At 43.1% G+C, this 144,179-nt stretch overlaps 1 protein-coding gene across 1 annotated transcript; it reads right to left on the minus strand.

Moving 5' to 3' along the window:
* Positions 1-11,311: 11,311 nt before the first annotated feature.
* On the minus strand, positions 11,312-109,663 carry LOC121571248 (1-phosphatidylinositol 4,5-bisphosphate phosphodiesterase beta-3-like). The gene is made up of 33 exons (XM_041882591.2): positions 109,052-109,663; positions 81,306-81,392; positions 46,950-47,018; positions 43,321-43,470; positions 42,283-42,362; positions 42,072-42,125; positions 41,314-41,386; positions 39,847-39,947; positions 39,496-39,662; positions 39,174-39,320; positions 38,526-38,683; positions 35,789-35,871; positions 35,570-35,654; positions 34,191-34,347; positions 26,156-26,257; positions 25,941-26,014; positions 25,698-25,794; positions 25,229-25,438; positions 24,933-25,087; positions 24,682-24,843; positions 23,675-23,774; positions 23,445-23,549; positions 22,495-22,589; positions 21,703-21,838; positions 20,961-20,996; positions 20,673-20,782; positions 20,318-20,427; positions 19,988-20,147; positions 19,803-19,879; positions 17,144-17,233; positions 13,149-13,206; positions 12,764-12,850; positions 11,312-12,528 (listed from the first exon to the last, which is right to left on the minus strand). The coding sequence occupies exons 1-33, from the start codon at positions 109,148-109,150 to the stop codon at positions 12,232-12,234; spliced, it is 3,771 nt and encodes a 1,256-aa protein (XP_041738525.2). The 5' UTR covers positions 109,151-109,663; the 3' UTR covers positions 11,312-12,231.
* Positions 109,664-144,179: the final 34,516 nt, after the last annotated feature.

Below are 144,179 nucleotides of genomic sequence, written 5' to 3' on the forward strand. Positions count from 1 at the left end.
ATTGATGCCCCACGAGGTGAGATCTTGCATGTAGTCCCAGACTGAGGGTGATTGACCGTCATCTTGAACTTCTTCCATTTTCTAATAATTGTGCCAACAGTTGTTGCCTTCTCACCAAGCTGCTTGCATATTGTCCTGTAGCCCATCCCAGCCATGTGCAGGTCTACAATTTTATCCCTGATGTCCTTACACAGCTCTCTGGTCTTGGCCATTGTGGAGAGGTTGGAGTCTGTTTGAGTGTGTGGACAGGTGTCTTTTATACAGGTAACGAGTTCAAACAGGTGCAGTTAATACAGGTAATGAGTGGAGAACAGGAGCGCTTCTTAAAGAAAAACTAACAGGTCTGTGAGAGCTGGAATTCTTACTGGTTGGTAGGTGATCAAATACTTATGTCATGCAATAAAATGCAAATTAATTACTTAAAAATCATACAATGTGATTTTCTGTATTTTTGTTTTAGATTCTGTCTCTCATAGTTGAAGTGTACCCCTATGATAAAAAGTACAGACCTCTACATGCTTTGTAAGTAGGAAAACCTGCAAAATCGGCAGTGTATCAAATACTTGTTCTCCCCACTGTACCTATCCAATTGAACACAGAGGATTTCTTTAATGGAAGCCTCTCTAATGCAAATTCAGTTGAGTGCACTAAATAAACACTAGCACTAAATAAACTTCAGCTAGTGCTAAATACAGCTGCTAGAATCTTGATTAGAACCAAAAAATTATATCATATTACTCCAGTGCTAGCCTTTGGCGTCCTGTTAAGGCTAGGGCTGATTTCAAGGTTTTACTGCTAACCTACAAACATTACATGGACTTGCTCCTACCTACAGTGCATTCGGCAGAGGTGGGACAAAGTCATTGTTATGCAAGTCACAAGTAAGTCTCAAGTCTTTGCCCTCGAGTCCCGAGTCAAGTCGAGTCAAAGATGAGGCAAGTCCCAAGTCGAGTCAAAAGTCAAAGCCATCAAGTCTCAAGTCGAGTCCAAAGTCCTACATTTTAGTTTCGAGTCATTTCAAGTCCTCTTAGCAAGCCTTTGCAAGTCATTACAAGTCCTCGTAGCAAGTCTTCTCGAGTCATAAGGCGCAAGTCCAAGTCAAGTCACGAGTCATTGATGTTAAAGTCCAAGTCGAGTTGCAAGTCTTTGTACATTTTGTCGAGTCGAGTCTGAAGTCATCAAATTCATGACTCGAGTCTGACTCGAGTCCAAGTCACATGACTCGAGTCCACACCTCTGGCATTCGGAGAGTATTCAGACCCCTTGACCTTTTCCACATTTTGTTACGTTATAGCCTTATTCTAAAATGGACTACATCGTTTTTTCCCCCCTCATCAACTTACACATAATACCCATTAATGACAAAGCAAAAACAGGTTTTCAGAAATGTTTGTAAATATATTAAAATCTAAAAAACTGAAATATCACAATTACATAAGTATTCAGACCCTTTACTAAGTACTTTGTTGAAGCACCTTTGGCAGCCATTACAGCCTGGAGTCTTCTTGGGTATGACACTACAAGCTTGGCACACCTGCATTTGAGGAGTTTCTCCCATTCTTCTCTGCAGATCCTCTCAAGCTCTGTCAGGTTGGATGGGGAGCGTCACGCTACAGCTATTTTCAGGTCTCTCCAGAGATGTTCGAACGGGTTCAAGTCCGGGCTCTGGTTGGGCCACTTAAGGACATTCAGAGACTTGTCCTGAAGCCACTCCTGCGTTGTCGTGGCTGTGTGCTTAGGGTCGTTGTCCTGTTAGAAGGTGAACCTTTGCCCCAGTCTGAAGACCTGAGCACACTGGAGCAGGTTTTCATCAAGGATTTCTCTGTACTTTTCTCCGTTCATCTTTCCTGACTAGTCTCCCAGTCCCTGCCGCTGAATAACATCCCCACGGCATGACGCTGCCACCACCATGCTTCATCGTAGGGATGATGCCAGGTATCCTGCAGATGTGACACTTGGAATTCAGGCCAAAGAGTTCAGTCTTGGTTTCATCAGACCAGAGAATCTTGTTTCTCATGCTCTGAGAGTCCTTCAGGTGCTTTTTGACAAACTCCAAGCGGGCTGTCATGTGACTTTTACTGAGGAGTGGCTTTCGTCTGGCTACTCTACCATAAGGGCCTGATTGGTAGAGTGCTGCAGAGATGGTTGTCCTTCTGCAAGGTTCTCCCATCCCCACAGAGGAACTCTAGAGCTCTGTCAGAGTGACAATTCCTTCGACCTCATGGCTTGGTTTTTGCTCTGACATACACTGTCAACTGTGGGACCTTATATTAACAGGTGTGTGCCTTTCCAAATCCTGTCCAATTAATTGAATTTATCACAGGTGGACTCCAATGAAGTTGTAGAAACATGTCAAGAATGATCAATGGAAACAGGATGCACCTGAGCTCAATTTCGAGTCTCCTATCAAAGTGTCTGAATACTTATGTAAATACCTTATTTACAAAAAACATTTTTAGATACATTTTCAAAATGTGTAAAAACCTGTTTTTGCTTCGTCATTATGGGGTATTGTGTGTAGATTAATGAGGGAAAAAATATATTTAATCAATTTTGAATTCAGACTGTCACACAACAAAATATGAACGTTTTAGCATATTGAAGAACAATCTAGCCTTAATGGCCATGTAGTCTTATAATCTCCACCGGCACAGCCAGAATAGGACTGGCCAACCCTCAGAGCCTGGTTCCTCTCTAGGTTTCTTCCTATGTTCCTGCCTTTCTAGGGAGTTTTTCCTAGCCACCATGCTTCTACATCTGCATTGCTTGCTCTTTGGGGTTTTAGGCTGGGTTTCTGTATAAGCACTTAGTGACATCTGCTGATGTAAAAAGGGCTTTTTAAATACTGTACATTTGATTGATTGAGTGTACCGCAGGGCAGCCGCCTTGGACAATTATTGTTTTCTGTGTTTACTAATGACCTTCCACTGACCTTGAAAAAAGCCTGTGTGTCCATGTACGCTGACGACTCAATAGTATACATGTCGGCTGCAACAGTAAAATAAATAAGAGACACCCTTAACATAGAGCTCTAGTCAGTTTTAGAATGGGTAACTAGAAATAGACTGGTGCTAAATATATTTTTTTTTTTATGAAAAGCATCATTTTTGGGACAAATCACTCGCTCAACCCTAAACCTCATCTGATAAGGCATTGCTCTGCTTTCTTGATATCTCAGTCAACCAGACAGGTTCTACAAGCCCTAGTTTTGTCGCACCTGGAGTACTGTCCAGTTGTGTGGTCAGGTTCGGCAAAGAAGGACATATTGGATGACTGTCATTCTTATTCCATTCACCCAGTTCAATGTAACAGTGATAGGTTTAAGCTACTACATGATTCTCGAATTTTCCCTATACCCATCATGGGATTTACAACGTAAGTGCACACAGGTCAAGAGAAAAATTTGGAGGTGACAGACAGTGACACATGGACAGCAGCTAATTGGGGATCATAATAAATACTAAATGTTGAAATCATCATCAAATTGCTGTTGATACTTACGTTTGTTTTTTACATTATTCAAGCACACTTGAATATTGCACACTTTAAACTTCTTCCACTACCATAAAAATACTTTGGAAAGCTTTTTTATTTTTTTACTGTATGTGCATATGAACATAAGGTTGAACAAATGTCATGACGCAACTTCTGACGATTTGTTCATGCCAGGTCGCTCCAGACTTTCAACATTATATCAGGGCTTAGCTACCTTCCTGTAGGTTTTCACTCCAACCCGAGTTGTAACTAATCTGATTCAGTTCACCAATCAGCTAATTATTAGTCAGGTACGCTAGATTAGTGTTGGAGTGAAAACCTACAGGACGATAGCTCTCTAGGAACAGGGTTGGAGAGCCCTTTATTGTGCTATATTGGCCATGGTCAAAAGTAGTGCACTATATAGGGAATAGGGTGCAATTTGGGATGCATCCACACATAGCCGCGGGAAGTAGAGGTGCTGAGGGTGCTGCAGCACCCCCTAACAAATCTAATAAAAAAGTTGTAAAAAGTACAAAAATTATTGTAAAGAAGTATTAAAAAGTGGTTTTCACAAAAGTAGTGCACTGGGCCTTTACTAGTAATGGCAGACGGAGATAGACAGATGTAGCGTGGGCAAAAAAACTTTTTTCAACATCTCCACTTTGGCAAAAAAGGTAATATAATTAAGAACAGCATCTTGCAGGATTCAATAGTTGGAATTGTAAGAGTTGTTGCCCTGTCCCTTTCTCTGCGATTGTCATTCTAATGGAATCCAGAACGAACAAAACCCTCTCCTCAAACATTTACATCAAAAGTTGCAAAATAATGAGCAAAGACACAAAACATCCAAATCAAATTAAATATTTTTCCTGATCAAATAACATGGAAAGCAACCACTTTCTGTGCAGCATTAAGTATTAATTTACCATCCTTACAAACCACTTAAAGTAAATGTGCATTACTGTATTGTACATACTGTAGGCTGGTCATCTAGGTTTGTACCCATAGAATTTCCATCACCATGAAAAAAAACTATGCACAATACAGTAATTGAGTACATTGAGACATCAAGTGGTTTGTGATGATGTGGCTCAGTTGGTAGAGCATGGCATTTGCAATGCTAGGCTTGTGGGATCGATTCCCATGGGGGACCAGTACGAAAAAGTATGAAAATGTATCCACTCACGACTGTAAGTTGCTCTGGATAAGAGCGTCTACTAAAATGGAAAAGGAATGAATAGACCATTTCAGTTTTCACATAGAAATAAGTTGCATTTGCAAAGTATTTCAAGAAACTGGAAAATATATCAAGCAAGTATTTTTAAATTCCACAAGTATTATCAGATTAACTGTTTTGTACAGATAATTATCAGACTCAAGAAATGCTGGTAAACACTCAAATACATTTAGTTTTTTCACAAAAGTAGTGCACTGGGCCTTTACTAGTCCTGTATTAGCGGACTAATATAGACGTCTTCAGCGCAGGAATAATTTTTTCTGCACCAGACAATATTACACACACACAGACACACTAGTACACAAAATTAAACGGTTAAATTACTTACACAATGGCCAGGATTCAACACGCCTTTTAAAGGCAATGTTACCTTGTTTGCAGAGATTGCATTCAAGGTAAGCGCTGTAGATGTCGGCTCAATTGGAAATTCACTTTAAAAATGTCAAGCACGTTTCGGATCGAGTCAGAGACAAAGCAGAGATTTTAGACAAAAATTCTGTATTTATTGAGTTATACAGTGTATATTATATCTCCAGATAAACAATACAAAATATTACATCTTGATGCATCATAGTATTATTCCCTTTGACATGGCGGACCAGTCCTTTCTACATACAGTGTCTACAAACTCTACCTCTCACTCTCCTTCTTCATCCTGCTTTTTATTTTTATTTTTTATCTCTCTTTATATTAAGTGGCCTGGGGCAGAGAGAGAAACTCATCATTTCTACATACAGTGTCAACAAACTCTGGCTGTGCCCCAAATGGTACCCTATTCCCGATATAGTGCACTACTTTTGACCAGGGCCCATAGTGCACTATATGGGGAATAGGTTGTAATTTGGGACGAAACCTATACCTCTCTCTCTCTCTCTGTCTCTATCTCTTTCTATTAAGTGGCCTGGGGGCTCGGAGAGAAACTCTTGTAAGGGGAAAGAGGGAGAGAAGGATGGATAGAGGGGTTGAGAGGGTGAATGTAAGAAGGAATGGCAGTCATACAGTGTCAACCAACTATACCGCTCCTTCGCCGACTCCATCTCTCAGTCTGTTCTAAAGGCCATGAACAGTCAAAATTATGTTTTTCATGAAATTGGATGATATTTGGATGAAACCAGATCCAAGTATGATGACCAGAGTATGAAAAATGACTATTGCTTCTACATTGATAAAGTTTGATAATAAAGTTACTGGTCCCTTCCCCCGTGTTAAACACTTGGATTCAGGTGGCGGGATTATTAAGGGGATAGGGTGACATCACCATAACTCTCTCATTTTAATACATCAACGGTAACATGATATTCTCTTACCTAATTTAAATAAGTACCGCCTTGTAACCAACATCGGAGAAGGCATGTTTGCAGAAGGGCGCTGTTTACATAGCTAGATAGCTACTCTACTGGTGCCAAAAATGTTACTGAAGGGTGTCAGAAAATATTATTAAAAGTTTACCCTCTTCATCTATGGCAAATATTATTGTGTTTCCCCTGTATCTGTGTCTGGTGTTAGCTAGTTAATGGCTAGCTAGGTCTTTAGCCAGCATGGATCAAAAGAGGGGGAAGGGTCGTTCAAAACTCTGACGCTGTTGTCAAGTCAACACATCTGTCAGTGCTGCTGTGAACCACATGACAAACAAGAGATGCATAAAACATTTTTGACATCATTGATGCAATTTCAATGTTGTTTGAGTTGCTTTGTGTATCACCAAATTAGCTTAAGATGATTTTACCACAACACTGCATCCAACTTGCTTGACATAGGTGTTTTAAAGAGCTGTCAGTCAAGGCGAGCTCATGAATATAAGCTCCCCGCCCACAGCCTATCTTTTCAAACTTCCTTTAAGTGACCTGGTCCTGGAAGAGAAAGTATTGTAAGGGGAAGGATGGAGGGATGAATGTAAGAAGGGATGGGAGTTGATAGCCTTACACATGGTCTACAGCAGGGTTGCCCAACTGGCGGCCGGCCCGCGGGTGGTTTCATTTGCCCCACCAAGTTTTCTGAGCAAAAAAACCAAAAAATAATATATATTTTCTTTTAGAATTTTCATTGTGGACATAATAGACTGTAAAAACACCAGGAAATCAGCTCCAAGTTATTTTAATTTAGAAAATCTGTTCCCAAGTATTCCCACACATAATAGAGAGAAACGTGATCGTATACAAATGTAAGCACGGTGTGAAATTATTATGTTTTAGTCAAACATTATATCTGTTTAGGCTTCTTGCGGTCAATTTGCGGTCTACAAATGATTTGTAATTATGTTCCGGCCCCCGACCATCCGCTCAAGAAAAGAAATCGGCCCACGGCTGAATCTAGTTGATGATCCCTGGTCTACAGTGTGGGGCTGAAGAGTGTGTGTGTGTGTGTGTATGTGTGGAGAGAGCTGAAACTAGCCCACAAGATTAAACTGAATTAGCCTCCAGGCTGAGTCTCTAGGGAAGAAAACTGGCTAACCACAATAGTGAACAGAGCGCAATTTGATAACACACATGCACACATGGCCTCCTGTAGCTCAGTTGGTAGAGCATAGCGCTTGCAACGCCAGGGTTGTGAGTTCGATTCCCACGGGGGCCAGTATGAAAAATGTATGCACTCACTAACTGTAAGTCGCTCTGGATAAGAGCATCTGCTAAATGATGTAAAAAAATAAATAATATGCACACACAAACACACACCTTCAATGGAACTCTCTTCAGCATGTGAACATGTGAAGGCCTATAAAGTGCCTCTAACTTTCTGGCATAGAACCACTGGACCGTATTCTAGAACTCAGTGTTCTGCAGTAAAATTCTCTGGCCGTATTCTAGAACATAGTATAGTCCTCTATTTAGAGAGTTAGGACATTGAGGTTTCTGCATTTACATGACACAGTACAATCAAATAATTCCATATGGTAGCCATGTGCAATATTGACCAATAGCAGTTTATAGAATTTTCTTAATTTAAACAATGCTATGTAACTGAACGTCTAGAACTAAGTTAAAATCCAAATACTTGTCATGAATGGATCAACGGAATGCTCAATTGCCGCAACATGGCGTAAATTCTAAAAGTTGGCCGAACTCTCTCTATATATGGCTCTGCCTCTGGCTATCTAATAGCTAAGGTGACACTATAAACTATTTAAAAAATGGTTGTCAACACTTCCTGGAATAAAAGGTTTTAAAACAAATAAAACCGGGTGATAAAAGTGCAATAACTAAAAATAATTCAAAACTTTAAATTCAGCTTTTAAGATCACTTTTAAAAACATTTTCTTGTAAGGACAAGCGAGACACAGAGACACTGGTTAAAGCTTTTGTTGTGTGTGTTATACACATACTGGGGTGAGTTTTCTAAAATCATAAAGACCATCTTTAGCACTAAGTACATGTGCTGATTAAATAAAAAATTATAATGTATGCCCAAACTAATGCTCCGATGTACATAAATACATATAAATTGGGATTTTGTAATGTTCCCCAATCCTAAACCACATCAGTGTAAAAATAAAACAACAACTTTTGGGGTCCTAAAGGTACATTTACATTTTTGTAATTCAGCAGACGCTCTTATCCAGAGCTACTTACAGGAGCAATTAGGGTTAAGTGCCTTGCTCAAGGGCACAGACAGATTTTTCACCTAGTTAGCTCAGGGAATCGAACCAGCAACCTTTCAGTTACTAGCCCAACGGTCTTAACCGCTTGAGGTACCCTGACACCACGGTACTTGGAACGTACATTTATTTTACGTGTGTGAGGTCTTCTCCCCAATAGTACCCTAGCAATTGTGTGAACCATTCAATCAACACTGTGTCTGAAAACTTTAAAATAGACCCTCACAACCAAAAGGGAGGGGGAAGGGGTACGACGATTGCTAAAATACCACAGCAAAGTCGTCTCCCCTGGTTACCATAGCAACCCGACCATTAACCCCCCCCAAATAATAAAACTCTCCTCATTCGCTCAGCTGACTAAATTAAATAGATCATCCATCACAAAAAAAAAGATTACAAAAATTTAAAGATTAAAAAACTGGTAAAATAATGTTGATGAATATACACAGAGGCATTTTATAATATTATATACCAAGACAGACAGGCAGCAAGTACCAGTGAGGGAGGATTGGTGAGGAGAGGAAGGGGTGAGGGACAGAAAGAAAGTTTCTTTCATTCCAGAGCATCTCAGCATCCCACCCAAAAAAAAAAATAATTCTCCCCAAGGGCACCTTTAGTCAGTAGTACATTTCATGTAAAACGACAATAACATTACATTACACAGATTAACAATAACAATAATATATCCACAGAATATTCTAGTCCACCGTCCACATACAGATAATGTCTGCGTCCAAATGTACCCTATTCTCAATAGGGCTCTGGTCAAAACTAATGTACTAAATAGGGAAAAGGGTGCCATTTGGGTCGCAGCCAACATGTGAACACACGCATAGGGCATTTTCCTGGGCAGTTAAAAAAAAAAAAAAAAAAAAAGATTTAGAAAGATAAAGTACATTTTGGTTGGTGTCTCCCATCATATATACATACGATGGTTGATCTTTGACATGTTTGTATGTGTGTGTGCATGTTTTTAGAGTCTGATGGTTTCTTTCTGTTATAATGTATATCTACAGTAACCTGGTGTGCCCCTCCTATAAAATGACACACACACACACTCCTGCCTTCTTACTTTCCCTTAAAACATGTGTGTGAGTCTGCAGGTAAATACAGTTGAAGTCAGAAGTTTACATACACTTAGGTTGGAGTCATTACAACTCGTTTTTCAACCAAGCCACACATTTCTTGTTAACAAACTATAGTTTTGGCAAGTCGGTTAGGACATCTACTTCGTGCATGACACAAGTAATTTTTCCAACAATTGTTTACAGACAGATTATTTCACTTATAATTCACTGTATCACAATTCCAGTGGGTCAGAAGTTTACATACACTAAGTTGACTGTGCCTTTAAACAGCTTGGAAAATTCCAGAAAATTATGTCATGGCTTTAGAAGCTTCTGATAGGCTAATTGACATAATTTGAGTCAATTGGAGGTGTACCTGTTGATGTATTTCAAGGCCTACCTTCAAACTCAGTGCCTCTTTGCTTGACATTATGGGAAAATCTAAATAAATCAGCCAAGACCTCAGAAAAAATATTGTAGACCTCCACAAGTCTGGTTCATCCTTGGGAGCAATTTCCAAACACACGAAGGTACCACGTTCATCTGTACAAACAATAGTACGCAAGTATAAACACCATGGGACCACGCAGCCTTCATACCGCTCAGGAAGGAGACGCGTTCTGTCTCCTAGAGATGAACATACTTTTGTGCGAAAAGTGCAAATCAATCCCAGAACAACAGCAAAGGACCTTGTGAAGATGCTGGAGGGAACAGGTACAAAAGTATCTATATCCGCAGTAAAACGAGTCCTATATCGACATAACCTGAAAGGCTGCTCAGCAAGGAAGAAGCCGCTGCTCCAAAACCGCCATAAAAAAGCCAGACTACGGTTTGCAACTGCACATGGGGACAAAGATCATACTTTTTGGAGAAATGTCCTCTGGTCTGATGAAACAAAAATAGAACTGTTTGGCCATAATGACCATCGTTATGTTTGGAGGAAAAAGTGGATGCTTGCAAGACGAAGAACACCATCCCAATCGTGAAGCACTGGGGTGGCAGCATCATGCTGTGGGGGTGCTTTGCTGCAGGAGGGACTAGTGCACTTCACAAAATAGATGGCATCATGAGGAAGGAAAATTATGTGGATTTATTGAAGCAACATCTCAAGACATCAGTCAGGAAGTTCAAGCTTGGTCGCAAATGGGTCTTCCAAATGACCCCAAGCATACTTCCAAAGTTGTGGCAAAATGGCTTAAGGACAACAAAGTAAAGGTATTGGAGTGGCCATCACAAAGCCCTGACCTCAATCCTATAGAACATTTGTGGGCAGAACTGAAAAAGCGTGTGCGAGCAAGAAGGCCTACAAACCTGACTCAGTTACACCAGCTCTGTCAGGAGGAATGGGCCAACATTCACCCAACTTATTGTGGGAAGCTTGTGGAAGGCTACCCGAAATGTTTGACCCAAGTTAAACAATTTAAAGGCAATGCTACCAAATACTAATTGCGTGTATGCAAACTTATGACCCACTGGGAATGTGATGAAAGAAATAAAAGCTGAAATAAATCATTCTCTCTACCATTATTCTGACATTTCACATTCTTAAAATAAAGTGGTGATCCTAACTGACCTAAGACAGGGTATTTTTACTAGGATTAAATGTCAGGAATTGTGAAAAACTGAGTTTAAATGTAGTTGGCTAAGGTGTATGTAAACTTCCGACTTCAACTGTAGATATTGAGGGAGAGAGAGCAGGAGAGGGAGAAAGAAAAGAAAGAGGTGGCAGTTGGAAAATGACACTGTGCGTGTGTGGCACACAGCAGATGCCAAAGCTGGTGAGAAAGGTGCACACGTGTCAACTCAATCTTTCATTTAGATCTGACACAAAGAGAGAGAGGGAGAGAGTGTGTGAGAGAGAGAGAGAGAGAGGGGGGGGGGGGAGAGAGAGAGAGAGAGGGAGAGAGTGTGTGTGTGAGAGAGAGAGAGAGAGGGGGGGTGAGAGAGAGAGCGGAACAGAGAAATCGAGGGAAAAGACAGGGAAAACACACAAACACTCTCTCTCTAGTTGGCTGTGAGCGATGTGAGAGATGAGAATAGTTTACAGACCAAAAAGCAGCCATCTACCCCGGAGATGAACATGCGCCCACCCGCACACAAATAATCTCAAATAAATCAGAATAATAACATAATGGCATAACAGACGGAGCAGGCCATCATCTCCACGTCATCCCTCTTTCATTACCATTCATGTGTCCCCCAGCTGCAGATCAGGGGATTAGCATTCTGGCTATTTATCATGTAGCATTAGCCTCACGCTATGCTAGCTCAGATCTAGCACTGCCTAGCAGTTTTTTGTGTAAACAAGTGCCTTTCAATGTTAGCTGTAGCGTTAGTCTAGCCAATAACAGAGAATCGCATAGGGATAGAGACAGAAACTGCTCACTACTGCTGATACAACATTCCCATCTGGTGGTCTCATCTTGGTACTGCAGCTCAAACACAGACCCACCACTCAAAAGTCAATACATTGCCAACCATTCACAGTCAAAACAATGCCAAAAACGATTCCAAGTTAAGCCACCAGATTTTTTGTTTGGGACAGATAGCATGGGTAATTTTCCTGAAGAAAAATGGTGTGCTTGCTTAAAGCTTCAGGAGTTAAAGCGGGAGATTGCATCACACGAGAAAGTGGCTTTGGTAGAGAGACAAAATGTCCAACAGACATTGATAAAAAAAAGAAAAAATGAATGAACAGAAAAAAGAAAAAAACATTTGATAACCTCGTCTGTATCTCTCTCTCTCTCTAAAATCCCGGTGAGAAGAATTACAAATATATATGTTTTATGAAAACAAAAAATAATAATTTTACCAACTAAAGCCCAGGACCATTAGGTTTACATAAATGTACATATGGCTTACATATCTGCTTCTGATAGGACAGGAGTAGAGGAAGAGGATGAGTCCACCAATGAGGCGATGCTATTGTCCAGGCTCCTGTTCCAGGTGCTCCTATTGGGTGTTAAGGGAAAAGTGGGTGTGGAGCAGTTGGAGGGCGGACCCGAGCTGGAGCTAGGGCTGTGATTGGATAAGGAGGAGAAGAGAGCGTCGCTACGGAGACCTTTGGACTCAAGTTGCACCTGCAGGTATTGGCAGATCTCTTCTGGTAGACGTTGTAACTCCGCCTCCAAGTCTCGCTCCAATCGGGCCTGCAGCTGGAGAGAGGAGAGAGGAGAGAGGAGAGAGAGGGAGAGAGGAGAGAGAGAGAGAGAGAGAGAGAGAGAGAGAGAGAGAGAGAGAGAGAGCGCGAGCAAGAGATGGTGAATAAATATATTTTAATTGATTAGATGAAGGATTCATTTAACTTTAACAGCCACGCCAATAAAATAAAATTTGAAGGTACAGTATGTGTGTCTGTCTCACCAATTTGTGTGTGTGTGTGTGTCTCACCAGTGGTTGCTCCTCCTCTATGTGTCGTAGGACTTCTCTCTGACCGATTACCAACTTCTCCTGACGCCTTGACTGGGCCTCATCCAACTAGGGAGGGTGAGGAGACAGAGAGAATGGGAAGAAAGCAGGAGGAAGGGGGAAGGAGAAAGAGAGAAGGAAGAGAGAGGAGGGAAAGAGAAAGGAGGGAGAGAGAAAAAGAGAGAGAGGGAGAAAATAAAGAGAGAAAGGAAGAGAGAGAGAAAGGGAGAGTTATTGACATCAAAAAGGGAGATGGCTGGCAGAGCGCAGAAAGCAGTATAAAGGAGATGTACTCAAGAGTGAGGCAATAAGTGTGTGTGTGTGTGTGTGTTGTGTGTGTGTGTGTGTGAGGCCAGCACACACTTACCCGGCGGATTAAGGTGACAGAGTCTGAGATATGCTTCCTGTTGATCTCATTCAGTTCCCTACGGAGAGAGGTAGAGAGAGGGGGAGAGAGAAAGAAAGAGAGGGAGAGAGAGAGAGGTGAAGAGAGACCATGAGACACAGACACACACACACACCCACAGACACACTCACACAGACTAGTGTTGTCACGATACCAGGTTTAGTATCAAAGTACTCAATATCGAAACCAGTGCAAAAAAAATTACGCGTATTAGCTAAAGTCAAAGAATAACCACTGGGCTTAATTTACACATTTGGAAAGTATTCAGAACCCTTGACTTTTTCCACATTGTTACGTTAGAGCCATATTCTAAAATGGATGAAATAACTGGAGTCCACCTGTGGTAAATTCAATTGATTGGACATTATTTGGAAAGGCACACACCTGTCTATATAAGGTCCCACAGTTGACAGCGCCTGTCAGAGCAAAAACCAAGCCATGAGGTCGAAGGAATTGTCCGTAGAGCTCCGAGACAGGATTGTGTTGAGGCACAGATCTGGGGAAGGGTACCAAAACATTTCTGCAGCATTCAAGGTCCCCAAGAACACAGTGGCTTCCATTCTTAGAAATGGAAGAAGTTTGGAACCACCAAGACTCTTCCTAGAGCTGGCCGCCCGGCCAAACTGAGCAATCGAGGGAGAAGGGCCTTGGTCAGGGAGGTGACCAAGAACCCGATGGTCAATCTGACAGAGATCCAGAGTTCCTCTGTGGAGATGGGAGAACCTTCCAGAAGGACAACCATCTCTGCAGAACTCCACCAATCAGGCCTTTATGGAAGAGTGGCCAGACGGAAGCCACTCCTCAGTAAAAGGCACATGACAGCCCGCTTGGAGTTGGCCAAAAGACACCTGAAGGACTCTCAGACCATAAGAAACAAGATTCTCTGGTCTGATGAAACCAAGATTTAACTCTTTGGCCTGAATGCCAAGCGTTACGTCTGGAGGAAACCTGGCACCATCCCTATTGTGTGTAACAGTGTCTAGTGTGTAACATTGATAACACCAAGTAAAACTGAAATGATAACAAATAAACCCCAAAGTATAAATATCCATCAACAAACTTCTTATAACATGCTGTGGGGATGTTATTCAGTGGCAGGGACTGCGAGACTAGTCAGGATCGAGGGAAAGACGAACGGAGCAAAGTACAGAGAGATACTTGATGAAAACCTGCTCCAGAGCGCTCAGAACCTCAGACTGGGGTGAAGGTTCACCTTCCAACAGGACAACGACCCTAAGCACCCAGCCAAGACAATGCAGGAGTGGGTTCGGCACAAGTCTCTCAATGTCCTTGAGTGGCCCAGCCAGAGCCTGGACTTGAACCCGTTTAATATCTCTGGAGAGACCTGAAAATAGCTGTGCAGTGACGCTCCCCATCCAACCTGACAGAGCTTGAGAGGATCTGCAGAGAAGAATGGGAGAAACTCCCCAAATACAGGTGTGCCAAGCTTGTAGCGTCATACCCAAGAAGACTTGAGGCTGTAAAGGGTCTGAATACTGAAAAATGTGATATTTCTGTTTTTTATTTGTAATAAATTAGCAACATTTTCGCAACATTTTCTACAAACCTGTTTTTGCTTTGTCATTATGGGGTATTGTGTGTAGATTGATGAGGGATTTTTTAAATACATTTTTGAAAAAGGCTGTAACGTAACAAAATGTGGAAAAAGTCAAGGGGTCTGAATACTTTCTGAATGCACCGTATATACAAAAGTATGTGGACACCCCTTCAAATTAGTGGATTCGGCTATTTCAGCCACACCGTTGTTGACAGGTGTATAGAATAGAGCACACTGCCATGCAGTGATGAGGCAGCCTAAAGGGAGGAGGTCAGAGACCTGGCAGTGTGGTGCCAGGACAATAATCTCTCCCTCAACGTCAGCAAGACAAAGGAGCTGATCGTGGACTACAGGACACGGAAGGGCGAGCACGCCCCCATCCACATTGATGGGGCTGTAGTGGAGTAGCTGTATATGCTATGTAAGGATGACTATGCATTTGTGTCTGTATAAAAGGAGATCTCTGGGTCAGGGCAAGCAGTTGTTCCATGGAGCAAGCTCGGCTTTGTTACGCAATAATAACTATCTCTTGAGAGATATTTTTGAGTTGACTACTTTTGAGTCAAATATTTCTACGACAGATTCAGACAAATAATTCAAATCAAATTGTATTATAGTCACATGCTTCGTAAACAACAGGTCCTTTTTCAATGCAGAGTTAAAAAGAAAGATTTAAAACAAAGTAGAAATAGTGACACGAGGAATAAATACACAGTGAATAACAATAACGAGTAAAAATGACATTACTATATACAGGGAGTACCAGTACCGAGTCGATGTGCAGGGGTATGAGGTAATTGAGGTAGCTATGTATATATAGGTAGGGATAAAGTGACCAAGCAACAGGATAGATAATAGAGAGTAGCAGCAGTGTATGTGGAGAGTGTGTGTGTGGCGTCAGTATGCATGTGTGTGCGTGTTATGTGTGCGGGGGGGCATATGTAGCGTGTGTGTGTGTGTATGTTGGGGTGTCAGTGTAAGTATGTGTGAGTGTGTGGGTAGAGTCCAGTGTGTGTGCATAGACGTAGCGCAGGAAAGTTAGTGCAAAAAATTGTCAATGTAGGTAGCCCGGGTAGCCATTAAATTAGCTATTTAGCAGTCTTGTTTAGCAGTCTTATAGCTTGGGGGTAGAAGCTGTTCAGGGTCCTGTTGGTTCCACACTTGGTGTACTGGTACCGCTTGCCATGCGATTGTAGAGAAAACAGTCTATGGCTTGGGTGACTGGAGTCTGATTTTATTTTGGCCCTTCCTCTGACACCGCCTGGTATAGAGGTCCTGGATGGCAGGGAGCTCGGCCCCAGTGTTGTACTCACCACCCTCTGCAGCGCCTTGTGGTCGAGTGCTTTGCAGTTGCCATACCAAGCAGTGATGCAGCCAGTCAATATGCTCTCAATAGTGCAGCTGTAGAACTTTTTGAGGATCTGAGGGGCCCATGCCAAATCTTTTCAGCCTCCTAAGGGGGAAGAGGCGCTGTCGTGCCCCCTTCACAACTGTGTGGGTGTGTGTGGACCATGTTAATTCCTTAGTGATGTGGATACCAAGGAACTTGAAGCTCTCGACCCGCTCCACTACAGCCCCATCAATGTGGATGGGGGCGTGCTCGCCCTTCCGTGTCCTGTAGTCCACGATCAGCTCCTTTGTCTTGCTGACGTTGAGGGAGAGATTGTTGTCCTGGCACCACACTGCCAGGTCTCTGACCTCCTCCCTTTAGGCTGCCTCATCGTTGTCGGTGATTAGTCCTACCACCGTGTCTTCAGCAAACTTGATGGTGGTATTGGAGTCCTGCCCGGCCATGCAGTCATGGGTGAACAGGGAGTACAGGAGTGGACTAAGCACACACCCCTGAAGGGCCCCGTGTTGATGGTCAGCGTGGCAGATGTGTTGTTGTCTACCTTCACCACCTGGGGCCGGCCCATCAGGAAGTCCAGGATCCAGTTGCAGAGGGAGGTGTCCAGTACCAGGGTCCTTAGCCTGGTGATGAGTTTGGACGGGACTATGGTGTTGAATGCTGAGCTGTAATCAATTAACAGGATTCTTACATAGGTATTCCTTTTGTCCAGGTGGGTGAGGGCAGTGTGTAGTGCAATAGAGATTGCATCATCTGTGGATCTGTTTGAGCGGAATGCGAATTGGAGTGGGTCCAAGGTGTCTGGGAGGATGGTGTTGATGTGAGCCGTGACCAGCCATTCAAAGTATTTCATGGCTATAGATGTGAGCGCTACGGGGCGACTAGACAGACTCGATCCTCTCAATCCGTATATGATGTGAGACACATTTGACAGAAGTATCGAAAGTAACAAAAATGTCTAGTATCGAAAAAGTTCAGACGTTTCGGTATAGCGTGCAACACTAACACCCACACACACACACAAACAAACACACACACAGAGTGACATACGACTCTGCCTTGTCTCTGTCTCTGCTCTTGGCCTCGATAATGCTGTTCTGTCTCTTCCTGTCTAGAATCTTCTGAAGCTCCTTCTTCTCTCTGTAAACAATAACAAAAACAAATAAACAACAACAATAACTAAGCTTACTTGTAAGGGTGTTTTCATATGAATCCATCTGCATTTGGAGTAATACAGTTGCTATAATAGCTGATGCGTGGTGAGCGTTCTGGCACAAATGGTTGCCGTGCACCACCTAAGTGATGAGCTTCACATTGGTGGTGGATGAAGTGAGTTCCCCTTAGTATGTACAGCCCTTTGAACATCTGGAAAAGCGCTATATGAATCCAATCAATTATTATTATAAATGATCATAAAACATGATCTTACCTCTTACCAGTGTTGGGATTAGTTACTTGAAAAAGTAATACATTACATATTACTCAATACATTCAACAAAAGTAACGCGTTACTTTACCATAGTACTTTGTGTGGAAAGGAACGCCTTATATTACTAGTTATATTACTTTGACTTACTTTCATGAAAAAAATCTCAAAATCTCACTAGTGGTTTTACTGTCGGATGGAGTTCGGCAAGCCGCGCGTACTCTACTAAAGATAGGCTACTTACTAACTCTGGTTTGATGTTTCTCCATTCATCAGTGGCGTGCTTTCCTGTGCTAGTCTACAAATACTGCGCTATCATATGGGCTGCTTAATTAGCCATATATACTGCAAGCCAAACATCTGTACAGATTTCCTATCTTTTCGTTCAAAATATTTATCTCGAGCTGCCAGTTCTGGTTATAGACCACATGTACACGGACCCATAGAGACGTATAGAGGCCACCAGACAGGAAAGCCCTCTATGGGCTTTGCTATCACAGAAGTGATCAATGGCAAAGACCAGAGGTGCACCCTCTATACATCTTTATGGACAGCAGCAGTCATGACATTTCTCCAAACAGCCTTTCTCCTCTCGCTTGAGAACTAAATGAGGAAACAAGTCGAGATCGGATCATGGAAACACACGCCCGGTAGAGATATGATTATGAAAGTAACTGTAATAATAATCCCCAATTTGAAAAGGTAACGTGTTACTTTACTCCGTTACTCATAAAAGTAAGCTGATTACGTAACGTGTTACTTTTGTTACGTGTTACCCCCAACACTGCCTCGCACATAAGAACTTAACTCTACTTATAAAGGTGTTTTGATATAAATCCATCTACACTGAACAAAAATATAAACGCAACATACAACAATTTCAAAGATATAAGGAAATCAGTCAATTGAAATAAATTCATTAGGCCCTTATCTATGGATTTCACATGACTCGGAATGCAGATATGCATCGGTTGGTCACAGAATGGATCAGAAAACCAGTCAGTATCTGGTCTGACCACCATTTGCCTCATGCAGCGCGACACATCTCCTTCGCATAGATTTGATTAGGCTGTTGATTGTGGCCTGTGGAATGTTGTCCCACTCCTCTTCAATGGCTGTGTGAAGTTGCTGGATATTGGTGGGAACTGGAATACGCTCTCATACACGTCAATCCAGAGCATCCCAAACATGCTCAATGGATGACATATGTCTGGTGAGTATGCAGGCCATGAAGAACTGGGACATTTTCAGCTTCCAGGAATTGTGTACAGATCCTTGCGACATGGGGCCATGCATTATCATGTTGAAACATGAGGTGATGGCGGCGGATGAATGGCATGACAATGGGCCTCAGGATCTCGTTACGGTACCTCTGTGCATTCAAATTGCCATTGATAAAATGCAATTGTGTTCGTTGTCCGTAGCTTATGCCTGCCCATACAATAACCCCACCGGCACCATGGGGCACTCTGTTCACAACGTTGACATGAGCAAACCGCTCGCCCACACGACGCCATACACGCTGTCTGCCATCTGCCCGGTACAGGCATTCATCCGTAAAGAGCACACTTCTCCAGCGTGCCAGTGGCCATTGAAGATGAGCATTTGCCCACTGAAGTCGGTTACGATGCCGAACTGCAGTCAGGTCAAGACCCTGGTGAGGATGACGAGCACGCAGATGAGCTTCCCTGAGACGGTTTCTTCAGTTGTGCAAACCCAGTTTCATCAGCTGTCCCCCCAGGTGAAGAAGCCGGATGTGGAGGTCCTGGGCTGGAGTGGTTACACGTAGTCTGCGGTTGTGAGACCGGTTGGACGTACTGCCATATTCTCTAAAACGATGTTGGAGGCGGCTTATGGTAGAGAAATTAACATGAAATTATCTGGCAACAGCTCTGAAGGACATTCCTGCAGTCAGCATGCTTGAGACATCTGTGGCATTGTGTTGTGTGACAAAACTGCACATTTTAGAATGGCCTTTTATTGTCCCCAGCACAAGGTGCACCTGTGTAATGATCATGCTGTTTAATCAGCTTCTTGATATGACACACCTGTCAGGTGGATGGTTTACCTTGGCCAATGAGAAACGCTCACTAACAGGGATGTAAACAAATTTGCACACAAAATTTGAGAGAAATAAGCTTTTTGTGCATTTGGAACATTTCTGGGATCTTTTATTTCAGCTCATGAAACATGGGACCAACACTTTACATGTTGCGTTTATATTTTTGTTCAGTATATATTGGGAGTAATCCAGTAGTTATAAAGCGTTAAACAGTATCTTACCTCTCACAGATCTCCTTAAGTTTTTTGAGCTGAGCCGTCTGACATTCCTGGGATGTCTCCTTTATTTTCTGAAACGCCTGGAACACACAGCAGGAGGGGTGAGAGTGTGTGTGATTAGTGTGTGTGTGTGTGTGTGTGTGTGCGTGTGTGTGTGTGTGTGTGTGTGTGTGTGTGTGTGCGTGTACCTCTCGTAGGTGTGTGTGTTTCTTCTCTCTCTCCAGTGTATGTTGTTGTTGACGTAGTTTTAGGAGCTCCTGCATCTGCCACTCTCTCAGCTGCACCGTCTGTTTCTGTAACTCCATCTCCAACGCTGTCAACTGCCTCTGCACCGGCTCTGCTGGCTCACTGACACACACAAACAAACAAATATATTGTCAGATACATACAAACACATTAATACACACAAATATTCCCCACTGTGTCTCTCCCCCTTTCCTGTGTAAGGGGCAAGTGGTTGATTTGGAATGTCTTTCTCCTATTCATCACCCCCCCATCCCCATCCCTCCCTCTCTTACTTTTTCTTCATGCTGCGTTTGAGGTGTTTCTCCATCTGACTGCGTCGTCTCTGTGTGTCGGAGCGGAGCTGGTTGCAGCGACTCCTCTGCTCTTTACTCAGGGTCCAAACCTGTTAATACACACACACACACACACACACACACACACACACATATGCACGCACAAGCACGCACACACACACAGAGAACACATGTCAAATAGATGCAATCACAAACAGCAGTATTCGTAATGGATTGAAGCTGTCTATAAAACATTTCACTGTGGTTTATTGATAACATCTTTACAAGTTAGTATTTCTAATTTCGCAGAAAGATGGATAAGCTGTGTGTGTGTGTGTGTGTGTGTCAGTCTAACCTTCTTGAGGTGTTTCTTGCGGAGCTCCTTGAGTTCTTTGCACTGTTTCTTCAAAAGCTTCAGATACGACTTCTGCTGTTTCAACTCTTCTATAGACTGAGCCTGGAGATCTGAGAGAGCGAGGGCGAAAGAGAGGGCGAGAGAGCGATAGGGGAGAGAGAGAAAGCGAGAGAGAAAGGGAGTGGAAACAGAGAAATGATCTAACTGGTTTGGCCTCCCACCACATGAGGGTGATAATGAGTTCTGTGGTGTAATGTAATGTGGATGGGTGGAATGGAGATGACTTACTTGCCAGGACTGTAGCAATAAGATCCTCTTTCTGGCCTGAAACATGGAGACAGGAACAGGACAGGACAGGTTGAAATGTAGATGTGATGTTTTCACTTCAGAACTCAGCAATGATACTCACATAATGGTTGCACTCCAGGCTGACTACACTGCAGACATGCTGAGATCTGCATCTGCAGTGTAGTCAGCCTGGAACGTGGCCAATAGCTCGCCCAGGTTCTTGTGAGAATAGAGCATCTGGTTAAGCCTACACACGATAACTGCTCCAGATACTCAACTAGTCTCAAGAAGGCCAGTTTTCAGCTGTGCTAACATAATTGCAAAAGGGTTCTCTAATGATCAATTAGCCTTTTAAAATGATAAACTTGGATTAGCAAACACAACGTGCCATTGGAACACAGGACTGATGGTTGCTGATAATGGGCCTCTGTACGCCTATGTAGATATTCCATTTAAAAAACAGCCGTTTCCAGCAACAATAGCCATTTACAACATTAACAATGTCTACACTGTATTTCTGATCAATTAGATGACATTTCTAAGTGACCCCAAACTTTTGAACGGTAGTGTATGAGGACGGGCTTAGTATAAGGTCTGGAATAGAATAAATGGATCGATGTCCTCCGCATATGCAAATCATGCGTTTGATACCTTTCCATCCTCCCAATATCTCCACTCACCAGCCTCCTCTATAATACACCAAACAACGATGTGTGTGTGTGTTTGTTACAGTGTGACCTACCTGGTCCAGGTGAGCTGATGAGGTCGCTGATGTCATCAATGGGGGCGGGGACGGGGTGGAGGGGGGAGGGGATCTTCCCCAGGGGGGCGTCGCCCTTCCGATCCCTCTCTCCCTCCTTCGGCTGCTCCAACACACGCTACACACAGCGGAGAGAAGGTTGATGATTCTTAACTTGTAAATCTTCAATTCACAATTTTGACATCAGTCTCACAGGCCTGCTACATTGGATGTGTAACATTTGCAGATTGCGAGGCATCCCACTCATTTCAATGAAACCTGGGCGTAGTAAGCACTGTGGCTCCACAAGGAAATTACACTCTTGTTCTATTTTCAAAAATTCGATGCACGGATCACACTCAAGAACACTTGTCTGGTGTAGCAGATAAAACCCTACTGTTTTCACCACGCCTCAGTGTAGCCCCCATATCATGTGATGTGTATGTGTGTGTGTGTGTGTGTGTGTGTAGGTTGGTTCTTCTATCCTTGTGGGGACCTAAAATCCCCCAAAGTCCCCACAAGGATAGTAAAACAAGGAAAATTGGCCCTCGTGGGGACATTTCCCACGTCTCCATGAGGACAAAGGCTATTTTAAGCTTAGGGGTTAGATTTAGGGTTAGGGTTACAATTAGGGTTAGAATTAGGATAAGGGGTTAGTGGTTAGGTTTAGGTTAGGGTTACAGTTAGAGTTATGGTAAGGTTTAGGGTTAGGGTTAGGGGTTAGGTAAAATAAGTCCCCATTAGGATAGAAGAACATAACATGTGTGTGTGTGTGTGTGTGTGTGGTCTCCTCACCTCGCCGTTGTCCTCCATCAGAGCAGCTAGCTGTCTCTCTCTCTGGTCCAAGAGACTCACATGTTTGATGGGGTTGGTCAAGGCCTCAGCATACTCTAACATAAACACACAACACAAAAATGAGCAATGTGCCAAAACCTAGTACACATACTTAGTAATGTTTGTTGTTCTTGGATTTAACTGCAGAAAAATGCTGTCATCAAAGTCATTTTCTTAGTAGGTGACATCAGAGTTCAGCATGTCTGTAAACTCAAGGTAGACAGATGATACCCCAGTTTCTGATTTGTTATGACGACATGGAAGGGAACAGGTTTTCTTAGTTGGAAATTCTGATAACTCAGGTCATGAACGCCACATTACATTTTAGCAGACACTCTTATCCAGAGCGACTTACAGTTAGTGAGTGCATACATTATTAGATTTTTCATACTGGCCCCCCGTGGGAATTGAACCCACAACCCTGGCAAACGCCACGCTCCACCAACTGAGCTACATCCCTGCCGGCCATTCCCTCCCCTACCCTGGACGACACAGGGCCAATTATGCGCCGCCCCATGGGTCTCCCGGTCGTAGCCTGGATTCGAACCAGGATCTCTAGTGGCACAGCTAGCACTGCATCGCAGACCACTGCGCCACTCGGGAGGCCACCCTGGTGTTTGTTAGGGATGTAGTCTAGAGGGTTATGGGTAGTGTAGTCCTAGGGGTTATGGGTAGTGTAGTCCTAAGGGGTTATGGATAGTGTAGTCCTAAAGGATTATGGGTATTGTGGTGCTCGGGGATTATGGGTAATGTAGTGCTGGGGGATTATGGGTATTGTAGTCCTATGGGATTATGGTAGTGTAGTCCTAGGGGTTATGGGTATTATAGTCCCAGGGGGTTATGAGTAGTGTAGTGCTAGGGGATTATGGGTAGTGTAGTCCTATGAGGTTATGGGTAGTGTAGTTTCTTACCCTGGTGTTCATTAGGAATGTAGTCTTGAGCCTCGGTGTAGACCAATAGAGAGGGCAGCAACAGAGGCTGGTTCATCTCATTCTTCAGACTGATGTAGTGGTAACCTACACAAACACACACACACACACACACACACAAGATGACAGCATTGAGAGAACAGATTGCACGAGACAAGATCCAAAAGATCCGCACACACACACATAGCCAGGCAGACAAACACAGTACTGACCCGGTCGGATTGTTGACACAGGGCAGATCCGATGTCCGAGGAACTTCCCGTTCTCCTCAAACACCGCTATCCTCAGAGAGGCCAGGGTGGGCAGGACCACCTACACACAGAATGAGTTGTTACCTTGTGTATGTGTGTATCGTTATGTGTGTATATTGATATACACTGAGTGTACGAAACATTAGGAACACCTTCCTAATATTGCGTGGCACCTCCTTTTACCCTCAGAACAGCCTCAATTCGTAGTGGCATGGACTCTACAAAGTGTCGAAAGCGTTCCACAGGGATGCTGGCCCATGTTGAATACAATGCTTCCCACAGTTGTGTCAAGTTGTCTTACCCATTCACCCTCTGAATGTCACACATACCCAATCCATATCTCAATTCAAATCAAATGTTATTTGTCACATACGCCGAATACAAGTGTAGACTTTACCGTGAAATGCTTACTTACGAGCCCTTTCCCAACAATGTAGTCAAAAATAACAAAAATAACAAAAAGTTAAAAAGAAAATAGTATCACAATAAAATAACGAGGCTTATTTACATCATTTAGCAGACGCTCTTATCCAGAGCGACTTACATTATTTTTTTTCATACCCCCGTGGGAATCGAACCCACAACCCTGGCGTTGCAAACTCCATGCTCTACCAACTGAGCTACATCCCTGCCGGCCATTCCCTCCCCTACCCTAGACCAATTGTGCGCCGCCCCATTGGTCTTCCGGTCACGGCCAGCTACGACAGAGCCTGGATTCGAACCAGGATCTCTAGTGGCACAGCTAGCACTGCGATGCAGTGCCTTAGACCACTGCGCCACTCGGGAGGTACCGAGTCAGTGTACTGGGGTACGAGGTAGTTGGGGTGATTGATTGAGGTAATATGTACAGTACATTCACCTGGTCTGTCTATGTCATGGAAAGAGCAGGTGTTCCTAACGTTTTGTACACTGTGTGAGTGTGTGTATCGATATGGTGTGTGTGTGTCTTCAGCCTGTATTAATGTTACCTTGTTGAAGACAAAAGTCTCATCATCCCAGACCGGGTCCAGGCTGTTACCATTGGACGTTCTGGTACGGTACTTCCTCTTTGTGTCAGCAGGAAGTCCAAATATGTCCACTTCCACGTACACGCCCACTTTCTTATCGGTCAGGAACTGTCCCGAGATCACCTGGAGATGGACGGATGGAGAGAAGGAGATGGTTACAGACACATACATAAACACACACACGTACTCCCCACACCCACACACCCACTTACCCTGATCTTGACGGTGTTGGCTACGATGCCGTCCACAATGTTCTCAGTGAAGGGGTCAAAGTGTTTATCTGTCCTTCTCATAAACTCTGGTTTGAGCAGGTAGCCACTGTGTCCATTATACTCAAACACACCCATGTTCAACTGCATGGGCAGGTCTGAGAGAGAGGGGGGAGATAGAGGGAGATTGTCAGTCATGGAAATAAGTGAAGCAGGGGGACAGAAGACTGAACAGAAGGAAAGAGAAAGGTATGAGAAGATAAGAAGAGTTCAGGTATAAGAAAGAAAGGTCGACTTACCGAGTGTCTGGAAGTTTAGAGCCACCATCTGACAGCCTACGTTCCAGAAGAGTTGGGGCATGTAGTTCGAACTGTCTACTCTTGTCCCCTTAGGATAGATACGACTCAGCTGCTTCTTATTGTACTCAACAAACTCGATAGGTGCACTCTTCAGTGTGTCCATACCCTTGGTCTCCACGAACGATGACATCTCAAAATACTTATTCCTCTCTGTGAGAGAGAGAGAGAATATATAAAAATCAGTTCAAATCAATCAATGTGTCAGTGTGTGTGTGTGTGTGTGTCTCTTGGCTAATAATTAACTATGAATTAGTATTTTAGCTAGCCTAATGCACTACTTGAGAGGGGTGATTAGGCCTAACGACAACTAACCGCTCACTCACACACACAAACGCACACACACCAATGATGCACATCATTGACACACACACACACACCTTACTTGCTTTCATCAGACACACACACTCACTGTTTGCGACCTCAAAGCTCTTGAACTTGACAGGTTCTATGTAGTTGACAAGAGTAGACATCTCCTCTGTCGCATTCACCTCACTACTGGCAGTACCCTGAGACAGACAGAGAGAGACGGAGAGAGAAAGAGAGAGAATCATTATATGTGTTAATTCTATCAATGGGCTGACCCACGTAGATAGAACCCTCTGGGGATCAATGAAGGTCAATAAATCAATCAATCAATAAATAGAGGTCTCACCTCATCAGAGTTTGGTTTCTTCAGTTCAGCCACAGGTTCATCTTCCTCCTCCTCATCACTCTCTCCCTCCCCTCCTAGAAAACATACACACACACACACACACAAATGTTACCAATGTCCTCCATCCATTCACCAATCCATCCTTCTCTCTTCCCTTCCTCTCTCCATCCCTCCCTCCCTCCCCAGCATGTTCTTCATTCAAGATGTGAACTGACCAATTGACTTGCGAGGATCTCCGTCTTTGACCAGACTCTCTGGCAGCTTCTCTTCCCCATTGGACAGCAGCTGGCCCCCCTCGCTGTCACTGAATGGGTAGTCTACACACACACACACACACACACACACACACACACACACACACACACACACACACACACACACACACACACACACACACACACACACACACACACACACACACACACACACACACACACACACACACACACACACACATTTGAATAATTTAGCAGACATTTAGTGCATTAATCTTAAGATAGCTAGGTGGGATAACCACATATCACAGGCATAGAAAGTACATTTTTCCTCAATAAAGTAGCTATCATTATAGTCAGAGGTGAGGAGGAGGATTTTTGAAGATACTGTTTGAAGAGGTAGGGTTTCAGATGTTTTCGGAAGATGGACAGAGACTCTACTGCCCTAGCTTCAGGGGGAAGCTGGTTCCACCATTGGGGTGCCAGGACAGAGAAGAGCTTGGACTGGGCTGAGCGGGAGCTAGGGGTGGGTGGGCCAAGAGACCTGAGGGTTGGGGTGTAGGGTTAAAGCATAGCCTGAAGGTAGGGAGGGGCAGTTCCTCTTGCTGTTCTGTAGGTAAGAACCATGGTTTTGTAGTGGATGTGAGCTTCGACTGGAAGCCAGTGGAGTGTGCGGAGGAGAGGGGTGACGTGAGAAAACTTGGGAAGGTTGAAACCAGGCGGGATGCAGCGTTCTGAATAAGTTGCAGGGGTTTGATGACACAAGCAGGGTGCCCAGCCAACAGCAAGTAGCAGTACTCCAGACGGGAGAGGACAAGTGCCTGGATTAGGACCTGCGCTGCTTCCTGTGTGAGGTATGGTCATACCCTACGGATGTTGGAGAGGAGCGAGTCACTGCTTTGATGTTTGCAGAGAACGACAGGGTCACGCCAAGGTTCTTTGCACTCTGGGAGGGTGACACTGTGGAGTTGTCAACTGTGACAGGCCTTCTGTGACGGAGGAAGAGCACCGCCATCTTGTCGAGGTTGAGCTTGAGGTGGTGGGGCGACATCCAAGTTGAGATATCTGCCAGGCACACAGAGATGCATGTCGCCACCTGAGTGTCAGAAATTGTTAGATATTACTTGTTAGATATTACTGCACTGTCGGAGCTAGAAGCACAAGCATTTCGCTACACCTGCAATAACATCTGCTAAACACGTGTATGTGACAAATACAATTTGATTTGATTTGATTTGAGAAGGGGGGAAGGAGAAAAGTAGTTGAGTGTTATCCGCATAGCAACGATAGGAGAGACTATGTGAGGATATGACGGAGCCGAGTGACTTGGTGTATAGAGAGAAGAGGAGAGGGTCTAGAACCGAGCCCTGGGGGACACCAGTCGTGAGAGTACGTGGTGCAGACACAAATCCTCTCCACGTCACCTGGTAGGAGCGGCCTGCCAGGTAGGATGCAATCCAAGAGTGTGCAGAGCCTGAGACTAACAGACCTGAGAGAATGGAGAAGAGGATCTGATGGTTCACGGTGTCGAAGGCAGCGGATAGATCTAGGAAGATGAGAACAGAGGAGAGAGTCAGCTTTGGCAGTGTGGACAGCCTTCATGACACAGAGATGAGCAGTCTCGGTTGAGTGGCCCGTCTTGAAGCCTGACTGGTTAGGGTTAAGAAGATCGTTCTGAGAGAGATAAGGAGAAAGTTAATCAGAGACAGCATGCTCAAGTGTTTTGGAAAGAAAAGAAAGAAGGGATACAGGTCTATAGTTTTTGGCATCAGATGAGTCGAATGTTTGTTTCTTGAGGAGGGGAGCGACTCAGGCCATTTTGAAGTCAGAGGGGACGCAGCCAGTGGTCAGGGATGAGTTGATGAGGGAGGTGAGGAATGAGAGAAGGTCTCCAGAGATGGTCTGGAGAAGGGAGGAGGGGATGGGGTCGAGCGGGCAGGTTGTCGGGCGGCCAGACCTCACTAGTCGCAGGATTTCATCTGGAGCGAGGTCAAGGTGTGGGGTAGTTCGGTGTGAGTGAGACCAAGGGACTCAATAGGCTGAGTGAATGAGTAGCGGATGTCGTCAACCTTTTTTTCAAAGTGGTTGACAAAGTCGTCCGCAGAGAGGGAGGAGGTGGTGGGAGGGGGTGGAGGATTAAGGAGGGAGGAGAAGGTGGAAAAGAGTTTCCTATGGTTAGAGGCAGAAGTTGAAATCTAGAGTGGTAGAAAGTGGCTTTAGCAGCAGATACAGAGGAAGAGAAGGTAGAGGAAGGAATGAAAGGATGATAGGATGATACAGTAGGTCCTCTGTAAGTGCACACACAAACACATGCACACGCTTGTCATTATATTATATAGAACAGGAAAAGTAATATAGCACACATTCAAAACAGAATAGCTTTGGCAATGTGTGTGTGTGTGTCTAATCAAAATAAAATTGTATTTGTCACATGTGCCGAATACAACGGATGTAGACTTAAACGTGAAATGCTCGCTTACGAGCCCTTCAACGATGCAAATAATAATAAAAAGAAAAGTAGTAACACAAGAGGAATAAAATACACAAGAATGGAGCTATATACAGGGAGTACCAGTACCAGAGCAAGGTATTCGATGTAGATACAGTGAACTCCAAAAGTATTGGAACAGTGACACATTTTGTTGTTGTTTTGGCTCTGACTCCAGCAGTTTGGATTTCAAATTATACAATGACTATGAGGTTGAAGTGCAGACTGTCAGCTGTAATTTGAGGGTATTTTCATCCATATCGTGTGAACCGTTTATAAATTACAGCACTTTTTGTACAGTCCCCCCATTTTAGGGGACCAAAAGTATTGGGACAAATTCACTTATATGTGTATTAAAGTAGTCAAAAGTTTAGTATTTTGTCCCATATTCCTTGCACGCAATGACTACATCAAGCTTGTGACTCTACAAACTTGTTGGATGCATTTGCTGTTTGTTTTGGTTGTGTTTGTTAATCAATGGTAAATAGTGTATTGTATCATTTTGGAGTAATTCTTATTGTAAATAAGAATATAATATATTTGTGCAACTGTAACTTTCTTACTCATCATTATTCATAATTCATTCAGGACTATCCGTAATCATGGTAGCATCCACATTAATGTAGAAGTGTTTAGAAACATAGTATATTCTTATTTACAATAAATGTGACTCCAAAATGACACAATACATTATTTACAATTAATTTCTATTAGGAACAAAATAATCTGAAACACAACCAAAACAAACGACAAATGCATCCAACCAGTTTGTTTGAGTATAGTACGCACACACATAACATACACACGCATACCGACACAACACAGTCACAAGCTTGATGTAATCAATGTGTGCTAGGAATATGGGACCAAATACTAAACTTTAGACTACATTAATAAACATATTAGTGAATTTGTCCCAATATTTAGGTCCCCTAAAACAGTCTGCACTTTAACCTCATAGTCATTGTATCATTTCAAATCCAAAGTGCTGGAGTAGAGAGCCAAAACAACAAAACGTGTCACTGTCCCAATACACTTGGAGCTCACTGTTTGTCCATGAAGGCAGGGTAAAGTGACTAGGCATCAGGATAGATAATAATAAGAGTAAAATAAAGAATAGAGTAGCAGCAGCATATGTTGAGCGTTAAAGTGTGTATGTGTGCATGTGTTTGTATGTGTGTCTGTGTTGTGTCGGTATGCGTTTCTGTGTTATGTGTGTGTGTATGTAGCGTATGTGAATGTGTGTGGGTTTTGTGTGAGAGTTTTTAAGAATGTGAAATGTCAGAATAATAGTAGAGAGAATTATTTCTTTCAGCTTTTATTTCTTTCATCACATTCCCAGTGGGTCAGAAGTTTACATACTCTCAATTAGAATTTGGTAGCATTGCCTTTAAATTGTTTAACTTGGGTCAAACGTTTTGGGTAGCCTTCCACAAGCTTCCCACAATAAGTTGGGTGAATTTTGGCCCATTCCTCCTGACAGTGCTGGTGTAACTGAGTCAGGTTTAAAGGGCCTCCTAGCTCGCACACGCTTTTTCAGTTCTCCCCAAAAATCTTCTATAGGATTGAGGTCAAATCAAATCAAATCAAATTGTATTAGCCACATGCGCCGAATACAACAGGTGCAGACATTACAGTGATATGCTTACTTACAGCCCTTAACCAACAGTGCATTTATTTTTAATCAAAAAGTAAAATAAAACAACAACAAAAAAGTGTTGAGAAAAAAAAGAGCAGAATTAAAATAAAATAACAGTAGGGAGACTATATATACCGGTGCAGAGTCAATGTACGGGGGCACCGGCTAGTTGAGGTAGTTGAAGTAATATGTACATGTGGGTAGAGTTAGTGACTATGCATAAATAATTAACAGAGTAGCAGCAGCGTAATAAGATGGGGTGGGGGGTGGGGGTGGGGGGGCAGTGCAAATAGTCCGGGTAGCCATGATTAGCTGTTCAGGAGTCTTATGGCTTGGGGGTAGAAGCTGTTGAGAAGTCTTTTGGACCTAGACTTGGCACTCCGGTACCGCTTGCCGTGCGGTAGCAGAGAGAACAGTCTATGACTAGGGTGGCTGGAGTCTTTGACAATTTTGAGGGCCTTCCTCTGACACTGCCTGGTATAGAGGTCCTGGATGGCAGGAAGCTTGGCCCCAGTGATGTACTGGGCCGTAAGCACTACCCTCTGTAGTGCCTTGCGGTCGGAGGCCAAGCAGTTGCCATAACAGGCGGTGATGCAACCAGTCAGGATGCTCTCGATGGTGCAGCTGTAGAATTTTTTGAGGATCTGAGGACCCATGCCAAATGTTTTCAGTCTCCTGAGGGGGAATAGGCTTTGTCGTGCCCTCTTCACGACTGTCTTGGTGTGTTTGGACCATGATAGTTAGTTGGTGATGTGGACACCAAGGATCTTGAAGCTCTCAACCTGTTCCACTACAGCCCCGTCGATGAGAATGGGGGCGTGCTCAGTCCTCTTTTTTTTCCTGTAGTCCACAATCATCTCCTTTGTCTTGGTCACGTTGAGGGAGAGGTTGTTATCCTGGCACCACACGGCCAGGTCTCTGACCTCCTCCCTATAGGCTGTCTCATCGTTGTCGGTGATCAGGCCTACCACTGTTGTGTCGTCGGCAAACTTAATGATGGTGTTGGAGTCGTGCCTGGCCATGCAGTCATGGGTGAACAGGGAGTACAGGAGGGGACTGAGCATGCACCCCTTAGGGGCCCTCGTGTTGAGGATCAGTGTGGCAGATGTGTTGTTACCTACCCTTACCACCTGGGGGCGGCCCGTCAGGAAGTCCAGGATCCAGTTGCAGAGGAGATGTTTAGTCCCAGGATCCTTAGCTTAGTGATGAGCTTTGAGGGCACTATGGTGTTGAATGCTGAGCTGTAGTCAATGAATAGCATTCTGACGTAGGTGTTCCTCTTGTCCAGGTGGGAAAGGGCAGTGTGGAGTGCAATAGAGATTGCATCATCTGTGGATCTGTTGGAGCGGTATGCAAATTGGAGTGGGTCTAGGGTTTCGGAGATAATGGTGTTGATGTGAGCCATGACCAGCCTTTCAAAGCAGGGCTTTGTGATGGCCACTCCAATACCTTGACTTCGTTGTCCTTAAGCCATTTTGCCACAACTTTGGAAGTATGCTTGGGGTCATTGTCCATTTGGAAGACCCATTTGCGACCAAGCTTGAACTTCCTGACTGATGTTTTGCTTCAATATATCCACATCATTTTCCTTCCTCATGATGCCATATATTTTGTGAAGTGCACCAGTCCCTCCTGCAGCAAAGCACCCCCACAGCATGATGCTGCCACCCCCGTGCTTCACGGTTGGGATGTTGTTCTTCGGCTTGCAAGCTCCCCCTTTTTCCTCCAAACATCACGATGGTCATTACGGCCAAACAGTTCTATTTTTGTTTCATCAGACCAGAGGACATTTCTCCAAAAAGTACGATCTTTATCCCCATGTGCAGTTGCAAACTGTAGTCTTGCTTTTTTTATGGCGGTTTTGGAGCAGTGGCTTCTTCCTTGCTGAGCGGCCTTTCAGGTTATGTCGATATAGGACTTGTTTTACTGTGGATATAGATACTTTTGTACCTGTTCCCTCCAGCATCTTCACAAGGTCCTTTGCTGTTGTTCTGGGATTGATTTGCACTTTTCGCACCAAAGTACGTTCATCTCTAGGAGACAGAACGCGTCTCCTTCCTGAGCAGTATGACGGCTGCGTGGTCCCATGGTGTTTATACTTGCGTACTATTGTTTGTACAGATGAACGTGGTACCTTCAGGCTTTTGGAAATTGCTCCCAAGGATGAACCAGACTTGTGGAGGTCTACAATTTTTTTCTGAGGTCTTGGCTGATTTCTTTTTATTTTCAAGCAAAGGTATGCCTTGAAATACATCCACAGGTACACCTCCAATTGACTCAAATGATGTCAATTAGCCTATCAGAAGCTTCTAAAGCAATGACATCATTTTCTGGAATTTTCCAAGATGTTTAAAGGCACAGTCAACTTAGTGTATGTAAACGTCTGACCCACTGGAATTGTGATACAGTGAATTATAAGTGAAACAGTCTGTAAACAATTTTTGGAAAAATGACTTGTGTCATGCACAAAGTAGAATTTTTTTGGTAACCTTTCCCAGATCTGTGCCTCGACACAATCCTGTCTCTGAACTCTACGGACAATTGCTTTTGCTCTGACATGCACTGTCAACTGTGGGACCTTATAAATGCCCAAATTATAGTTTGTTAACAAGAAATTTGTGGAGTGGTTGAAAAACAAGTTTTAATGACTCCGACCACTCCACAAATTTCTTGTTAATAAACTATAGTTTTGGCATATATAAGGTCCCACAGTTGACAGTGCATGTCAGAGCAAAAGCAATTGTCCGTAGAGCTCAGAGACAGGATTGTGTCGAGGCACAGATCTGGGAAAGGTTACCAAAAAAATTCTGCAGCATTGAAAGTCCCCAAGAACACAGTGGCCTCCATCATTCTTAAATGGAAGACGTTTGAAACCACCAAGACTCTTCCTAGAGCTGGCCGCCCGGCCAAACTGAACAATCGGGGGAGAAGGGCCTTATTAAGGGAGGTGACCAAGAACCCGATGGTCACTCTGACAGAGCTCCAGAGTTCCTCTGTGGAGATGGGAGAAGGACAACCATCTCTGCAGCACTCCACCAATCAGGCCTTTATGGTAGAGTGGCCAGACTGAAGCCAGTCCTCAGTAAAAGGCACATGACAGTCCGCTTGGATTTTGCCAAAAGGCACTTAAAGACTCTCAGACCATGAGAAACACGATTCTCTGGTCTGATGAAACCAAGATTGAACTCTTTGGCCTGAATGCCAAGCGTCACGTCTGGAGGAAACCTGGCACCATCCCTACGGCGAAGCATGGTTGTGGCAGCATCATGCTGTGGGGATGTTTTTCAGCAGCAGGGACTGGGAGACTAGTCAGGATCGAGGGAAAGAAGAAAAAAGTAAAGAGAGATCCTTGATGAAAAGCTGCTTCAGAGCGATCAGGACCTCAGACTGGGGGCGAAGGTTCACCTTCGAACAGGAAACACACAGCCAAGACAATGCAGGAGTGGCTTCGGGACAAGCCTCAATGTCAAGCCCGGACTTGAACCCGATCAAACATCTCTGGAGATACCTGAAAATAGCTGTGTAGCGACACTCCCCATCCAACCTGACACAGCTTGAGAGGATCTGCAGAGAAGAATGGAAGAAACTCCCCAAATACAGGTGTGCCAAGCGTGTAGCTTCATACCCAAGAAGACTTGAGGCTGTAAACGCTGCCGAAGGTGCTTCAACAAAGTACTGAGTAAAGGGTCTGAATACTTATGTAAATGTATGTGATATTTCCGGGTTTTATTATTAATACATTTGCAAAAATATCTGTTTTTACTTTGTCATTATGGGGTATTGTGTGTAGATTGATGAAAAACAACAACAATTTAATCCATTTTAGAATAAGGCTGTAACGTAACAAAATGTGGAAAAAGTAAAGGGGTCTGAATACTTTCCGAATGCAATGTATATATTGTATGTACCGTTAACAGGTGAAGCCTGCTCCAGAGCGTCTATTTCTCCTGTCCTCCTCCTCATGCTGCCCCCGCTGGACGCTCGGTGGTGGTGCTTCTTCTTGTTCTTAATCAGAATCTTACCCAGCAGCTCCTGGGGCGAGGGTAAGGGCTGCGCAGGGATCAGCTGTTAGAGGGGACAAAATATAATATGTTAATACAGTTATTGTAAGGGCTGATCTGGAGTCAGCTTCTGAGGAGACAGTAAGAGCAGCGCTGGGATCAGCTATAGGAATAATAATACATATAATACATTAGTAAAAAGGTTTAAGGGATGATCTAGAACCAGCTCCTAAAGCAGGGATCATCAACTAGATTCAGCCGCGGGCCGATTTTATCTTGAGCGGCTGGTCGTGGGGGCCAGAACATAATCAAAAATAATTAGTACACTGCAAATTAACCACAAGAAGCCCAAACAGATATAATATTTGACTAAAACATAATCATTTCAAATCTTGCTTACATTTGTTTACGATCACGTGTCTCTCTATTATGCGTGGGAATACTTGGGAACAGATTTCAAAAATTTCAATAACTTGAAACTGATTTTCTGGTGCTATTTCCCTGTTTTGCCGCTGCTATTTACCTGCTTAACGCTGCTATTTCCCTGCTTTTCCTTCTTGCCAGGTCGCCCTCGCAAAATAGGTTTTTAACCTCAATGGGTCTTACCTGGTTAAATAAAGGTTCAATTTAAAAATGTTAAAATTACTTCCAACAATAAAAACAAATATTGTTCAGAAAATTTGGGGGGCCAAATAAAACCACAAATTCGGTCCGCAGACCACCAGTTCGGGAACCCTGTCCTAAAGGATAGGACACACCATAATGACCCAAAAAACATTCCTTACCCCAGAACACTTCATCAGAGCCTCACATAATGATGTTTATTACTGAGAGGCTCTGATAAAGGCGATTATTGTCCCATTATGCCGAAACATAAGCCTGTTTGTATGTCCCGTGAATAAACGTATCAGTTCTATGCAGAAACAGAGTGCTCTTTTTTCTTCCTTTTTCTTCCTTTTTTGAAGTATCATGGGGGTAAGGAATGTTTTGGGGATTTTCAAGTACCTCAGTCGAGCACCTGATTCCCCTTTTTTGTTTAAGCTGGGCTGAAGCGCGTTAGGATACACTTTCTTTACACAATAATGAACGTTGGTCATGCGCAGCAGCTGGCAGTCCTATCACCTCTGACCACAGAACATCCGCTGTCATTTTCTGTTTCATTCCACCCAACAGGTGATCTACCGCACAACGTTGACATCTGTTATGGTATGTCCCGCCCTTAAGAATCACCCCAACATCTAACCCCTAACCCTAACCCCTGACCTCTAACCCCTAACCAGGCCTACCGGGTATTTCTCTAGAGGGTCGATGAGGAGGGCGTCGCCAAAGATAGTCCGACAATACTCCGCCATCTTGGCCTGCTGCTTCGCCCTGAGAGAGGGATGGTATGAGCGGGGGAACGAGAGAGAGAGAAAAAAAACAAATGAACGGAATAAGAGAGAATGTTTTTTTGTTTTTGTTTTTTTGAGCCATTCTCCTTATCACTACCCAGAATGATCACTCACGAGTCAACATGGTTTTCGAAGGAGAGGATTACGGGATAGGGAGAGGTCTTAAACGCACTTTCTGCTATCGCTTCAATCACCTCCTATAGGAGAGAGACAGAGAAGAGAGAGAGAGGTCAAAAGTAGTCCATTACATAGGGAATAGAATTCCATTTCAGACACATCCAATAATATGTGTGGTTTAGAACCTTGAAGGGTATCTCCGTGGTCATGGTGAAGCTGTGTGTGATGTATACTGAACAAAAACATAAACGCAACATGCAACAATTTCAAAGATTTTACTGAATTACAATTCATATAAGGAAATCAGTCAATTGAAATAAATTAATTAGGTCCTAATCTATGGATTTCACATGACTGGGAATACAGATACAGTGGGGGAAAAAAGTATTTAGTCAGCCACCAATTGTGCAAGTTCTCCCACATAAAAAGATGAGAGGCCTGTAATTTTCATCATAGGTACACGTCAACTATGACAGACAAATTGAGGAAAAAAAATCCAGAAAATCACATTGTAGGATTTTTAATGAATTTATTTGCAAATTATGGTGGAAAATAAGTATTTGGTCACCTACAAACAAGCAAGATTTCTGGCTCTCACAGACCTGTAACTTCTTCTTTAAGAGGCTCCTCTGTCCTCCACTCGTTACCTGTATTAATGGCACCTGTTTGAACTTGTTATCAGTATAAAAGACACCTGTCCACAACCTCAAACAGTCACATTCCAAACTCCACTATGGCCAAGACCAATGAGCTGTCAAAGGACACCAGAAACAAAATTGTAGACCTGCACAAGGCTGGGAAGACTGAATCTGATATAGGTAAGCAGCTTGGTTTGAAGAAATCAACTGCGGGAGCAATTATTAGGAAATGGAAGACATACAAGACCACTGATAATCTCCCTCGATCTGGGGCTCCACGCAAGATCTCAACCCGTGGGGTCAAAATGATCACAAGAACGGTGAGCAAAAATCCCAGAACCACACGGGGGGACCTAGTGAATGACCTGCAGAGAGCTGGGACCAAAGTAACAAAGCCTACCATCAGCAACACACTACGCCGCCAGGGACTCAAATCCTGCAGTGCCAGACGTGTCCCCCTGCTTAAGCCAGTACATGTCCAGGCCCGTCTGAAGTTTGCTAGAGTGCATTTGGATGATCCAGAAGAGGATTGGGAGAATGTCATATGGTCAGATGAAACCAAAATAGAACTTTTTGGTAAAAACTCAACTCGTCGTGTTTTGAGGACAAAGAATGCTGAGTTGCATCCAAAGAACACCATACCTACTGTGAAGCATGGGGGTGGAAACATCATGCTTTGGGGCTGTTTTTCTGCAAAGGGACCAGGACGACTGATCCGTGTAAAGGAAAGAATGAATGGGGCCATGTATCGTGAGATTTTGAGTGAAAACCTCCTTCCATCACAAGGGCATTGAAGATGAAACGTGGCTGGGTCTTTCAGCATGACAATGATCCCAAATACACCACCCGGGCAACGAAGGAGTGGCTTCGTAAGAAGCATTTCAAGGTCCTGGAGTGGCCTAGCCAGTCTCCAGATCTCAACCCCATAGAAAATCTTTGGAGGGAGTTGAAAGTCCGTGTTGCCCAGCGACAGCCCCAAAACATCACTGCTCTAGAGGAGATCTGCATGGAGGAATGGGCCAAAATACCAGCAACAGTGTGTGAAAACCTTGTGAAGACTTACAGAAAAACGTTTGACCTGTGTCATTGCCAACAAAGGGTATATAACAAAGTATTGAGAAACTTTTGTTATTGACCAAATACTTATTTTCCACCATAATTTGCAAATAAATTCATAAAAAATCCTACAATGTGATTTTCTGGAGAAAAAAATTCTCTCATTTTGTCTGTCATAGTTGACGTGTACCTATGATGAAAATTACAGGCCTCTCTCATCTTTTTAAGTGGGAGAACTTGCACAATTGGTGGCTGACTAAATACTTTTTTTCCCCACTGTATGCATCTGTTGGTCACAGATACCTTTTTTAAAAAAAGGTAGGGTCGTGGATCAGAAAACCTGTCAGTATCTGGTCTGACCACCATTTGCCTCATGGTGGTCAGACATCCTTTGTCTGTAGCTTATGCCTGCCTATACCATAACCCCACCACCACCATCTAGGACTCTGTTCACAACATTGACATCAGCAAACCACTTGCCCACACGGCGCCATACAAGTGGTCTGCAGTTGTGTGGTCGGTTGGACGTACTGCCAAATTCTGCCAAAAAATGATGTTGGACGTACTGCCAAAAAATGTTGGAGAAGGCTTATGGTAGAGAAATGAACATTCAATTATCTGGCAACAGCTCTGTTGGACATTCCTGCAGTCAGCATGCCAATTGCACGCTCCTTCAAAACTTGAGACATTTGTGGCATTGTGTTGTGTGACAAAAACGGCACATTTTAGAGTGGCCTTTTATTGTCCCCAGCAGAAGGTGCACCTGTGTAATGATCATGTTGTTAAATCAGCTTATTGATATGCCACACCTGCCAGGTGGATGGATTATCTTGGCAAAGGAGAAATGCTCACTAACAGGGATGTAAACAAATTTGTGCACCAAATTTGAGAGAAATAAGCTTTTTGTGCATATGGAATATTTCAGGGATTTTTTATTTCAGCTCATGAAACATTGGACCAACACTTTACATGTTGCGTTAATATTTTTGTTCAGTGTAGAAGTACACACACATACTGACCCCCCCACCACACTCACACACCTTGAAGGGTATCTCGGTGGTCATGGTAAAGCCATGTGTGATGTATGGTTCTTCATCCTGCGGCCGTCCTTTCCAACAGTCCAGCTCTATACAGCGACAACCGGTCAGCAACACCTGGCGATACATCTCTACCGACGACAGACCGGTCAACTGACCAACTGTGGGGGGGGGTAAGAATGAGTGAGAAGAGTGTGCGAACGGCAAGTGTATGATTGTGTGTGTATGTGTGGCATGTGTATGTGGGTGTATCTAAATGTGGGAAAGGGGATACCTAGTCAGTTGCACAACTGAATGCGTTCAACCAAAATGTGTCTTCCACATTTAACCCAACCCCTCTGAATCAGAGAGGTGCGGGGGGCTGCCTGAATCAACGTCCATGTCATCGGCGCCTGGGGAGCAGTTGTTGTTGGGGATTAACTGCCTTGCTTGATTTTTCCATCTGGCCGGCTCGGGGATTCAAACCAGCGACCTTTCAGTTACTGGCCCAACGCTCTTAACCGCTAGGCTACCTGTGTGTGTGTGTGTGTCTGTGAGGTACATACATGTGTAGCTGTGAGGCTTGTCTGTGTGCATATCTCAGTGTGTGTGTACCTGTGACGTGTTTGGATGCATTTGTGTGTGTGTCTGGGTGTGTGTCTGTGTACCTACCTGTGAGGTATGTGTTGTGTGAAGAGTTGATAAAGTAGTGGGACAGGGGCTGGTTCATATCATCTATGATGTCCAGTCTCTCTGGTGGAACGATGGTATTCTCTTCTCCCCCAAGATATTTACTGAACCCCATCAGACTGATCTGGTCTGGAGAGAGAGAGAAAGGGCGAGAGAGAAAGGAGGGAAGGAGTGAAGAGAGAGAGAGGGAGAGAGAAAGTGGGAAGAGAAGTGAGTGATCAAACACTAAAATAAACACAAACATGTCTGTTCAAACAAATATACACACAACAACCACACACACTCTCTCTTTCCCCCCCGTCACCTCTCTCCAACTGGCTAGCGTTGCTCTCGTATTTCTCCATCAGTTGTCTGATCTGTTCTCTCTTCAGAGGAGGATAGAGGACTTCGTTGAGACGAGAGTCTCTCTGACGACGGTTTATAAAGTCGGTCAGCTGATCCAAGGAGAGGAACGGCTTTCCCTTAGAACCACTGGGGGGGGGATAGTGTTGAGATTTGAATCTGGTGCGGTCTAGCATCACAACATTCTATTATGATGGTATCATAACATGTTATTTTGGTAATTTTGGTGTGTGTGTGCGCTTTTTTGTTTGTTTGTGTGTGTGTGTGTATGTGCGCACATTCATGCGTTCATGTGCGTGTGGGAGTGACTCACAGCTCGACGAAGATGCGTTCTATCTCTGGTCGTAGACAGAGACTGTGTAGAAAGCTCTGGAACATCTCCCATGTAAAATCATCTGGCTTAATGCCCTCTACCTGTAGAGAGGGAGGGAGGGATGAATGGAGAAGGAGAGAGGGAGGCAGGGAGAGAGAGCGAGAGAAGAGATAACGTGTCAGTTGAAAGGCTTCTACACATCTATCCAACTACAGCGAACTAACTATTGATGATCTGTTGGGTAGTTTTCCCACCAACACCAACTGGTAGAACTTTGAACAACTATGTCAAGCTACGGCTATACACCAGCAAGATTCTCCCAACAACTGTCCGTAGATGGTTGGGTTGGCTTTAGATGAATAGATGTGAAGAAGCCTTAACAGTCAGTTTACCAGCCCTTCTGTTATTGTATCAGCAGGGGGCAGAATGGGACAATAAACACACACAGCCCTGCTATGACCAGCTACATACAACAGTTACCAGGGCAACACACTATGTTGCCATGGTACTGATGTGTGTGTGTGTGTGTGTTTGTGTATGCGTGTGTGTGTTTTCATAGGAAGAAATGGACAGAGGTCTATGACTAAAACCTTCCGCATGCAATTTTACATCCAACTACGATGTTTGGTGCAGTATTTCTCACGTGAAAAAATGTGCATGCAAATGAGTCGTCTATCGTTGAATGACAACAAACACTTCATTAAAGAATCCCTACTGTTGACCAATGACCAACGAAGGGGTGTAGACTTCAGCTCCGAACTTCGGCTTGCCTCGAGAAAAAATGGTGTGTGCACGAACAGCCGAGAAAACCCTTGCCGAAAACCAAAAAGTCACAAAATGTCGTAATAATACAGTATATGCACGAACTGTTCCCAACTGTTTCAGATGGGAAGCATGCGGAAGCCTTAAGGGACACCACGTTATTACAGAGGAAACGGGTTTGAACTTCGACCTTTGAACCTGACATTGCAATGTTTTCAGCAGTTCACATATGCTGATCAGCGTCTAGGGGCAACTTCATCATACACTGTGTTTACTGATGACACTGATAGACATAAATGGAGGATTATGTATGAATTTGATAACTGATAACTGTGCCAGACAGGTTAGAGATGAGGTTATTGGTTATAGATCAATATATTGATTACCCTGATCAGACCACACTATTCCAACCACATGAATAAATGGATCAATAATCATTTTATTGATAACTATGACAGGGAGGTGATTGATTATAGATTGATAGTTGATTGATTGATTGATTGCCCAGCGTCGTCCAGGGTAGGGGAGGGAATGGCCGGCAGGGATGTAGCTCAGTTGGTAGAGCAGCATTTGCAACGCCAGGGTTGTGGGTTCGATTCCAGTATAAAAAATAAAAATGTATGCACTCACTAACTGTAAGTCGCTCTGGATAAGAGCGTCTGCTAAATGACTAAAATGTAAATGTAAATGTAATTGATAGATTACCCTGTTGGTGACCAGACCACACTGCTCCAGCGCTGTCTCCACTCTCTTCTTATCAGAAAACATCTTAAGAATACTGAGAGAGAGAGCGAGGGAGGGAGGGAAAGGGGGAGAGAGGGAGGGAAAGAGGGCGAGAGGGAGCGGAAGAGGGAGAGGGGGAGGGAGGGAGGGAGCGAGAGAGAGAGACGGGGAGGGAACGAGGCAGGGAGAGAGGGAGACAGAGGGAGACAGAGGGAGGAAGACAAGGTGGGAGGTAAGAGAGAGAGCGAGAGAATTGTTCAGCATTGTTGATTTGGCAACAATAATTTTTTGTCACGCCAATAAAGCATTTAAATTGAATTGAAATGGAGAGAGATGGAGGGGGAGAGAATGTGTTATCGTTAGAATCAGTCTTACTAAATTTGATGCAATAATTAAGTTCACCTAACCATGTTGCATTTAGTTTGGAAACAAACCATTACATTGGCTGGATTTCAGTTACACTGAAATTAGTTGAGAGAGAGGGATAGAGAGAGAGGGATAGAGAGAGAGAGAGAGAGAGAGAGAGAGAGAGAGAGAGAGAGAGAGAGAGAGAGAGAGAGAGAGAGAGAGAGAGAGAGAGAGAGAGAGAGAGAGAAAAACAGAGAGAGAGAGAGAGAGAGAGAGAGAGAGAGAGAACAACAGAGGGAGAAAGTGAAACTGAGAAAAGAGGTAGAAAGGAGAAGTAGGAAGTCATGTCTGAGAGCTATGTCAGGATTAGCAGTAGTGTGTGTGTGTCTCACTTCTTCACTGGAATCTTTCCATCCTGATTCACCTGCAACTTTAACTTGGTGTACCTGAGAGAGAGAGAGAGAGAGAGAAAGAGAGAGAGAGAGAGAGAGAGAGAGAGAGAGAGAGAGAGAGAGAGAGAGAGAGAGAGAGATAGAGAGAGAATATAAAAAAAACATGCTATGTCAGTATGAATAAGATACACGCCACACACACACAACTTACGCTTTGAGGAGGAAGGTGTTGCGAGATGCATTCTGAGACAGAATGTTTGTGGCCAGTTTAAACAGCTCCTCTGTCCACACCTGAACACACACACACACAGTGAACAATTATTATTAAGAACAGTGATACACACACGATCAGCACTTACAATCATAACCGTAATACCACCCACAGTTCTATAAACACAAACACAAAACCACAGACTCAATATCACGAAGAACACAATCAGTGCAGGGACTGAGAGACACAGGCCGTGTCCCAAATGGCACCCTACTCCCTATATAGTGCACTGCTTTTGACTAAGGCCCATAGGGCTCTGGTGAAAAGTAGTGCACTATGTAGGGAATAGGGTGTCATTTGAGACACAGCCAGAAGGGGAAAACAGAGAGAGTGGAGGGGGAAGGAAGGAGAGAGGAGAGAGTTGAATGCAAACATAAAAGAGATGGAGAGAAAGAGAGAAAGGAGGCGGGAACAAACAACAGGAACAGGTGAGCGGCTCAGTGTTAGAGGGAGAGAGAAGAGAAAGAGAGAGAGAGGGGGTGAAGAAAACAGAGAGAAACAAAAAAAAACGTAAACGAGAGAGAAGAGAGTGATAGGACAGTATTGTGGTTTATTTGTTAAGTCAAGGAAGGAGGAAAGATAGAATGAAGAGACAAAGGGAACAATAGAGAGAGGCGAGTGAGGGAGGGATGTGTAGAGGTGTTTCCATTGTAAGTCAAGGAAGGAAGGGAGAGAGAGAAGGGGACAGAGGTAGCGATAGATGAGAGGACAGAACACAGTGATAAAGGGGTGAGAGGAGGGATGGATGAAAGTAGAGGATAAAAGAAAGTGATAAAGGGGTGAGAGGAGATGAGAGGAGAGGAGAGAACAGAGTGATGAGACGAGGTCTTCCAATGGTAATTCAAGGAAGGAGGGAAGAGAGAGGAAAGGGGCGGAGGGAACGAGAAAAGAGAGTGATAGAGGGATGCGAGCAGAGAAGATAGTGATAGAGGGATGAGAGGAGTGATGGATGAGACGGAAAGGTATTTCCATGGTAACCTTGGCGGTGTCTTCCTGCATGGCCTGGAAGTTGAGGAAGGATACGTTGGCCAGGTCGTTGCCGTGGACAACCGTTACCAGCTTCCCCTCCACGGCAACACCCCCCTCGCCTGGTTTACCGAACCCCAAAACCTCTCTGACACGTGGGTCCTACAAGAGACAATAAACAACACAATAACTACACGCTAAAAACATGTAACAACCCGTTGCAAACATGTTAACAACCCCAGCACTTCTGTTACTGAACCCAGTGCACCTCTCTTACCCACGGGTCCTATGGGAGATAACGTACAACACGTTAGGAACATACAATATGCTAATAATATACTAACTACACGCTAAGAACATGCAACTACATAATAACTACATACACATCAGTAACACATCACTGACACACAGGTCCTTCAACATACATACACAAACTAACAACATGCCAACTACCGTCGTCCTTCCCAGCTTTGGACATTTTTCTATACTTTTCTGTTCATTCTCTATAAGAGGGATCATCAACTACACTGAACAAAAATATAAACTCAACATGTAAAGTGTTGGTCCCATGTTTAATGAGCTGAAATAAAATATCCCAGAAATGTTCCATATGCACAAAAAGCTTATTTCTCTCAAATTTGGTGCACAAATTTGTTTACATCCCTGTTAGTGAGCATTTCTCCTTTGCCAAGATAATCCATTCACCTGACAGGTGTGGCATATCAAGAAGCTGATTAAACAGCATGATCATTACACAGGTGCACCCTGTGCTGGGGACAATAAAAGGCCACTCTAAAATGTGCAGTTTTGTCACACAACACAATGCCACAGATGTCTCAAGTTTTGAGGGAGCGTGCAATTGGCATGCTGACTGAAGGAATGTCCACCAGAGCTGTTCCAGAGAATGTAATGTTCATTTCTCTACCATAAGCTGCCTCCAACTTCATTTATAGAGAATTTGGCAGTACATCCAACCAGCCTCACAACCGCAGACCATGTGTAACCACGCCAGCCCAGGACCTCCACATCCGGCATCTTCAACTTTGGGATCGTCTGAGGGGGGGTGGGGGGATGTGCTGAGGAGTATTTCTGTCTGTAATAAAGCCCTTTAGTCGGGATAAACTCATTCTGATTGGCTGGGCCTGGCTCCCCAGTGGGTGGGCCTATGTCCTCCAAGGCCCACCCTTGGCGGCACCTCTGCCTAGTCATGTGAAATTCATAGATTAGGGCCTAGTGAATTTATTTCAATTGATTGATTTCCTTATTTGAACTCTAACTCAGTAAAATCTTTATTGGTCAGGGGGCCGGAATATAATTACAATTAATTTGTAGACTGCAAACTAACTGCAAGATATTTGACTAAAACATAGTCATTTCAAACCTTGCTTACATTTGTATAAGATCACGTGTCTCTCATTTCCAGAAAACTTGGGGGACAACGGTCCACCATTTGGGGAGTCCTGCTCTATAAGAATTTGTAATTCTGTACTTCTGTTTATAATATAAACGTTATACTGCATGGTCCTAAAGCACACCGTTGCCTCGTTTTGTAGCACATTCCAATGATAAAACTGGGGGGACAAAAATGCAATTTCAGAATGTGGGGGGACATGTACTGTATGTATTTAGAACAAAGCAAACAGCATTTTGGGACAATAACGATTCTGTGTGAAAAAAAATATTTCATAACACGTAGAAACACGTGTGTACAGATCACAGCAATGAGTTTTGTGTCACACAGACTTGCACAATGGAGAAGGATGAAGTTGCCCTTAGACACTGATCAAAGGTCAGTTTTCTATTCTTGCCTGTAGTGATTAAGGTTAGGCTTGGGCGTAGGAGAAGCTGATCTGTGGTTAAGGGCAATGTTGAAGGCGACCTATGCCCGCAGCTTACTCAACTACTTCCTGTTCCACTGTCCCTGCTTACATCATTTCCTGTCAAAGTGTGTGTGTGTGTGTGTGTGTGTGTGTGTGTGTCTCGCCTCCCTTCCCCTTGTTTGAGGGTCCAAAGGTGACCGAGCTAATCAACTGTCAGACATCCACACACACACAAATATGTTGCTGACAGCTTGTGGTGATAGTTCCATACTTGAGCTCATGTCTGGTGTCTCAAACGTCACATTTTCCCTCAGGAAGAGAGTGTGTGCGTTTGTGTGTAGGCAAACAGACAAGCAGAGGGGGACGAGTGGAAACAGGGAACACTTTTCTACACAACACCTTGCACTGAGGACCAGTATGAAGCAAGGATGTATCACATCCAATGATGTATATAAACCCTGGATTGCTGATGCTATGTACTGGCCATTGAGAGGCATTGAAGCCACCGGTCGGCCATATTGGCACTCCTCCATAGAGCCCCACAGTTGAGGTGTCATAATACCCATAAAACCTAGCGGTCAAACAGGGAAATGTTTCCAATTGTTTTTCCACCATTCATTTTTCCCATAGGGGATTTTAGAAACCCTTAAAATAAGGGCTGTGTTTAGTGTAGGCTTACCCTGGCGTGATGTTTTGATAACCATGTAAATCAGGTGACTTTTATCAATATATTCGGCTTTCTTTATTCTCAGATTCGAAAATGCTAATTAGCATCAAAGTAGACATCATGCAAAACTACAAATCCCTGCACCTCATCTCTAGTAGACACCTTTGCTAACAGGTATTGTGTCAATTAAAAACGTGCACAAGACAGTTCACAGAATTGTCAATTTAAAGAAATTTAGCCAATGTATTCATTACAACACTTAGCTGACATTAGATAGTTAATCCAGAGATTCTTACCTTTGCCTTGATTCGGCAGTCTCATCCAGATCATCATGGCATTTGTAGTTCTTTATGATAGCCATATTAGCAACTAATTAGCATTTCATTTTTGGGGGGTAAATACAGGCGAATATTTTGATAAAAGTCACCTTGTCCTAGAGAGATTTACACGGTTATCAAAACGTCACGCCAGGGTAAGCCTACACGAAACACAGCCATTATTTTAAGGGTTTCTAAAATCCCCTATGGGAAAAATGAATGATGGAAAAACGATGTGGAAACATTTCCCTGTTTGACCACTAGGTTTTATGGATATTTTTACTCACACTGTGATACTCTATAGGAATGAATGGAATTCTACAGTATTTCAATTAAATGTTTCAAGGAAACAATTACATGTATTTAAGTATTTTTGTTGTTGTAGTGGGGACATAACATTAGTAATCTCTAAAAATTATACTCTAAGGAAATGTTTTTATATATTTTTAGCTTACATAATATAATTTCAAAGTATATATTAAGGTGTCTGTAATAGAATAAACGTGGCAAAAATGAATGCAGACATTAATAAATGCATTTCTATAGCTTCCAAAATATTTTCTACAATGGTGGGGGAGTGCCAAGATGGAGGCACAGTGGCTTCAACACAGCGCCACCTATCAGTCATCTAGTGTATATATAATCATTGGTCACATCGAACTCTCTAAAATGTCAAATGTAATGTAAATCAAATGTATCCCATGATGTATTCTCTCTCCACGGCTGTGATAGGATCATCTTTGTGGCCCGTATTCATAAAGTGCACACCGTAGCACCGTACCAACATGTAGCAAAACATTTTGCAACGGAAAATGAAAACACATACACGTTACCCACCTTTGGTAGTTTGGCTAACTTCCCCGTTCTGGTGTCTCTTATCTGGCTAATGTCAAGAATCTCCACTTCCTGAAAGAGAGAGAGAGATGGAGGGATAGAAAGAGAGAGAGATGGAGAAATAAAGACAGAAAGGGATACAGATAAAGCATGTTAATACTTGTCATTGTGGTCAGTCTCACATACATTGCTTGAAAAGGTTTTTTCAGACAGACAGAAACAGAGAGAGATAGTGAGAGAGACAGACAGTGACACCGAGTAAGAAGAAGCAGGACATAGAATAATAGAGCAATAGAACAAGAAAAGGAAGAGGAGTGAAATAGAAGTGAAGCTTTTATTGCTTTTTACTGCAGAGCTTAAAAGCCTTCTTCTTTTCCAGCCCATTACCTACCAATCACTCCTCCAACCCTTCATCCATTATTCCTACCCCCCTCTCCTCCTGTCCCCCATGCAATCCCTCCTCTATCCCCTCATCCTTTTTGTCTACTCTCTCTCCCCCTCCCCTTTCTTCCAACCCCTAATACTTTCTTTCTATCCTCTCATCCACCTCTCCCCCTCCCATACCTCTCTCACTGACATAAACAGTATGTGAAGCGGAGCAGCTGTGAGCTTAGAGGTTTCCGGCAGCTTCTATGGCTGTTCAAAGTCACACTGACAGACACTGAACATGACAGGGTACAAGACTGGGGGACTGGAAATCACCCAAAGGGATGAAAATCAAATGAGGACTGGGACATGGGGCTAGGTTGTAGGTCTGGGACATAGTCTGAGAAAGATTGGACATCAGTGGGGGAGAGAAGGAAGAAAAAGGGAGAAGGAGGGAGAGGAGGAGAGAGACAGGAAAGAGGGAGATGAGGAAGGAAAGAGGGAGGGAGAGCAGGAGGCAGAGAAGAAGGGAGAGGAGGAAGGAGGGAGAGAAAGAGGGAGGGAGAGAGAGGGCAACATGCTCATAAAGGGCACCATAAACACAGTCGAGGCCACACTAAATATTACTGCTGTTAAGCTGAAGGTCGTTCTGACTGTATTTCTCTCTCTGACTCCCCCTCACTCTCCCTCGTCCCTTCCCTCACTCTTTCCGTCCAGACATCTCTCCAGAGTAGCGGTCATGAAAGGTTAGAGGTCAGGACCAGCAGACCAATGGGATTTGGTTCTGGTCCAGCCGGTCGTTCCTGATTGGCCTGTGCGGAAATGTTACTTCCTGGGTCGTTAGGACATTTATATTTCTCTCCCAGAGGCCTTGGTTTCATTACAACATCGCCATGACGACTCCCTGGAGACCATGGCAACAAGCTTGCTAGCTAGCCGACCGCCAAGAGTCCGTCCCACATGTGGAGTATGTGTGTTAGAGAGACCCCTAATCACAGCTCTAACTGGCCAGGTAAAGACCAGGGCCCTTGGGTCACGTGCACACAAACACCCCACAGACACACACTCCACAGTGATGCAGCAAGCTGACATATCCTCCACATGTCCTGACTTGTTGAGTAACAGAGGGTATCTCTCTCTCACACACATTCCAGGCATATTTTGGCCTGCGCATGTTGTTGGCTCAGTGTGTAATAGTAAGCCTTTTCTATCATTAATACTACTATATGTTGGTGAAAGAGAAGGAGAAAACGAGAGAGAGAAAGAGAGAGAGAGAGAGAGAGAGAGAGAGAGAGAGAGAGATAGAGAGAGGGAGAGGCCTATATGTAGGCCTGTAAGATACAGACATGTTTCAGATGGTAGAAAGATAACATAGTTGGATTGTGAAACTTTTCCAAATTGGATGGATTGTTATTTATGTATTCTAATGTGGCTTCTAATGTGGGAGTTCCATGTGTTTAGGTCTGCTATTTGTGAGCTTCCTGTGGAACCACTGAGACAGGACCTGCTCTCGTGTCTGTCTACTTTTCTGGAATATTCATATTTCTCCTCCCTTGTTCTTTCTCCTTCTAATAAAACATTGGCGGGACCACACCTTTCCTCTCACACCGCTGTGTGTGTGTGTGTGTGTCCCTCGCGTTTCCAGGTCTCTCTGTCTAAGATAAATATAGCCCAATCAGTGCAGCTACTAAAATGTCACATGACATCACTAGGAAAAGTGATAGGGTAAGTTGGAGCTGGTTACTTCTCCTCCCCTAGACACAAACTATTCACCTATAACCATACACACACACACACACACACACACACACACACACACACACACACACACACACACACATAACTTCCTCTAATAACCGGTGGCACCATCACTTCCTCCTTGTAAGGAGAGAGGGGGTGGGGGGAGGAGGGGGTGGGTCAAGTTGCCCTAAGAGAAAGGTGTTTTGATGCTTTTCCCACTAAAGTAACTAATGGATAAGGTTAGTAGTAAGCTAATCCTAGATCTGAGTCTGCAACTTCTACCTGGATAGGTGCCAACCACTGTCTAGGTGAGGAGGGAGGGAGGGAGGGAGGGAGGGAGGGAGGAGTGGCGCAGTCAGCACTTTATATCCTTGTGAACCTCATGTTACCTCTCTCTGTCTCTTCTCCAATTTCCTGCCTCTTTAATTTACACTACAAATCTCCATCTCCTTTACACTTCTCTCTCGCTTTCTTACTCTCTCTCTCTCCATCTCTCCAACTCAGGGTCAGTGAAATGTTCAGAGGTTTGAGATTTCGCAGATCTAGAGAGATAAGCATGAGGATGTTGGCGAATGGTAGAGAGGAGGGAGACAGAGAGACAAGGGAGGGAGATAGACAGTATTATGACTAAACTATTATACCATCATTTATAAACAGCAAAACAACTGCGTAAACACAAAGTCATTTTAAATTACGCACACATACAGTGGGTAAAATAAGTATCCCCCCCATTGGATTTTTTCACATTTTGTGTTACAATGTGGGATTAAAATGGATTTAATTATAATTTTTTTGTCAACGATCTACACAAAACACTCTGTAATGCCGCCCAAAAATTTCTTTAAAATGTGTGACAAATTAAACACTAATATACCTTGAGAAGGGCTTACCAAGAAAAACTTCCAAAAGGTCTAATTGGAGGCAGAAAGGAGTTGGAGCACTCAACAACAAACGCAGAGATTGATTTATTTTAGCTTACTTTAATCCATTGTACAGGATGAGAACAGGTGACTGACGTTTCAAAGTCAAGCTGGAGGTCTTTTACGTCCCATAGTGTCAAGTAACAGTAGGCCCTATTGAGCCCCTATCTCAGTATGTTGATTTCTTAATCAAAACATTTGTGCCAGCAATGCCAGCCTTTTTTAGGAGATACCAGGGATGTGCTTTCAGATAATCAATAACTATAGATGCGATACCGAACGCAGCTTGGTTACACTTAACGTTCAGTCTCTGTACACTAATATCCCGCATGACGGTATCTCGACACTAGACTGGGAGGGTATCTTGCCTCAGTCTAAGGGAGCGGTCGAAATGTACACACATTTGTTACTCAGAGGAAAAAGGGGGCGGGTCATGCTTTTTCAATTTCCATCAGGGGGAGGGTATAATATTTATTTATTTTTTGTCCAGGGGAGGGTCATGTAATTTGTAATCGACTAAATGTCATATTGCACAGGGTTTGAGAATGAGTTGCTTATTATATCTCGATGTGCCCGATGATGCCCCTCATCCCTGATTCTCTGCTGGGTGCACAATATCAAGTGTGCCTAGTGTGGTCTCAGTCAAATGATCCATAGCCCATACTATAGGTACACTGTTGCTGCTCGCTGTTTATTATCTATGCATAGTCACTTTACCCCTACCTACATGCACAAATTACCTCAACTAACCTGTACACCCGCACATTGACTCGGTACCGGTACCCCCTGTATATAGCCAGGTTATGGTTATGTAAATGTTTTGTGTTACTTTTAATTTAATTTTTACTTTAGTTTATTTAGTAAATATTTTCTTAACTCCATTTCTTGAACTGCGTTGTTGGTTAAGGGCTTGTAAGTAAGCATTTCCCAGTAAGGTCTACATCTGTTGTATTCGGCGCATGTGACACATACAATTTTATTTTATTTTATTTGGAAAGGATAGATAGACGTCATCCTACTGGTATGGAACGGTACTGATACTCTCCTCTCAGAGTTAATTTCTTATATTAACTTATCTGACCCCAATCTTAAATTCACAGCAGAGAGAAGTCAAGAATAAATAGACTTCTTGGATCTTACAATCCACAAAAATAAAGAAAACAACTTGGAGTGTACTATCTTCCGCAAGCCACATAGTAGGAATACACGTTTGTATTTTTCCACGGAGTACAGCCCATGTGCCGGTCGCCTCAAATCCATTGTATTGAAACACTGGAACATCCTCAAAAGTGATCCAAATCTATGCGAGTTCACAACATTGCCCCTAGCATTTGTTTTCGCAGTGCACGCAATCTAGTCGATTCCGTTACCCACAGCACGCAGCTACCCAAGAAGCGTGACACTTGTGTACATTGTGACAACACAACCAATACTTTACCACCCGAGAATAGGAAAGAATATAAAATCCAAAGCTTCATTAATTGTAGCACTACAAATGTCATATGCATGCTCAAATGCATCTGCGGGGCTGCTTATATTGGTCAAACTAAATGAGCATTGAAATAAGGCTGCTATATGTAATAAAAACATGGACTATGCCATTGTGTGCCACTGCTAAAACCAACCATGGTTCACCTTCCTCCCTGTGCTTTCTAGCCATAGAACATGTCCACATTTCACAAAGACGAGGTGACATCGTACATAAACTAAAACGAAGAGGCATTCTGGCAGTCCTCAGACTCTGTGGATCCTAAAGGGGCTAAACAATGATTTTTCACTGTCCTCATTTCCATAATGTTGTTGCCTCTATTTTTTCGGTCTCTGTGTCTCCGGTTTCATAGACACCCAAATATCACCTATGTGTATTTTGACATGGCCTATTGATTAATGAGACACATCATTTATCTTATCATTAGAATTATTTTGTGCTATAATTTGCCATTTACCTTGTTGTGTCTCAATGGGCCATAAGGCTATAAATAGGAGCTAAGTGCAATGGTCACTGTGAGGAAGACGTCAGCTTGACGTCGAAACGTCAGTCACCTGATCTCATCCTGTACAATGGATTAAAGCAAGCTAAAATAAATACATCTGAGCTTTTTTTTGTTGAATTTCTTTCTGCTTTGAATTAGTCCTTTTTTTTTGTTTTTCTTGGTAAGCCCTTCTCATGATTTGTCATTGTTGTTGAGCACTCCAACTTTCCTTTGTTTGCTCAAGTGCGATGGCCCACCTGAACTGTTACTAAAATACTGTGATTAGTATTCACCCCATTGAGTCAATGCATGTTAGAAACACCTTTGGTAGCGATTACAGCTGTGAGTCTTCTTGGGTACTTCTCTAAGCGCTTTGCACACCTGGATTGTGCGATATTTGCCCATTATTCTTTTCAACATTCTTCAAGCTCTGTCAATGTGTTGGGGGTCATGCATGGCTAGACAGCAATTTTAAAGTCTTACCATAGATTTTTAAGCAGAATTAAGTCAAAAATGTAACTTGGCCACTCAGGAACATTCACTGTCTCTTGATAAGCAACTCCAGTGTAGATTTGACCTCGTGTTGTAGGTTATTGTCCTGCTGAAAGGTGAATTCCTTTCCCAGTGTCTGGTGTAAAGTAGACTGAAGCAGGTTTTCCTCTAGGATTTTGCCTGTGCTTAGCTCCATCCCATTCATTTTTATCCTGAAAAACTCCCCAGTCTTTGCCGATGTCCAGCATACCCATAACCAATGTTCCCTCTAAGCCCACAAGCAGCTCCCCCCGGACTGCCGCGCAGAAGAAATATCAGCCCGCGCAGAGAAGTAGAGAGAACATTAGAGAGAACTTCACTCAACTTTCAACTTTTCCCCTTTAGTTAACACTATCAACGTTTCCCTCTACTGTGCGAATTGTGATCAAATCAACGCAATATTAGCCACTTTCAATGCAACATACTGAAACAAAACAAACTATGCAAGAGATTTTCTTGTAGGCAGAGCGCATTGGAGTAGGATTCTATTGCATTGACAGGCACGGGCCATACTCTACACAGACTGCCATAACCAATCAGAGCTGCAGTATCCCTATATGCAAACAGACCATTGCCATACATGGATCTGTGCCATTCACTTTGAACTGGACTGTGTTTACAGCATGAATGGTCGCAAGTAGATGCACTTGTTTTGATATCAAAGCAAGAGCTGCATGTAGCCACGTGTGTACATTTGTTCATATTCTTTGCTAGTAAGTGGGTTATTAGCCCAGTTATAACTAATTTCTAGTCAGATGGGGGAGGGGTTGCTTCCTACAAGAGCACAAATGTGTGCATTTCTAGCCATCTTTGAAAAGCAAGTCAGGTAAAGAGCTCGTTTTCCTGTCTTAAAGGGGCAGTGCTGTATTTTGTGACAGGCTTGAATAAGCTAAGTAGCATCATTTGTCTGATTCTCTGTAGTAATAATAATTCATTTTATTTCTTGCATCAAACAACAACATTTTCAGTCACCTCCCTGTCTGAAGGACAAGTGGATAAACAGGTTAATGTCAATCCCTACATGTTTTATTTTTTTCTACCAAAAGCCTCATGGACTTTAGCTGCTACTGTAGGCTGAATGATATAACAGCTATTTCCATGTTAAAATGTAATGGGATGCATTTTCTACATTGTTTTTTTATGGTAGGCCACCCTTGATAGGCCTACAATATGATCAAATAGCCACAGTAGCCTACTTGGCCACTGTTATAACTAACTTAAAGCAGGTACAGCCTCAGTGTTCACAGTAAACACGCGGCAGACGTTGCACAGCATTTTCACAACATTCAACTTTGCGCTCAGGAGACCTGAAATTTGCTCAGTGAACATTGCTCATAACATGATGCAGCCAACACCATGCTTGAAAATCATGAGGCAGTTACTCAGTGATGTGTTGTGTTGGATTTGCCCCAAACATAACGCTTCACATTTACTTGCCGTGTTTTCTTGCAGTATAATTTTAGTGCCTTGTTGCATGCATATTCTGTATATTTATATTGTTCTTTTCACTCTGACATTTAGGTCATTATTGTGGAGTAACTACAATGTTGTTGATCCATCCTCAGTTTTCTCCCATCACAGCCACTGAACTCTGTAGTGGTTTTAAAATCACCATTGGCCTCATGGTGACATCCCTGAGCAGTTTCCTTCCTGTCCTGCAGCTCAGTTCAGAAGGACAACTTTATCTTTAATGTGTCTGGGTAGTTTAATACATCATCCACAGCATAATTATTAACTCCCTGGTCTTTGTAGTTGAATTTGTGCTTGAAATTCAATACTTGACTAAGGGACCTTACAGATGTTGCATCTATGGGGGACAGAGGAAGGGGTAGTCATATTTATTTCACTATTATTTCACACAGAGTGAGTCCATGTAACGTATTATGTGGTTTGTTAAGCCAAATGTTACACCTGAACTAATTTAGGCTTGCCTAAAACAAAGAGGGGGTGAATAATTATGCAACAAATATATTTTAGTTATTTAATTTTTATTAATTGTTAAACATTTATTGAATTTTCTTTTCACTTTGACATTATGCAGTATTTTGGGTAGATCAATGACAAAAAAAGATCACAATTAAATCAATTTCAATCCCACTTTGTAATGCAACAGAATGTAGAAGAATCCAAGAGGGTGAATACTTACACACACACAAATATAAATACACACAAAATATACACTCATGCAAACAAAGTTGTAACACACATACAGTATCATATTGTCCTATGTCAGCACACAGTACTGCTTTGTTAACCTCTCAGTCCATCTCTCGCTCTCCATCCTTCCTTCACTCACTCACTCACTCTCTCCTTCTTTCTCCACGTGTTCCTTCCAATCTAACTGGTTTAGGGCTGGAATTTCACTTGTTTGACAGTGGAATGCCACACACACATGCACGTGCACACACACACACACACACACACGGGCACGCACACACACACACGCACACACAAATGTCATAATGAGAATCATGCAGTTTATTTTCGCTATGGAGGAAGAGTTCAGACAATACTTAATAGTCTAACACACACACAAACACTTTGGGGGAAGCGTTCAAACAATGGATTTGATACCGTGTAATTTCCCTGATCTGCTTGACACAATAGTTTCACTATACCGAGGAAGAGAAAGCTGTATGTGTGTGCGTGCCTGTGTTCGCATGTGTGTGTGTGTGTGTGTGTGTGTGTGTGTGACTCCAGCACTTTGGTACCCTGCAAAACATGATCCGTTTTGTATCTCACAAGAGTCAAATGTAATGGAGTCTGTTGCACATGTTAATGGTTGCCACTCATACAAGGACCTGTACATAGCTAGACTTGACCGCCTTGTCTCACCAACAGTACACATTCACAAACATTCTCGTCAGAGGAGTCTGGTTTGATGTTGATGATGTGTTTTCTTGTATGCCAAATAAGCCACATATTATTGTTGTTGTGGGGGGAGGCCAGAGGGAGGTGCTCATTTTGGATGTGGGTTGCTCTTTCAACTCATACATGGTGCAGACCTTTGCTGACAAGTTACTGAAATACCAGCCCCTCGTGTCATGCCTGAACAGCCTCAGTTATCAGTCCAAGTGTCACGATCGTTGGTTAGAGATGAGGACCAAGGCGCAGCGTTGAAGGTGAACATATCCTTTTATTACTGATCACACGATCAAAACAATAAACGATAACGTGACGTCTACAGTTTAACACAAACCGAAATGAACAAGAAACCACAAACACAAAGTGAAAGACAGACAGTTAAATATGGCTCCCAATCAGAGACACCCAGCTGACACTCGTTGCCTCTGATTGGGAGTCACTCAGCCCAACATAGAAAATCAAACATAGAATTACACACCCTGGCTCAACATAACATAGTCCCCAGAGCCAGGGCGTGACACCAAGCTTGTGGTGCTGATATTTGGGATGTACATAGGCTGACAGTATGTGACCTTCAGATTGCAGGCCTGCAAAAGACAAAGGCAAATCAGCTAGCGAGGTACTGTTCCATGTCAGCGGTCATGGGCAGCCTTGCTGTGTGGACAAGAAGGTGCTTTCTGTATCCATAAGTGTCCAGATATCCATGCCCTTTGATATATTTGAATCCTTCCCGACGGTAATGTGATTTGTGGATTCAAATAAAGTATTTAAAATGTGTGTGTGTGTGTGTGTGAGAGAGAGAGTGAAAGTGAGTAAGAACACAAAGTTTATGAGGAAAGGAATGAGAGAGAGAGAGAGAAAATAGGGGAAATTGTCACATTATCATCCAACACACTCACTTCCTCCCTGGGTGTGTATCCCACAGAGTGACCATGCAAAGATCAGTGTGTGTGTCTGTGTGTGTGTGTGCGTGCGCGTGCGTACGTGTGTGTGTGAATCCAAACAAAATCCTCATCGAATGTTGCCATTTGGGATACACCCTCAGTCTTCAACTGGCTTAGTGACTGCTGACACTGCCAATAGGGTTATAGTGACACACAAATAACAGACTCTCCATTACTATTACTACTAACACTTAGTAATAGCCTGGAGATAACATGACAGCCAGAGATAGAACACTGGAGGACATGAGAGGAGAGAGAGGGAGGAAGGACGGAGAGCAGGGAAAGGAGGGAAGGAAGCAGAGAGAGAGAGAGAGAGAGAAGTAAAAAGGGGATATGCTGAGAGGGAAGAGGGGGGGCACACCAGATCCCCAAACCTCCTCTCTTCTCTGTCTGAACAACATCCTGCCCTGTTTCCCACGCTAGAAAGAGAGATAGCAAAAGAGGCGAGAGACAGGAGAGAAAGAGGAGAGAGAGAAACTGGAGAGAGACAGGAGAGAGAGAGAGAAAGAGAGCGAGAGAGAGAGAGAAATGGAGGCTGAAATGCAGCAGTTGATGGAACAGAATGGGGAAAGAGAAAGTGGGGAAATTTAGATAAACCTTTATTTAGCCAGGGAGTAATGCTGAGACCACGTTCTCTTTTGCATATGAGCCCTGAAACTAGAGGGAGGGAGGGAGGGAGGGAGGGAGGGAGGGAGGGAGGGAGGGAGGGAGATGGAGGAAGTGTCATCCGTCAGTTTATAGAAAAGGAAGAAGTTTGTTGCCTGCTCTCCTCTACTGATGACAACCAGATGGCCCTGAGAAATAGGGAGGGAGCGAGGGATGGGTAGTAAGGAAGGAGGGAGGGAGGGAGGGAGGGAGGGAGGGAAAGATGGAGGGAGGCAGACAGGGAGAGAGAGAGAGAGAGAGAGAGAGAGAGAGAGAGAGAGAGAGAGAGAGAGAGAGAGAGAGAGGGGTATAATTGTTAGTGCTAAGTGATTAGTGCTTTGTCAGGTTGGTTCGTTTCGTTTCGATTAATAAAAACATTTAATGGTTTTGATAAAAAAAAATTACATTAAATTCATTCTTAAATAATGACATTACAATTATTAGAGCTTTTTCATGGAAACGCCAAAGCCTAAAATACTGAAGATATTCCATAGAAAAGGTTCACATAGAAAAATAGGAAATATTTCAATATGTTACTCATTTCAGGAAGCTAGGTGTATGTCGCATTTGAATGTATTAAATTTTTTATCAAAATGTTGTTTTTGTTGTTGCAGAAATGCCTTCTGGAACATGTGAACTTTCATGTGCCTTAATAACACACTTGTATGCCATCTGTAAATACGAATAAAAAATTTAATTACGAGCCTAGTTGGTTTAGCCACGGAAAAAGACAGGAACCTTCCCGCTAGCCATGATTGGCTGAGATAATGGTTGGGCTGGACATGCTGGAGATGAGTTTGGATTGGTCTGCCATGTAGCATGCTTCTGTCTATAACTTGAGCTGCTCAGTATGTGTTGATAATCCTTTCTACCGCAGCTTTTTTTGAAAGATATCATGAAGAACTGCAAAAGTGTTGCTCCTGCTCTCAACTTTGCTACCCTGAATTTAAAAGGCACTATTGGCAAAGATCAGTTGGAAAAAGATGTGATGGGCTACTTTCTGCACACGCCACGGCCAGTGTGACGAGTGACTTGACACAATGCTGGCCAAACAAGACGTAGCTACAAACAAAACTGAGTTAAATGGTTCCAGTCTGCCGTGAAGCATTCAGCCATGTATACGGGTAATAGTCTAGTTACATTTTCAGATATTATACGTTTCTAATTTTGACAGAAAGTCGTTTTCATTGCAAGTTAAAGCATACTGATACCTAGCTAGGGAACGTTAGATTGCTGGCTCGCTAGCTAACGTTACGTGTATGATCAGTGTAGTAATATTATTCATTGTTTAGCTAGCTAGCTACACGTCTAAACAAAACCCTCCACTTCACCATCAAGTTAGCCAGGTGTGTCTGGGGGTGATTATGGCCATCTATTGTATTTCATGAACATGTACACATCTAGACAATAGTGACCCACCCACTTAGCTACACTGAACAAAAATATAAATGCAACAAGTAAAGTCCCATGTTTCATGATCTGAAATAACAGATCCCAGACATTTTCCACACACACAAAAAGCTTATTTCTCTCAAATGTTGTGCACAAATTTGTTACATCCCTGTTAGTGAGCATTTATGCTTTGACAGGATCCATCCACCTGACAGGTGTGGCATATCAAGAAGCTGATTAAACAGCATGGTAATTACAGCAGGTGCATCTTGTGCTCGGGACAATAAAAGGACACTCTAACATGTGCAGTTTTGTCACACAACAATGCCACAGATGTCTCAAGTTTTGAGGGACCGTGCAATTGGCATACTGACTCCAGAGCGCTTTATTTTATTTTTATTTTTATTTAACCTTTATTTAACCAGGTAAGCCAGTTGAGAACAAGTTCTCATTTACAACTGCGACCTGGCCAAGATAAAGCAAAGCAGTGCGATAAAAACAACAACACAGAGTTACATATGGGATAAACAAAACGTACAGTCAATAACACAATAGAAAATCTATATACAGTGTGTGCAAATGTAGTAGGTTATGGAGGTAAGGCAATAAATAAATAGGCCATATTGCAAAAATAGTTAAAATTTCATAATTAACACTGGAATGATAGATGTGCAAAAGATTATGTGCAAATAGAGATACTGGGGTGCAAATTAGCAAAATAAATAACAATATGGGGATGAGGTAGTTGGGTGGGCTAATTTCAGAATGGCTGTGCAGTGATCGGTAAGCTGCTCTGACAACTGACGCTTAAAGTTAGTGAGGGAGATAAAAGTCTCCAGCTTCAGAGATTTCCAGTTCGTTCCAGTCATTGGCAGCAGAGAACTGCAAGGAATGGCGGCCAAAGGAGGTGTTGGCTTTGGGGATGACCAGTGAGATATACCTGCTGGAGCGCAGACTACGGGTGGGTGTTGCTATGGTGACCAGTGAGCTAAAATAAGACGGGGATTTGCCTAGCAGTGATTTATAGATGACCAGGAGCCAGTGGGTTTGGCAACGAATATGTAGTGAGGGCCAGCCAACAATAGCGTACAGGTCACAATGGTGGGTAGTATATGGGGCTTTGGTGACAAAACGGATGGCACTGTGATAGACTACATCCAATTTGCTGAGTAGAGTGTTGGAGGCTATTTTGTAAATGACATCGCCAAAGTCAAGGAACGGTAGGATAGTCAGTTTTACGAGGGCATGTTTGGCAGCATGAGTGAAGGAGGCTTTGTTGCGAAATAGGAAGCCGATTCTAGATCTAACTTTTGATTGGAGATGCTTAATGTGAGTCTGGAAGGAGAGTTTACAGTCTAACCAGACACCTAGGTATTTGTAGTTGTCCACATACTCTAGGTCAGACCCGCCGAGAGTAGTGATTCTAGTCGGGTGGGCGGGTGCAAGCAGCGTTCGGTTGAAGAGCATGCATTTAGTTTTACTAGTGTTTAAGAGCAGTTGGAGGCTACGGAAGGAGTGTTTTATGGCGTTGAAGCTCGTATGGAGGTTTGTTAACACAGTGTCCAATGAAGGGCCAGATGTATACAAAATGGTGTCGTCCGCATAGAGGTGGATCCGAGCATCACCAGCAGCAAGAGCGACATCATTGATATACACAGAGAATAGAGTCGGCCCGAGAATTGAACCCTGTGGCACCCCCATAGAGACGGCCAAAATTGTAGAATAGATTCAGGGCATTATGTAAAGACAAGGATATGGAAGGATATGAGTACAGTGGAGGTAAACCTAAGCATTGGGTAACATTTACATTTTAGTCATTTAGACAAGGATATGGAAGGATATGAGTACAGTGGAGGTAAACCTAAGCGTTGGGTAACATTTACATTTTAGTAACGATGAAAGAGATAGCATCTCTGGAGGCACCGATTCAGTCGGTCTCCGCGTGTATGGGGGGTGGGACAAAGGAGCAGGTTGAGCTGGGCTGGGGGATCTACAATGAAATAGTACAATAAGAAATAACCGAAACAGCAATAAGCAAGGCATATTGACATGGGAGAGAGGCATAAAGCAATCACAGGTGTTATTCGAGAGAGCTAAGATAACAGCTGGTAATGGCGACAAAGTTTGGGCTGAGGCTAAACATAAACAGGATGAAGTACTGTATAAAGGAACAGTCCAGCAGGCATCAGCTGTATAGCTGAGTTATCATAAGGTCCGGTGAACAGCAATAGGAGAGTTCGGAGGTAGTTCGGGGGCTCCTACAGCACTGGCGAGCAAGAGGCCACGGCTTGCGTGTGCTAGTGGGCCGGGGCTAGCAGATGGATCTTCGTGGTCGACGTTGTAACGGGAAGCCTGTTGAAACCACATCAGAAGATTTAGTCGGCAGACCAGTCGTGTTGGATCGGCGGGGCTCCGTGTCAACACTAGGAGGTCCCATCCGGTTGACAGAGAGGTAGCTCAGGGCTGATTAGCCAACAACTACATCCATTTGGTTGCAGCTAGCTAGTTGCGATGATCCGGTATTAAAGGTCCAATGATTCAGTGATTCCGGCAGAAAAAACGATATGTTCTGGGTCGATAACGCGCTGTGCAGACAGTGCAGACTGGCCGATAATAGTCCAGGCTAGAGCTGGCTGGTAGGTAGTGCAGGCCACGGACAATTGTGAAAAACCGCTAACGGTGGCTAATAGCAAGTAGCTAGTTAGCTGGCTACTCCCGTCCGGTACACAGAGAGGTAGATAGCCAGGATATGGGCCTGGCTCGAGGCTAGCTTAAGGTTAACTGGTGCTAGCTTCGGGGGCAGCGGTGATTAGCCAACAGCAACATCCATCCGGTTGCGGCTAGCTAGTTGCGATCCGGTGTTAATGTCCAGTGATTCAGTTATTCCGGCAGAAAATCCGATGTTCTGGGTGAAAACCGCTAACGGTGGCTTATAGCAAGTAGCTAGTTAGCTGGCTAGCTAGTTTCAACTGGAGATTCTAGATAAAAGGTAAGTCAATAATATAATCCGTTCCACACTGAGTGAGGCGGGTTGCAAGAAAGTATATTTTGTAGAAGGATGAAAGGTGTAATAGGGAAATAAGTACGAAAAATACAAAAAACAGGCTATTTACACGGACACACAACTACGCCATCTGTTGCCAGAGAATTGAATGTTAATTTCTTCATGAATTTGGCAATACGTCCAACTAGCCTCACAACCGCAGAGCACATGTATGTCGTAGTGTGGGCGAGCAGTTGGCTGATGTAAACGTTGTGAACAGTGCCCCATGGTGGCTGTGGAGTTATGGTATAGGCAGGCATAAGCTACGGACAACGAACACAACTGCATTTTATTACAGCGATACGGTGACAAGATCCTAAGGCCCATTGTCGTGCCATTCATCCGACGCCATCACCTAATGTTTCAGCATGATAATGCACAGCCCCATGTCGCAAGGTCTGTACACAATTCCTGGAAGCTGAAAATGTCCCAGTTCTTCCTTGGCCTGCATACTCATCAGACATGTCACACATTGAGCATGTTTGGGATGATCTGGATCTAAACGTACGACAGCATGTTCCAGTTCCACCAATATCCAGCAACTTCGCACAGCCATTGAAGAGGAGTGGGACAACATTCCACAGGCCAAAATCAAGAGCCTGATCAACTCTATGCGCTGCAGGAGGCAAATGATGGTCCTACCAGATATTGACTGGTTTTCTGATCCACGCCCCTACCTTAATTTTTTTAAAGATACCTATGACCAACAGATGCATATCTGTATTCACAGTAATGTGAAATCCATAGATTAGGGCCTCCTTTATTTATTTCAATTGACTGATTTCGTTATATGAACTGAACTCAGTAAAATCTTTGAAATTGTTGCATGTTGCATTTTTGTTCAGTATACATGTGGCAAGGGGGAGGTTATAGCATTTATTTCACAATACCCATCAATTTAGACAAGTGTGTCTGGGTAAGCGTAATCTAATAATTATAAAATATGTATAAAATATTTGTATCATCTGGACACTTTCTGTCTTTGACATTGTTACTATTGCTACTATACAAATATGGAAGTAACCATTTCACTGTACTGTTTACACCTTCTGTGTACTGTGCACGTGACAAATACACGTAGATTTTATTTGATATACAGTGAGGGAAAAAAGTATTTGATCCCCTGCTGATTTTGTACGTTTGCCACTGACAAAGAAATGATCAGTCTATAATTTTAATGGTAGGTTTATTTGAACAGTGAGAGACAGAATAACAACAACAAAAATCCAGAAAAACGCATGTCAAAAATGTTATAAATTGATTTGCATTTTAATGAGGGAAATAAGTATTTGACCCCCTCTCAATCAGAAAGATTTCTGGCTCCCAGGTGTCTTTTATACAGGTAACGAGCTGAGATTAGGAGCACACTCTTAAAGGGAGTGCTCCTAATCTCAGTTTGTTACCTGTATAAAAGACACCTGTCCACAGAAGCAATCAATCAATACGATTCCAAACTCTTCACCATGGCCAAGACCAAAGAGTTCTCCAAGGATGTCAGGGACAAGATTGTAGACCTACACAAGGCTGGAATGGGCTACAAGACCATCGCCAAGCAGCTTGGTGAGAAGGTGACAACAGTTGGTGCGATTATTCGCAAATGGAAGAAACACAAAATAACTGTCAATCTCCCTCGGCCTGGGGCTCCATGCAAGATCTCACCTCGTGGAGTTGCAATGATCATCAGAACGGTGAGGAATCAGCCCAGAACTACACAGGAGGATCTTGTCCATTATCTCAAGGCAGCTGGGACCACAGTCACCAAGAAAACAATTGGTAACACACTACGCCGTGAAGGACTGAAATCCTGCAGCACCCGCAAGGTCCCCCTGCTCAAGAAAGCACATATACAGGGCCGTCTGAAGTTTGCCAATGAACATCTGAATGATTCAGAGGAGAACTGGGTGAAAGTGTTGTGGTCAGATGAGACCAAAATCGAGCTCTTTGCCATCAACTCAACTCGCCATGTTGCCTATGACCCCAAGAACACCATCCCCACCGTCAAACATGGATGTGGAAACATTATGCTTTGGGGGTGTTTTTCTGCTATGGGACAACTTCACTGCATCAAAGGGACGATGGACGGGGCCATGTACCGTCAAATCTTGGGTGAGAACCTCCTTCCCTCAGCCAGGGCATTGAAAATGGGTCGTGGATGGGTATTCCAGCATGACAATGACCCAAAACAAAGGAATGGCTCAAGAAGAAGCAAATTAAGGTCCTGGAGTGGCCTAGCCAGTCTCCAGATCTTAATCCCATAGAAAATCTGTGGAGGGAGCTGAAGGTCCGAGTTGCCAAACGTCAGGCTCGAAACCTTAACGACTTGGAGAAGATCTGCAAAGAGGAGTGGGGCAAAATCCCTCCTGAGATGTGTGCAAACCTGGTGGCCAACTACAAGAAACGTCTGACCTCTGTGATTGCCAACAAGGGTTTTGCCACCAAGTAATGTTCTTTTTTGTCATTTAGCAGACGCTCTTATCCAGAGCGACTTACAGGAGCAATTAGGGTTAAGTGCCTTGCTCAAAGGCACATCGACAGATTTTTCACCTAGTCGGCTCGGGGATTAGAATCAGCACCCTTTCGGTTACTGGCACAACGCTCATAACCACTAAGCTACCTGCCGCCCTGTTTTGCAGAGGGGTCAAATACTTATTTCCCTCATTAAAATGTAAATCAATTTATAACATTTTTGACATGCGTTTTTCTGGATTTTTTTGTTGTTATTCTGTCTCTCACTGTTCAAATGAACCTACCATTAAAATTAAAGACTGATCATGTCTGTAAGTGGGCAAATGTACAAAATCAGCAGGGGATCAACTACTTTTTTCCCTCACTGTAGTGTGCAAAGCAGTCATCAAGGCAAAAGGTGGCAACTTTGAATAATCTAAAATCTAAAATATATTTTGATTTGTTTAACACTTTTTTGGTTACTCCATGATTCCATATGTGTTATTTCATAGTTTTGATGTCTTCAGTATTATTCTACAATGTGGAAAATCGTAAAAATTAAGAAAATACCCTTGAATGAGTAGGTGTGTCCAAACTTTTGACTGGTACTTTGAGTGGCCAAGCCAGGAGAGTATTCAGACCCCTTGACTTTTTCCACATTCTGTTACATTACAGCCTTATTCTAAAATGGATTAAATAACACAATTTCCTCATCAATCCACACACACACAACACCCCATAATGACAAAGCGAAAACAGGTTAAGAAATGTTTGCAAATTTATAAAAAATAAAAAACAGAAATTATTCAGACCCTTTGCTATGAGACTTTAAATTGAGCTCAGGTGCATACCTTTTCCATTGATCATCCTTGAGATGTTTCTACAATTTGATTGGAGTCCAACTGTGAAAAATTCAATTGATTGGACATGATTTGGAAAGGCACACATCTGTCTATATAAGGTCCCACAGTTGACCATGCATGTCAGAGCAAAAACCAACCAATGAGGTCGAAGGAATTGTCCGTAGAGCTCCGAGACAGGATTGTGTCGGAAAACATTTCTGCAGCATTGAAGGTCCCCAAGAACACAGTGGCCTCCATCATTCTTAAATGGAAGAAGTTTGGAACCACCAAGACGCTGCCTAGAGCTGGCCGCCTGGCCAAACTGAGCAATCGGGGGAAAAGGGCCTTGGTCAGGGAGGTGACCAAGAACCCGATGGTCACTCTGATAGAGCTCCACAGTTCCTCTGTGGCAATAGGACAACCTTTCAGAAGGGCAACCATCTCTGCAGCACTCCACCAATCAGGCCTTTATGGTAGAGTGGCCAGACGGAAGCCACTCCTCAGTAAAAGGAACATGACAGCCGCTTGGAGTTTGCCAAAAGGCACCTAAAGACTCTCAGACCATGAAAAACAAGATTCTCTGGTCTGATGAAACCAAGATTGAACTCTTTGAACGCCAAGCGTCACATCTGGAGGACACCTGGCACAATCCCTACGGTGAAGCATGGGGTGGCCGCATCGTGCCTTGGGGATGTTTTTCAGCGGCAGAGAGATCCTTGATGAAAACCTGCTGCAGAGCGCTCAGGACCTCAGACTGGGGCGAAGGTTCACCTTCGAACAGGACAACGACCCTAAGCCTACAGCCAAGACAATGCAGGAGTGGCTTCGGGACATGTCTCTGAATGTCGTTGAGTGGCCCAGCCAGAACCCGGACTTGAACCCGATCGAACATCTCTGGAAAGACCTGAAAATAGCTGTGCAGCGACGCTCCCCATCCAACCTGACAGAGCTTGAGAGGATATGCAGAGAATATATTTGTAATTTTTTGTGTGTTTTTTAAAAAATCTTTATTTAACTAGGCAAGTCAGTTAAGAACAAAACAATTACGGCCTACACCGGCCAAACCCGGACGACGCTGGGCCAATTGTGCACCGCCCTATGGGACTCCCAATCACGGCCGGTTGTGATACAGCCTGGAATCGAACCAGGGGGTCTGTAGTGACGCCTCAAGCACTGAGATGCAGTGCCTTAAACCGCTGCACCACTATTTGGGAGAAACTCCCCAAATACAGGTATGCCAAGCTTGTAGCGTTATACCCAAGAAGACTCGAGGCTGTAATCGCTGCCAAAGATGTGTCAACAAAGTACTGAGTAAAGGGTCTGAATACTTGTGTAAATGTCATATTTCCATATATTTTTATACAGTAAATTTGCTAAACAATTTAAAACATCTGGTTTTGCTTTGTTTTTAAACAATTTCATAAATTTTTTAATAAGGCTGTAACGTAACAAAATGTGGAAAAAAGTCAAGGGGTCTGAATACTTTCTGAATGCACTGTATTTCCAAAAAATGTCTGCCATCAACAGCAAGCTTCACCGTAGGGATGGTGCCAGGTACCTCACACCCCTTGACTTTTTCCACATTTTCACACCCCTTGACTTTTTCCAAAGTGGAATTAAAATGGACTGAATTCTCATTTGTTGTCTAAGATCTACACAAAATACTCTGTCAAAGTGGAAGAAAAAGTCTAACATTTGTAAATTATTAATGAAAAATAAAACAAATATCTTGATTAGATAAGTATTCAACGCCCTGAGTCAATAGATGTTAGAATCACCTTTGGCAGCGATTACAGCTGTGAGTCTTTCTGAGTAAGTCTGTAAGAGCTTTCCACACCTGGATTGTACAATATTTGCACATTATTCTTTTTTAAATTATTTAAGCTCTGTCAAGTTGGTTGTTGATCAATGTTAGACAGCCATTTTCAAGTCTTGCCATCGATTTTAAATCCGATTTAAGTAAACTGTAACTTGGCTACTCAGGAACATTCACTGTCTTCTTGGTAAGCAACTCCAGTGTAGATTTGGACTTGTGTTTTAGGTTATTGTCCTGCTGAAAAGTGAATTTGTCTCAGTGTCTGTTGGAAAGCAGACTAAACCAGGATTTCCTGTAGGATTTTGCCTGTGCTTAGTTCTATTCCATTTATCTTTATGCAAAAAAAAAACTCCCTTGTCCTTGCCAATGACAAGCATACCCATAACATGATGCATCCACCACCACGCTTGAAAATATGAAGAGTGGTACTCAGTGATGTGTTGTGTTGGATTTGCCTAAAACATAACGCTTTGTACTCAGGACATAAAGCTATTTTCTTCGTCAAATTTTTTGCAGTATTACTTTAGTGCCTTGTTGCAAACAGGATGCATGTTTTGGAATCTTTTTTTTCCTGTACAGGATTCCTGCTTTTCACTCTGTCATTTAAGTTAGTATTGTGGTGTAACTACAATGTTGTTGATCCATCCTCAGTTTTCTCCTATCACAGCCATTAAACTCTATAACCATTTTAAAGTCACCATTGACCTCATAATGAAATCCCTGAGCGGTTTCCTTCCTCTCTGGCAACTGAGTTAGCAAGGACACCTGTATCTTTGTAGTGACTGGGTGTATCTTTGTAGTGACTGGGTGTAATAATACACCATCCAAAGTGTAATTAATAACTTCACCATGCTCAAATGGATAATCAATATCTGCTTTTTTTACCCATCTACCAATAGGTTCCCTTCTATGCGAGGCATTGGAAAACCTTCCTGGTCTTAGTGGTTGAATCTGTGTTTGAAATTCACTGCTCAACTTAGGGTCCTTGCAGATAATTGTACGTGTTGTGTAGAGAGATGAGGTAGTTATTCAAAAATAATGTTAAACACTATTATTGCACACAGAATGATTCCATGCAACTTATTGTGTGATTTGTTAAGCACATTTTTACTCCTGAACTTATTAGGCTTGCCATAACAAAGGGGTTGAATACTTATTCATTCAAGGCATTTCAGCTTTTCAGTTATAACTAATTTGTACAAATGTCTAAAAACATAATTCCACTTTGACATTATGGGGTATTGTGTGTAGGCCAGTGTAACAAAATGTCAATTTAATCATTTGTATATTCAGAGTGACCGAGTTACAGTTTTGACTTAAAATCGGCTTGAAAATCTATGACAAGACCTGGAAATGGCTGTCTAGCAATGATCAACAACCAACTTGACAGGGCTTGAACGAATGCGAATGTTCTGGGAACATTTACAGAACCCATTTTCATTTTCTGGGTTGACTGTTGAAGATGGCAGAGGATCATTAAAGTTTTTCCTGATTAGTTTATTCCAAAGTGGACTATCCCTTTTGACTATAGTGAGCTTCATGCGGCCTAAGCTTAGTGGCTGCATGGCTTCATCCAGGTGGGTGCTATATGTTTTTCGGAGGAGTTTACCAAGGAGTCTACGACTGGGGATGGCAAGAGGTGACCTGACTTATGACTAGTTTCCCCCCCTGGATCATCTGACCATCGTTTTCCCCACTGCTCAACCCTTCATCTGGGCCTCTGTTGGAAGAGGTGTGGAAGGTGCGGGTGAGGAAGGTGCGCATGGAGAGTGGATCGGACACAGGATATGACCTGTTGGACTTGCTCCTGCCTCTGTGGTTGACCGTGGAAGATCTTCCACCCAGAACTGTCAAAAGGCTAACTGAAATGTTTTGTTTTTCTGTTATAAGAGCGTCTTTGAGATTCTTGCTGTAATGAAAAGTGCTATACAAATCAAATCAAATCTATTATTTACTATTACTTGTTTAATATACACCTCCAAATTATTAGTGCTGCGCGATTAACCACATTTTCATTTGTATTTTCTTGGTTATTAAACAACTAATTGGCCGATGTCTGTTCAATTACTTTTTTTTGTGAGCCCAATGTGCCGTTTCTCTAGAGAGAAATCAAATTATTAAAGAGCAAAATGATGTCAAGAACTATATGGGACGATGGGCTGAAGGGAGTTAAATATTCAACCTATTTCAGCGAAGAAATGTGGTAATTAACTACAATGACCATAATCCATTGAGCCTGTTTTTTTCAGGTGGATACACTTTTACTCCTGCAACATTAGGTTAGATACACACAGACCGTATATGCTGCTGCATGAGAGAGGAATGTAGACAACAGTGGCGGTTGGTGACGTTTACGATGAGGGAGGACAATTAATTTTTTATGAGCATGGCCTTATTTCTATTACAGCATATTGGATGACTGTCATTCATATTCCATTCACCCAGCTCAATGTAACACTGATAGGTTTAGGCTACTATATGATATTCAAATTTTCCCTATACCCACCATGAGGTTGCTACAACCTAGCCTATGAATAAAAGTTTACAACGTAGGTGCACAGGTCGAGAGAAAAATTGGAGTAATCAAGGTGACAGACAGTGACACATTCAATACCGCCTTGCACACTCTTGCCTGCATCTAGCTGATCTAGGGTGTAATCAGTAGTCCAACAGTTGCAAACAAGAGTTTCTATTGGACAAATACAGGTATGTTTTCCCGTTTCATTCAGTTTGCTTCTGTTGAAGATTTTTTTTCAACAGAATTGGAGGAATGAATACACCACATACAAACAGAATTATCATTTTGCTCGTTGTATAATTCCTTCTCGCATCTACGTGCTCTCCTCCTCTCACCTTTTCCCTTTGCTTGTGGACTTCAGTGCACAACACATCAGCTGTCTGTGACCAGGCGAAAAAAACTTTTCCAAGCCAAACCTTCATATCATAACCGCTAACCGCTACACACAGCCTACATCGTTGTCACCATATTTGCTAGCGTCATAGTCAACATAGCTACTATAACTAATGCGTTAGTAAACCCGCTACAATCATGCAGTACAGTGTACAGCCAGCAAGCAGTTTAGCAGTTACACCGGTGGTCCCCGATGGCAATAAATTAGTCAAACCAAAAGCTTACCTTGACTTGGAAGAGTTCCAGTGTTGGATAGCCATAGCCAGCCAGCTAACATAGCATCCCTCTCTGTTTGAGCCGGGTGTTTGAGTAGGCTAAACTAGCTAGCTGCATTTGCTAGCTAAGTAAGTGAAAGTAAAAAATATATATACTATGAAATATAGCTCTCTCTCTTTGTCTCTCTCTCTCGCTTCTCCTTCATTATTTAAGAAATGAATTTGGTCAAAACTGTTCAACTATTGTATTTCTCGCTCTTTGAGTCACCTACTCACCACAGTTTTTGCACTGCAGTGCTAGCTAGCTAGCTGTAGCTTATTATTTCAGTACTAAATTCATTCTCTGAGCCTTTGATTGGGTGGACAACATGTCAATTCATGCTGCAAGAGCTCTGATGTTGGAGGACGTCCTCCGGAAGTTGTCATAATTACTGTGTAAGTCTATGGAAGGGGGTGAGGACCATGAGCCTCCTAGGTTTTGTATTGAAGTCAATGTACCCATAGGATGACGGAAACTAGCTCCCCTCCGGCTACACCATGGTGCTACCCTACAGAGTGCTGTTGAGGCTACTGTAGACCTTCCTTGAAAAACAGTGTGTGTTAATCAATTATTTGCTGACGTGAATATATTTAGTATAGTTTTATTTATAAAGGATAACTTTTTTAATGTTTCACCTAAAAAAAAAAAAAAAAAAATTCACTGAGGAGGATGGTCCTCCACTTCCTCCTTTGAGGAGCCTCCACTGGTAGACAACACAACTAGAGAGAGGGATAGAGAGTTTGTGGAAGTATGCCTTATCTACTTTGAAGAACTAGAAAAAGTATTTAGTCAGACAGCTCTGCAGCATATTTAGGCAGGCTAGCCTAGCTAAATAGGATGACTAAAGACAGTACAGTATGGGGAGAACAGAGATAACGTTAGACGTTTGGCTGGCTGGCTGCTACTGCCTGAGATGGAATGAAAATGTATAAAGTAATCAAATAGTCATATACACAACTGAAAGTAATATGTGACCCACCACCTGGATTCGGTCATATGTAGCAACATTTGAAATTGTGTTTTTTACAATGAATAAATTGTATTTCATACACTGCAGTTGAGGAACAATGGGAAAGTAATTCTGCTTTGAAAGTTGATCAACTTGATAAAATGGACCTTGAATGTTTTGGTACACCTACTGGAGAGCGCTTCTTTGTCTACAGCCATTCAGCATCGTTCACACCCTCTTAAGGCTTAGCCCCACCTATCTCTTTAAGGATTCACATGTGAGGCCATGTGCTAAACAGAATGACAAGTGTAGTAAACAACCAAAGAGTTCAAGACTAAAAGTGGTAAAAGTAGTACTTTTGTAGTACCTACAGTACCAGTCAAAAGTTTGGACACACCTACTCATTCAAGGGTTTTTCTTTATATTTACTATTTTCTACATTGTAGAATAATAGTGAAGACATCAAAACTATGAAATAACACATATAGAATCAATTGTAAAAATTGTTAAACAAATCAAAATATATTTGATATTTTAGATTCTTCAAAGTAGCCACACCTTTTGCCTTGATGACAGCTTTGCACATACCTGCAAGAAAGTGGTAAAGAAGGGGCTGTTTGAAAGGTGCAGGTAATATACCACATCTTCGGTCTGAAATGAGTATGAGTGAGAGAGTGAGAGTGAGAGTGAGAGTGAGAGTGAGAGTGAGAGTGAGAGTGAGAGTGAGAGTGAGAGAGAGAGAGAGAGAGAGAGAGAGAGAGAGAGCACGTGTGCGCACGAGAGACAGAGGGGGGGAAAAAGAGACAAACAGCCCACGCCGACCTCTAAGACTGAGGAAAGAGGGAGATTGAGAGGGGGATAAACGGTGAAAGAATAGCTGGAGGAGCAAAATAATAACAAAAGTCCTGCTAATTTCCTCTTCTATAGAAACACCTAACTCAAAGGCTATTCTCATTGACTAACATTTAAGGAGAGGCAGCGCAACGAGATTTCAATTTACATATTATGTACATAAACTTTTCAATTTACATTACATCCTTGCCTTACCTTTAATTGTGGCTGGCAACGTGACATTCTTGCTCTGCAGCTCCAAATTTACAGTTAATTTCAGTATCACTGTAGCCCCTGACTAGCCAGTAAGCTTGCACACTATTCAACAATGTGAGCATCTTTTCCTCTAAAACATATTAGCTAGAAACAATCTTGAATAATGTAACCAAACAATATTACACTCTTGAATAATGCAACAATTCACAAGCATGTGCAGACAATAAAATTGTTTATTTTATCGTTCATAGACGCATGTAGCTTGAAAGACAATAACACAGCTTACGTTAGCATTTCAAACATGAACGTTTACCCCTCTCATAGGAATATAAAAGTACGGTTTTAGCGTAATAAAGTTACCTTAGAACAAACCAAGCTTCATTTTATCAAAATCCTGAAAGTCATTATATGAGGTAAGCGCAAAATTGTGATTGACAACTTTTATAATTCCCCTGGTGAGTTGATAAGCTTCATGCTGCATGCTTCTTGCAGTCTTGCGTAGCAGTGCGGTCGCTTTTATTCATTCTCCTTGTGTAAATATCCTGTTTCTAGTTTTTTTGTCTATTTTGTATATATTTCTCAATTTTTACTTTTCATTCTTTAACTAAATATACTTTCCTGCAACCCGCCTCACCCAACGTGGAAAGGATTCTATTATTTCTTTATAACTTTCATCAAGAACCGTAAGCTGAAACTAGCTGAAACTAGTGTAGCTGCAACTGAATGGCTACTTGCTATTAGTCACCGTTAGCGTCTTCACCACTGTCCGTGGCCTACACTATCCACCAGCCAGCTTTAGCTCTAGCCTGGACAATTCGTCGGCCAGTCTGCACAGCGTGCTATCGACCCAGCGTGCTATCGACCCTGAGCTTATTGGACTTTCTGCCGGAATCACTGGACCCTAGCGCCGGATCATCGCAACCAGCTAGCTAGCTGCAACCTGTTGTTGGCTGATTACCATTGCCCTATAGCAAGCACCAGTTAGCCTTGAGCTAGCCTCAGGCCCATCTCCCGGCTATCTACCTCTCTATCAACCGGACGGGACCTCCTAGTGTTGACACTGAGCCCCGCCGATCCAACACGACTGGTTTGCCGGTCGAAATAGTCTGATGTGGTTTCAACAGGCTTCCCGTTGCGGCGACCACGAAGATCCATCTGCCAGCCCCGGCCCGCTAGCACACGCAAACTACAACTGTGCTCCCTGCTAGCTGTGCTGAAGCACCAATTTGAACTGCTCTCGGACTCACATATTGCTGTTCACTGGACCTTATGATCACTCAGCTGCACAGCTGATGCCTGCTGGACTGTTCCTTTACACGGTACCCTGTCCTGTTTATTCTGTTTAGCCTTAGCCCAAACGTTATCGCTATTTCCAGTTGTTGTCTTAGCTCTCTCTAATAACTGGTTTATGCCTCTCTCCAATGTCAATTATGCCTTGCCTATTGCTGTTTGGGTTAGTTCTTATTATACAATATCACTGTAGAACCCCTAGTCCCTCTCAAACTGCCTCAAATAGTTCCTTTGTTCCACCCCCCATACACGCCGAGACCGGCTCAATCGGTGCCTCCAGTGACGCTATCTCTTTCATTGTTACCCAACGCTTAGGGTTACCTGAACTGTACTCATATCCTTCCATATCCTTTTCTGTACATAATGCCCTGAATCTTTTCTACAACGCCCGGAGAACTGCCCCCTTTATTCTATGTACCCAACGCACTAGAAGACCAGTTCTTAAAGCCTTTAGTCGTATCCTTATTCTAGCCCTCCTCTGTTCCTCTGGTGATGTAGAGGCTAACCCAGGCCCTGCAGCCCCCAGTATCACTCCTACTCCCCAGGAGCTATCATTTGTTGACTTCTGTAACCGTAAAAGTCTTGGTTTTCTGCACGTAAATATCAGAAGCCTCCTTCCTAAGTTTGAGTTATTCACTGCGTTAGCACACTCCGCCAACCCTGATGTTCTAGCAGTGTCTGAATCCTGGCTTAGGAAGGCAACCAAAAATTCTGAAATTTCCATCCCCAACTATAACATTTTCCGTCTAGATAGAACTGCCAAAGGGGGTGGAGTTGCAATCTACTGTAGAGATAGCCTGCAGAGCTCTATTGTACTATCCAGGTCCGTGCCCAAACAGTTTGAGCTTCTACTTCTAAAAATGCACCTTTCCAGAAATAAATCTCTCACTGTTGCCGCTTGCTACAGACCCCCCTCAGCCCCCAGCTGTGCCCTGGACACCATATGTGAATTGATTGCCCCCATCTATCCTCAGAGTTCGTACTGCTTGGTGACCTAAATTGGGATATGCTTAACACCCCGGCCATCCTACAATCTAAACTAGATGCCCTCAATCTCACACAAATTATTATAATTGCCTGCGTCCGTAACGGGTCCGCGGTCAAACGACCACCCCTCATCACTGTCAAACGCTCCCAAAAACACTTCAGCGAGCAGGCCTTCCTAATTGACCTGGCCCAGGTATCCTGGATGGATATAGATCTCATTCCGTCAGTAGAGGATGCCTGGTTGTTCTTTAAAAGTAATTTCCTCTCAATCTTAAATAAACATGCCCCATTCAAAAAATACAGAACTAAGAACAGATATAGCCCCTGGTTCTCCTCAGACTTGACTGCCCTTGACCAGCACAAAAACATCCTGTGGCGTACTGCATTAGCATCAAATAGCCCCCGCGATATGCAACTTTTCAGGGAAGTTAGGAACCAATATACACAAGCAGTTAGGAAAGCAAAGGCTAACTTTTTCAAACAGAAATTTGCATCCTGTAGCACTAACTCCAAAAAGTTTTGGGACACTGTAAGAGCACTTCCTCCCAGCTGCCCACTGCACTGAGGCTAGGAAACACTATCACCACCGATAAATCTACAATAATCGAGAATTTCAACAAGCATTTTGCTACGGCTGGCCATGCTTTCCACCTGGCTACCACTACCCCGGCCACCAGCTCTGCACCCTCCGCTGCAACTTGCCCATGCCCCCCCCGCTTCTCCTTCACACAAATCCAGACAGCTGATGTTCTGAAAGAGCTGCAAAATCTGGACCCCCTACAAATCATCTGGGCTAGACAATCTGGACCCTTTCTTTCTAAAACTAGCCGCCAAATTGTCGCAACCCCTATTACTAGCCTGTTCAACCTCTCTTTCGTAACGTCTGAGATCCCCAGAGATTGGAAAGCTGCCGCGGTCATCCCCCTCTTCAAAGCGGTGACACTCTAGATCCAAACTGTTACAGACCCATATCCATCCTGCCCTGCCTTTCAAAAGTTTTTGAAAGCCAAGTCAACAAACAGATCACCGACCATTTCGAATCCCACCGTACCTTCTCCGCTATGCAATCCGGTTTCGAGCTGGTCATGGGTGCACTTCAGCCACGCTCAAGGTCCTAAACGATATTATAACCGCGATCGATAATAGACAGTACTGTGCAGCTGTTTTCATTGACCTGGCCAAGGCTTTCGACTCTGTCAACCACCGCATTCTTATTGGCAGACTAAATAGCCTTGGTTTCTCAAATGACTGCCTCGCCTGGTTCACCAACTACTTCTCAGATAGAGTTCAATGTGTCAAATCGGAGGGCCTGTTGTCTGGACCTATGGCAGTCTCTATGGGGGTGCCACAGGGTTCAATTCTTGGGCCGACTCTTTTCTCTGTGTATATCAATGACGTCACTCTTGCTGCTGGTGACTCTCAGATCCACCTCTACGCAGACGACACCATTTTGTATACATCTGGCCCTTCATTGGACACTGTGTTAACAAACCTCCAAACGAGCTTCAATGCCATACAACACTCCTTCAGTAGCCTCCAACTGCTCTTAAACACTAGTAAAACTAAATGCATGCTCTTCAACCGAACGCTGCTTGCACCCGCCCACCCGACTAGAATCACTACTCTCGAACGGGTCTGACCTAGAGTATGTGGACAACTACAAATATCTAGGTGTCTGGTTAGACTGTAAACTCTCCTTCCAGACTCACATTAAGAATCTCCAATCCAAAGTTAAATCTAGAATCGGTTTCCTATTTCGCAACAAAGCCTCCTTCACTCATGCTGCCAAACATGCCCTCGTAAAACTGACTATCCTACCGATCCTTGACTTCGGCGATGTCATTTACAAAATAGCCTCCAACACTCTACTCAGCAAATTGGATGTAGTCTATCACAGTGCCATCCGTTTTGTCTCCAAAGCCCCATATAATACCCACCACTGTGACCTGTACGCTCTTGTTGGCTGGTCCTCACTACATATTCGGTCGCCAAACCCACTGGCTCCAGGCCATCTATAAATCACTGCTAGGCAAATCCCCGCCTTATCTTAGCTCATTGGTCACCATAGCAACACCCACCCGTAGTCTGCGCTCCAGCAGGTATATCTCACTGGTCATCCCCAAAGCCAACACCTCCTTTGGCGCAATTCCTTCCAGTTCTCTGCTGCCAATGACTGGAACAAATTGCAAAAATCTCTGAAGCTGGAGACACTTATCTCCCTCACTAACTTTAAGCATCAGTTGTCAGAGCACCTTACCGATCACTGCACCTGTACACAGCCCATCTGAAATTAGCCCGCCCAACTACCTCATCCCTATATTGTTATTTATTTTGCTCATTTGTACCCCAGTATCTCTATTTGCACATCATCTCTTGCACATCTATCATTCCAGTGTTAATACTAATTGTAATTATTTTGCACTATAGCCTATTTATTGCCTTACCTCCATAACTTGCTACATTTGCACACACTGTATATATATGTATTTCTGTTGTATTTTTGACTTTGTTTTGTTTTACCCCATATGTAACTCTGTGTTGTTGTTTTTATCGCACTGCTTTGCTTTATCTTGGCCAGGTCGCAGTTGTAAATGAGAACTTGTTCTCAACTGGTTTACCTGGTTAAATAAAGGTGAAATAAATAAATAAATAAAAATGCTTCTTGCAGTGCCTCCCCTTTCTTAAAGATACCGTGACAATTTCAGAATGTAACAGGCTGGTCCTGCAATTTCAGGTGAAAACTCAATAAAACAAGTCTAAAATATATTGAAAATGTCTATACATTTCAGCTGTTTCAAAAACATTGCTCTGCTATTAGTATTTATTCTGTATGAATGTTGGGCTCAATGAGACAATTTTGTTTTCACTGCCCTGCTTAGCGGGGGGCAACTGTCAAGTGAGTGTCGTGCGAGACCTCCGGAGGTAGCGTTAGAGTGCGAAATACGCAAGTTTACATTACAGTAATGTCTCTCGAGAATCGATACCTCACGAGAATATCTCGAAATTCTCCTTAATTCTTGTCAATGAGAATAGACCCTAAGACAAGAAAGAGATTGATAGAAGAAGAATAGAGGGTGGATTAGTTTTTCAATAACAAGAAAAGAGGGAGGGAGGGAGGTGGAGAGAAGTCAGAAGAAAGGTGACTGACTGGGACGATATTGAGAGGAGGGAGAGGGGGAGGAGAGGGGGAGAGATTAAACAATAGAGTTGGGAGAAGTGAAGAATTCATGGACGTGTAATTTGACCTTCCTGTACTTCTGGTCATGGTTATCGTAGAGACATAAGTAAAACTCAGATTATTATTGGATGTAGCAATTATAGCCATGCCATCTAGATATAATAGCAGATTAATTAATTAATTAAAAAATAATTAATTGTAATAATAGCATATTCCACTCATAGCTTCAGAGTTCTACCCTCATAAGTCCTATTAGACTGACTTTGTCCCAAATGGCTCCCTATTCCCTATAAAGTGCACTAGTTTCAAAAGCAATGCACTATATAGGGAATAGGGTGCCATTTGGTACTCAAAGCCTTCATTTCCCTATGGGCCCTGGTCAAAAGTAGTACACTAACTAGGGAATAAGGTGCCATTTTGGATGCAGGCTCCATTTATCCTTCCCTGGGGCATTCTAAACAGTGTCAACGACAGCCCTTGGGCTAGGGCTGGCCTAGTGTCCTACTAGAGAACACACACACACAGACACACAGACACAGTAAACACAGATAGGGCTCACACGCGCAAACAGGCAAACACACGCACAAACACACGGACAAACACACCCCTAACTGCACAGTATTAACAGGCCATTCCATAAATGCCTTTAGAGTAAATACACTGCGGAAAGACAGACAGACAGACAGACAGACAGACAGACAGACAGACAGACAGACAGACAGACAGACAGACAGACAGACAGACAGACAGACAGACAGACATAGGAAGGGTAGAGGAAGAGATCGAGAGATGGAGCACTACAAAAATGTGTGATGAAAAAGTGTGAAAAAGGCAAAGAAAGTGAGAACAAGGAGTGATAGAAAGAGAGAAAGAAGGGTGGCAGGCAGACAGAGAGAAAAGGGGAGAGAGAGACAGAGATATTGATAGAGGGAGAGGGGGATGAGGGAAGAGTGATTTAATTTGGGGCCTGAAATTTGATTCGATCCATGAGGCCCTCACTCACATGACCAACTGGCTGAGGCTGAGTCCCAAATAGTCCCCTATTCCCTTTATAGTGCACTACTTTACTACACAGTTCTGGTGAAACGTAGTTCACTATATAGGGAATATGGTGCAATTTGGGACGCAGTCCAACTATCTGCACTAATGAGTCGAGGAGAGCAGGACAACAACATCAGGAATTGACAGAGAGAGTGTGTGTGTGTGGACGTGTTTAACTATACTTGTGGGGACCAGAAGTCCCCACAAGAATAGTAAACAAACAAAAATTTGACCAACTGGGGATACCCACAAGGTCAAATGCTATTTCTAGGGGGTTTAGGGTTAAGGTTAGAATTAGGGTTAGGTTTAGGGTTAGGGTTAGGAGCTAGGGCTGTTTTAGGGTTAGGAGCTAGGGTTAGTTTTAGGGTTAGGAGCTAGGGTTAGGTTTTTGGGTTAAGGTTAGGGTAAGGGTTACGGAAAATAGGATTTTGAATGGGACTGAATTTTGTGTCCCCACAAGGTTAGTTGCACAAGACTGTGTGTGTGTGTGTGTGTGTGTGTGTGTGTGTGTGTAAAAGAGAGAGAGGGGGGAGAGAGATACAGATAGAGAGAGAGTGCTAGAGGACTCATCATGTTAGACAGAGAGAGAGAGAGAGAGAGAGAGGGGGGGGGTGGAGAGAAAGAAAGGGAGGGAAAAGAGAAAGCGAGAGAAGGAAGAACTCACCATCATTTTAGAGAGATAGAAAAAGAGAGGAGGACCCACTAGGGTTGGGTGGTAACCAGATGTTCATACTGTCATACCATTTCTGTACCATACCGGGGTATACGCTATTATTGAATGTGCACACCAGGGGCGCTATAAAAAAATAACGCAACAAACAATTTAGGCAACAGGGATGCAGGAGGGGATTGATTGTCTCTGCTATTACAAAGAAGCTTGATCTTGACATCTATTATAAACTGGTTACCAACGTATTTAGATTTTTTCAGCCATTCAGCATTCAGGGCTCAAACCACCCAGTTGTTAATTTATAATTTACATCTTAGATTTCTTATAGTTATACTTAACCTATAGTTATAAGCAGTGGTAGGACAAAACACACATCATTACAAGAGAGACACCACAACACTACATAAAGAGAGACCTAAGACAACAACACAGCATGGCAGCAACTCATGACAACAACATGGTAGCAGCACAAACATGGTACAAACATTGTTGGGCACAGACAACAGCACAAAGGGCAAAAAGGTAAAGACAACAATACATCACACGAAGCAGCCACAAGCGTCAGTAAGAGTGTCCATGATTGAGTCTTTGAATCTAGAGATGGTGATAGAACTGTCCAGTTTGAGTGTTTTTTGCAGCTCGTTCCAGTTGCTAGCTGCAGGGAACTGAAAAGAGGAGCGAACCAGGGATGTGTGTGCTTTGGGGGATCTTTAACAGAATGTGACTGGCAGAACGGGTGTTGTATGTGGAGGATGAGGGCTGCAGTAGGTATCTCAGATATTGGGGAGTGAGGCCTAAGAGGGTTTTATAAATAAGCATCAACCAGTGGGTCTTGCGTCGGCTATACAGAGATGACCAGTTTACAGAGTACAGTGAGTCCTATAAAAATCTGATGGCGGAATGGTAAAGAACATCTAGCCGCTCGAGAGCACCCTTACCTGCCGATCTATAAATTACGTCTCCGTAATCTAGCATGGGTAGGATGGTCATCTGAATCAGGGTTAGTTTGGCAGCTGGGGTGAAAGAGAAGCGGAAACCAAGTCTAGATTAAACCTTAGCTTGGATATGTGCTGAGAGAAGGACAGTGTACCGTCTAGCCATACTCCCAAGTACTTGTATGAGGTGACTACCTCAAGTTCTAAACCTTCAGAGGTAGTAATCACACAGGTGGGGAGAAGGGCATTCTTCTTACCAAACCACATTACCTTTGTTTTGGAGGTGTTCAGAGAAAGCTTGTTGGACACTAAGAAAGCTTTGTTGTAGAGGGAGTGTTTACTAATGATTATAAGCATGTTTTGCAAGCTTAGGTCTGTCTATTAAACCTTCTACATCTCATCCTCTTTCCAACTGTCCTTTGATGCTCAGGCAGCTAATACACTAGATGCGCTGGGATGTAGATCGCTATAGGCTATCGCTAATGTCTGTTAATGCATATATTAATTAAAGTAATTTACCGTTCTCATTCTCGGAGTGGAAACATTGTTTGCAGAGTTCACAACCTCTCACACTTGTGAGAAACAAGTTTTCGTTTATTTCATATCATCATTTACGCTCTGCATGTGAGCAATGAGCATGTGTCTGGTTTCTCTGTTCTGTTAATTTTGATGGAGCGCGCGTGCCTGAGCACGCAAAGAAGTAGGCCTACCTAGCCTGCTTCTCGCAAATGTCAAATGTAGGAAAGTGCCCAGCTGGGCTTCTCAGTCATTTTTTTCTTTACCTCTCCAACCTGACATTTCTTAATTTGTTGATTTAAGTAATAACCTGAATAATCATAATGAAATTCCATGATAATAACAAAGTGGAATGGCTTGTTTCAAGCATATCCATGTAAACAAATGAACGTAAAAATTTATGCACACATGACTGTAAGTCGCTTTGGATAAAAGCGTCTGCTAAATGGCATATTATTATTATATTATTAACAAACAGAATTGTGACCTCCTCTTTTTGACCCCCCTCCTAATTGGCCTGGCCAATCATCACCCAAGCCTAGGACCCACCATGTTAGGGAAGGAGGGAGATTTTATGTTTAAGTTAAATAATAATAACAATAATATGCCATTTAGCAGACGCTTTTATCCAAAGCGACTTACAGTCATGCGTGCATAAATTTTTGTGTATGGGTGGTCCCGGGGATCAAACACACTACTCTGGCGTTACAAGCGCCGTGCTCTACCAGCTGAGCTACAGAGGACCACCTTAAAGAAGGGAGGAGGTGGAAGAGAGCGAACAGGGGGTTGAGAAAGGAAAGATGATGACAGTCATAACAAGAGAAAGTACTTCTCTTCTACTTAAAGGTTATACATGTAACATTTCCAAGTGCCATATCTCAATTACATAGCCATGGGCACCCGTGCGAAAAAAGGTATGAAAAATGTATGCACTCACTACTGTAAGTCGCTCTGGATAAGAGCGTCTGTTAAATGACTCAAATGTAAATGTAAATGTAAATGTAGAAAGTGAGTAACTACTGTGTAAGGAAGAGAAAGAGAGAAAATAATAGACTTACCATGTTGGCCCCACCAGTCCAGTAAAGGAAGAATCCATCTGGGTCTACCTTCAGAGTAATCAGGGTTGGGTGGCTGCTGTTGGGCTCCTAAACATACACACACACACACACACACACACACACAGATTAATACACCGAGATATACACACTGTGCACATTTGACCTACATGTGACCAACCGAGGTTCGAACCAGGGTTTCCTGCATGCCACAAGAATGTGTTAGCCTGCTGAGCTAAAGCCTAGGCATTAACTGGGGAGCTAATGCAAGTCTTCAGGTCTCAGACAAGTCTCATACCTTGAGTCTTAGGTCCAATGCTGGCTATGAGAGGGGCAGAGAGAAAAATAAATGTCTGACAATATGCCATCTTGACCTTTTCTATTGTTTGTTGCATTGAACACTCCAGGGTGAAATTTTCCCTAGGTACAGATCTAGGATCAGTTTCCCCTCCTCTCCCCCAATCCTAACCTTAACCATTAGTGGGGAAATGCAAGTCTGACCCAAGATCAGCCAGCGTCTAGGGGCAACAGTATCTAGGTTTTCATACCATTCCTGTACCATACCAATGTATACGGTTTTATATACTGTATAAACGCTGCGTACATTTTAAACTATTACTGAAAAGACTGCACGCAGAGAAATATTGTGATTTATAAACTTGGCGCACGCAATACATACGCATGTTTCCCGTTATATACTGAACAAAAATATAAACGCAACATGTAAAGTGTTGGTCCCATGTTTCATGAGCTGAAATAAAATATCCCAGAAATGTTCCATACGCACAAAAAGCTTATTTCTCTATTTTGTTTACATCCCTGTTAGTGAGTACTTCTCTTTTGCCAAGATAATCCATCCACTTTGAAAGTTGTGGCATATCAAGAAGCTGATTAAAGAGCATGATCATTACACAGGTGCACCTTGTGCTGGGGGACAATAAAAGGCCACGCTAAAATGTGCAGTTTTGTCACACAACACAATGCCACAGATGTCTCAAGTTTTGAGGGAGTTAGCAATTGGCATGATGACTGCAGGAATGTCCACCAGAACTTTGCCAGAGAATTGAATGTTCATTTCTCTACCATAAACCGCATCCAACATCATTTTAGAGAATTTGGCAGTACGTCCAACCAGCCTCACAAGCGCAGACCACGTGTAACCAGGCCAGCCCAGGACCTCCACATCCGGCTTCTTTACCAGCGGGATCATCTGAGACCAGCCACCCGGACAGCTGATGAAACTGAGGAGTATTTCTGTCTGTAATAAAGCCCTTTTGTGGGGAAAAACTCATTCTGATTGGCTGGGCCTTGCTCCCCAATGGGTGGCCTGGCTCCCAAGTGGATGGCCCTATGCCCTCCCAGGCCCACCCATGGCTGCGCCCCTGCCCAGTCAAGTCATGTGAAATCCATAGATTCGGGCCTAATGAATTGATTTCTATTAACTGACTTCCTTATATGTACTGTAACTAAGTAAAATCGTTGAAATTGTTGCATGTTGCGTTCAGTATAAATCAGACCTGTCGTAAAACTGTGCACGCGTGAACGAGCATCATAACTCCGCCTGAATAACACCCGTCATTCACCTTTTATGGTGACAATAACACCCTTTTCTGCTGTATACTTTTTTTGGGGGGGGGGGGGGATAGATCAGCTTTAATATTGCAGAGAGATTGTGGCTTCTACCAATGTAATTGTCTGCATAATTTCCAATCCCCCATAAATACTTCTGGGTAAATACAGTGAGGGAAAAAAAGTATTTGATCCCCTGCTGATTTTGTACGTTTGCCCACTGACAAAGACATGATCAGTCTATAATTTGAATGGTAGGTTTAGTGAGAGACAGAATAACAACAAAAAAATCCTGAAAAACGCATGTCAAAAATGTTACGAATTTATTTGCATTTAATTGAGGGAAATAAGTATTTGACCCCTCTGCAAAACATGACTTAGTACTTGGTAGCAAAACCCTTGTTGGCAATCACAGAGGTCAGATGTTTCTTGTAGTTGGCCACCAGGTTTGCACACATCTCAGGAGGGATTTTGTTCCACTCCTCTTTGCAGATCATCTCCAAGTCATTAAGGTTTCGAGGCTGACGTTTGGCAACTCGAACCTTCAGCTCCCTCCACAGATTTTCTATGGGATTAAGGTCTGGAGACTGGCTAAGCCACTCCAGGACCTTAATGTGCCTCTTCTTGAGCCACTCCTTTGTTGCCTTGGCCGTGTGTTTTGAGTCATTGTCATGCTGGAATACCCATCCACGACCCATTTTCAATGCCCTGGCTGAGGGAAGGAGGTTCTCACCCAAGATTTGATGGTACATGGCCCCGTCCATCGTCCCTTTGATGCGGTGAAGTTGTCCTGTCCCCTTAGCAGAAAAACACCCCCAAAGCATAATGTTTCCACCTCCATGTTTGACGGTGTGGATGGTGTTCTTGGGGTCATAGGCAGCATTCCTCCTCCTCCAAACACGGCGAGTTGAGTTGATGCCAAAGAGCTCAATTTTGGTCTCATCTGACCACAACACTTTCACCCAGTTCTCCTCTGAATCATTCAGATGTTCATTGGCAAACTTCAGACGGGCCTGTATATGTGCTTTCTTTAGCAGGGGGACCTTGCGGGCGCTGCAGGATTTCAGTCCTTCATGGCGTAGTGTGTTACCAATTGTTTTCTTGGTGACTATGGTCCCAGCTGCCTTGAGATCATTGACAAGATCCTCCCGTGTAGTTCTGGGCTGATTCCTCACCGTTCTCATGATCATTGCAACTCCACGAGGTGAGATCTTGCATGGAGCCCCAGGCCGAAGGAGATTGACAGTTATTTTGTGTTTCTTCCATTTGCGAATAATCACACCAACTGTTGTCACCTTCTCACCAAGCTGCTTGGCGATGGTCTTGTAGCCCATTCCAGCCTTGTGTAGGTCTACAATCTTGGAGAGCTCTTTGGTCTTGGCCATGGTGGAGAGTTTGGAATCTGATTGATTGATTGCTTCTGTGGACAGGTGTCTTTTATACAGGTAACAAGCTGAGATTAGGATCACTCCCTTTAAGAGTGTGCTCCTAATCTCAGCTCGTTACCTGTATAAAAGACACCTGGGAGCCAGAAATCTTTCTGATTGAGAGGGGATCAAATACTTATTTCCCTCATTAAAATGCAAATCAATTTATAACATTTTTGACATGCGTTTTTCTGGATTTTGTTGTTGTTATTCTGTCTCTCACTGTTCAAATAAACCTACCATTAAAATTATAGACTGATCATTTCTTTGTCAGTGGGCAAACGTACAAAATCAGCAGGGGATCAAATACTTTTTTCCCTCACTGTATATATTATTTTAAATATATTTTTTAAATATAATTTTCCTTCTTTATTATTTCCCCCTTACCCTACCCTACCACTCTTCCCCTAAATGGAGTAAACTAATAGACAACAATACTTAGGCTTCCACTTCCTGCTTATACATACATTTCACGGACAGTATATTTTACAGTAGCTATCTTTTGTTTTTAGTCCCAGCCTTCAGCAACCCTCAACCCCTCCCACCCATCTCTGAAGACCATACAGTTTTGATTGATAGCTGGCACATATTTTTCCAATGTGCTGTGATGTTTCATAAAAGTTCTGAACCTTTCCATTCTCACAGTTTCCAGATTGTCAATTAAAGATAAACACCTTTGCTAAGAGAATTATTATATTATTGATCGATTGACTAGGACTTATCAAATCACCCAGCAGCACTATTTGCAGAGTTAGTTCAAAGTAAATGTTGAATCTTTTCAACCATTCCTGAATCTGCGACCAAAAATAAGCTACACTACCGTTCAAAGGTTTGGGGTCACTTAGAAATGTCCTTGTTTTCGAAAGAAAGCAACTTTAGGGGCCATTAAAATAACATCAAATTGATCAGAAATACAGTGTAGACATTCTTAATGTTGTAAATGGCTATTGTAGCTGGAAACGGCTGATTTTTAATGGAATATCTACATAGGCGACCATCAGTCCTGTGTTCCAATGGTTTGCTAATCCAAGTTTAACATTTTAAAAGGCTAATTGATAATTAGAAAACCCTTTTGCAATTATGTTAGCACAGCTGAAAACTGTTGTGCTGATTAAAGACCTTCTTGAGACTAGTTGAGTTTTTTATTTATTTTTTATTTCACCTTTATTTAACCAGGTAAACCAGTTGAGAACAAGTTCTCATTTACAACTGCGACCTGGCCAAGATAAAGCAAAGCAGTGCGATAAAAACAACACAGAGTTACAGTGGGGAAAAAAAGTATTTAGTCAGCCACCAATTGTGCAAGTTCTCCCACTTAAAAAGATGAGAGAGGCCTGTAATTTTCATCATAGGTACACGTCAACTATGACAGACAAATTGAGGGAAAAAAATCCAGAAAATCACATTGTAGGATTTTTAATGAATTTATTTGCAAATTATGGTGGAAAATAAGTATTTGGTCACCTACAAACAAGCAAGATTTCTGGCTCTCACAGACCTGTAACTTCTTCTTTAAGAGGCTCCTCTGTCCTCCAATCGATACCTGTATTACTGGCACCTGTTTGAACTTGTTATCAGTATAAAAGACACCTGTCCACAACCTCAAACAGTCACACTCCAAACTCCACTATGGCCAAGACCAAAGAGCTGTCCAAGGACACCAGAAACAAAATTGTAGACCTGCACCAGGCTGGGAAGACTGAATCTGCAATAGGTAAGCAGCTTGGTTTGAAGAAATCAACTGTGGGAGCAATTATTAGGAAATGGAAGACATACAAGACCACTGATAATCTCCCTCGATCTGGGACTCCACGCAAGATCTCACCCCGTGGGGTCAAAATGATCACAAGAATGGTGAGCAAAAATCCCAGAACCACACGGGGGGACCTAGTGAATGACCTGCAGAGAGCTGGGACCAAAGTAACAAAGCCTACCATCAGTAACACACTACGCCGCCAGGGACTCAAATCCTGCAGTGCCAGACGTGTCCCCCTCCTTAAGCCAGTACATGTCCAGGCCCGTCTGAAGTTTGCTAGAGTGCATTTGGATGATCCAGAAGAGGATTGGGAGAATGTCATATGGTCAGATGAAACCAAAATAGAACTTTTTGGTAAAAACTCAACTCGTCGTGTTTGGAGGACAAAGAATGCTGAGTTGCATCCAAAGAACACCATACCTACTGTGAAGCATAGGGGTGGAAACATCATGCTTTGGGGCTGTAATTCTGCAAAGGGACCAGGACGACTGATCCGTGTAAAGGAAAGAATGAATGGGGCCATGTATTGTGAGATTTTGAGTGAAAACCTCCTTTCATCAGCAAGGGCATTGAAGATGAAACGTGGCTGGGTCTTTCAGCATGACAATGATCCCAAACACACCGCCCGGACAACGAAGGAGTGGCTTCGTAATAAGCATTTCAAGGTCCTGGAGTGGCCTAGCCAGTCTCCAGATCCCAACCCCATAGAAAATCTTTGGAGGGAGTTGAAAGTCTGTGTTGCCCAGCGACAGCCCCAAAACATCACTGCTCTAGATGAGATCTGCATGGAGGAATGGGCCAAAATACCAGCAACAGTGTGTGAAAACCTTGTGAAGACTTACAGAAAACGTTTGACCTGTGTCATTGCCAACAAAGGGCATATAACAAAGTATTGAGAAACTTTTGTTATTGACCAAATACTTATTTCCCACCATAATTTGCAAATAAATTCATTAAAAATCCTACAATGTGATTTTCTGGATTTTATTTTCTCATTTTGTCTGTCATAGTTGACGTGTACCTATGATGAAAATTACAGGCCTCTCTCATCTTTTTAAGTGGGAGAACTTGCACAATTGTTGGCTGACTAAATACTTTTTTTCCCCACTGTACATATGGGGTAAAAAACGTAAAGTCAAAAATACAACAGAAAATATATATACAGTGTGTGCAAATGTAGCAAGTTATGGAGGTAAGGCAATAAATAGGCTATAGTGCAAAATAATTACAATAGTATTAACACTGGAATGCTAGATGTGCAAGAGATTATGTGCAAATAGAGATACTGGGGTGCAAAAGAGCAAAATAAATAACAATATAGGGATGAGGTAGTTGGGTGGGCTAATTTCAGATGGGCTGTGTACAGGTGCAGTGATCGGTAAGGTGCTCTGACAACTGATACTTAAAGTTAGTGAGGGAGATAAGAGTCTCCAGCTTCAGAGATTTTTGCAATTCGTTCCAGTCATTGGCAGCAGAGAACTGGAAGGAATGGCGGCCAAAGGAGGTGTTGGCTTTGGGAGTACCTGGAGCATCATCAATTGTGGGTTCAATTACAGGCTCAAAATGGCCAGAAACAAATAACTTTCTTCTGAAACTCGTTAGTCTATTCTTGTTCTGAGAAATGAAGGCTATTCCAAGCGAGAAATTGCCAAGAAACTGAAGATCTCGTACAACGCTGTGTACTACTCCCTTCACAGAACAGCGCAAACTGGCTCTAACCAGAATAGAAAGAGGAGTGGGAGGCCCCGGTGCACAACTGAGCAAGAGGACATTAGTGTCTAGTTTGAGAAACAGACGCATCACAGGTCCTCAACTGGCAGCTTCATTAAATAGTACCCGCAAAACACCAGTCTCAACGTCAACAGTGAAGAGGCGACTCCGTGACGCTGACCTTCTAGGCAGAGTTGCAAAGAAAAAGCCATATCTCAGACTGCCCATCTTAATCTTTTATTTTTATTGGCCAGTCTGAGATATGGCTTTTTCTTTGCAACTCTGCCTAGAAGGTCAGCATCCCGGAGTCCCTGACCTGTTTGGAGAGCACCTTGGTCTTCATGGTGCCGCTTGCTTGGTGGTGCCCCTTGCTTAGCGGTGTTGCATTTCAGAACAGGTGTATATTTACTGAGATCATGTGACAGATCATGTGACACTTAGGATTGCACACAGGTGTACTTTATTTAACTAATTATGTGACTTCTGAAGGTAATTGGTTGCACCAGATCTTATTTAGGGGCTTCATAGCAAAGGGGGTGAATACATATTCACACACCACTTTCCCGTTATTTATTATTTTCATTTCACTTTACCAATTTGGACTATTTTGTGTATGTCCATTACATGAAATCCAAATAAAAATCCATTTAAATTACAGGTTGTAATGCAACAAAATAGGAAAAACGCCAACGGGGATGAATACTTTTGCAAGGCACTGTAACATTCTATTGGTTGCAAGAATTCTGTATAATAATTTAAATTGAAAAACTCAAAGTTTTGAATCCGGCGTCGTTTTGTGTATCAGTTCATAAACCATGCGTAATGGAATCGGTACAACGAAAATCTCCTCCCAACTATTTTGCAACCTGTATGGTGCAGCTGTACATTTTTTGGTCCTTAAATGAAACTGGTATACTTTTTTTTATTTATCACAATTTTCTCTAGCCAATTTTGGTATTTAATGCAGGGCCGACAGACATGTTCCTTACCTTCTCCCCTTTCTACTTGCCTCCTCTATTTCTGCGGTAATGCTTTAATCAGTTGGTTGTAATTTTGGATAGAGCAGATATTTCCATATATTTCTGTTAACTGCATGTGTGACATAACTCCACCAGTCCTATTTATGATATCATTTACAAATATTATTTGCTGTATACTTTGGAAGTATTGGAATTAGGCCAAGACAGTAGGCTATCTAAAGGAAATAGCAATTGCGAAATTTTCTTCTGAAATTTGCTTTAGCTGACTGTTTCTGAATGACAAAAACAATTGCAAATTGTTGTGGACCTGTAAACAGATCATTTGAATTCAATAATGTTTTGCATTTACTTTTTCTCGAACCTAAATATGCTGCACTGCCCGCAAATTCTGAAACATTGTCAAATGAAAACTAAAGTAGGCCTACTTACAGTGGTAGCCTACACAAAAGATCAACTGTCTGTTCACCTGTATGTTATAAACTGGGCTCCCTTTCAGATGCATAGAACAAAAACTTGAAAAGGTGAGGAATTTATTCTGCAATGATCATGGAAATGAAATAAATAATAGGAAATAGATGCCCATTTCTAATTATTTTAGGATGCAAAGATAAAATAAATAGATTCTTCGGCAAATGATTGCATCTTGTTATTATATTTAGCTACCTGTTATTTTTTTTGTTATGAATAAGAGTGTCATCATATATTCCCCATTTGCACAAGGCTACTAGGCTACTTTTGCCTTCTTGCAATGCAATACTTCAACCACTAGAAACTGTGCGTACGCATGGTCTAAAGCAGGTGTGCCCACCCTTCTTTGACGTGAGATCTACTTTTTAATTTGCCAGCCTGATGAGATCTACCAGTCTCTAAATCTAAACCAACCAACAAAATGTATGAAACGCAAAACACCACTGAGTATGGACCTGCCGCTATGATACCTATTTGATACCCAAATATAATGTGGACCAGTAACATGTTTTCAACAAATAAGTGCAACTCATTTCATTTCCTACCTTAGTGTAACTTTTGGCATTGGGTGGAGGCAAGTCGTTTTTCATAGTCAGGGCTGTAGCAGCTTGTTGCAAGTCTCATGCAGGCCACAAGGTGGTCATCAGTCATAGTAGTTCTGTACTTGGACTTTATGATCTTCATGTGAGAAAATGCAGACTCACAGAGGTAGGTTGATCCAAAAAGGGCTGATAAGTTGAGAGCACATCTTATGTTGGGATACTTCCCCTCTAGCAGCAGCTCCCAGAACTCTTCCTTCATCTCAGTGGTTGCCCTGGATTTCAGCTGAATGTCATTTTGAAGGGTGAGAATTTCAGTTTCTGCTATAGTTGTGATCCCATTTTGGAGGCAATGACTTCCACATTTATGTCTTTGCCAAATGGAAAGCACATTTAAAAGTGGCAATAGGCTCAAGTGATGCAAAGTCAGTGAAACGACTGTCAAACTTAGATAAGATGCTCTGGACTTGCTCCACGTAACGTGCACTGTCAAGCTGTGCTGTATCCTTGCCCTGACGTTCAAGTTCTGAATGCATGTGTTGAAAGAAGTGCAGGTCCTTATGTTGCAGCTTTCTTGTGAGCAGTTGTAGTTTCATTTAAAAGTGTTCACAGAGCTGATCATGTCAATTATATGTTTGCCTTTTCCTTGCAGCTCTACATTCAATTAATTAAGCATATAAGTTAGGTCAGTGAGAAAAGCTAAATCCAGGAGCCACTGTGTGTCCTCTAGCTGTGCATATTCTGCATGTTTGGAGAACTTGAGAAACTCCTTGATTTCAGGCAACAACTCACTGAATATCCCTAAAAATGTACCTCGGCTCAGCCACCGCACATCTGTGTGCAGCAGCAGGTCTGTGTGCTCTGCTTCAGTCTCTTCTAAGTGAGCGCGAAATAGCTTAGTTCTTGTACCTTTCTTCTTCGTAATTCAGTCTTTGCTGGAAAATCTATTTCCTGGGTTTTGTGTGTGGTTTAAAATGTCGTTCTATGTTACCTTTCTTTGGGATAGCGATGCTATTATGGCAGATGAGGCACACACATTTTGAGTTTGACATGACGAAAAAAAGAATCCTCCTCCCATTCCTTGTGGAAATGATATGTTTTCTGTTTTTTTGTTAGCTAGCTAGCTACCTGCCTGGCATCACCGTGACCTCGACTTGGAGTTGGCGGGCGGCATCTGACCGCGCTAACTAGGCATACGTCAATAAACAAGGCAGGGACTGGACAGATTTTATGTAAATCACGTGACTTTTCAGACATTGCAGTCAATAGAGGACTGTCGAACGTTAAAACCAAAGAGATTATAGGCATTGATTTGTGTGGCTGAATTTTAGTAGATGTATAATCATCTCACGATCAACTGGCAAGCACTCCACGATCGACCAGTAGATCGTGATCGACTGGTTGGGCACCCCTGGTCTAAAGTTTGCAGGAGGATAAGCATATTCTCACGTCACGTATTCCCCCGAGCTTTAGGGCTCCCCAAACCCACGGTATTGAAAATCATACTGTCGGTATTTCAAAATACCCCGCTATACGGTATATACTGTATACCGCCCAAGCCTACACCACATTGGACGATGCAAGGTGTGTTCTATGTGATCTATTTCCATTATTTATATTTATATGATGGAACCACCCTACCTCCAGTTTATGCTCCGTGGTAGGCAACAAGAGGGAGTACAGGGGGAGGAGAGGAGAATAGCAGAGAGGAAAGGTGAGGAGGAATGAGGGTGGCCACAATATAGACGGGTTAGCTGACAATGTCATGAAAATGATGCACACGCTTCAATGGGGCAGAAGGCTGTGTATTGTTGTGATTCTGGATGGCCAGATATCTAGGAACTGTGACAAGAAGCTGCCATGTGGGGAATCGTAGGTAACTCGTTTGTGAGGGTTTTAGGTGACAGGCCAAATTTCTTCAGCCTCCTGAGGTTAAAGAGACGCTGTTGCGCCTTCTTCAGCACATTGTCTGTGTGGGTGGACCATTTCAGTTTGTCAGTGATATGTACGCTGAGGAACTTAAACCTTTCCACCTTCTCCACTGCTGTCCCGTCGATATGGATAGGGGGGTACTCCCTCTGCTGTTTCCTGAAGTCCAATATCATCTCCTTTGTTTTGTTGACGTTGAGTGAGAGGTTATTTTCCTGAAACCACACTCTGAGAGCCCTCACCTCCTCCCTGTAGGCTGTCTTATCGTTATTGTTAATCAAGCCTACTACTGTTGTGTCATCTGCAAAGTTGATGATTGAGTTGGAGGCGTGCATGGCTACGCAGTCATGGGTGAACAGGGAGTACAGGAGGGGGCTGAGCACACACCCTTGTGGGGCCCCAGTGTTGAGGATCAGCGAAGTGGAGATGTTTTTTCCTACCTTCACCACCTGGGGGCAGCCCGTCAGGAAGTCCAGGACCCAATGGCACAGGGCGGGGTTGAGACCCAGGTCCTCAAGCTTAATGATGAGCTTGGAGGGTACTATGGTGTTGAATGCTTCCTCTTGTCCAGATGGGATAGGGCAGTGTGGAGTGTGATGGCGATTGCATCATCTGTGGTAAGTAATCAAATATGAGCTCCCAGTAGTTCATTCTTAAATCAGAGTTATCTTTAGGCACAGATCTAGTATCAGCTAAACCTTATCATAAACAAAACGATTAGGGGCAAACACAAAACTGACCTTAGGTCTAGAGCTAACTACTCTGTTACACATTTAAGGAACTCTACTGTGGGAAAACAGCAGTAATCTCCACCCTACTCTCTCTTCTTTCTTCCATCCCTTGCTTTCATTTCTCCTTTCCTTTTTTGAACTGTGCTTTTGATGTGCTTCCTTCTCCCCTCCACTCATCTCTCCACTCAATTTCTTTCTCTTTAGCCATCTCTTTTTCACTATTGTTCTGTCTCAGTAGGCCAGAGGATCCAGTGTCATCCGTAACCATTTACCGTAAATGGAGGTTTTACTTTCCACTATCTCTTACAAACACACACACACACACACACACACACACACACACACACACAATTTGCATGTAGAACAGGCTGTTGTGTTTAGCCTAAACACTTCGTTGGTGATCATCTGTCTGACCACAGTTGCCCCCCTCCAAGCAGGGCAGCGTGAACAGAATTGTCTCGTTGAGTGCCTTCAGAAAGTATTCACACCCGTTGACTTTCTCGACATTTTGTTGTGTTCCAAAGTGGGATTAACATTTATTTAATTGTCATTTTTTGTCAACGGTCTACACAAAATACTCTAATGTCAAAATGGAAGACAAATTCTAGCATTTGTCAAAAAGATTATGAAAAATAAAAGACTAATATATCTTGATTAGATAAGTATTCAACCCCCCGAATACATTTGGCAGCAACTACAGCTGTGAGTCTTTCTGGGTAAGTCTCTAAGAGCTTTGCACACCTGGATTGTACAATATTTGCACATTATTCTTTAAAAAATTATTTAAGCTCTGTTAAGTTGGTTGTTGATCGTCACTTTTTAAGCCGATTTAAGTCAAAACTGTAACTAGGCCATTCAGGAACATTCAAATGTGGTCTTGGTAAGCAACTCCAGTGTACATGTATATGCCCATGTGTTTTAGGTTATTGTCCTGCTGAAAGGTGAATTTGTCTCCCAGTGTCTGCTGGAAAGCAGACTGCACCAGGTTTTCCTCTAGGATTTTGACTGTGCTGAACTCTATTCCATTTCTTTTTATCCTAAAAAACTGCCTTGCCGATGACAAGCATACTCATAACATGATGCATCCACCACCACGCTTGAAAATATGAAGAGTGGTACTCAGTGATGTGTTGTGTTGGATTTGCCCCAACATAACGCTTTGTATTCAGAACAAAAATGTAATTTCTTTGCCACATTTTTTGCAGTATTACTTTATAGTGCCTTGTTGCAAACAGGATTCATGTTTTGGAACATTTTTATTCAGTACAGGCTTCCTTCTTTTCACTCTGTCATTTAGGTTAGTATTGTGGAGTAACTACAATGTTGTTGATCCATCCTCAGTTTTCTCCTGTCACAGCCATAAACTCTGTAACTGTTTTAAAGTCACCATTGGCCTCATGATGAAATCCCAGAGCAGTTTCCTTTGTGGTGACTGTGTGTATTGATACATCATCCAAAGTGTAATTAATACTGTCACCATGCTGAAACAGATATTCAATGTCTGCTTTTTTTACCCATCTACCTATAGGTGCCCTTCTTTGTGAGGCATTGGAAAACCTCCTGGTCTTAGTGGTTGAATCTGTGTTTGAGATGCACTGCTCGACTGAGGGTCCGTACAGATGTTTGTATGTGTGGGGGTACAGAGATGAGGTAGTCATTCAAAAATCATGGTAAACACTATTTTTACACCTGAACTTATTCAGGCTTGCCATAGCAAAGGGACTGAATACTTATTGACACAAGACATTTCAGATTTCATTTTTAATTAATTTGTAAAAATGTCAAAAAAGATAATTCCACTTTGACATTATGGGGTATTGTGTGTAGGCCAGTGACACAAATCTCAATTTAATCCATTTTAAATTAGGCTGTAACGCAACAAAATGTGGAGAAAGTCAAGGGGTGTGAATACTTTCTGAAGGCACTGTAAATGGTAATAAACATTCTCCTGATTTTCCTTATATTTGAGACTTGTTTTATTGAGGTTTTACCTGAAATTGCAGTAACAGCCTGTTACATTCTGAAATTGTAGCAGTAGCTGTCACCTGGCGGCTGCACTGAGCCACGGAAAACTATGGAAGCCCATTCCCGCCGCCATTTTTTTTAATGTCGATACTATGAAAACATTTTGACATATGTAAGTCAACACCGAGATACGCAAGTCAACATTTTGAGATAGTAGATCATACAAATACAATACGTTTTTTCACTTGTAACATTGTGTGGTGATTTCAGATGTGACACCACAGGTCCCAGAGTGGTGGAGGGGTTTTTCCTGATCTGGTAAGCTAACCTAACCAGGTAAAACTCCTGGTATAAATCAGCTGTAAAAAACTGGTTTATATGGGCTATGATGGGACCAGATCTTTTCTTATCAGGTCATATGATTTAAAAAAAAATAAACTCCTGGAAAAACTCCTGGCCCTAGGGAGGATGAAAACATTAAAATCCTGTCAATCAAATCATGAGGCGAATCAGTCTAAAAAACCATACTTTGTCCCTCTTTTCAACCCTTTTTTTAAATGCAATATTTTTTATTAAACCAAATCAAAAGTGCTGGGACAAATGCCAGCTCGTCACACGTTTGCCGTGCTGATCTCTGCAATGTGAAGAGATGGAAATCGCCACACAATGCTTCAAATGAAGAAACATAACTTATATGTATGATCTATATGTATTTTATTTTGGGCGGGAATGGGCTTCCATACATAACAGCTCAACCTCTCAACTCCCCGGTGAATTATACCCACGTTTTCAGTCGCAATTTGCTTTTACCACATGTAGCCTAATGATTTGCATGATATTGATAAAAATGAAGCATGGTTTACTGTAATGTTGTAAGATAGGCCTACTGTACTTTTATATTAGTTTTAGAGGGATAATCGTACATTTTTGATAGGCTAACGTTACTTGATGAAGACATGTTGTTAGCTTTAGCTAGCAGTAACGCTGTGCTTTTGTCGTGAGCTAAAATGTAATGAATGTACAGATTAGAAAATAAACCCTTTAATTGTCTGCACATGCTTGTGAATTGTTGCATTATTCAAGAGTGTAATATTGTTTTGTTGCAATAATTAAGTGTGTAATATGGTAGATGCATGAAGAGTTGCTTGCTTAACTTTAACTAGTAGCTAGCTAGCTAGTAAAATAGTTTGCAATGCTTAGCCTCTTGGCTAGTGGCTACTGTGATATTTACAGTACTTTTGAGCTGCTAAGCAGAAACGTCAACTGAACCCTCTCTCGGCTTGTGACATTCCAGTCGCTAATGGGAATTGAAAAGTGTATGTATGTAAATTGAAATGTCGTCCCGATAACTCTATTCAGTGAGAATAATATCAAGGAAAAATAGAGGGAGCGAGAAGAGCGGTAGAGAGAGGAAGAGAGAGGAGGGGACGGGGGAGAGAGGGGCAGAATGTTCTAATTATTTTCACTATAAAAGGTGAAGTCTGGGTTTTCAGCACCTCTAATAAACCAGTGATCATACAGGGACAACCAGACTCTGTGTGTGTGTGTGTGTGTGTGTGTGTGTGTGTGTGTGTGTGTGTGTGTGTGTGTGTGTTTTGGCAACAAAGGTTGATGTCAGTCAATAACCTTTGGACTCTGGTGAGGAGAGGAAAGGGGGTAGAGGGAAAGGGACGACAGGAAAATCATTAAGCGAAAGAGAGAAGGAGTGGGAAAGAGAGATAGAGAGAGCGGGAAAGGAGTCAAAGTGGTAGAGAAAAAGAGCAAGAGGGAATGAGGAGAGGAAGAGAGAGACCGTGGGAATGACAACAAGGGTAGGGAAAGAAATGACAGAAGGAGATAGAAAATGACAGACAGAGAGAATGAAAAGAGAAAAAGACAGGGAGGGAGAGACAGATATAGAACACAAGTAAGGATAAAGAGAGAAGAGGGTACAAGAAATCATATCAAATTTTATTTCTCACATGTGCCGAATACAACAGGTGTAGACCTTTCCGTGAAATGCTAACTTTTACTAAATAAACTAAAGAAAGAGAGCGCGAGAAAGAGGGATGAGGAGGGGGAATAGAGGAGTGGTGAGAAGCAGAATACTTATGTCAATCCCAGAATGCTTCACTTCATGTCTGAGTTTGACCTACGACCTTTCTCTCTCTGGCTCAACCACTCCATTCGTCTCTCTCTCTCTCTCTCTCTCTCTCTCTCTCTCTCTCTCATGTTAACACCGTGTTTCACTATGTGGTGTAACTCGCTTAGACAAACAGTGGCAGGTTTCTCATTTCCTCCCTCCACTCCCTCCCTCCCTCTACGTTTCTCACCCCTCTGTGAGAGTGTAATGGCTTGATTCAGTGTGTGGTGTGACTCTTTAACAAACTATTTTCTCTCTCCCTCCCTCCTTCCTAACTCACTCACTCATCCTGTCCTTCCCTCTGTCTCTCCCTTCATCTCTTTAGTCATAAGAACATTCAGAAGCCTATATATCTATGATACATATTTCACTTTATACTCCCTAGATTATCACTAGTCCTCTGTAGCTCAATTGGTAGAGCATACTTTTGAAGAGGGCCCATTTAGGGAATATGGTAGTGTTGCACGGTAGGGGCGTAAATGTTTAAATGAAAATGGGATTGATAAAGTTAAGAAAAATCCCCCCCAAAAAATGATGACGCAATGTAGTAAGTAAACAGCATAGTGTGTCAATTTCAACAATTTTCAACAACTAAGAGCGTCGAAGAGCGTCGAAGAGCAAGGCTCAACTTTCCTGCTGTTTTGGTGCCCTGCCTACCACAATGTGATTCCTGGAAGCGAACCTGTGCACATGTACAGATTCTGTGTGCGACTGTGTGAGTCATCTCAATATTCTAGCCTATTCATTGATAATAGGCCCCGCTTTACTGAAGCAAGATATTGCAAGACAAGAAATTGCGAGATATAGCATTTCATTGCGAGATACAGCTTTTGATTGCTGATAGATAGGCCTAGAGCACAGTTCTGACTGTCTGCCTGGTGGTCGACCTGCCTATACTGTGCTACTCCCCTCTCTCAGCTTTAGGCTAACTTTCCGTGCCAGCTTACAGCTGAATCTAACATCAATTCACTGCCCTAGTCCTTTTCTTTGTTATAAAATGCAAACCACAACGCAAAAAAAGACTATTTTAAAGCTGATTGCCACCAAAACATTATTAATTCAATTAAGATCGGTCTATCTCTCACATCTCTCCTAAAGAATAAAAATAAATAACAAATGGTGCACTTTTCCCAATATTCCATCCAGTTCGATTTATTTTTTATAATATATTACACTTAATCTTTCTTGAATAAGTTCTTTTTTTACTTATTCTGTAATAAATACAGTTTTTATTGCTATCTGTACTGTTATTCGCTCTAATTCCTAAAATATCACATTTACATAAGTATTCATACCCTTTACTCAGTAGTATGTTGAAGCATCTTTGGCAGCGATTACAGCCTCGAGTCTTCCTGGGTATGACGCTACAAGCTTGGCACACCTGTATTTGGGGAGTTTTTCCCATTCTTCTCTGCATATTATTATATTATATCCTCTCAAGCTTTGTCAGGTTGGATGGGGAGCGTCGCTGCACAGCTATTTTCAGGTCTCTCCAGAGATGTTCGATCAGATTCAAGTCCGGGCTCTGGCTGGGCCACTCAAGGACATTCAGAGACTTGTCCCGAAGCCACTCCCGCGTTGTCTTGGCTGTGTGCTTAGGGTCGTTGTCCTGTTGGAAGGTGAACCTTCGCCCCCAGTCTGAGGTCCTGAGCACTCTGGAGCAGGTTTTCATCAAGGATCTCTCTGTACTTCGCTCCATTCATCTTTCCTTCGATCCTGACTAGTCTCCCAGTCCCTGCCGCTGATAAACATCCCCACAGCATGATGCTGCCACCAACATACTTCACCGTAGGTATGGTAACAGGTTTCCTCCAGACGTGATGCTTGGCATTCAGGCCAAAGAGTTCAATCTTGGTTTCATCAGACCAGAGAATCTTTAGGTGCCTTTTGGCAAATTCCAAGCGGGCTGTCATGTGCCTTTTACTGAGGAGTTACTTCTGTCTGGCCACTGTACCATAAAAGCCAGATTGGTGGAGTACTGCAGAGATGGTTGTGCATCTAGAATGTTCTCCCATCTACACAGAGGAACTCTAGAGCTCTGTCAGAGTGACCATCGGGTTCTTAGTCACCTCCCTGACCAAGGCCCTTTTCCCCTGATTGCTCAGTTTGGCAGGGTGGCCAGCTCTAGGAAGAGTCTTGGTGGTTCCAAGAAGTGTGGAGGCCACTGTGTTCTTGGGGACCTTCAATGCTGCAGAAATGTTTTGGTACCCTTCCCCAGATATGTGCCTCGACACAATCCTGTCTCAGAGCTCTACAGACAATTCCTTCGACCTCATGGCTTGGTTTTTGCTCTGACATGCACTGTCAACTGTGGGACCTTATCTAGACAGGTGTGTGCCTTTCCAAATGATGTCCAATCAATTGAATTTACCACAGGTGACAATCAAGTTGTAGGAACATCTCAAGGATGATCAATGGAAACAGGATGCACCTGAGCTCAATTTCGAGTCAAAGTGTCTGAATAGTTATGTAAATAAGGAATGTTATTTAATTTTCAAATAATTTGCAAATTTGTCAGAAAACCTGTTTTCACTTTGTCATCATGGGGTATTATGTATAAATTGATGAGACAAACAAGAAATAAGACAAAAAAACATAAATCTTGAGCGTGCATAACTATTCACCCACCCAAAGTCAATACTTTGTACAGCCACCCTTTGCAGCTATTACAGCTGCAAGTCTCTTGGGGTATGTCTCTATAAGCTTGGCACATCTAGCCACTGGGATTTTTGCCCATTCTTCAAGGCAAAAATGCTCCAGCTCCTTCAAGATGGATGGGTTCCACTGGTGTATAGCAATCTTTAAGTCATACCACAGATGCTCAATTGGATTGATGACTGGGCTTCGACTAGGCTTTCAAAGACATTTAAATGTTTCCCCTTAAACCACTCAAGTGTTGCTTTAGCAGTATGCTTAGGGTCATTGTCCTGCTGGAAGGTGAACCTCAGTCCCAGTCTCAAATCTCTGGAAGACTGAAACAGTTTTCGCTCAAGAATTTCCCTGTGTGTAGCGCCATCCATCATTCCTTCGATTCTGACCAGTTTCCCAGTCCCTGCCGATGGAAAAACAGGTCCTCAACTGGTAGCTTCATTAAAAAGTACCCACAAAACACCAGTCTCAACGTCAACAGTGAAGAGGCGACTCCGGGATGCTGACCTTCTAGGCAGAGTTGCAAAGAAAAAGCCATATCTCAGACTGGCCAATAAAAAGAAAAAATTAAGATGGGCAGTCTGAGACCTGGCTTTTTCTTTGCAACTCTGCCTAGAAGGTCAGCATCCCGGAGTCGCCTCTTCACTGTTGACGTTGAGACTGGTGTTTTGTGGGTACTTTTTAATGAAGCTGCCAGTTGAGGACCTGTGAGGCACCTGTTTCTCCAACTAGACACTAATGTATTTGTCCTCTTGCTCAGTTGTGCACCGGGGCCTCCCACTCCTCTTTCTATTCTGGTTAGAGCCAGTTTGCGCTGTTCTGTGAAGAGAGTAGTACACAGAGTTGTATGAGATCTTATATTCAGTTTCTTGGCTATTTCTCGCATAGAATAGCCTTCATTTCTCAGAACAAAAAAAGACTGACGAGTTTCAGAAGAAAGTCATTTGTTTCTGGCCATTTGTGCCTGTAATCGAACCCACAATTGCTAGATACTCAACTAGTCTCAATAAGGCCAGTTTTATTGCTTCTTTAATCAGCACAACAGTTTTCAGCTGTGCTAACATAATTGCAAAAGGGTTTTATAATGATCAATTAGCCTTTTAAAATGATAAACTTGGATTAGCAAGCACAACGTGTCATTGGAACACATGACTGATGGTTGCTTATAATGGGTCTCTGTACGCCTATGTAGATATTCCACAAAAAAATCTGCCGTTTCCAGCTACAATAGCCATTTACAACATTATCAATATCTACACTGTATTTCTGATCAATTTGATGTTATTTTAATGGACAAAAAATTGCTTTTCTTTCGAAAACAAGGAAATTGTGTATGTACAGTTGAAATCGGAAGTTTACATACACTTAGGTGGGCGTCATTAAAACTCGTTTTTCAACCAAGCCACAAATTTCTTGTTAACAAACTATAGTTTTGGCAAGTCGGTTAGGACATCTACTTTGTGCATGAAACAAGTAATATTTCCAACAATTGTTTACAAACAGATTATTTCACTTATAATTCACTGTATCACAATTCCAGTGGGTCAGACGTTTACATACACTAAGTTGACTGTGCCTTTAAACAGCTTGGAAAATTCCAGAAAATGATGTCATGGCTTTAGAAGCTTCTGATAAGCTAATTGAGTCAATTGGAGGTGTATCTGTGGATGTATTTCAAGGCCTACCTTCAAATTCAGTGCCTCTTTCCTTGACATCATGGGAAAATCAAAAGAAATCAGCCAAGACCTCAGAAAAAAATTGTAAACCTCCACAAGTCTGGTTCATCATTGGGAGCAATTTCCAAACGCCTGAAGGTACCACGTTCATCTGTACAAACAATAGTACGCAAGTATAAACACCATGGGACCACGCAGCCGTCATACCGCTCAGGAAGAAGACGCGTTCTGTCTCCTAAAGATGAACATACTTTGGTGCGAAAAGTGCAAATCAATCCCAGAACAACAGCAAAGGACCTTGTGAAGATGCTGGAGGAAACGGGTACAAAATTCACCCAACTTTATTGTGGGAAGCTTGTGTAAGGCTACCCGAAACTTTTGACCCACGTGAAACAATTTAAAGGCAATGCTACCAAATACTAATTGAGTGTATGTAAACTGGGAATGTGATAAATCATTCTCTCTACTATTATTATGACATTTCACATTCTTAAAATAAAGTGGTGATCCTAACTGACCTAAGACAGGGTATTTTTACTAGGATTAAATGTCAGGAATTGTGAAAAACTAAGTTTAAATGTATTTGGCTAAGGTGTATGTAAACTTCCGACTTCAACTGTGTGTGTGTGTATATATATATATATATATATATATATATATATATATATATATATATATACATACATACACACACACACACAGTTGAAGTCGGAAGTTTACATACACCTTAGCCAAACACACACACACATACAGTGGGGGAAAAAAGTATTTAGTCAGCCACCAATTGTGCAAGTTCTCCCACTTAAAAAGATGAGAGAGGCCTGTAATTTTCATCATAGGTACACGTCAACTATGACAGACAAATTGAGGAAAAAAATCAAAAAAATCACATTGTAGGATTTTTTATGAATTTATTTGCAAATTATGGTGGAAAATAAGTATTTGGTCACCTACAAACAAGCAAGGTTTCTGGCTCTCACAGACCTGTAACTTCTTCTTTAAGAGGCTCCTCTGTCCTCCATTCGTTACCTGTATTAATGGCACCTGTTTGAACTTGTTATCAGTATAAAAGACACCTGTCCACAACCTCAAACAGTCACACTCCAAACTCCACTATGGCCAAGACCAAAGAGCTGTCAAAGGACACCAGAAACAAAATTGTAGACCTGCACCAGGCTGGGAGGACGGAATCTGCAATAGGTAAGCAGCTTGGTTTGAAGAAATCAACTGTGGGAGCAATTATTAGGAAATGGAAGACATACAAGACCACTGATAATCTCCCTCGATCTGGGGCTCCACGCAAGATCTCACCAGGTGGGGTCAAAATGATCACAAGAACGGTGAGCAAAAATCCCAGAACCACACGGGGGGACCTAGTGAATGACCTGCAGAGAGCTGGGACCAAGGTAACAAAGCCTACCATTAGTAACACACTACGCCGCCAGGGACTCAAATCCTGCAGTGCCAGACGTGTCCCCCTGCTTAAGCCAGTACATGTCCAGGCCCGTCGGAAGTTTGCTAGAGTGCATTTGGATGATCCAGAAGAGGATTGGGAGAATGTCATATGGTCAGATGAAACCAAAATAGAACTTTTTGGTAAAAACTCAACTCGTCGTGTTTGGAGGACAAAGAATGCTGAGTTGCATCCAAAGAACACCATACCTACTGTGAAACATGGGGGTGGAAACATCATGTTTTGGGGATGTTTTTCTGCAAAGGGACCAGGACGACTGATCTGTGTAAAGGAAAGAATGAATGGGGCCATGTATAGTGAGATTTTGAGTGAAAACCTCCTTCCATCAGCAGGGGCATTGAAGATGAAAAGTGGCTGGGTCTTTCAGCATGACAATGATCCCAAACACACCGCCCGGGCAACGAAGGAGTGGCTTCGTAAGAAGCATTTCAAGGTCCTGGAGTGGCCTAGCCAGTCTCCAGATCTCAACCCCATAGAAAATCCTTGGAGGGAATTGAAAGTCTGTGTTGCCCAGCGACAGCCCCAAAACATCACTGCTCTAGAGGAGATCTGCATGGAGGAATGGGCCAAAATACCAGCAACAGTGTGTGAAAACCTTGTGAAGACTTACAGAAAACGTTTGACCTGTGTCATTGCCAACAAAGGGCATATAACAAAGTATTGAGAAACTTTTGTTATTGACCAAATACTTATTTTCCACCATAATTTGCAAATAAATTCATTAAAAATCCTACAATGTGATTTTCTGGATTTGTTTTTCTCATTTTGTCTGTCATAGTTGACGTGTACCTATGATGAAAATTACAGGCCTCTCTCATCTTTTTAAGTGGGAGAACTTGCACAATTGGTGGCTGACTAAATAATTTTTTTCCCCACTGTATATACATACACACAGTACCAGTCAAAAGTTTGGACACAGCTACTCATTCAAGTGTTTTTCTTTATTCAATCCAATACAGAAGATAGCCCTATTTGGTAAAAGACCAAGTCCATATTATGGCAAGAACCGGTCAAATAAGCAAAGAGAAATGACAGTCCATCATTACTTTAAGACATGAAGGTCAGTCAATACGGAACATTTCAAGAACTTTGAAAGTTTCTTCAAGTGCAGTCGCAAAAACCATCAAGCGCTATGATGAAACTGGCTCATGAGGACCACCACAGGAATGGAAGACCCAGAGTTACCTCTGCTGCAGAGGATAAGTTCATTAGAGCTGCCAGCCTCAGAAATTGCAGCCCAAATAAATGCTTCACAGAGTTCAAGTCACAGACACATCTCAACATCAACTGTTCAGAGGGGACTGTGTGAATCAGGCCTTCATGTTCGAATTGCTGCAAAGAAAGCATTACTAAAGGACACCAATAAGAAGAGACCTGCTTGGGCCAAGAAACACAAGCAATTGACATTAGACCGGTGGAAATGTGTCCTTTGGTCTGGAGTCCAAATGTGAGATTTTTGGTTCCAACCGCCGTGTCTTTGTGAGGGTGAACGGATGATCTTCGCATGTGTAGTTCCCACCGTAAAGCATGGAGGAGGAGGTGTTATGGTGTGGGGGTGCTTTGCTGGTGACATGGTCTGTGATTTATTTAGAATTCAAGGCACACTTAACCAGCATGGCTACCACAGCATTCTGCTGCGATATGCCATCCCATCTGGTTTGGGCTTAGTGGGACTATCATTTGTTTTTCAACAGGTCAATGACCCAACACACCTCCAGGCTGTGTAAGGGCTATTTTACCAAGAAGGAGAGTGATGGAGTGCTGCATCAGATGACCTGGCCTCCACAATCCCCCGACCTCAACCCAATTGAGATGGTTTGGGGTGAGTCGGACAGCAGAGTGAAGGAAAAGCAGCCAACAAGTGCTAAGCATATGTGGGAACTCCTTCAAGACTATTGGAAAAGCATTCCAGGTGAAGCTGGTTGAGAGAATGCCAAGAGTGTGCAAAGCTGTCATTAAGGCAAAGGGTGGCTATTTGAAGAATCGCAAATATAAAATATATTTTGATTTGTTTAACACTTTCTTGTTTACTACATGATTCCATATGTGTTATTTCATAGTTTTGATGTCTTCACTATTATTCTACAATGTAGAAAATAGTAAAAATAAATAAATAAAAACCCTTGAATGAGTAGGTGTGTCCAAACTTTTGACTGGTACTGTATACATTTAAAAATCTTGCATATCTTAATTTATTTCCATAATTAACTAATAATATGTGCAATAATGTAGGCAGTTCATACAAAGGATTGTTATTCACAGATATTGTCCCTAACATCATTACCCCATAGCAACAGATGTGGGATACAAACACACACACACCCTTCCCCCACAAACAACCACAAGCTCAGATGTTCAACAGTTGTTCCATCCCCGAGCCCAACCTGAGAAGACTCGATGTGCGAATGCATATGCAGTTGTAACTGTTTGAGAGGGAATGCAAAATTGAGCAAGAATGGTGAGATTTTATTAACCAATGTCAAGTCCTAGCTGATGGAGCTCAGATACACCCCTTTCCCCTGAAACACACACATGCTGGTTCCCTGTTGTGACCATTTTTCCCAAGCATCTCTGTGCAGTCAGACCTTTTGATCATGTTGTGCCACCAGGGCCACAATAATTTGCCCCCTCTCTGATTGTCATAGTGTGACCCCCTCCCCATAGATTACTGCAGCTAGTGTTGCCAGCACTGCCACTACCTGGGTGGGGGCACCCAGGTAGTGCCAGATACTGACTGGTTTTCTGATTCACACCACTACTTTTTTTTTTACGGTATCTGTGACCAACATATGCATATCTGTATTCCCAGTCATGTGAAATCCATCGATTAGGGCCTAATGAATGTATTTTAATTTACTGGTTATCTTATAAATAACTGTAATTCAGTAAAATCTTTGAAATTGTTGCATTTATATTTTTTGTTCAGTGTAGTTAGATTGGTAAAAACAAAGTCAAATTGATTGTATGATTGCATCACTGATTCATTAATGCACACATAGCTGTCTCTGAAATTATTTGACATAAAACACCTCAAATGTAATGATATTGAACTCAAAAGATGACCAACGATTGAACAGAGCAGTACCTGAGTTTATCTGTCTGGATCAAGTGCCATTCTGTGACTTGGCTAATATGCCTTCTTTTTTTGCTGTGGTATCGTTTTGGTATCGAGTATCGTGATGGTATCGAGTATCGTGTTACTAAGGCTGGTATTAGTATCGAAGTAAAAATTCTGCTATCATGACAACACTAGAATATGGTACCATCAGGTTCACATACTAGGGAAGGTTCTTGAGTCCGGAGTATACTAAACTCTACTGTCCAGGATCTGTGTGCCTGTGTGTGTGGGTGTGTGTGTGTGTGACAGAGAGAGACAAGGGTTTAGGGTTGAGCTCACAGAGGTAACAGTATGTGGAGGTTCTCTCTCTCTCTCTGTTACACACACACGAGGCAAACATAATTTTTACTGAATTCAACTGGGGTTTATCTAAGTTGAATTGAGGAGCAGAATGGATGGGGTTGAGGAAGAGGGGAAGGAGGGAAGGAGGGAGAGATGGAAGAAGGATGGGAGGGATGGGGGAAAGATGGAGGGAGGGAAGGTGGGAGAGGGAGGAGGTAGGGAGGGCTGGGAAAGTCGTTTTGGCTCCAGAGAGCACAACAAGCTGCGACAGGAAGTAATTCAGAGTGAAACACACACAGAATAAAACAACCACACACACCCGCACGCACACGTTGACTCACTGTAGGTGGAGAAATGTGCTGAATGTCTTTCTACAGTGTGTGTGTGTGTGGGGGGGGCTGGTATTAACTTGAGACTAGATTCTCAACTCTTTCCCACTTTCTCAAATCAGATGTCCTTATTTGGGGTCTGAGCAACATGAAATGTTGCTCTCTCACATTCCCTCTATTTCCTCTCCCACACTCCTCTTTCTCTCACATTTTTTTCCCTCTTTCCTTCTACTTCAAGCTACTCTCGTCATATCAGTTCTGTTTCTCTCTGCAGAGGGAGAGAGAATGAGGAAGGGATATAGGAGGAGAGAGAGGGTCTCAGAGAGATATAGATAGATGGATACAGAGTGGAGAGAGAGAGATATGCACATTGTTCCTTGCAGTTCGCAAATTTAATCACATGCCTAACAACTTCCTGGGAATTCCCTCTGAGAAAGAGAGGAGGAAGAGAGAAAGATAGAGAGAGAGATAGAGGAAGAGAGTGAGATAGATGAAGTGAGGGAGAGAGAAAGACTGAGGAGGAAGAAAGAAACAGAGAGAGAGAGAGAGAAGAAAGAGAGAGAAGGAATGTAAATGTGTTTAGAGGTCTGTGACATGGATCCGTCCCACTGCATGACAATGCTGCTACTTCTTCAAAGAACACACACACACACACACCTTACACCAGGGGTTCCCAATTACATTAAGCCATGGGCCAATTTTAGTAGCGTTTTAAGTGATTTTCACAAAATTCACAATGGCGGAAAATCCATCATGGCGGACCTTTTGGGTCCTTGAGGCAAATGTGTTTGTTGTAAGGAGAGGGACCTATCTATCGAACTTCATGATTCTAGGTCACAAGGATTGAGGGGCATGAGCTTTCAAAGTGTGCATTTTCAATTGCTTGTTATAGCGCCACCATGTTGTCAACTGGCATTGCATGAGAGAGTGTGACCCATGGCCCTTTACCATCATTCAAGGTTGCATCCTCCTAGGCATTATTATCTCAAAGGAATTTGCACATTTTTACAAGATTTGGGCAGAATCTGAATAATAATAATAATCAATGCCAACAAATACAGTAGGGTTTCACCCAGCTTCGCTGCTTGAACCCCTAAATATTATTATTTATTTTGTATTTTTGCAAATAAAATCATGAGCCACCTATTGGGGAACACTGCCTTACACTGTCACCAGTAGAGCAGCAATAGGTCACAGAGGTGCTGTGTGTGTGTGGACGTGTTTAATTATTCTTGTGCTACAAGAATAGTAAACGAACAAACATTTGACCAACTGGGGACATTTTGGTGGTCCCCACAAGGTCAAATGCTATTTCTAGGGGGTTTAGGGTTAAGGTTAGAATTAGTGTTAGAATTAGGTTTAGGGCTCCTTAACAGATTCTACCCCCAAGCCATAAGACTGCTGAACAATTGATAAAATGGCCACCCGGACTATTTACCCGGACTATTTACATTGACCCCCCCCCCCATGTACAAATTACCTTGACTAACCTGTACCCCCGCACATTGATTCGGTACAGGTAGCCCCTGTATATAGCCTCATTATTGTTATTTTATTGTGTTACTTTTTTTTTGGTGGGGGGGGCTTTAGTTTTTTTTGTAAATATTTTCTTAACTCTATTTCTTGAACTGCATTGTTGGTTAAGGGCTTATAAGGCATTTCACGGTAAGGTCTTCACCTGTTGTATTCGGCGCATGTGACAAATACAATTTGATTTGATTTGCAGCCTATTACTTATTTCTGTCTGTTTGCAAAAACTTTTTTCTATTGACACCATTAAAGCAGTAAAATGCTTCAGGCGCCCTCATCTAAAATACTGACAATGAAACGTAATATCTCTCTCTCACACACACAGGCCATGGTTGCCAGGCAAGGAGGGGTGAAATACGTGGAAGAGAGAGTAGGGCCAATCCAGTGGAGCGATCTTTCAATTTCCCATAAAACATGTTTGGGTTGTCTTGATTTATTAAAATACAAAAAAATACAGTTTCCAAATTAACAACTGTCTACCTGAAACAGGAAGTACTAAAATAGTCCTAAAATGTCTTAAATAGAGTTAGGGACATACAAATGTGGGTGTTTTAGCCTAGGCTACATGTCGACATATTTTGCAAGAGTAGGCCTATGGAATGTTCATTCAGAAACTTAATTCACAAAGTCTGTCTCTCCTATGTTGAGATAAAAATTATAATTCAACCCTTGTCATTCCATTTACTCCTACTGTCTATCGAAATGCCTTGGGAAAGCAGTGACAAAATGGTGCTAGAACAGAACAGAAAGAAAGAGAGAGTAGGCCAAAAGCGGGAAAGAAAAAGGGCTTTGGTCGATAACCGCATTGTCTAAAAAACCTGAGCGGAGGAAAAACTTGCTTGACAAGAATTCAAAGGAGAGCAGAGCTAGGCCGATCTGTTGCAGGATAGGTATAAGTACGCAGGACAGTCCAAAGACCGTCCCAAATGGCACCCTATTCCCTATTAAGTGCACTATTTTAAACCAGAACCAATAGCGATAGGTCAAAAGTATAGGGCGGGGATCCCCAACTTGCGCCCTGCGGGTGATTTTATATGTGACCATATACAAATGTAAGCAAGGTTTGAAATTATTATGTTTTAGTCAAATATTATTATATGTTTGGGCGGTCTACAAATGTTCCAGCCTCCTGACCCTCCGCTCAACAACAACAAAATCGTCCCGCAGCTGAATCTAGTTGATGATCCCCGGTATAGGGAATAGGGTGCCATTTGGGACGAATCCTGTCTGTTGACATGTAGCCTAGCCTATACCAGTCCTGCAGGGACATACTTAGCCTACCTACAGCCTCTGGACTGCGGTGTCAAGAATAGTCAACTCTGACGTCCACAAAGTAAGGATTTATCAATAAAATCAACTATGCTACTATTATTTTACAATGAATGCAACTTGAACACCTGTGGTGGGGGGGGAAACGAGAAGACAACTAAATATAGGCTATAACTCTCTCTCTCACACACACAAACACGTTTAGAGCCACTATATAACTACTAACCTCATCCCATTTGATAAACTTGCTCCCCCGTTTTAGTATGTCGTGAACCGACACCGGTTTGAGCTGCAGAGCGTGGACTCCTGGCTTCGCCCCGGCCATGGCTCCGGGTCAACGCCGTGTGGCAACGCCTAAACTCAGGCTGCGGCGACCTGCCCTCGTCCGTGCCCCTTGGTCCTCGGGGCTAAGTCCTTTTCCGGGGTGAGCTATGACTTGCAACAAGTTGCTATAGGAATTAGGAAATACGATAACTTGGTTCCTAATAGCCTAAGTTTGCGTATTCAACTATGCTCAAATAGTTTTAAACGTCACAAGTTGAGAAGAGTCGAGTTGCTGCGTTTAATATAGGTCAATATATAGTTTGCTCATGTCTCGTTTAATCGCGTTGTATGGCTGGATAGATCCCTTCCTTAATTTCTTCCTTCCTTCCATCCGCCTATTATAGTCCCCCTCTCTTGCTTTCCTCGAACTTTCCCTTGTTCACACTCGTCCCCCCCGGATTCTTCTCTTCTCTTTCTTCATGTTTTCTGGAAAGGGGGAGAGCAGAGGACAGAGCGAGAGAAGGAAGGAGGGAGTGAGGAAGACAGGGGAAAAACGAACAGACGGGGGAGTGTTTTCTCTCTCTCTATCTTCTATCCTTTTCAGTCAGACATTCGACGCGGTCATTCCATTTGTCTTTCTAGGGGCGTGTTCTGTGCGTTGGGGACTTCATGCAGAAGCGTGACAAGAACGTTGGAGTTTGTAACGCTCTCAAACTGCCAGCTAACCCACATTTACAAATTCAGAATCTGGAAATTGTCATGATTTTTTTTTTGGGGGGGGCAAAGTTATCTGTTGTCATGCATGCAGCCTCCTACAACACCTGTAAAGAATGTCAGCTATGTGCTGTAGCACGTCTTCTATGTTCACTCTATACAGAACAGAGAAGTAAGTGTGTGTGTGCTTCTTCTGAAACATTTACATTTTAGTCATTTAGCAGACGCTCTAATCCAGAGCGATTTACAGTTAGTAAGTGCATACATTTTCATACTGGTCTCCCGTGGGAATCGAACCCACAACCCTGGCGTTGCAAGCGCCATGCTCTACCAACTGAGCTACACGGGAACCCTCAACACACACTTTCGGTCGAACAGCAAAAGAAAATCAGAAACAATTCAATAGAAATAAAATACATGCATGGCTTCCTTTGTTAAATTATCCTGTTTGTTTTTGTTTTAAAGGGTTACAGTTTAACTTTTAAAGTGTGTGTGTGTGTTTTGGCATTTGTACAATTTGGTATAAAAGGGAAAATCCACTAAAAAACGATATTTTGGCGTTTTTTTCATTAGTCCGATGTTGATACAGTCCCAAAATGTTTTGCATGACAGCAGCCAAGTTTTCAAGATATTGGAACTTCAAGAAGCAAAGTGTCTCTGGCCACATCTGCCACATCATCATGAGGATTTGTTTTGCTGATGAGTCAACCCTTAAAGGGGCATTTCACCCTGTCTCTGCCACAGCATATAGTCATTACTACATTGAACAAATATATAAATGCAACATGCAACAATTACAAAGATTTTACTGATTACAGTTCATTTAAGGAAATCAGTAAATTGAAATAAATTCATTAGGCCCAAATCTATGGATTTCACATGACTGGAAATACAACAGATTGGCATCTGTTGGTCACAGATACCTTCAAAAAAGGTAGTGGCGTGGATCAGAAAACCAGTCAGTATCTGGTGTGACAACAATTTGCCACATGCAGCGCGACACATCTCGTATGTATAGAGTTGATCAGGCTGTTGATTGTGGCCTGTGGTATGTTGTCCCACTCCTCCTCAATGTCTGTGCGAAGTTGCTTGAAATTGGCGGAAACTGGAACACGCTGTCATCCACGTCGATCCAGAGCATCCCAAACATGCTCAATGGGTGGCATGTCTGGAGAGTGCGCAGACCTTGGAAGAACTGGGACATTTTCAGCTTCCAGGAATTGTGTACAGATCCTTGCAACATAGGGCTGTGCATTATCATGCTGAAACATGAGGTGATAGCGGCGGATGAATGGCACAACAATGGGTCTCAGGATCTCGTCACGGTATATCTGTGCATTCTTAGATTGTGCAAACCCACAGTTTCATCAGCTGTCTGGGTGGCTGGTCTCAGACAATCCCGCAGGTGAAGAAGCCGGATGTGGAGGTCCTGGGCTGGCATGGTTACATGTGATCTGCGGTTGTGAGGCCGGTTGGACGTACTGCCAAATTCTCTAAAACAACTTTGGAGGCGGTTTATGGTAGAGAAATTAACATTACATTCTCTGGCAACAGCTCTGGTGGACATTCCTGCAGTCAGCATGCGTATTGCACGGTCCCTCAAAACATCTGTGGTGTTGTGTGACAAAACTGCACATTTTAGAGTGGCCTTTTATTGTCCCCAGCACAAGTGCACCTGTGTAATGATCATACTGTTTAATGAGCTTCTTGATATGCCACACCCGTCAGGTGGATGGATTATCCTGGCAAAAAGAGAAATGCTCACTAACAGGGATGTAAACAAATTTGTGTACATATTTTGAGAGAAATAAGCTTTTTGTGCGTATGGAAGATTTCGAGGATTGCAGATAGTCCGGGTAGCAATGATTAGCTGTTCAGGAGTCTTATGGCTTGGGGGTAGAAGCTGTTGAGAAGCCTTTTGGACCTAGACTTGGCGCTCCAGTACCGCTTGCCGTGCGGTAGCAGAGAGAACAGTCTATAAGTAGGGTGGCTGGAGTCTTTGACAATTTTGAGGGCCTTCCTCTGACACCGCCTGGTATAGAGGTCCTGGATGGCAGGAAGCTTGGCCCCAGTGATGAACTGGGCCGTACGCACTACCCTCTGTAGTGCCTTGCGGTCAGAGGCCGAGCTGTTGCCATACCAGGCGGTGATGCAACCAGTCAGGATGCTCTCGATGGTGCAGCTGTAGAACTTTTTGTGGATCTGAGGACCAAGCCAAATCTTTTCAGTCTTCTGAGGGGGAATAGGCTTTGTCGTGCCCTCTTCACGACTGTCTTGGTGTGTTTGTTGGTGATGTGGACACCAAGGAACTTGAAGCTCTCAACCTGTTCCACTACAGCCCCGTTGATGAGAATGGGGGCGTGCTCAGTCCTCTTTTTTTTCCTGTAGTCCACAATCATCTCCTTTGTCTTGATCACGTTGAGGAGGAGGTTGTTATCCTGGCACCACACGGCCAGGTATCGGACCTCCTACCTATAGGCTGTCTCATCGTTGTCGGTGATCAGGCCTACCACTGTTGTGTCATCAGCAAACTTAATGAAGGTGTTGGAGTCGTGCCATTTCATGCAGTCATGAGTGAACAGGGAGTACAGGAGGGGACTGAGCACGCACCCCTGAGGGGCCCCCGTGTTGAGGATCAGCGTGGCAGATGTGTTGTTACCTACCCTTACCACCTGGGGGTGGCCCGTCAGGAAGTCCAGGATCCAGTTGCAGAGGGAGGTGTTTAGTCCCAGGATCCTTAGCTTAGTGATGAGCTTTGAGGGCACTATGGTGTTGAACGCTGAGCTGTAGTCAATGAACAGCATTCTCACGTACAGTGAGGGAAAAAAGTATTTGATCCCCTGCTGATTTTGTACGTTTGCCCACTGACAAAGAAATGATCAGTCTATAATTTTAATGGTAGGTTTATTTGAACAGTGAGAGACAGAATAACAACAACAAAATCCAGAAAAACGCATGTCAAAAATGTTATAAATTGATTTGCATTTTAATGAGGGAATTAAGTATTTGACCCCCTCTCAATCAGAAAGATTTCTGGCTCCCAGGTGTCTTTTATACAGGTAACGAGCTGAGATTAGGAGCACACTCTTAAAGGGAGTGCTCCTAATCTCAGCTTGTTACCTTTATAAAGGATACCTGTCCACAGAAGCAATCAATCAATCAGATTCCAAACTCTCCACCATGGCCAAGACCAAAGAGCTCTCCAAGGATGTCAGGGACAAGATTGTAGACCTACACAAGGCTGGAATGGGCTACAAGACCATCGCCAAGCAGCTTGATGAGAAGGTGACAACAGCTGGTGCGATTATTCGCAAATGGAAGAAACACAAAATAACTGTCAATCTCCCTCGGCCTAGGGCTCCATGCAAGATCTCACCTTGTGGAGTTGCAATGATCATGAGAACGGTGAGGAATCAGCCCAGAACTACACGGGAGGATCTTGTCAATGATCTCAAGGCAAATGGGACCATAGTCACCAAGAAAACAATTGGTAACACACTATGCCGTGAAGGACTGAAATCCTGCAGCGCCCGCAAGGTCCCCCTGCTCAAGAAAGCACATATACATGCCCGTCTGAGGTTTGCCAATGAACATCTGAATAATTCAGAGGATAACTGGGTGAAAGTGTTGTGGTCAGATGAGTCCAAAATCGAGCTCTTTGGCATCAACTCAACTCGCCGTGTTTGGAGGAGGAGGAATGCTGCCTATGACCCCAAGAACACCATCCCCACCGTCAAGCATGGAGGTGGAAACATTATGCTTTGGGGGTGTTTTTCTGCTAAGGGGACAGGACAACTTCACCGCATCAAAAGGACGATGGACGGGGCCATGTACCGTCAAATCTTGGGTGAGAACCTCCTTCCCTCAGCCAGGGCATTGAAAATGGGTTGTGGATGGGTATTCCAGCATGACAATGACCCAAAACACACGACCAAGGCAACAAAGGAGTGGCTCAAGAAGAAGCACATTAAGGTTCTGGAGTGGCCTAGCCAGTCTCCAGACCTTAATCCCATAGAAAATCTGTGGAGGGAGCTGAAGGTTCGAGTTTCCAAACGTCAGCCTCGAAACCTTAATAACTTGGAGAAGATCTGCAAAGAGGAGTGGAACAAAATCCCTCCTGAGATGTGTGCAAACCTGGTGGCCAACTACAAGAAACATCTGACCTCTGTGATTGCCAACAAGGGTTTTGCCACCAAGTAGTAAGTCATGTTTTGCAGAGGGGTCAAATACTTATTTCCCTCATTAAAATGCAAATCAATTTATAACATTTTTGACATGTGTTTTTCTGGATTTTGTTGTTGTTATTCTGTCTCTCACTGTTCAAATAAACCTACCATTAACATTATATACTGATCATGTCTTTGTCAGTGGGCAAACGTACAAAATCAGCAGGGGATCAAATACTTTTTTCCCTCACTGAAGGTGTTCCTCTTGTCCAGGTGGGAAAGTGCAGTGTGGAGTGCAATAGAGATTGCATCATCTGTGGATCTGTTGGGGCGGTATGCAAATTGGAGTGGGTCTAGGGTTTCTGGGATAATGGTGTTGATGTGAGCCATGACCAGCCTTTCAAATCACTTCATGGCTACAGACGTGAGTGCTACGGGTCGGTAGTCATTTAGGCAGGTTATCTTAGTGTTCTTTGGCACAGGGACTATGGTGGTCTGCTTGAAACATGTTGGTATTACAGACTCAGTCAGGGACATGTTGAAAATGTCAGTGAAGACACTTGCCAGTTGGTCAGCACATGCTCGGAGTACACGTCCTGGTAATCCGTCTGGCCCTGCGGCCTTGTGAATGTTGACCTGATTAAAGGTCTTACTCACATCGGCCACGGAGAGCGTGATCACATAGTCATCCGGAACAGCTGGTGCTCTCATGCATGCTTCAGTGTTGCTTGCCTCGAAGCGAGCATAGAAGTGATTTAGCTCATCTAGTAGGCTTGTGTCACTGGGCAGCTCACTGGGCAGCTCGCCCAGTTTTCAAGCCCTGCCAATCCGACGAGTGTCAGAGCCAGTGTAGTACGATTCAATCTTAGTCCGGTATTGACTCTTTGCCTGTTTGATGGTTCGTCGGAGGGCATAGCGGGATTTCTTATAAGCGTCCGGGTTAGAGTCCTTGAAAGCGGCAGCTCTACCCTTTAGCTCAGTGCGGATGTTGCCTGTAATCCATGGCTTCTGGTTGGGGTATGTACGTACGGTCACTGTGGGGACGATGTCATTGATGCACTTATTGATGAAGCCAGTGACTGATGTGGTGTACTCGTCAATGCTATCTGAAGAATCTCTGAACATATTCCAGTCTGTGCTAGCAAAACAGTCCTGTAGCTTAGCATCTGCATCATCTGACCACTTTTTTATTAACTGAGTCACTGGTGCTTCCTGCTTTAGTTTTAGTTTATAAGCAGGAATCAGGAGGATAGAGTTATGGTCAGATTTGCCAAATGGAGGGTGAGGGAGAGCTTTGTATGCGTCTCTGTGTGTGGAGTAAAGGTGGTCTAGAGTTTTATTTCCTCTGGTTGCACATTTAACATGCTGGTAGAAATTAGGTAGAACGGATTTAAGTTTCCCCGTATTAAAGTCCCCGGCCACTAGGAGCGCTGCATCTGGATGAGCGTTTTCCTGTTTACTTATGGCCTTATACAGCTCATTGAGTGCAATCTTAATGCCAGCATCGGTTTGTGGTGGTAGATAGACAGCTACAAAAAATATAGATGAAAAGTCTCTTGGTAAATAGTGTGGTCTGCAGCTTATCATGAGATACTCTACCTCAGGCGAGCAAAACCTTGAGACTTCCTTAGTATTAGATTTTGTGCACCAGCTGTTGTTTACAAATATACACAGACCGCCACCCCTTGTCTTACCGGAGTCAGCCGTTCTATCCTGCCGTTGTAGCGTATATCCCGTCAGCTGTATGTTGTCCATGTCGTCGTTCAGCCACGACTCTGTGAAACATAAGATATCACAGTTTTTTATGTCCTGTTGGTAGGATAACCATAATCTTAGGTCAGCCAATTTGTTCTCAAATGATTGAACATTGGCTAAAAGGATTGATGGAAGAGGCAGTTTACTCGCTCGCCGTCGGATCCTTACAAGGCACCCTGACCTACGTCCACGATATCTCTGTCTCTTTCTCATGCGAATGAGGGGGTTTGGGCCTTGTCGAGTGTATGTAGGACATCCTTCGCATCCGGCTCGTTGAAGAAAAAATCTTCGTCCAATACGAGGTGAGTAATCGCTGTCCTGATATCCAGAAGCTCTTTTTGGTCATAAGAGACGGTGGCAGAAACATTATGTACAGAATAAATTACAAATAACGCGAAAAAACACACATAATAGTACAATTGGTTAGAGGGCTGTAAAACGGCAGCCATCTTCTCTGGCGCCACTTCTCAGACTCTGCACCAGGTGAAGGTAAGTTGGCAAGTTGTACAAGCTGACGGCTAAGATAGCTAAATGTACAGTAAGCATGGCATAAACATGAATTGTGTAGTGTTTGTATTGGTTGGTGTTTGTGTTATGGGGTTACAGGTGGTTAGAGGTAGCCTGAGGACCACAAATTACCTTCCAGACCATGTAATCAATTTGTAATCAATGATGCTGCCACCACCATGCTTCACCGTAGGGATGGTGCCAGGTTTCCTCCAGACGTGACGCTTGGCAATCAGGCCAAAGAGTTCGATCTTGGTTTCATCAGACCAGAGAATCTTGTTTCTCATGGTCAGAGAGTCCTTAGGTGCCTTTTGGCAAAATCCAAGCTGGCTGTCATGTGCCTTTTACTGAGGAGTGGCTTCCGTCTGGCCACTCTACCATAAAGGCCTGATTGGTGGAGTGCTGCAGAGATGGTTGTGCATCTGGAACGTTCTCCAGATACACAACCAGAAACTCTAGAGCTCTGTCAGAGTGACCATTGGGTTCTTGTTCACCTCCCTGACCAAGGCCCTTCTCCCCCAATTGCTCAGTTTGGCCAGGTGGCCAGCTCTAGGAAGAGTCTTGATGGTTCCAAACTTCTTCTATTTAAGAATGATAGAGGCCACTGTGTTCTTGAGGACTTTCAATGCTGCATACATTTTTGGTACCCTTCCCCAGATCTGTGCCTCGACACAATCCTGTCTCGGAGCTCTACGGACAATTCCTTCGACCTCATGGCTTCGTTTTTGCTCTGATATGCACTGTCAACTGTGGAACCTTATGTAGACAGGTGTGTGCCTTTCCAAATCATGTCCAATCAATTGAATTTACCACAGGTGGACTAGAAACATCTCAAGGATGATCAATGGAAACAGGATGCACCTAAGCTCAATTTCGAGTCTCATAGCAAAGGGTCTGAATACTTATGTAAATAAGGCATTTCTGTTTTATTATTTTAAATAAATTAGCAAATAAATCTAAAAACCTGTTATCGCTTTGTCATTATGGTGTATTGTGTGTAGTTTGATGAGGGAAAAAAATACTTTCATCAATTTGTAACGTAACAAAATGTGCAAAAAGGGAAGGGGTTTGAATACTTTCCGAATGCACTGTACAGTTTGAACTACGGTGGAACTGTGCCAGCATAACGTCAACATTAGGGTAGGCTAACTTAACATACATACAGTGGGGAGAACAAGTATTTGATACACTGCCGATTTTGCAGGTTTTCCTACTTACAAAGCATGTAGAGGTCTGTAATTTTTATCATAGGTACACTTCAACTGTGAGAGACGGAATCTAAAACAAAAATCCAGAAAATCACATTGTATGATTTTTAAGTAATTAATTTGTATTTTATTGCATGACATAAATATTTGATCACCTACCAACCAGTAAGAATTCCGGCTCTCACGGACCTGTTAGTTTTTCTTTAAGAAGCCCTCCTGTTCTCCACTCATTACCTGTATTAACTGCACCTGTTTGAACTCGTTACCTGTATAAAAGACACCTGTCCACACACTCAATCAAACAGACTCCAACCTCTCCACAATGACCAAGACCAGAGAGATGTGTAAGGACATCAGGGATAAAATTGTAGACCTGCACAAGGCTGGGATGGGCTACAGGATAATAGGCAAGCAGCTTGGTGAGAAGGCAACAACTGTTGGCGCAATTATTAGAAGATTGAAGAAGTTCAAGATGACGGTCAATCACCCTCGGTCTGGGGCTCCATGCAAGATCTCACAGTTGAAGTGTACCTATGATCAAAATTACAGACCTCTACATGCTTTGTAAGTAGGAAAACCTGCAAAATCAGCAGTGTATCAAATACTTGTTCTCCCCACTGTACATGTGCACAGGCACAGAGATTACATTTAGAACAATATCTAGCCTAATAGAAAGAAACATGGCATAACCCTCAACTTTTGCATAGTGACCAGACTGTACAAATGTGCCTAGGTAGGCAGGCAGACAGTATCTAGCTACAGCCATGTCTATCAGGCATGCTTAGGCAAATATTTTTTATAGTAAAACTAGCTTATAAGTTTTAGAAATGTACAACAGTAAATTGTTGTATTATTGTTTGTACTCACTGTTAGTAAACTTAGCTAGCTTGCTGGATAGCCAATAATTGATATTTACACCTGTTTGGAATCCTATCTTGCATCTGGCCTATAGTTTTGTGAGATTTTCAATGCATCCACTGTCATAATCATAACCAATGGCAACCCTTGTCAATTATGTTACATAGATCTAGCTTGTACAATTATTTACAGTTGCTGAAGTTACACATGTTTGCTAACACGTTAAAAATGTGAGGTGTGGTGCATAGCAAGGTAGTAGGCACCAGGCTAAGGGACTGTACATTATTTATAATGTATCCCCCATAATGAGGGATACCTGGAGAAAATCGGATCTCTCTGAAATGAAACTGGATGGCCATGTAAAATATATTTTTACCCGACCCTCCCAGAACGCTTGAAAGACAACAACAAGTGACCCTGCTGTTTTAGAAACTTTTCTTCGTTTTGTAAGCATTGCATGGCAAAGTAACCAGAAGGTGGATTCCCAGAACACTGCGGACAAGGGTAGGGGTGAAAATATATCCATTATAATACTAGCACTGCATGAATCTATCATCTTATTTGCGGTTCGAGAAAAAATAGCCTTTTATAAACTAATTCCATGCAATTCTAGATCATTTTACATGACTGGAGACAAGCAGAATCTTTTTTAATACCACAACAGAGTATGACAACAAAAGATTGCATGCTGCAGCACCGGAGACATTTTGATTTCTATACAGGCTATTGTTAAAAAATAGGATAGTCATAAGTTTGGAACAGTGCTAAAGTTGTCTATCAACTATAAAAATGTAGCGCAACAGAACCAGTTACAACTGAAGTATCTGACAATAAATGAATTCCAGAAAAAGCCATTCATTGTTTAACACAGCATCTGCATATCATAAGGTAGGCCTATATGCACTTAATAATAACTTTTCTAATTTATCCCATTTTATTCCATTATATTGTTGTTACAAAATAGATTTGTGTTGACTTTGATTAGGGCATTGGAATATAAGAGCATCTTCTAGGCTAAATTAACAAACTAGGCATGCATCGCTCACAACATGATCCTCAAACCAAAGGCTGGCCAAACTCTTGTTTCTAAAAGTGAATTCAAAGGCACTGTAGAACGACTGTATAGCCCAATAAGGCATTTTTCATTTCATTATTATTTAATTCTAAGTAATTATATTTTTTTCATTTCATTGTATACAGCCTAAATGCTAAATTTATAGGCATGTTGTTGAAGTGCTGTTGTTGATGTGTTGTTGAAAAGCTGAGCGCTCCTGCCTATAGCATGTCACAAATGCTTCACAATTGATTTCTTAAATGGCAGGCTATAGCCTTGAAATAATAACAATAAAGCCTAAATAATTCATTTTCGTTCCTTCTTATGCTACCTGGCTTGATCCTGACCGATTTAGAGTTAGTATGTTATTTAATAGCTTGTTGAAATGTCGAACATCAATTGATAGTGACAGAAGATTTACCGAGATTTCCCGCCCAAACCCACTCCCTTTACCATGAATAAATAACTGAAAGAAACCGGTAAATTATAATATATTATTTATTCGAACAGCATGACATAAAATTGAACTGTTAAATGATATGCGATGTCTAAATCTGGCTTCACTATATCCTTCTCTCTGCTATCTGCATGATCAATCATCAACGCTCAGGGTGGGCACAGACAGTGCATCTCAGTATGGAGCGTAGTTCACAATACATGTAGACCTATCATCTCATCATGGTAACTTTTTTTCTTGCGACAGGTAGGCCTACATTTGCTGCAGCATAGCCTATGCTACAGTAATATAAGGACTGAATGCACGTCTAATTTACCCATCTCCATCTGGCTTTCGGGGTCACCATATTTCTTTATTGTAAAGATGATTTTCTTTAATTGCAGCTGCAAAGTTTTAAAACAGCCTATCATTCGAATATCGTTGCTTTAAATGAGTGCACACACGAGCACTATCTCGCAGTCTTTCTCTCTCTCAATCAATTCCATTCAAATTGCATCCAAAATAGATAATCCTGTTCAAAATTGATATACAGTGCCTTCGGGAAGTATTCAGACCCCATTACTTTTTCCAAATGTTGGTAGGTAAACAGCCTTATTCTAAAATTGATTCAATTGTTTTTATGTCTCATAAATCTACACACAATACCCCATAATGACAAAGCAAAAACTGAAATATCACATTTACATAAATATTCAGACATTTGTTTTTGCATTACTTATACTAATAGACTATTCGAAAAGCGATGCGCATCATCTGTATCTGTTTAAAATATTAAAGCGGCCAATTGAAAGAAGAGAAAAACGTGCGATGGCAGTAGGCTATACCAGTTATTTATTCAGACCCATAACCATTCAATCTTCGTGAAGAGAAGTGAAAGCCGGTTTGCATCTTATTCTAGTACTATATTATTCAAGGATCTCATTACAATGAAGAAGATAAGGACAACAAAACGTATTTCATTTAACTGTTGAAAGCGAGGAAGGAATGAAGCAACAATAGAGAGAGAAAGAGGAGGTAGGCCCACCCATTGGAGAGCCAGGCCAAGCCAATCAGACTGAGTTTTTCCCCACAAAAGGGCTTTATTACAGATAGAAATACTCCTCAGTTTCATCAGCTGTCCGGGTGGCTGTTCTCAGACGATCCCGCAGGTGAGAAAGCAGGATGTGGAGGTCCTGGGTTGGCGTTGTTACACGTGGTCTGCGGTTGTGAGGCCGTTTTGTGTGTCCTGCCATATTCTCTAAAATGACGTTGGAGGCGGGAGATACCGGGAGAAAAGTGATTTATTCTCTGGATGGAACATTTGTAAAATACCGGAAAAATATTCAACCCTAATGATGATTGAAGGAATTGGCTGACAAAATCTATGAATAGTAGACTATAATGTTGTATGTCAAACAGGTAGGCCTACCTCTTGTTGTTAGTAGCCTAAAGAGAAATTAAAATGAAGACTGTTTAAATGAATTAGGCCTTCTCGAATTAGCCTACTTTCTGCACCCATGCGCTGTCCATCTCCACGGCAGCCGCTTCATAGTAATGTAAATTATGTAAATTACTCGAATATGGTTTATTGTGAGGTCAATAACTCTGATAAATATCTTAATTATGGGTAACGAAAATAAATTGTAGCCGTAGTAAGCTTACCTCCGGTCCTCCTTCGCATGTTTATTTTGGCATCATGTTTGGTTACCAATACTTTGTTTATATTTTTGCAACATTTCATTAGTATAAAATGAATTTTAAATAATTATTATGGTCTGGAAATATTGTGACAAAAATGAAAACAAAATGAGGTTTGACATCTTTGAGTCATAATCAAGCTGCTATTTTAAATGGTATCTGTATTCTTTAGTATGGGGTGGCAGATGCTTTTGGCAAAATATTTGTCAAAGGAATGAGACTCATATGTTTAAAGTCTCTGGTGAATTTCTTTCAATTGGTTTGAATGAAATTCTACTTTAATTCAAATTCAATTAGAATTCTGCTTCCTGTGGGGTGAGGCCAATTCAAATTCCAATTTCAATTAATGGGTTGAATAGGCTCAATGTGTTCTACTGAATTTTTTGCCCCTCACACATTCCATTTCACCTGGGGTTTGACTTCCGGCAAGTAGCTTCCAGAACAAACAGCTTACACTACAAAGCTGATGCTAGTTATCGAGCCTCTTTTCAATTGAAATAAGATGGCTGGTTAGCTAGCTAGCATCAGAGCCTTCTGGCTAGCCTGTATCTAATGGTTGTTCTGTGGGCGGCAGGTAGCCTGTTGGGTCAGTAACCAAAAGGTTGCTGGATCGAATCCCTGAGCTGACAAGGTAAAAATCGGTCATTCTGCCCCTGAGCAAGACAGTTAACCCACTGTTTCCCGGGCGCTGATGATGTCGATTAAAGCAGACCCCCGCACCTCTCTGATTCAGAGGGGTTGGGTTAAATGCAGAAGACACATTTCAGTTCAATGCGTTCAGTTGTACAACTGACCAAGTATCCCCCTTTCCCTTGTGTAACAGAGCAATAGGTCTATGAGACTAGGTGCTTTTAGCAACGCGGGTGTATTTACATACAGTAGCATACTGCAAAAATATGTGGCAAGCAATTAACTTTTTATCCTGAATACGAAGTGTTATATTTGGGGCAAATTCAATACAACACATTACTGAGTACCACACTCCTTATTTTAAAGCATCGTGGTGTCTGCATCATGTTATGGAATTGGGAGTTATTCAGGATAAAAAATGTACTAAATGGAGCTAAGCAAGAAAACCTGGTTCAGTCTGCTTATCACCAGACACTGGGAGATTAATTCACCTTTCAGCATGACAATAAACTAAAATACCAGGCCAAATCTACACTGAAGTTGCTTACCAAAAAGACAGTGAATGTTCCTGAGTGGCCGAGTTACAGTTTTGACTTCAACCAATTTGACAGAGCTTGAAGAATTTTGAAAATAATAATAATATTGTACAATACAGGTGGGAAAAGTTATTAGAGACTTACCCAGAAAGACTCACAGCTGTAATCACTGCCAAATGTGCTTCTACAAAGTATTGACTAAGTGGTGTGAATACTTATGTAAATGATACTGAACAAAAATATAAACGCAACATGCAAGAATTTCAAAGATTTTACTGAGTTACAGTTCATATAAGAAAATCTGTCAATTGAAATAAATAAATTAGGCCCTAATCTATGGATTTCACATGACTGGGCAGGGGTGCAGCCATGGGTGGACCTGGGAGGGCATAGGTGAAGGTGAAGAAGCCAGATGTGGAGGTCCTGGGCTGGCGTGGTTACACGTGGTCTGCGGTTGTGAGGCCGGTTGGACGTACTGCCAAATTCTCTAAAACAACGTTGGAGGCAGCTTATGCTAGAGAAATGTACATTCAATTCTCTGGTAACAGCTCTGGTGGACATTCCTGCAGTCAGCATTCCAATTGCACGCTCCCCCAAAACTTAAACTCTGTGGCATTGTGTTGTGTGACAAAACTGCACATTTTAGAGAGGCCTTTTATTGACCCCAGCACAAGGTGCACCTGTGTAATGATCATGCTGTTTAATCAGCTTCTTGATGTGCCACACCTGTCAGGTGGATGGATTATCTTGGCAAAGGAGAAATGCTCACTAATAGGGATGTAAACAAATTTGTGCACAACATTTGAGAGAAATAAGCTTTTTTTGCGTTTGGAACATTTCTGGTATTTTTTATTTCAGCACATGAAACATGGGACCACCACTTTACATGTTGTGTTTATATTTTTGTTCAGTGTAGATATTTCTGTATTTCATGTTCAATAAATTAGCAAAAAAATAAATAACATGTTTTCACTTTGTCATTATGGGGTATTGTGTGTAGATGGGTGAGAGTAAAAATAAATGTAATCAATTTTGAGTTCAGGCTGCATCACAACAAAATGTGGAATAAGTCAAGAGGTATGAATACTTTCTGAACGCACTGTAGCTAGCTAGTTGTTGTTGTTATAGTGCAATTTCCATTAAATGTTACAGCCACAAAATCATGATCATGTAGTCATGCATCTGTAGACCAGCGAGGAGGAGAAAAGCCTGCTTCGGGTAAGATAGCTAGAACAACAACAACTAGCTAGCTAGCTATAATATCAGATATACTTTTCAGAAAAAGCAGGGATAGAGCTCGCTTGCAGTAGTAACATTATTATTTGAAACCATCACATGCGCATCATCTGTATCTGTTACATTACATATTATTTTTAACTGTACTGTATAGCTAGCTATCTGTCTCATGTTGTACAAGTCATCTGCATGAAGAATAATTAATTCTGTTGAATTGTCAAGTGGACTGAATTCTCATTAAAATAATGTTGTGCCTTTATATCAGATCTAATAAGCACATTTCTGCCTTAGTCTCCCGTAAGTAAGCCGTCTGGCTCGAGAGACTACCTCTGCTAGGCACACCACCACTGCTCAAGGCAAGAGGTCGCATCTTTGTCTTGGACTACAGCTGATGGATAGAACCCATGAGAGCTGCCATTGATGGGCTCCAGGCTAAACACCACAGGGAGAAAGACAACTTGAAGTAGGTGGATGGGGACATCCAGCTCTGCCATCAGCTCTACCACCAGCTGAAGCTAAACTCATGTAATGATGTTTATTGCACCAATGAGTACGGTTACATGCATACAATAATGCAATTATTGTGGATAGTCCGATTAATATAGTAGTTTGATTAAAATGTTTATATGCTTTGCAAGAAGAACGATTTCCCTACTAATCCTGTTTACATGGACACATCTGAAATCAGGCTACTTGATGGCACTCTGATAAAAGCAGAAAATCGGCAATCAAAATAAACGTTCTACCACAGTGAGCATGTTATTTCTGGGAAGCATATTTGATTCTGAGTTAGGACAAAGTTTGTATGTGAAAACTCCTTGTTGTTCCGAACTCACTTCACTCACGCTAAAGAGGTAAGCTCGCTTGGATGGTGCTATGACATGTGCAGATCAAATACACTGCTGGAATGCTGATTAAGGTGTTTAGGGTGCTAGGGGGTAACTAGCCCCCTGGGGTAAATGACTAGCCCAGTTAGGGCTAGTTTATGCTAACTTGCTAGATAGCAACTTCACTAGCAGTAAATGCTAGCCAGCTAGCTCGTTAGCATAAGCTGCTAGGAGTGCTAGCTAGCAACCTTACTACCAGATCTTCTGAGGTAAAATACATTAAAAAGATAACGTAACTTAATTGCAATTGTAAATGTTTCCACTAGTGACTGATACCTTTACAGTTAATGTTAGTTTATAGCCTTTTAGCTATTTTACACAGCATTTTATGTCATATACAGTGAAGGAATAAAGTATTTGATCCCCTGCTGATTTTGTACGTTTGCCCACTGACAAAGAAATGATCAGTCTATAATTTTAATAGTAGGTTTATTTGAACAGTGAGAGAATAACAACAACAAAATCCAGAAAAATGCATGTCAAAAATGTTATAAATTGATTTGCATTTTAATGAGGGAAATAAGTATTTGACCTCCTCTAAATCAGAAAGATTTCTGGCTCCCTGGTGTCTTTTATACAGGTAACAAGCTGAGATTAGGAGCACACTCTTAAAGGGAGTGCTCCTAATCTCAGCTTGTTACCTGTATAAAAGACACCTGTCCATAGAAGCAATCAATCAGATTCCAAACTCTCCACCATGGCCAAGGCCAAAGAGCTCTCCAAGGATGTCAGGGACAAGATTGTAGACCTACACAAGGCTGGAATGGGCTACAAGACCATCGCCAAGCAGTTTGGTGAGAAGGTGACAACAGTTGGTGCGATTATTCGCAAATGGAAGAAACACAAAAGAACTGTCAATCTCCCTCGGCCTGGGGCTCCATGCAAGATCTCACCTCGTGGAGTTGCAATGATCATGAGAACGGTGAGGAATCAGCCCAGAACTACACGGGAGGATATTGTCAAAGATCTCAAGGCAGCTGGGACCATAGTCACCAAGAAAACAATTGGTAACACACTACGCCGTGAAGGACTGAAATCCTGCAGCGCCCGCAAGGTCCCCATGCTCAAGAAAGCACATATACATGCCCGTCTGAAGTTTGCCAATGAACATCTGAATGAATCAGAGGAGAACTGGGTGAAAGTGTTGTGGTCAGATGAGACCAAAATGGAGCTCTTTGGCATCAACTCAACTCGCCATGTTTGGAGGAGGAGGAATGCTGCCTATGACCCCAATAACACCATCCCCACCGTCAAACATGGAGGTGGAAACATTATGCTTTGGGGGTGTTTTTCTGCTAAGGGGACAGGACAACTTCACCGCATCAAAGGGACGATGGACGGGGCCATGTACCGTCAAATCTTGGGTGAGAACCTCCTTCCCTCAGCCAGGGCATTGAAAATGGGTCGTGGATGGGTATTCCAGCATGACAATGACCCAAAACACACGGCCAAGGCAACAAATGAGTGGCTCAAGAAGAAGCACATTAAGGTCCTGGAGTGGCCTAGCCAGTCTCCAGACCTTAATCCCATAGAAAATCTGTGGAGGGAGCTGAAGGTTCGAGTTGCCAAACGTCAGCCTCAAAACCATAATGACTTGGAGAAGATCTGCAAAGAGGAGTGGGACAATGATGTGGATGCGGGTGCGTTTGCACGCTCGGCCCATTTCTTCCACAGTCAACCATGTGGTGTGCATTTTTGTGTTTGAAAAGGTGCGGCGTTAAGTGAGTGAGAGGGGAAATGGTTGCATATCCCAGAGCCGACCGGGGGTCTATGAGCAGGGGTAGTGAGAGAGAGCTTTCAATTTTGTGTAGATGAGGGATATACATTTTTAAATATAGTATACATCTAATCTAATTTTTCATTGTCCTATCATGATGGAAAGATCCCTAACCCTATAACCTGGACACCCACCTGAGCGACCCATACACCAAAGAGAAGTTCCCATCTCTTTTATGGACCTGCTGTGAATATGCAGCCTAAACAGAGAAATAAATGCGGTCAGAGACATACTTGAGCAGCACCGCCCCCTCAAGATTCTGAGCCTGCCTGGCAGGGTTGGTCCTACAAAGCCAGAGCCCCCTGATGGGAGAGCATAATATACAAGGAAATTCTCAAAGCTGCTAATGAGAACCTTGACGACCTTTTACCTAGCCGGTGGGGATTCCGGTGGGGTACGCCCACCCAGGTAGTGGCAGTGCTGGCAACACTGGCTGCAGTAACCCATGGGGAGGGGGTCACACTCGGACAATCAGAGAGGGGGTTTATCATTGTGGCCCAGGTGGCACAAAATAATCAAAGGTCTGACCGCATGGTGTTGCTTGGGAAAATGGTTACAACAGGGGATCAGAGTGTTTGTGTCTCAGGTGAAGAGGGTGGATCTGATCTCCATCACCTAGGACTTGACATAGATTAAGTAGATTAATCAAATCTCACATTGTTATCAATTTCTGCTCAATCTGCATGCTTTCTCAATCAGCTTTAACTGTATGTGCACTCGTAAATCAAGTTATTTCTCGAGTTGGGCTCTGCGATATAACAGCCGTTGAGTATCTGATTTTATGGTGGATTGTGGAGGAGGTGGGTTGAGTGTGTTGGAGTATGTGAGTATGTGCGTGTGTGCTTGTCTGGCATCTGTTGTGGGGGGTGGGGATGTTGGGGGGGGTATGGGATGGACCACGGGAATTATTTGCTAGGATAATAATTGCTTGTCAATTAATTAAATGTAATACAATGGCAATCCGGGTTATATGTTAGAATCCTACGCGTGAACTGCCGACATTATTACGCATATTAATTGATAATGATGGAAAATAGGATATGCATAATATATATATTTTTTGTTATATATATATATATATATATATATATATATATATATATATATATACAGTGGGGGAAAAAAGTATTTAATCAGCCACCAATTGTGCAAGTTGTCCCACTTAAAAAGATGACAGAGGCCTGTAATTTTCATCATAGGTACACGTCAACTACGACAGACAAAATGAGAATTTTTTTTCCAGAAAATCACATTGTAGGATTTTTTATGAATTTATTTGCAAATTATGGTGGAAAATAAGTATTTGGTCAATAACAAAAGTTTCTCAATACTTTGTTATATACCCTTTGTTGGCAATGACATTTACATTTACATTTTAGTCATTTAGCAGACGCTCTTATCCAGAGCGACTTACAGTTAGTGAATACATTATTATTATTATTTTTATTTTTTTTATACTGGCCCCCCGTGGGAATCGAACCCACAACCCTGGCATTGCAAACGCCATGCTCTATCAACTGAGCTACATCCCTGCCGGCCATTCCCTCCCCTACCCTGGACGACGCTGGGCCAATTGTGCGCCGCCCATGAGTCTCCCGGTCGCGGCCGGCTGCGACAGAGCCTGGATATGACACAGGTCAAAAGTTTTCTGTAATCTTCACAAGGTTTTCACACACTGTTGCTGGTATTTTGGCCCATTCCTCCATGCAGATCTCCTCTAGAGCAGTGATGTTTTGGGGCTGTCGCTGGGCAACACGGACTTTCAACTCCCTCCAAAGATTTTCTATGGGGTTGAGATCTGGAGACTGGCTAGGCCACTCCAGGACCTTGAAATGCTTCTTACGAAGCCACTCCTTCGTTGCCCGGGCGGTGTGTTTGGGATCATTGTCATGCTGAAAGACCCAGCCACGTTTCATCTTCAATGCCCTTGCTGATGGAAGGAGGTTTTCACTCAAAATCTCACGATACATGGCCCCATTCATTCTTTCCTTTACACGGTTCAGTCGTCCTGGTCCCTTTGCAGAAAAACAGCCCCAAAACATGATGTTTCCACCCCCATGCTTCACAGTAGGTATGGTGTTCTTTGGATGCAACTCAGCATTCTTTGTCCTCCAAACACGACGAGTTGAGTTTTTACCAAAAAGTTCTATTTTGGTTTCATCTGACCATATGACATTCTCCCAATCCTCTTCTGGATCATCCAAATGCACTCTAGCAAACTTCATATGGGCCTTGACATGTACTGGCTTAAGCAGGGGGACACGTCTTGCACTGCAGGATTTGAGTCCCTGGCAGCATAGTGTGTTACTAATGGTTTTCTTTGAGACTGTGGTCCCAGCTCTCTTCAGGTCATTGACCAGGTCCTGCCGTGTAGTTCTGGGCTGATCCCTCACCTTCCTCATGATCATTGATGCCCCACGAGGTAAGATCTTGCATGGAGCCCCAGACCGAGGGTGATTGACCGTCATCTTGAACTTCTTCCATTTTCTAATAATTGCGCCAACAGTTGTTGCCTTCTCACCAAGCTGCTTGCCTATTGTCCTGTTGCCCATCCCAGCCTTGTGCAGGTCTACAATTTAAGCCCTGATGTCCTTACACAGCTCTCTGGTCTTGGCCATTGTGGAGAGGTTGGAGTCTGTTTGATTGAGTGTGTGGACAGGTGTCTTTTATACAGGTAACGAGTTCAAACAGGTGTAGTTAATACAGGTAATGAGTGAAGAACAGGAGGGCTTCTTAAAGAAAAACTAACAGGTCTGTGAGAGCCGGAATTCTTACTGGTTGGTAGGTGATCAAATACTTATGTCATGCAATAAAATACAAATGATATATTTAAAAATCATACACTGTGATTTTCTGGATTTTTGTTTTAGATTCCGTCTCTCACAGTTGAAGTGTACCTATGATAAAAATTACAGACCTCTACATGCTTTGTAAGTAGGAAAACCTGCAAAATCGGCAGTGTATCAAATACTTGTTCTCCCCACTGTATATAATAAATTATCAAGCCTGCAAGCAACTCAAGACAATATTATTATGGTGGGGGATTATAATACTGTTTTAAATAGCTCAATGGACCGTAAAGGAAATCACACCACAAACAATCACCCACATGCTCTTAAGGAAATTGTGAATGTCATGGATACATTAGAACTGGTAGATATATGGAGGCTTAAATATACTGATCTAGTGAGATATACATGGCGGAGACTGAATCAAGCTAGTCGTCTTGACTTCTTTTTTATCTCATTCTCGTTGGCACCAAAAGTTAAAAAAAAGTGTTGATAGGGGACAGAATGCGGTCGGACCATCATATAATAGGCTTATACATTACTCTTACTGAATTTCCACATGGGCGAGGATATTGGAAATTTAATCAAAGCCTATTGGATGATAATTTATTTATAATTAGAACAAAGGAATTTATAACTGACTTTTTCCAACATAACATAGGTACAGCGAATCCCCTTATTGTATGGGACACCTTTAAATGTGCCTTTAGAGGCCATGCAATTCAGTACTCATCTCGAAAACAAAAGCAATTTAGGTCAAAAGAGTTTATACTAAGAAAGGAAATAGAAAGTCTAACAGAACAGATAGATGGCAATAAAAACTGTAACATAGAGGCTCAGAATAAATTAGAGGAAAAACTAAAAGAAATGGAGAAACTTATTCAAGAAAGATCAAGTGTAATATATTATAAAAATTAAGCAAACTGGATGGAATATGGGGGAAAATGCACAAAATTCTTTTTTAATCTTCAACATAGGAATGCTTCCAAAAAGAACTTAATGAAACTGGTTACAATTGAAGGAGTCACCCATAATTCACCAAATTATATTTTGAAGGAAGAAACAAAGTACTTTAAGCATATGTTTTCTTTTCAGTCGCCTCCATCTCCTCTAACTGAAGCTAATTGTAGAGATTTTTTTTCTATTGATATAATAAATATAATATAATATGCCATTTAGCAGACGCTTTTATCCAAAGCGACTTACAGTCATGCGTGCATACATTTTTTGTGTATGGGTGGTCCCGGGGATCGAACCCACTACCTTGGCGTTACAAGCGCCGTGCTCTACCAGCTGAGCTACAGAGGATAATGTCAAATTAACAGCCACACAGAAAGACTCATGTGAAGGTGAAATTACAGAGGAGGAACTTCTGGATGCAATTAAAGACTTTAAGTCTGGGAAAACTCCAGGGTTGGATGGCATACCAGTCGAGGTATACCAAACCTTTTTTGATATACTAAGAGGACCGTTATTAGCATGTTTTAACCACTCCTATGTAAATGGTAGATTATCTGACACTCAAGAAGAAGGTCTGATCTCATTATTACTGAAACAGGATACAAGTGGAAAATATAAAGATCCAGTCCATTTACAAAATTGGAGGCCCCTTACACTTCAGTGTTGTGATGCAAAAATCCTAGCAAAATGTATAGCGCATAGAATTAAAAAGGTATTGTCGGATATTATTCATTCTAATCAGACAGGTTTTTACATGGAAGATACATTGGAGATAATATAAGGCAAGTATTGGAAACAATAGAACACTATGGAAAATATGGGAAACCAGGTCTGCTATTCATAGCAGACTTCAAAAAGGCATTTGATAAAGTTCGACTGGGGTTTATATATAAATGCCTGGAGCATTTCAATTTTGGAGAATCTCTTATAAAATGGGTCAAAATCATGTATAGTAACCCTAGGTGTAAAATAGTAAATAATGGCTATATCTCAGAAAGTTTTAAACTGTCAAGAGGAGTGAAACAAGGTTGTCCACTATCGGCATATCTATTTATTGTGGCCATCGAGATGTTAGCTATTAAAATCAGATCCAATAATAATATCAGAGGATTAGAAATACAGGGCTTAAAAACAAATGTGTCATTGTACGCTGATGATTCATGTTTTCTTTTAAATCCACAACTAGAATCCCTCCACAGCCTCATAGAGGATCTAGATACATTTTCTAACCTCTCTGGATTACAACCAAATTATGACAAATGTACTATATTACATATTGGATCACTAAAAAATACAATTTTTACATTACCATGTAGTTTACCAATAAAATGGTCTGATGGTGATGTGGATATACTCGGAATACATATCCCAAAGGAAATAAATGATCTCACTTCAATAAATTTGTATAGAAAGTTAGCAAAAATAGATAAGATCTTACTACCATGGAAAGGAAAATACCTGTCAATTTGTGGAAAAATCACCCTGATTAACTCTTTAGTATTATCCCAGTTTACCTATTTGCTTATGGTCTTGCCTACGCCTAGCGAATAGTTTTTTAAATTTTATGAGAAAAAAATATTCAATTTTATTTGGAACGGCAAGCCAGACAAAATTAAAAGGGCATATTTATATTTATATTTATTTTTTATTTCACCTTTATTTAACCAGGTAAACCAGTTGAGAACAGGTTCTCATTTACAACTGCGACCTGGCCAAGATAAAGCAAAGCAGTGCAATAAAAACAACACAGAGTTACATATGGGGTAAAAAAAACATAAAGTCAAAAATACAACAGAAAATATATATACAGTGTGTGCAAATGTAGCAAGTTATGGAGGTAAGGCAATAAATAGGCTATAGTGCAGAATAATTACAATAGTATTAACACTGGAATGCTAGATGTGCAAGAGATTATGTGCAAATAGAGATACTGGGGTGCAAAAGAGCAAAATAAATAACAATATAGGGATGAGGTAGTTGGGTGGGCTAATTTCAGATGGGCTGTGTACAGGTGCAATGATCGGTAAGGTGCTCTGACAACTGATGCTTAAAGTTATTGAGGGAGATAAGAGTCTCCAGCTTCAGAGATTTTTGCAATTCGTTCCAGTCATTGGCAGCAGAGAACTGGAAGGAATGGCGGCCAAAGGAGGTGTTGGCTTTGGGAATGACCAGTGAGATATACCTGCTGGAGCGCAGACTACGGGTGGGTGCTGCTATGGTGACCAATGAGCTAAGATAAGGCGGGGATTTGCCTAGCAGTGATTTATAGATGGCCTGGAGCCAGTGGGTTTGACGACGAACATGTAGTGAGGACCAGCCAACAAGAGCGTACAGGTCACAGTGGTGGGTAGTGTATGGGGCTTTGGAGACAAAAGCGGATGGCACTGTGATAGACTACATCCAATTTGCTGAGTAGAGTGTTGGAGGCTATTTTGTAAATGACATCGCCGAAGTCAAGGATCGGTAGGATAGTCAGTTTTACGAGGGCATGTTTGGCAGCATGAGTGAAGGAGGCTTTGTTGCGAAATAGGAAGCCGATTCTAGATTTAACTTTGGATTGGAGATTCTTTATGTGAGTCTGGAAGTTGAGTTTACAGTCTAACCAGACACCTAGATATTTTGTAGTTGTCCACATACTCTAGGTCAGACCCGTCGAGAGTGGTGATTCTAGTCGGGTGGGCGGGTGCCAGCAGCGTTCGATTGAAAAGCATGCATTTAGTTTTACTAGTGTTTAAGAGCAGTTGGAGGCTACTGAATGATTGTTGTATGGCATTGAAGCTCGTTTGGAGGTTTGTTAACACAGTGTCCAATGAAGGGCCAGATGTATACAAAATGGTGTCGTCTGCGTAGAGGTGGATCTGAGAGTCACCAGCAGCAAGAGCGACATCATTGATATACACGGAGAAAAGTGTCGGCCCAAGAATTGAACCCTGTGGCACCCCCATAGAGACTGCCATAGGTCCAGACAACAGGCCCTCCGATTTGACACACTGAACTCTATCTGAGAAGTAGTTGGTGAACCAGGCGAGGCAGTCATTTGAGAAACCAAGGCTATTTAGTCTGCCAATAAGAATGCGGTGGTTGACAGAGTCGAAAGCCTTGGCCAGGTCGATGAAGACGGCTGCACAGTACTGTCTATTATCAATGGCGGTTATAATATCGTTTATGACCTTGAGCGTGGCTGAAGTGCACCCGTGACCAGCTCGGAAACCGGATTGCATAGCGGAGAAGGTACGGTGGTATTCGAAATGGTCGGTGATCTGTTTGTTAATTTGGCTTTCAAATACTTTCGAAAGGCAGGGCAGGATGGATATAGGTCTGTAGCAGTTTGGATCTAGAGTGTCACCCCCCTTTGAAGAGGGGGATGACCGCGGCAGCTTTCCAATCTCTGGGGATCTCAGACGTTATGAAAGAGAGGTTGAACAGACTAGTAATAGGGGTAGCGACAATTTCGGCGGCTAGTTTTAGAAAGAAAGGGTCCAGATTGTCTAGCCCAGCTGATTTGTAGGGGTCCAGATTTTGCAGCGCTTTCAAAACATCAGCTGTCTGAATTTGTGTGAAGGAGAAGCGGGGGGGCATGGGCAAGTTGCAGCAGAGGGTGCAGAGTTGGTGGCCGGGTTAGTGGTAGCCAGATGGAAAGCATGGCCAGCTGTAGCAAAATGCTTGTTGAAATTCTCGATTATTGTAGATTTATCGGTGGTGATAGTGTTTCCCTAGCCTCAGTGCAGTGGGCAGCTGGGAGGAAGTGCTCTTATTCTCCATGGACTTTACAGTGTCCCAAAACTTTTTGGAGTTAGTGCTACAGGATGCAAATTTCTGTTTGAAAAAGTTAGCCTTTGCTTTCCTGACTGCTTGTGTATATTGGTTCCTAACTTCCCTGAAAAGTTGCATATCGCGGGGGCTATTTGATGCTAATGCTGTACGCCACAGGATGTTTTTGTGCTGGTCAAGGGCAGTCAAGTCTGAGGAGAACCAGGGGCTATATCGGTTCTTAGTTCTGTATTTTTGAATGGGGCATGTTTATTTAAGATTGAGAGGAAATTACTTTTAAGGAACAACCAGGCATCCTCTACTGACGGAATGAGATCTATATCCATCCAGGATACCTGGGCCAGGTCAATTAGGGAAGGCATGCTCGCTAAAGTGTTTTAGGGAGCGTTTGACAGTGATGAGGGTGGTCGTTTGACCGCGGACCCGTTACGGACGCAGGCAATAAGGCAGTGATCGCTGAGATCCTGGTTGAAGACAGCTGAGGTGTATTTAGAGGGTATGTTAGTCAGGATGATATCTATGAGGGTACCCATGTTTACGGATTTAGGGTTGTACCTGGTAGGTTCGTTGATAATTTGCGTGAGGTTGAGGGCATCTAGCTTGGATTGTAGGATGGCTGGGGTATTAAGCATATCCCAATTTAGGTCACCAAGCAGTACAAACTCTGAGGATAAATGGGGGGCAATCAATTCACATATGGTGTCCAGGGCACAGCTGGGGGCTGAGGGGGGTCTGTAGCAAGCGGCAACAGTGAGAGACTTATTTCTGGAAAGGTGGATTTTTAGAAGTAGAAGCTCAAACTGTTTGGGCACAGACCTGGATAGTATGATAGAGCTCTGCAGGCTACCTCTACAGTAGATTGCAACTCCACCCCCTTTGGCAGTTCTATCTAGACGGAAAATGTTATAGTTGGGGATGGAAATTTCAGAATTTTTGGTGGCCTTCCTGAGCCAGGATTCAGACACTGCTAGAACATCAGGGTTGGCAGAGTGTGCTAACGCAGTGAATAACTCAAACTTAGGAAGTAGACTTCTGATATTTATGTGCAAGAAACCAAGACTTTTGCGATTACAGAAGTCATCAAATGATAGCGCCTGGGGAGTAGGAGTGATACTGAGGGGCCTGGGTTAGCCTCTACATCACCAGAGGAACAGAGGAGGACTAGAATAAGGATACGGCTAAAGGCTTTAAGAACTGGTCTTCTAGTGCGTTGGGTACATAGAATAAAGGGGGCAGATTTCCGGGTGTTATAGAAAAGATTCAGGGCATTATGTACAGACAAGGATATGGAAGGATATGAGTAAAGTGGAGGATGATATAATGAATATGAATTCGGAGGACAGAAATGATTAAATATTAAAGCATTAGACCTATCACTAAAAGCTTTAGTCATACAAAAGTTATACTTAAATCCAAACTGGTTCTCAAGCAAATTAGTAAGATTATCTCACCCAATGTTCAAGAAAGGCCTTTTTCCCTTTATTCAGATTACAACAACTCATTTGCAGTTATTTGAAAAGAAATTGTCACGATCGCTAGAGTGAGTAGACCAAGGCGCAGCGTGATGAACGAACATGTTTATTAATCGAATGATAACACGAACAGCGAACCAAAACAACAAACGATACGTGACATCCAAAGGACAAACCTAACTAGGAACAAGATCCCACAACACCTGTGGGAACACAGCCTGTCTAAATATGGCTCCCAATCAGAGACAACCAGCAACAGCTGACACTCGTTGCCTCTGATTGGGAACCACTCTGGCCAACATAGACATAGAACAACTAGACACTCAAACACAGCACACAAACACAATGAATCTACACACCCCGGCTCAACATATAGAGTCTCCAGAGCCAGGGTGTGACAGTACCCCCCCCTAAAGGCGCGGACTGCGACCGCGCCTAAACATCAACAACCCAGGGGAGGGCTGGGTGGGCATTCCTCCTCGGAGGCGGTTCCGGCTCCGGGCTAGACCACCACCCCTCAACCATCCCCCCGTGGCGCCCCTGGTCCGGTCTGGCCCCGCTGACCGGAGCTGGACTGGACATCGTAGAAGCGGATTGCTCCAGCTCCGGTGTGGAGCAGCTGACCGGTACCTGACCAGGCACCGGTGACCCAGGCACGGGTTGTGCCGGACTGACGACGCACACCCCTGGCCTGGTGCGTGGAGCAGGGACGGGCCGGACCGGGCTGACGACGCGCACCCCTGGCTTGGTGCGTGGAGCAGCTACGGGCCGGACCGGGCTGACGACGCGCACCCCTGGCTTGGCGCGTGGAGCCGGACGGGCCGTACCGGGCTGACGATGCGCACCCCTGGCTTGGTGCGTGGAGCAGGAACGGGCCGGACCGGGCTGACGACGCCGCACCCCTGGCTTGGTGCGTGGGCCGAACGGGCCGTACCGGGCTGAAGATGCGCACCCCTGGCTTGGTGCGTGGAGCAGGAACAGGCCGGACCGGGCTGACGACGCGCACCCCTGGCTTGGTGCGTGGAACAGGAACGGGCGGACCGGGCTGACGATGCGCACCCCTGGCTTGGTGCGTGGAGCAGCAACGGGCCGTACCGGACTGACGATACGCACCCCCGGCCCGGTGCGTGGAGCAGGAACGGGCCGGACCGGGCCGACGACTCGCACCCCTGGCTTGGTGCGTGGAGCAGGAACGGGCCGGACCGGGCTGACGACTCGCAACCCCGGCTTGGTGCGTGGAGCAGGAACGGGCCGGACCGGGCTGGCGACGCGCACCGTAGGCTTGGTGCGAGGAGCAGGAACAGGCCGGACCGGGCTGGCGACGCGCACTGTAGGCTTGGTGCGAGTGGCAGGAACAGGCCGGGCCGGGCTGGCGACGCGCACCGTAGGCTTGGTGCGAGGAGCAGGAACAGGCCGGGCCGGGCTGGCGACGCACACCGTAGGCTTGGTGCAAAGGGCAGGAACAGGACGGACCGGGCTGGCGACGCACACCGTAGGCTTGGTGCGAGGAGCAGGAACCGGCCGGGCCGGGCTGACGACTCGCACCGTAGGCTTGGTGCGAGGGGCAGGAACAGGCCGGACCGGGCTGGCGACGCACACCGTAGGCTTGGTGCGAGGAGCAGGAACCGGCCGGGCCGGGCTGACGACTTGCACCGTAGGCTTGGTGCGAGGGGCAGGAACAGGCCGGGCCGGGCTGGCGACGCGCACCGTAGGCTTGGTGCGAGTAACAGGAACAGGCCGGACCGTACTGGGAACACACACCACTGGCCTTAAACGGGGATCAGGAACGGGCCGGACCGGACTGGCAATACACCTCAGTACCTCTCGCCGTGCCTCTACAACTTCCTTCCCTCCTCTCACCAATGGCTCCCGTAACCCGGTGGCCTTCTCTCCTCGTCTCCCATTTCGCCCTGTGGCGGCCTCCTGCTGCCCAGTCGCCCATGCCGTGTGCCCCCCCCTAAAAATTTTCTGGGGTTGCCTCTCGTCCGTCCGACGACGACACTGTTGACGCCGTTGCTCCTCTCTCGCCAGGGCCTTAATCTTAGCCCATGGCCCCTTGCCCCCGAGCATGTCCTCCCAGGACCACGATTTGCCCACCTGGGCCATCGCCAACCTTTCCAGCTCCTTTCCCGGCGCTTCCTCCCATGTCCAGGCCGCCTGCTCCTGGACACGCTGCTTGGTCCTGGTATGGTGGGATCTTCTGTCACGATCGCTAGAGTGAGTAGACCAAGGCGCAGCGTGATGAACGAACATGTTTATTAATCGAATGATAACACGAACAGCGAACCAAAACAACAAACGATACGTGACATCCAAAGGACAAACCTAACTAGGAACAAGATCCCACAACACCTGTGGGAACACAGCCTGTCTAAATATGGCTCCCAATCAGAGACAACCAGCAACAGCTGACACTCGTTGCCTCTGATTGGGAACCACTCTGGCCAACATAGACATAGAACAACTAGACACTCAAACACAGCACACAAACACAATGAATCTACACACCATGGCTCAACATATAGAGTCCCCAGAGCCAGGGTGTGACAGAAATCATCTCCCAAATATCACTATTTCAAAACAAGCCATAGAAAGTTGGTTGCAATTTCAATTTAATCCTCCAGAAACGACAGAACAAATAATGCAACAAATATTGTGGTTAAATTCAAATATACTAATTGACAAAAAACCTTTATTTTTTGACAGAATGTTTAAAAAAGGTATAATCTTCGTAAATGATATCATCGGTAGGACTGGTGGAGTTATGTCGCACATGCAGCTAACAAAAACATATGGAAATGTCTGCTCTACCCAAAATTACAACCAAATAATTGCAGCCTTACCGCAAAAGTGGAAGAGGAAAGTGGAAGGGGGAGAAAGTAAGGAACTTGTCTGTCGGCCTTGCATTAAAGAACATAATTGGTTAAGGAAAACTGTGATAAATAAAAGAGTATATCAGTTTCACTTAAGGACCAAAGGATTGACAGCCGTCCCATATAGATTGCAAAATAGTTGGGAAGAGATCTTTGACGTACCGATCCCATGGCATAGTGTTTATGAACTGACACGCAAAACGACACCGGATTCAAAAATTAGAATCTTTCAATTTAAATTATTATATAAAATTCTTGCTACCAATATAATGTTATTTATATGGGGGATACAATCTTCCCAGCTCTGCAGATTTTGCTGTGAAGAGACAGAATCATTAGATCATTTGTTTTGGTTCTGTCCATTTGTAGCTTGTTTTTGGACACAGGTCCAGGAATGGCTAAAGGATTGCAATATTTACCTGGAGCTAACCTTGCAGATAGCATTACTGGGTGATCTGAAAAGTCATAGTCAATCAATCAATAATATATAAGACTTTTAGCAAAAATGTTTATTTTTAATTCACAATCTGTAGAAGCAATGAGAATAGAAAGGTTCAGAACTTTTGTAAAACATCACAGTACGGTTGAAATATATATGGCAAATAGAAATCCTATATGGACGGTGTTAAGAGATAGATGGGAGGTATTGAATAGAGTTGAAGGATGGGACTAATAACAAATAAAAACAAATAATAACAAAGATAGCTAATAATGTAAGCATACTGTGTCCATAATAAGTATATAGGTTGTATGTTGGGAGCGTTTGGGAAAGAGCACAGTTAGAAAGATATGGCATATAGAAGCAAACCGGATGGACATCATGAAAATGATCGGAGAGGTTGAGAGTAGAAGAAGTTCAGGAGCAAAAAAAAATGTGTGTATGTATATATTGTGACGTCACGAGAGGCTACACAGCTTTCAGCGGGATTGCTCAAGTAGTGCAAGGAGACAAGGTTCAAACAAAACAAGGATTTTATTATAGGTCTTGGGAAATTAACGAAAATATAACAAAATTCTGTTCTCTTGTGGCTCTTTAAGGGTTAACAGTTCAGGGATGTCTCTTCCACATCCAAAATCATAATCCTCACTCGCTCAGATAACTTTTCCCCAGCCTTACTGTAGTCCACGTTGCAGCTAGTGGCCAACCCAGCAAAAAGTCCTTCCAAATGTCTCTCACGTATTTCCACAGGTGCATATATCCAAAGGGGAGTATTTCCCAAAGGTAAGTATCTCCAAATCCTTATATTCCTCATGGAAGTGGACGTGCAGCCCTCTTGTCCTCCAGAGCGCCCAGGTTGGAGACTGTGTCTCTTCCCTTCCCCAACCTTCAGCTCATCAGCTCCTGATTTGTTTCAGCTGCGTGGGAAGATTGGCCATAGAGGGGTGGAGTTCCCGACCATACCAGCAGATGGAGCCATAGCTGTCTGGGTTTGCAGCCACCTCAGGGGGATGTAACGTCCCTCCAGGACACAGCCTCTCGTGACATCACACATCCCCCTCCTCGGGACCGACGTCCTCGTCGGGGTAAAGGCAGCGAAGAAGGCATCACGCCGGGAGAGGGCGTCCCGCATTGCCGTGGTGCTTGCCAGACTGCTCTCTCTTCAACTCCTCCAACTCTAGGACCAGGGACTCAGCCTCCTGTTGTCTCTCCTTGAGTTTCTTACTGAACGCATCAGCCTTGGTTTTAGCAGAGTTTAGCTTCTGTTGAGCAGCTTTCAGTTCCTTCTCTCTCTCTGCCTCCGCATTCTTCATCTTGTTCTCCAACACCTTGTACTTCTCCTCTGCCTTCTTCTGGACCTCCTTACTACTGCGCAGGGTCTCCTCACACTCCTCGATGGTCCTGCGCAGCCTCTCCAGCTCCTCCTGTTGCTTAGGGAAGGAGCTCTGTTGGAGTTTAGCCTGGAGGATATCTAACTCTTCTGTCTTCATGTCTAACTGTTGCTTTAACAAACGATACCTCTCAGCGGTCCCCTTCAGACCAGACAGTTCTTTGTCCAGATTCTGTAGCTCCGTCTCTGTGTCGGTCTGGGCACCTGCCATCCCTATCAGAGCCCGGGCGGGAGTGAGTAACTCGGAGGATTGCACCGGAGCCTTCCCAGGATGAGTCTTGCCTCTCCGTTTCCGAGGTACTCGGGTTATCCTCTCCTGAGACTCTCTCCAGAGTGGGTAAAGGCTGGGCAGTCTCGTCCAATTAGGACAGGGACGGGGAGGGAATCAACCACCCCCGCCGTCGTGTGTATGGCTCCCCGTGTGCTGGTCATTGTAAGTTCAGTAATGGGGTATTCTCTGGTGTCCCCATGGACACAGGAAACTGGGAGGACTTTCCCCGGGGTCAGACACGTTGGGCCCACCAAATCCTTACGCACCAGGGTGGCCCGGCTACCAGAATCCAGTAAGGCCTCCACATCATGGTGATTCACAGTTACCGGGCAGGTGGGGGGTCGATCTGGGCCGCCATCTACGACTCCCAAGAGCGAGGCAAAAGCGGTGTGTGGGTGCTGAGCTGGAGGACTCCGCAGTGGGCATAGGTTCATCGGCTGGTTTCCCACACTGCCAGGAGATATGTCCCATCTCCCCACACCGGTAACACTGTCGAGTTTCCCCCCCTCCTGGTGTACTCTTCTTGGACCCGCCTGGTTTCTGGCTCCCCCCTGGGCCGGGATAAGTCCTGACGTGGCTGGGTTCGAGACCTTGGGGTCCTTTGGACGGGTTCTTCCCATTTGTGGTGGGGCCGCACTCCTGGGGTCTTTTCGGGAAGCATTCAGCATCTCCGCTGTGGCCTGGTACTTTTCCACAGCTTCCACGGTCAGATCAGCCGTGGTCAAGGCCTGTTGACTGATGAACCGTTTTGCCTCATAAGGCAGGGGCGCGTAGGTAACGATCCACCACAACGGCCTCCACCACCGCCGCTGCTGTATTCCTCTGCGGATCCAGCCATTTCCTTGCGATTCGGACAAGTTCATGCATCTGCGCCCGAGGAGGTTGGTCTGGTTGGAAGGTCCAGCTGTGAAAGCGCTGGGCCATACCAAACTTTGTGAGTCCATATCTGCTGAGGATCTCAGACTTCAGGGCATCATAGTCAGTAACCTGGTCAGGGCCCAGGTCCCGGACAGCATTCAGCGATTCCCCGGTTAGAAAGGGGGCTAACAGACCAACCCACTGTTGCTTGGGCCAGGCTTCCCTAGTGGCCGTGGCCTCAAATGCATGCAAGTATGCCTCAATGTCATCGGTAGCTCCCATCTTAGATATAAAGTCACTTGCCTTTATTGGGCGGGTATTTTGGACCACCCTCTGTCTCTGCAACTGCAATTCCTCTGCCTTCAGAAGGTTGGCTTTCTTTTGCTCCTCCAAGAGAGCCACGTTTGCTTGCATCTGGGCTTGCTGGCCAGCAACAAGGGCTTTCAATATGTCCTCCATTTCAGTCGGCGGGGAGCCTACGGCCAACTTGGAAAACTGGGTGATCAAACCTTCGGTATCCTCCTCTGACATGCACTATTAACGCTTGAGCGTGCCCGTATTCTCCACCATCTGTGACGTCACGAGAGGCTACACAGCTTTCAGCGGGATTGCTCAAGTAGTGCAAGGAGACAAGGTTCAAACAAAACAAGGATTTTATTATAGGTCTTGGGAAATTAACGAAAATATAACAAAATTCTGTTCTCTTGTGGCTCTTTAAGGGTTAACAGTTCAGGGATGTCTCTTCCACATCCAAAATCATAATCCTCACTCGCTCAGATAACTTTTCCCCAGCCTTACTGTAGTCCACGTTGCAGCTAGTGGCCAACCCAGCAAAAAGTCCTTCCAAATGTCTCTCACGTATTTCCACAGGTGCATATATCCAAAGGGGAGTATTTCCCAAAGGTAAGTATCTCCAAATCCTTATATTCCTCATGGAAGTGGACGTGCAGCCCTCTTGTCCTCCAGAGCGCCCAGGTTGGAGACTGTGTCTCTTCCCTTCCCCAACCTTCAGCTCATCAGCTCCTGATTTGTTTCAGCTGCGTGGGAAGATTGGCCATAGAGGGGTGGAGTTCCCGACCATACCAGCAGATGGAGCCATAGCTGTCTGGGTTTGCAGCCACCTCAGGGGGATGTAACGTCCCTCCAGGACACAGCCTCTCGTGACATCACAATATTTATATATATAATAGAATTATTGTAAAATTAACTTTGTCCATAAGGTGTAGATAGTAAGTATAGACCGGAAGTAGAGGCCTGGGCATTGTTGTTCACTAATTTACTCCAAGTAGGGAAAGGATGGCGGGGTTGAAAAGTAATAAAGGGGAGTATATATATATAAAAAACATGGGGGATTGGAAGTGATGCAGACAATTACATTGATAGAAGATACAATCTATCTGCAATATTAAGCTGATCCATCCCCCCCAAAAAAAAAGAGGAGTGGGACAAAATCCCTCCTGAGATATGTGCAAACCTGGTGGCCAACTACAAGAAACGTCTGACCTCTATGATTGCCAACATGGGTTTTGCCACCAAGTACTAAGTCATGTTTTGCAGAGGGGTCAAATACTTATTTTCCTCATTAAAATGCAAATAAATTTATAACATTTTTGACATGCGTTTTTCTGGATTTTTTTGTTGTTATTCTGTCTCTCACTGTTCAAATAAACCTACCATTAAAATTATAGACTGATCATTTCTTTGTCAGTGGGCAAACGTACAAAATCAGCAGGGGATCAAATACTTTTTTCCCTCACTGTAGCTAGATAGCTAGCTACATTTTTAAGACAGAGCTTTTCAATTGGCATCTCTCCCCCTGTTTTCAGTCACAGGTGGGGACTGGATTAGGTGTGAGCAGTGCAGGAGGTGGGCTCCAATTTTCCTAGGGATAGCTTTATTTGTGACCTATGTGCAAATTTTAATCATGCAATAGCAGAGCATAAGAGAGTTGCTACATCAATGTTACACTGAGTTAATTAGTTACGTTTTTGTTATTAAATGTTATATTCCGATGTTATTTAATGTTATTAATTATATTCCATTCCAATATTATATACCAATTAATATATTTTTAATTAAATTAAAAACAACTATTGAAAACCTTTTGCTCCTAAATGTCATTTGAAAGACAGCTGGGATTAAAAATGTTGCATTATTCAAATAACATTTAGTGCAATTGTACATAATGGATTGTATGGAAAAGGAACAACAAAGAAAGCACAAAGAAAATTAATGTGCAGGTGAGTTAAAAACAGTTACCCCGGTATTTTAAAAAAACGTCCCTTTTCTAAAAACAACATTTCATGAAACAAAAAAAAGTGTCAACTGTAGCCATTTATATCCCTTTATAGTTTATTCGCCTAAGCATGACCTTCATTCACATACCAATTGTTTTCCAAACATGCTTTTTTGTGTCAGCAATTAAACATTGTTCCTAGGGGGGGCTAGTTACCCCCTAGTACCCTACATGTCCTAATAATTGTAAAGATTATGCTTACTTCGATTTTGACTTTACACCGATTAAGATAAGCAGAGTAAGGTGTTTACATGACTATTGCATAATCTGACTACTGACATAATCAGTTTTATATCTAATTATTAGTGTGAATGTAAATGTACTCATAGTGTTGTTGTTTTTTGTTCATACACTATCTTGGGTGACTGTGAGTGGTTGGGTAAGCTCCTACTCTTGGATGCTTTGTGCATATGGGCCCTTGAGTATTGTGTGATCTTAGGCATGCTCCCACTAATCCTCCCCTCGTTCTCTGTCTGTGTCTCCCTCCTGGAGGACCTGAGCCCCTGGTT

This window comes from Coregonus clupeaformis, chromosome 8 (assembly GCF_020615455.1).
Source record: "Coregonus clupeaformis isolate EN_2021a chromosome 8, ASM2061545v1, whole genome shotgun sequence".
Lineage (NCBI taxonomy): Eukaryota > Metazoa > Chordata > Actinopteri > Salmoniformes > Salmonidae > Coregonus > Coregonus clupeaformis.

Bases quoted from the DNA above. Each gene is read 5' to 3' on its own strand.
- LOC121571248 (XM_041882591.2), bottom strand. From the start codon at position 109,150: ATGGCCGGGGCGAAGCCAGGAGTCCACGCTCTGCAGCTCAAACCGGTG. The intron at 35,872-38,525 runs GTGTGTGAGTGT...TCTCTCCTATAG, and splicing joins CCACCGAGATACCCTTCAAG to GAGGTGATTGAAGCGATAGC. The intron at 20,428-20,672 runs GTTAGACTGACA...GTGTATTAACAG, and splicing joins GCAAGAAACACCTCAAGAAG to GTTTGGACCCTGAGTAAAGA.